General features: G+C 40.6%; 2 protein-coding genes across 2 annotated transcripts; one reads left to right on the top strand and one right to left on the bottom strand.

Annotated features, from left to right (window-relative positions):
• The first annotated feature begins 36,123 nt into the window (after positions 1–36,123).
• On the top strand, positions 36,124–103,732 carry RASA1 (RAS p21 protein activator 1). The gene is made up of 25 exons (XM_075079556.1): positions 36,124–36,602; positions 52,910–53,059; positions 56,623–56,758; positions 60,476–60,546; positions 63,206–63,323; positions 64,330–64,361; positions 65,964–66,016; positions 66,725–66,875; positions 73,240–73,318; positions 76,255–76,375; positions 78,570–78,726; positions 81,073–81,160; positions 83,849–83,926; positions 84,839–84,996; positions 85,298–85,374; positions 89,696–89,868; positions 90,075–90,234; positions 90,432–90,574; positions 91,330–91,445; positions 92,631–92,717; positions 95,515–95,582; positions 99,004–99,092; positions 100,731–100,808; positions 102,025–102,159; positions 102,859–103,732. Exons 1-25 carry the CDS (start codon positions 36,145–36,147, stop codon positions 102,940–102,942), a joined length of 3,060 nt encoding a protein of 1,019 aa, XP_074935657.1. The 5' UTR covers positions 36,124–36,144; the 3' UTR covers positions 102,943–103,732.
• Positions 103,733–105,244: 1,512 nt separating this feature from the next.
• Positions 105,245–116,135, bottom strand: CCNH (cyclin H). The gene is made up of 9 exons (XM_075079557.1): positions 115,979–116,135; positions 115,706–115,828; positions 114,309–114,382; positions 113,822–114,032; positions 113,350–113,513; positions 111,063–111,133; positions 109,097–109,208; positions 108,435–108,495; positions 105,245–105,471 (listed from the first exon to the last, which is right to left on the bottom strand). The coding sequence occupies exons 1-9, from the start codon at positions 116,093–116,095 to the stop codon at positions 105,433–105,435; spliced, it is 972 nt and encodes a 323-aa protein (XP_074935658.1). The 5' UTR covers positions 116,096–116,135; the 3' UTR covers positions 105,245–105,432.
• Positions 116,136–144,179: the final 28,044 nt, after the last annotated feature.

The raw sequence follows: 144,179 nt of genomic DNA, 5'->3' as shown, positions 1-144,179 counted from the left end.
GTACTGGAATACTGTGATGAGGTCCCTCCAACCCTTCTCTTCTCCAGTGAGAAGAGACCAGACTCTTTCAGTCTTTCGTCATGGAGTAGGTTCTCTAGCCCTTTGATACACCATAGCTCAGCTTGTACGCTCAAAAAAACACAGTAAAGGCAAGCTTAGCCCATATTACCATGAGGTGGATGAAGGAAGGACAGTTCTGCTAGCAACAAAAATGCCATCACTGGATGCAAACCTGGGCATTAAGATGTCTGCTATCATAGGTGTTCCATCAACTGAGACATAAATCTTTGACGATTAAATGTAAGTAAACTGCCACCTTGCATTTCCTTTAAAATTACTGAGACAAGCTGTACGTACAACGTCGAAGTTTTTGTTTTTCCCTTAAAAATATGTTTCCAGAATTGTAACTGCATGTCTTTAGGGGTTCTGTTCAGTGTACGGATGTTTGCAGGCTGCAAATCGTCAGTGCAATTTTGTTCAGAAGTAACTTTTAGCAATGTAGGCACATGCTACCTACCAACTGGTAGAGGTTTTAGAACAGCACAAGGGAAAATGAAGGAATGCTTTTTGCAGAACATAAACCATTTACATCCTATTTTTAAAAAACTAAGCAGATATTTGTGCATTCCTTGCAGATTGCTTTGTTAATCCAGCTCTTATCACATGGGTGGATTCAGTATTTCAGCTCGGATTGCTGTGTTCGCATAACTTTGAAAGTAAGTCCTACTGCACAGTTCAATTGTAACACTCAATCTGGCATCAGAAACCACATTATTTCCACCTCGTACGTAAAGTCTTGAACAGAGCAAGCTCTATTTTTTCTTTGTTGCATCCTGTGAGGCAATTTGAAGTCAAATGTTTCCAGAAAGATGCAGAGTTGTCTGTATTGAATTCAGATTTCAATTCTTCAACCCTCTTAAAGACAGCTTTCTAAATTAGGATAAGCTATTTCTGCCCACATATTAAAAAAAAACCAGCAAGAAGGGAGGTCATGAAAATTTACATATACATGTGAATGTATATAACTTGAAAATTCCATTTTATTTGCAATTTACTAGCACAGCAAACAGTTATGCTCTTACTAGGGTAACAAACATGGATATACAATGTTGTAATAATCTTCCTTAGATTAAAGCTTTGTCAGTTCTTAGAGTAAATAAAAAGCAGTTATAACTTCCCTTCTCTTAAAGGCCATACTGACTTTATCCTCAGTATCAGAAAAAGTAGGACAACAAAAACAGGAGGAAGTTTTCACAGTGCTCCAGAGAGAAAAACCAGATGAGAAACACTAGAAATTTAGAATACCCAGCTCCTTCATGCAAAGGAAACTATAGTTTCAGATCTGAAAATCTGTAGGTTGAATTAATAGTAAGTAACAGTATCTGCTGTTTGAGCAGCACTGCTTTGTGGTTAATTTGTTCAGATTATTCCATATTAGTATTTCCTTTTCCTGACCTGAAAGTATGTTTGACATCAACTTTTCTATTCATGTAGATTTTTCCCATTAGTATCCCATATGCTTATTTTTCCTCCAACATTTGTGCCAAAGGTAAAAGCAAACCCATTTTAGAAAATATATATTTTCAGGATTTTCTTATGAGATCCCTCTATATTAAACTAGTGCTGGTGTATGAAATACCACATTGTACACAGCAGGTTTGAAGTGGCTTTCAGATCTTAGACCTATGTTTTTCTTTATTTTCTGTTGCCTTGGATCCAGTTCTTCAAATCTCTTACATTCAGCGCTCAAATGTGCTTACCTTCTTCTGAGTAGCCATAGCACCACATGTTCCTCGGGGTACAATCATTTACACCACCTCCTACAGCGCTCCTCCTCAGTATCCCAGCTGTGTTAGTTACCTGTCTGCTGAACAAAGACTGATGCTCTCCTTCCAAACCAGTTCCCAGACAGAAGAAGATCTGGTACAAGCTGGTCAATAAACTTGAGCTCTGTACTTGGACTTCCTACTGATCCTTCACCATCGGTTTCTACGTTTACTAGTTGGTATAAACTTAAGTGTATATATAACATTAGTAAAGCTGAATCAGATGGTTTTTAAGAAAAGCTTAAGATTTTACGTTATAACTTGTCCTTAGGTCAGTAGCCAAGACGTTGTTGTTATAACTTCCTCCAACTCTGACTTCAGCCACGTGCTGATCTTGCACAAAATTTAAATTTGATTGCATCATAAAGCTATGATTTAATGCTGTACTGAATAAATTAGATCTTAACCTAAACTTTTGCCCCCTATGCTATTTGTATAGTGCTTGGGATGCATTTTTGTTTAGAGCTGTTCTCTTTAAAAGAATACATTTCTTCTAGCTCACCTTGAACCTACCCAAGACAAGGAATTTTGCAAGTAGCCTCTTACAAAATTAATGAACTTGCTTTGCAATTTATTTCCACTCAAACAATATTAAGAAAATGACTTCATATTTGAAGAAGTATAGATTTGCTGAGAACATCTTCCACAAAGAAATATTGCTGGCAGTTGCCCAACACAAACTGGTACTCACTTGATTGAAATGCTCTGGCTATTAAAAAAAAAAAAAAGATTAAATTCTTAAATTGCACATTGCTAAAAAATGTATTGTCTGGCTCTACATAGGCTTTTCTCTTCTCACCTCACCATAAGTGAGTTTCCAGCTATTAGCAATTGAAGTGGGTCTGGCTGGGGTGGAGACCATTACCTTCACAGCATAAGGTTTTGGATCTGTGGCTAAACCACCATTGACAGCAGACCAGTGCTTTGAGCAGTGCTTGCACAGCAGTCAGGCTTTCTCTGCTTCCCACTCTGCCCCCACAGCAAACAGGCTGGGAGGGGACGCAGCCAGGGCAGCTGACCCAAACTGACCACAGGCATGGCCCCTGCCATATGATGTCATGACAGCATCAAAAACTGAGCAAAGGGGACTTTTGGGGTGGGAGCCATTGCTTGGACACTGGTTGGGCATCAGTCTACTTGTGAGAGGTGGTGAGTGATTACCTTTTCACCACCCATTTTTCCAGGTTTTTTAATCTTCTTTTTTTCACTTTCTAAACAATTAGAATTCATGAGCTTTCTTGCTTTTGCTCTCCGTATTCTCTCCCCAGTCCGATGTGGGGTACAGTGAACAAGCGGCTGTGTGGTACTTAGCTGCTGGCCCACCACACTGTTTTAACACCAAGTGGTTTCAGCATTTGACATGAATTATTTTCTTTAGAAGTAATGACAAATTGAATTTCTGATCCTGTAAGAGTAGGCAGCAGGCCTTGAATACTGCAACAGACACTTGCATTTTCAGTTCAATTCTAAGCAGCGGACATTGAAAAGCACGGGTGGGATGGGCTATTCCAATGGAAATCACTACATGTTGAAACAGCTGATTCCTCTAACGGGTGCCTCTGGTACTTTCCAACTAAGCAGCGGCAACGTAACAGCTACAGTGTAATAAATGACACAGACATTTTGCTTAGATAAATGTTTGTGTTGGGTTTGAGAATTCATTTATTTCTCACCTTCACCACAAAATTCTATCTGTGGTTACTAGAAAAGCTGCTGTAAAACAAAGGTCAATAGATTTTACTTGGGAAAGAAAGATACGGCATCTCTGAAAAGTCTAATGACCGATCCCAATGATCAGTTAGTCCTACTGAATACCTTGAAGCAAACATTTTACAGAAAAGAAGATAAAGGGTTAACAGACATTCAGATCTACCAATTCATTATTTCACTGATTTGTTTTTCTTAACATTCTCATGACTATACTATAAGGAAGAAGTATAAATGGAAAGAAGCTAAAGAAATACAGAGCTGTTACACTGAAAAGTGTTAATTTGGGGGATAATGCCCATCATTCAGCACTGTATGTTTCCTAATGAGAAGAATAACACCATGTTAGCTGCAAGAATTCGTTTTCAGCTGGTGGTTGTCTGATAGCCTCAAGAATGTTTTCAGTGGCATCCCCAGAAGACAAGTGTCACATCAGAGAAACCAGTATCACACAGTATCACAGCCAGGTACCACCTGAGGTTAATAAATAAACAGTTGAAGCCAAAGCCTGAGGAGAAAATGATAGCTGAAATATTGAGGAAAGCAAAGAGTGCCTAAGTAAAGAACACTTCATCTCAATAACTTCTAAGTAATACTTAATCTCAACAGTGAAGAAAATGCCCAAAAGGTCAGGCGTCATCTGATGAGCTTGTGGAATTTGTTTCCTACCCGATTACCGCAGGTAATTCCAGAAGTACTTGTCTTTGAAAGCAAAATATGCAATATGATAGATCTGTGACTTGTTTTGGCATACCTGCACTCAGGCTGGGAATTTAAATGCCAAGACGTTACTGCCAGTCCTTGAAAACCAATAGGATTGTAAATCAGCGTCAGGGTCTTGCCTCTACTCTCTGTCTCTTACTCTTATTGCTTCATTGAACAAGGTGGAAAAACAAAGACTTGCTGCACAGCTGACAGCAACTAAAGAATATACAGCCACATGAAACTCTGTTACATTGCAACTCAAGCCTTCATATATTGTTTTGAAGACAGAACCCAAACAACAGAAATGTGAGGAGCAATGAGAGCCGCAGCGTCCAGCTGACTTCAGAAGCAGTACCGTAATCAGCCCAATGGGCAACCTCTGCCATAGAAACAGCTGATCACCTGCCACAAAACCAACGGTCAGTGTCCAGACCAACTACCCCACAGTCCTCATCCAGATAAATCTCTTTAAAAATTCAGATTTTTGTTGACAAGCAGGAGGTAAATGACTGATAAACCCATTTACAAGAAGGGTAGCATCACAGAGAAAAAAGTGGGGTTTTTTTCATTACCACTCTCTTAACAGAACTAGTCTAGAAAATATTCCTGGTACTTCTACAGAAAACAAAAATAACACAAGGTTTGCAGGATCAGCAGAAATTATGAACCAGAAGAGTTACAAATAACACGTATTAGGCTAGTATCTTGTTCACCCAGGCTGAAGAAGCAAAAAGGTAGCTGTCTCCCAAGAGGTGAAACAGAAGAGCAATCACTGCAAGTGTATGTACACAAATGCACGCAGTCTAGGTAACGAACAGGAGGCACTGGAGCTCTGTGCCCACTCAGAAGGGTACAACATCATAGGAGTAACTGAAACTTGGTGGGACACCTCAAACGACTGGGGGGTCACAATGGACAGTTATAGGCTCTTTCATAAAGACAGGCAGGGTAGGAGAGGTGGAGGAGTCACACCCTACATCAAGTAAAACCTTGAATGTATCAAAGACAACTATGGTGACTGCGACTGCTCTATCGAATGCCTCTGGGTTGAAGTCAGAGGGGTCATCTCCAAGCAGGACCTCACAGTGGGCATCTGCTGTCGACCTCCTAACCATGATGACAGCGCCGATGAAGCAATACTTGGGGCACTAAAGCAAGCTTCTGGCCAACAGAACCTGGTCCTGATGGGGGACTACAACTACCCAGACACCTGCTGGAAGAACAATACGGCAGCTCGCATATCATCCATCAAGTTCCTGGAATGCGTAGAGGACTGTTTCCTGATACAAATGATAGACGTGCCAACCAGGAAGGAGGCGCTGCTGGACTTGCTCTTCACAAACCAAGAAAACCTGCTTTGTAATATCTCCGTTAGTGACAGCCTTGGCTGCAGTGGCCACAATATTGTGGAGTTCGGGATCCTGCTGAGTGTGCTGAAGGTCAGCTCTAAGTCAAGGGTTCTGGATTTTAGAAGAGCAAACTTCAGTTCACTCAGGGCTCAGCTGGGAGGGATTCGATGGGAAGCTTCCATGGAAGACAAAGGAGCTAGTGAGAGCTTGGAGTTCTTCAAGAACTCTCTATTGGAAGCACAAAGCCAGTTTATCCCCTAAAAAGGAAAGGGAAGTAAGCAGAGCAAGAGGCCCCCATGGCTCAACCATGACCTCCTGGGTCTACTCAAATCCAAAAGGGAAGTACACCAGAGATGGAGAAGTGGAGGATTATCTATCAAGGGGTACAAGGGCATTGCCAGAGCGTGCAGAGACGCAGTCAGAAAAGCAAAAGCCCAATTTGAATTGAAACTAGTCGTAGATGTCAAAAATAACAAGAAAGGTTTCTTCAGGCATGTCAACCATAAGCAGAAAAAGAAGGAAAACATAGGCCCACTGTTAAATGGAAAATGAGAACCAATCACCAACGATGCAGAAAAGGCAGAGGTCCTCAACACCTTCTTCACCTCTGTCTTTACCAGCACTGTTGGGTCCCAGGCTTTGGGAACAAAATTGCCAGTTGAACCAAACACCGACCCACCATCAGTGAAGGAAGACTTAGTATATGAACTACTACAGGAGCTTGACCCCCACAAATCGATGGGCCCTGACACCATCCACCCGAGGGTGTTGAGAGAGCTGGCTGACATCATCGCAAGGCCGCTCTCCATAATCTTTGAGAAGTCGTGGAGAACAGGGGATGTCCCAGAGGACTGGAGGAAGGCAAATGTTACCCCTATCTACAAGAAGGGCTCGAGGGAGGATCCGGGTAACTACAGGCCCATCAGCCTTACTTCAATCCCTGGGAAAGTTATGGAACGAATCCTCCTGGGGGCCATCACAAGTCAAGTGAAGCACATGATTGGGAAAAGCCAACATGGCTTCACTAAAGGCAGATCGTGCTTGACAAACCTGGTGGCCTTCTATGACAGAGTGACTTGCCTGGTTGACATGGGGCGGGCGGTGGACATTGTCTACCTGAACTTCTACAAGGCCTTTGATATGGTCCCCCACAGTCTCCTCCTGGAGAAATTAATGCGTTATGGCCTAGACAAGTGGTCTGTGCAGGGGGTGGGGAACTGGCTGACAGGCCGCACCCAAAGGGTGGTGGTAAATAGCTCTTTCTCAAACTGGCAACCTGTCACAAGTGGGGTCCCCCAGGGATTGATATGGGGCCCAATGTTATTCAACACCTTTAATAAGTGATCTGGATAACATGATCAAGTGTAGCCTGATGAAGTTTGCTGATGACACCAAGTTGAGTGGGGAAGTAGACACTCCAGAAGGGAGAGCTGCTCTGCAGGAAGGTGTGGATAGGCTGGAAGAGTGGGCCAGCAAGAACCTTATGAAGTACAACAAGGACAAGTGTAAGGTCATGCACCTGGGAAAACATAACCCAGGAGTGCAGCACAGACTGGGATCCACCTGGCTGGAGAGCAGCTCTGTGGAAAGGGACCTGGGGGTCCTGGTGGACAGAAAGCTCAACATGAGCGAACAGTGGCTGCTGCGCCAAGAAGGCCAACAGGATGCTGGGTTGCATCAACAAGGGCATCACCAGCAGAGAGAAAGAAGTCATTATCCTGCTCTACTCAGCGCTTGTCAGGCCACACCTGGAGTACTGTGTGCAGTTCTGGTCCCCGCTGTACAAAAAGGATGTGGACAGGCTGGAAGGGGTCCAGAGAAGGGCCACCGAGATGATCAGAGGACTGGGAAGCTGCCATACGAGGATAGGCTGGGGGAGCTGGGTTTGTTCAGCCTTGAGAAAAGGAGGCTCAGAGGGGATCTCATCACCATGTACCAGTACTTAAGGGGCAGCTACAAAGAAGATGGAGACTCCCTTTTTACAAGGAGCCACATGGAGAGGACAAGGGGGAAAGGACACAGGTGTCTCTTGGGGATATTCCGATTGGACATGAGAGGGAAATTTTTCACAGTGAGGACAGTCACCATTGGAATAATCTCCCCACTGAAGGGGTTGACTCGGCCACATTGGACTCTTTCAGGAGTCATCTGGACATGGTGCTGGGCCATCTTGTCTAGACTGTGCTCTGCCCAGAACGGTTGGACTAGATGATCCCTGAGGCCCCTTCCAGCCTGGGATTCTGGGATTCTGTAATTCTGTGATTCTGTGAGTTAAAGGCAATGTATATATATGCTACAAATGTGCAAGGAACCAGATTCAGATTCCCAGTAAGTATAAAATAAAAAGAAGTAAAAAGAGCAGATCACAATTTGACATTGTAGAAAACACTGAATAGGAGATATGGGAACTAACAGTATTAGTAAAAATTACCTAAGGCTGCATGTCATCCTTGAGGCAAGCAGAAACACTTTAATATTAAAAGATGACAAAAACAAATCTGAAGAAAATAGACTGCATTTCCATGGGGATGTTAGCTCCTGCTTCTTGGCTTTGGTTCTCTTTCAAATATAAGTATTTCTTCTACCTTTACAGAAACAAATTGAGGAAGGATGACCTGCTTTACATTTATTATTGGTTTCTTTTCTAAATGCAAAGAGCTGACTGTACTACAGCCAGACAGTTCCTTGGTGACTAACACAGACACATGAGTTGATTCACCCTCACTCACAGGAATATTTTCTCATCTCTAACATTCTAATATTCAAGCAGGCTCACAATCCCCAAAACATAAAGTCTCAAAGACAAGTGGTCTTATGAAATAAAGTTTTCACCAATCTTGTATAGAGAGTGCTAGTACTTGTGACTGGCAATAAATCATCTAGGTGGTAAGCTATCTCCTGCTAATGGCAAGATCCAAAGCCTACTAAAGTCAATTAGCAGCTTTTCAGTAATTTCAACAAGATCTGCATCAGGTTCAGGAAGGCTAGAGTTGATGTGTGGAGATGACCTATACTGCTTCGACAAATGTTATTTACAAGTTGTGTCAAAACCAGAAGATTTAATTCAAATATTCAGCTTGGATTATTGCAGAAAGCATGTACCTTGAACCAAAATCTGAAACCCAGATCCTTAATGGGAAGATGAATGTAATACTGATGCCAATTTCTGTGTAGACTAACCACATTGTTGGCTAAGTTTCACTTACACTAACACTGCTTAGTGCTCTGCATTTTGTTGCCGCTATAAAATCCTAAATCATATATTGTTAAAAAAAAAAAAAAGTTGCAAGTTGCTTTCTCTCTTTTCTTATCATCAAAACGTCATGCCAATAGGCAGTTCAGTGCCTCTGCAAGAAAAGAAATACAGTTCATACTAGATTAAACAATGTGTTTTATTTTTAACATGTCTTCCATGTGGTCTTCAGGGAATGAGGTAAAACACGTTTGTCACTACATCAGTGAAAAGGCAATTCTAACATGTAGCTCTGTCAGCTGAAAATCTGATTTCTACCAGCGTGGTGAGTCTGAATGTGTCAAAAATAACTACGAACTCTTACGAGATTTTGTAAAGCTGGTGCTAATGACACGTCAATTCTAATATCTCACTATTAGGTACAGGCCCAAAACATTATTATTAAAACGTATGACAATCTGAGGAAAAACTAGGTATTTTTAAAGTTACTAAGAATAGCTAGCACGTCTCGACTAAAATCCTATACTGTATCACAGAAACCCACTCTCAAGTCTTAGATGCATTTCTTTCTCCATTTAACTGGATTTTGTTCCTTTACCACGAACTCTCCTCTGATAATATCCAGGAGGGGGATTCAAATGTGGCAAACACTGTCGCCACACCCAGGTGTCAGGCAACTTTTTCCTTCTGATACAGAAACAGCCAACTCCAACCCTCATGTTAACACAGGCAAACACCCAGGCGTGCTTCCCCAGACCTTAAGCCGAAGCCAGACAGATCTTCCTGTATTTGCCACAGAGGGCTGCGTTGTCACCACATGTCTGTGCGAGCGGCAAATAAGGCTACCAGCTGTCACCCTCCTGACCCGACAGACAGATTTTATGGCGGTGGGCGGTGGAGCAGCAGCTGTTGTTGTGAGCCACCATCCGCAGCCTTCGCAGCCAGACTTGCCGGTCGTGACGGATAGATAATGCAAAGAGGGGTTTGCAGGATGTTACTATAAAATGAAAAATGTGCTGGGTTTTTAAACAAGAGACTGTAAACTAGAAAGATTATGGTAATAGTGTATTTGTTGGTGGTGGCACTGGTGTAGTGTGTGGTATGAAAAAAGAGACCTCAAAGAAAAGTCATGGGGCTAATTACAGGACAATCATCTACTTAATTTATCCAAGTGAGACTTTCACCATAATGTGTTGTTCTGAACCAAAATTTGGTATGGGAGAGATCTTCCACACAGCACACAATGGTATAACAAGACTCCAAGGCTGGAAATTGAAGAGAGAGTCACAGAGTAAAAAAAACACAGTATGTTTTTTAACAGTGAAGACAGCCTAGCTGGAATTGTGGGGGGACAGTAGATGAGAATCAATTCACCTTGTTTTAGCTGACCAGAAGTTATATGTTTAGTTTAAATTAGGGTGGGTGCCCTGTATTGTCAAGAGATATCCTCCAAAGGGTGATTCAACCCCTCTTCAACATCTGCCTCATGACACACTGGAGGTGTGCCTCCATCGATTATAAAGAGTTTACTCAACTGCAGTGGACAGGATACCTATGATAAACAGCCACAGCTAAATAAGATGAATCCTACTCTGTGTGTGTGTGTGTATATACACATTATACATATATACAGAATATATATACGTGTATACATACAAGTACACATACATGTATCATGACACGTTATTGAGGGCAACCATATCTAATAGATCGCAAAGGGAAGTCCTTCTGTTTCAAGCCAGGAATCTACTTCAGCAGCTTTCAGCAAGGCAGTTCTTCCTATGACGGAGCTCATGTTTCAGTTTCTTGTAGGTACATGCAGCCTTGAAGCTAGTATTCCATTTAGCTTCTGATTTCCTGTGTGTCAGCCAGTTCAGACAGTCCTAACGGAATGACAATCTCTGTCCTCACCTGCCTTCAGAGGCGTTACTGAGAGACCAGATATGCTGACAGACTCCTCATATTTCTGACATTTTCAGCAAAAAGAATGCATTAATTTATTTTTATTGCATCTTTCTATTCATTATGGTGTTAGGACTCAGAGATTTTCTGCGAATTACAGCAACCAGTTATGAGCATGACCATGTATTCATCTGAAATGAGCCTTTTATGACCCACCCATCTATTAAGAAGAATTTCTGAGAAAATCAGGTGATGTTATACCAATGCAAGAAAATGTGATCAACTATTTTCGGAAGAAAATATCTGAAGACTGAAGCAATATATGCATAACGTCACTTCCCTTTATTTTATTATGAGAATGAGGTAACTTTTCTAGACCACTCCTGATTTCTTTTTTTCAAAACCAGGATTATCCTCTTTTAGTTCCTAAGGGAATAAACGTTAGTGGAAAGGTGTCATGTGCAGCAGTGTTATGTGACTTTTACTTTTAAGCCGCTATTTATTTCATGACTTTGTTATTACTCTTGTCTACTTGTGTATCCATTTCATTAATAACAGAAAAATCTGTGTCCTTGGTATACTTCATTTTTATGCAGCAGAGTTCTCATGGTTGATGTTTCTCTGATGTCCTTTATGCAGCAGTTTCTATTTACATATTTTAAGTCACTGAAGCCCAAATCTAGCATGTATTCTGAAAGATTTAAAAGTATATCATCAGTTTAAAACTTGCAAGAAGGCATGCAGAATTATTTGCTTCATGGTGGCCAAAGTAACATTCCCATACAGTACTTGTGGTCAGTGTCCAGGTTTTGGTTCATCCCATAGGCTACATCAGCATACCCACCTTTCATTCCTACCTTACTTTTATAATCGTTGTACAGAAGTATGCCCACTGAAGCAAAGATCAAATATTATCGTCATATATACATATATAATGTAAGACTACAGATACTGATGTAACTGGATGAGGAACAAGAGAAGCCTGTTACAGAGTAGAAAAGGATCAACAACAATAAACAGAGACTGACTGTGGTTGCCATATCCATGCCAAACAATGAAGGATGCTTGCATAGCAAAGAATTCTCTACAAGGATGCATCACCTTCAAATGACAGAGAAAGTGGCACTATTTTAATCTTGCATTGTGACAGAACTGAGGTTGGTCTGCATTCTGTGTGATAATGAGAAGGCAAGGTGGCATCCCCACCCTACAGAAATCCAGCCCAAATAATCAAGAAGTGGAAGGAGAATCAGAGCCTTGAAGAGTTCAGAGTCCCAGCAGGTGAAGTGACTGAATGAAGGCCACGAAGCAGATAAGCAATAACACACAAAGGTCTCCTTCCCATCTACACAGTTAGTGCCTTTTTGTTGAGCATATTACTTCATTTTACTTCAAATAACAGTGCTGTATTGTACTCCTTTTACATCGATTTCAACGTAAAACAGCAAGAGGGAAGGAAGACATCAGAGAAGTACACCTTTAGGTACAGTGCATTGCAGATGCTGGAAGAGCTGTGAAAAAGCAAGCAAACAAACAAAATACAGTGCAGCAGCTCTGATACTCCAGGGGAAAAAATATTCTTTGTCTTTTTGTTAGTGGAATCTCTTCAAATAAAACAGTATTTTTAAGTACAGGACTGTCCCATTCTCTATCGTCTTCCAGCCAATATTCTTAGTTATGAACATCCATTTCTCTCAGATCCACCTTGATCCTTACAAAGCAATTAAATGCTGGGTACTACTGAGCCATGAGTCTAACGGTCAGTGAAAGGGTTCATTTATTACCCTGATTGTTAGGCTTAGATAAGAAAGCACACATCTTTTTCCACACGGGTGCACTTACTTTTTTTCCTGTACTCATTCTGGGTAAGTTTTTGAAGACCTAAAAATGAGACAGACCAGCAATAATAATAACTGGGATCTATGTCCTTGGTACATTTTTAAATAATAACCTGCACTGCTAGCCTCTTTATGTATATCAGCCTCTCTAGAGCACTGCTGTATCGAAGCCACTACTCATACGAAATGCTATGTCTGTAAAAAGAGGAACAGTAAAAGGACTTGCTATTATACTTTTCTCAAGCAGCCTGGGGACATACCTAATTACTTTACTGTTTTTAACTATGGACTCAAAACACATGAACTATTGCCCAGGAGATGCTAATGATTACTGAAGTCATGCATCATAACAGTTTGAAGGTTTAGATACTAAAATATTTTTGTTCCATATGTCAAATTTGAACTGAAGCTCCGAATGAGCTGGAAGTAGTTGGTAAAGAGCTTAAGGCATCGGTAGAATCTCAGGTGGTTGCTCAGCTCACTAGTATTTGAATAAAAGCAGCAAAACACCCTTTCATCTTTGACAAAGAGAGAGATACCATCACTGAAGTACATGAGAAAAAAGATGGGGTGGTGTTAAGGTACCTGACGTTACATACAGCCCTGGAATAACTAAATACAAAAAGATCAGAACTTCTAGATTATCTAACACAAAACAAAAGCTTAAACAATAACTTCGTTTCAGCACAAGTGGCAAGAACTTTATTTTCTTTGTTTTTCCTGTATCTTTTCTCAGCTTCAGAAAGGGTAATTAAACTGAGATATAGTTCTTCAGGCTTCAAGCTCTAACTTATTAGTTGCAACAAAAAAATTTCAGAAAAATGGATAATAAAAAAAATTTAAACACAACCACATGCATGTTACGGTTACAAATCCTGACTTGACAGAGGCAAAAAGGGGAGCAATTAAAGAAACTTAAAGAAAAAATTATACGCAAGACAAATGTTTTGTTTGTGTGGTATATGTCATCCCATTAATACAGTAACTTTGATGGGAAGGCTAAATATGGATGCCTTAACTTATATTGACATAAAATCTCAGGCTTCACATTGCACCAATCACTAATTTTGTATTTACTAATATGTAAAAATAATCTTCCTTTGGCTCAGAAAAAAAAAAAGTATTCTATTAACTTCAGCGAGTTACCTCAGAGATTAATTTTACCCAATGTAATTAAATTCTATGTAAGCTATTTTTTTTTCTTCTCTCTGAATGCCATGCATAGAGATTCAAATGTGCTTTCATTGTGCAGCAGATGTTCCAGCTCTTTGTGCTTTCACCGCTTCTTTTCGTTTACTGTTTCTACATTTGAGGCTCGTAAGTAAAAGCATAAATGAAGAAGTAAACAGAGTGCAATGTTCATAAATGAGTCTCAATCACAAGGAAAGGAGTTGCTCTATTTAACTCTTCTGGATGCTTCTTGGAATCTGTTCCGTGGGACATACACCTCTGAGAACTGCTTCCACGGGTTTTCAGCAGGGGGACCCTCTCATTGTTGAGTGGTTTAATGATCCCTTCAGCGATCCGAGCAGTCTTCAGTTGCAAGAAAATAGCCGTGAGATGAACGGGAAGGTAGAGAGCAGACTGAAGAGTAGAGCTGGTAGAAAATATCCAGTTCTTCAGTTTCACAATTCTGCAAATTTCAAAGCATGTAAAAACACACAGACTGTACGCTTAACTCCTTGTGTGAAGGAATACAGTACCACAGTACTATAAATGAACGCACCTTCACTTATTGATGAGGCGTTTCCCTGACTGGAGATCTAACACCTTGTTTGTTTCACAAGGAAACGATCATTTCAGTGATTAACGCAGTGTGCCACAGGGCCTGTTGCCTTCAGGAGTTTTTTAAGAGACAGTCACTTCAGCAACTGAATGCTGCCTCCAACTTTTTCATCCCTCCTTTGAATTCAGTTATGAAGTTGCAGATGCATGGTCAGGTCGAATATTGATTTCTGTCTGCCAGAAAAAGCTTTTTTATATGTAAAAAAAAGTTACAAGCTTACAGTACAACTGTTGCTAAGTAAGAACTATGGACCTGAAAACCCCAGAAATCTGGAAAACTATTTTCACATTTTAAAAAAACCTGTTATTGGCCCACCTTCGAGATCCTGACCCAAGTTTCTAGGCTTAGCTGCAGAATACCTGTCCCAAATCTATAAGCTGAGTGCGTGCTCGTGGGATATATAGTCTCTACTCGTACTTCGTATACCTGTAGGCTACAACATTTAAAATAATACTGTAACTGCCTGCCTTTTTACACTTTCAAAAATCTCCTCTTTTGACGTTATCTTGTACAGAAACTACAGCAATGTAGTTATATCTACACAAACTCAGAAATAACAACGGGAAAGGAAGCAACTTTAACACCTCTTGACTGGAAGATGGGCAAAAGTTTAACTAAAGGACAAGATAAGGATCAGATGTTAAGCAGTTGAGGTAGGTAAAAAGCATCAAACACTTTCCTAGAAGAGGAAATTATATATCTAAATGGAACGTTGGGCGGGAAGTTATACAGAGAGAGGATCCAAAGACTGCACTGCTTGTTTGTTTAATTGTATTGGGCCTTTGATATAAAAGGACAGCTAAGACACTGAAAACACTGTAAGAGAAAGCAGAGGCAGGACACTGGGGGAAATGAAAAGAAGTTCAGTACTACTATCACTCCTGCCATTTTCAGTTTCTTTTACTATTATTATTAATAGTAGCAGCATTAGTCGTAGAGAGTTTTAAGTAGTAGTGCTAATTAAATCTATTTAACCTGAAATTACCCTACTAGATCTACTCAAGAGGTTTTTGGTTTATTTAAGATTAGTTTTACTATTGCTTTAGGCAACAGCCTCTCCTTGTCAAGCCATTGGACAGAAAGTGCTAATTCCGTCACTGACATAACTCCAGTAAGTCAGATAACAATACTGGAGGAAAAAAAAATCATTAAATATCACATTTTTCTTAAAAAAAAATCTTATTTTCCCTGGAGACAACCAGCGCATGAATCTGAAACAGAAAAAAAGGCTGGTACAGATAACTCACATGGTAAGCAAACCACAAAAAAAGCAACGTGATGGAAATCGCATTCTGAGACAGGCCCTTAATGACTCAGATATTCTGAATTACTTTTCAAAAGGAAGTGGTTATTTCTGTATGGGAGGAAAGAATATTAACCGTCACATGACACTTCAATATTATTTGCACTCAGGGCTCTACTGAAGTCACCTATTATTGCCAAAAATTTGCATAAAGTACTCCGCACACTTCTCCAGATTGCCATCCCAGGAGTGGGAGAACAGACCCTACACTTGTGTCATGTGGGCAGAATCTGGTTTTCACCATTTTCCTTCAGCAACGGGACTACCAGAGTATCAACAGACAAACACAGAGCTGCCCAAGGATAATGGAAGTGAAATGCACGCTGCCAATAACATGAACCGTTGTATTCAACCTAAGTCAAGATGCACTGGTAACTAGTTTGGTTGTCCAGCATTTGTTAACTCTCAGCAGTTGCATTAACCAGGAATTTGACACAACTGAGGATGTGTCTTCCTTATTCCTGCCCAAATCCTCCTAATCCTAAACTTAAACTGAATCTTAGTTCTCCTGCAACAAAAAGCAATTGTCGCCTGGACATGGTCCCTGCAACTGGGTCTGGGAGGCCCTGCTTGAGCAGGGGGTTGGACAAGATGACCTCCAGAGGTCCCTTCCTACCTCAGCCATTCTCTGATTCTGTGAATGTGGGTGACAAAGGACTCTAACACTCTGAATATGCTAATGAAGGATTACGCATGAGATATTTGCACACTGATGTGGAAGAAGAAACACCAAAAAATAATGACTACTATTAATCTCTTCGTATCACATATGAAAGACACAGCAAGAGGACAGTAAAGTGGTTAAAGTAAGCGCTCGAGAGTCATAAAATGGCAGAATTAAGAGTAATTGTCCAAACTGTTTTTTTTTTTTTTAGTGCATGTATATTATGAGGTTGATTTTATTCAATGACATAATTCGGTTTCTTCCCTGCTCCATCTGGGACCTTATGTATGAAAATTACATTGCAGCATTTTGCTCCAGCTTGTAAAATCTGCTGGTAAAATTTGGAACAATGAAATGTTTTCAATGAACAATTATAAACACATAGCTTGAAATACAAGAAATTGTAGAATTGCTCTTATAAAAAAAATAAACATAACCTCCTTACATGCTGTAGCACTTGGCCACTTTTTATTACTTTGTCATTTTTTTTTCAGCTTCATCTTCCAAAATAGCCAGAAAATTGGATTCTATCTGTTTTCCTTTAGAAGCACTAGGTTTTCCCTTGCATTTGCTAAAAGCTGGGTATAGTTCACACTCTGAATGGCTAGATTTTCTCCTCTGTGAAGGAACTGATACTTCAACCTGATATTGCAAAATAAAACTCAAGGTTAAAGGGAAAATAAATGTTATCTGCAACATAAAGAACTGAAAGAGGGAAGAGAGGACACTTTTTTTCCCTTCCTTTCTGATTGTCCTTTACAGAGCAACAAGATAAACCAAACCAAACCCATTAAACACAAGTGGAAAGAAAAATCAGTATCTTGTTTGATTAGCAATAAAACAATTATTTTAAGAAGGGTGTGTTTGAACAAACCTCTCCCTTTTCTATAGTACAAGATCTTATTGGACAAATGGAACAGTAAATAACGACAATAATCTAGTACTGTAGTAAATGTGAAGCATAAACAAATGAAAGTGTAAAAGCTACAGTCTTTCACCTTGAAATGTAAAACCTTTACAGTTGCCTTTAAAACTGTGTGAATAACACCACATCTGAGCACCAGTAGAGAGAAAACTTCTAGCATGCCCTGAATACAAAGAACACTAATTCTCTCATCAGTGAGACACACAGTGGCATTCTTCTGGAAGAGAAGCATAACAAAAAAAAAAAATTTAATTACTGAGGTTTTCAATGAAAAATAACGCTTTTGTTCAATGGCATAATAGCTGATAAATGAAGGCTATGTATAACATCATCGAGGCTTTGAGTTTTTACTGAGAAGTAGAAAGCTGATTTAAGACCATTCCCAAATAAAGGACTGAGCTAATACAGTAGCGTCAGTGGCAGCTTCCTCTAAAACTATATATGGACAGCGTGGGATAAGGTTCTGTCAGACAAACGTCAGAAGGTCAGCAGAAAAAAAAAACCTCTTAAAACAATTACTTTACAGAGGTGTCTGCCATTTTTTAGTGTCAGCCCACCCACCTTCTAAACCAGCAAGCTCCATGTGCCTCACCCATCTTATTCCCGATTCCGTCTCTCTCAGTGAGGTTATATGTCCTGGGACAGAGGTAGGCTAGAGCCAAGCAGACACCAGGATTTCAGCTTGCATTTTTGGACTGTGCTGAGCTGTACCACACAAGCAGAAGCAGATCGTTCAGAACTAACCCAGGCTTCTCTGTGTGGCACCTCTGCATTGCATGGGAGCTAGCTTCCTCAGCAGAGTTTCGCTTTAGTAAAAATACAAAGACTCTGCAGCCAATGGGGCAGCTCTGTTGAAACCTGTTCAGAGTATAGCCAAGATCTAAAGAGAAACAGACACAGAATGTTCCTCTTCCTTTGGTGTAGTGAGATTTTTCCTGAGTGAACATGCTTTAAAATACATTTCAGCTGTCTGTTAACATATATTAATTAATTTCAGCAACATTTATTAATTTAAAAAATTATTCCCACTATTCACATTGATTAAACATGAAATAATGTTTCTTTTATAAAAACCAGAATTAAGTTTTAACTGCCAAAACCAGAAAACTATTTGTCTTTAATCAGCCAAGACATATATAGTAAAATTTTTTGCACTAACAGTACCATATAGATTTAAAGCAGTTTATCCAGTCTCCTCTTCCTCCTCCTCAGTTATCTCCTTTTTATGTACTTTCTCATCTCCTGTGCTCAAAATGTACTCATTGCTTATTCTTTCCAAATTTCTCTCAGCTAATACGGAATCTTAAATTATTGAATACTTTGTTTTTGTAGGCTACTGTCAGAACTCCTGGCACCATTATAAGAAATACCTGATGAGTGGATACTTAATTCTTTTCTTCTGAAGTGGGTAGTAAGATTCAAAAGGATCTGAATATTCTTCAAAGTAGTTTCTCCAGAAGTCTGGGACACTTGTGTTTCTTTCCTTTCCTGATACATCTAAAAGCATCATTACTCACGTCTGCTCACATAACGATTTCAGGGAATCTAACCTGCCTTTAGATGCACTTTGGGATAGACTTTAGTGTTGTGTTTCACCACATAGGATCTGAGTGTTTTCAGAGAAGTTGTTTTGCTATTTTTTCTGTTGTTCAGCTACACCTCTAGCCAACAAGTGACTACAGATGTATGTGTTTGCACGCACAGAGGTGTGGAGTTTTTTTTTAAGGAAAGACTGTAATATGGTAGTTCAGATGGAGCATTTGTACACTTCTTTCAGACAGTATTTTGTGTTCTTTCAATCCCTGCTCTCACAACCTTCTCCTCTTTTGTTTCTATGTAAATGTCAGCCAATCTGACATGTGTGAAGAAATATTCATGGCATATTACCAAGCAGTTTCTACTCTTTGAATGAGAGACTCAGTGATGTTCATTTTCAAAAAAAACCCCCAACTGCATAATTATACATTCGGAGGGCATGAGCAATTGTGTAATACACATTCTCTGTAACTATGAGCCAAATTATGTGTGGTTTGCACTCTAGCAAACAGAAGAGCGTGTAGTGGATCAGACCCCATTTGAATGCACTGCCTTGAAACCAGCTCATATAAGGCTGGGGCTACAATATCATTTTTATCTATATTGAGTGGAAATCTGCAAAGGTTGGAAATGTTTCCTAAAATACATACAGGCTTTGACATTTTGTTTCCCTCTAAGTCAGAATGAAAACCTGGCTTTTTCAAATTCTCTGAGAAAGAAAATTCAAGAACAAGCTTGGGACTGATCAAACCCTTTTGTTCTGACAATATATTCTATTTCCTATGCAATACGAAAATCAAAACAGAACTAAACTATTTCAAATGAATACAAAAATAGCTTTCCAAAAACAACAGAATCACAAGCAGTCAAACCCAGGGTGAGTCAGTATTTGCCCTCAGTTACACAGCATAAAGATGTGAAAGTGTTCCCAGAAGCATTTAAAATGGTTCGGTATTGACTACTTTGCTTAAATCTGATGGTCCACGCTGAAATGCCTCTTTTAAATTGAATGTCTCTGTACTGGAACACTGTTAGCAGACTTTGTCCTTATCTTACCTAAATAGGTGCTAAGGAATGACACATCCCACCTGTGTCTCAGACAGTCACACTCATCTTCAATTTCTATGAATGGAGAGAAACACACAGTTCTGGAAAGAGATTCTAAAAAATATTGCTTAAAATAAGTCCAAAAAATTACATCTTAGAATGCTGAGACAGTCTAGAAACTAGTTTAAATGGAAACTTCTACGGTTTTAATCCCACGTCCAAGTATATGATTAGGGTGAGCTGTTTTCTCATACCTGATTTGGCATTATCCCATATGGGTTTCTTATACACATTACCATGAATTTTATCTTTTATCTTTGACACTGAATGACGTATATACAAAATGTGGTGACATTTAAAACTGACAGAACTGGGTTAGGCAACGCTTTATACTCTTTACTGCTTTGCATATGTGTAAATAAAGTATTGGTTATATCAGTGGAAAAAATAAACAGTATTTGAAACATATGACTCGAAAAGTGCAAGTAGCTTTTAAAAGTTATTATTATGCTCATATTGTTTTGTATTAGTTGATGCTTAAAATTAACATATTTTCCAGTTTGCTGTGTATTAATATCAGAAAAATATTATATACAGTAATATATTATCTTTTGATCATTAAGTGATTTATCCACTTTCTAAATTAGAGGAACCAATTATTCTAAGAATTGCACTATAGTTCTTTGACAGTGAATTCTCCTCCTGTTGAAATAGGAGTTATGTGGAACAACATGTGAACCAAGAAGATAACTGAACATTGGTTTTTGTAGATGTTTCCTGTACTTCTGACAACTTGGAAAAACAGTTTAGGCTGGTGGTCTGTGCATTATTTGAATCCTTTGCATGCTGAAAGAGCTTTATCGAATGCATTGTGTGCAAACTTGAAGCATTGCACTGATTTTTAAGCAATTGTGTGAATTCTGCCTACATATTCAGCATTATACCAGATAATCCAGGGTGAAGAAATTTTAATACTCTATCCAACTGCATTACAGGCTGGGTGAGATTACTCTAATTGTCTATTTTTCAGTCTGACAATTGGAGAGAGATTACAGATATATATCAGATATGTCACTATGTTCAATTACACTATTATCTGAAGAAAAACTTTTATAGTATTCCCATGCAGTAAAAATTTCAATCTTTTTTTTCCTTCTTTCTTTTTCTCTCCATTGTTTTTTCAACTGATGGTCTTAATATACTTGGAGGTGTATTTAAAAATGTGAATATTAATGCCAGCATTTAATCCTAGCTGGCCCAGTCCAAGCAAACGGCTGCTAAGAGTTATTGCTTCCACATGCAGTGTTGTTCCCCTGAAGTACACATAAATGCCATGAGTGGATATCTCAGGATGATTGCTTCTTCTACATGTGTGGGAATACCCAGCACAGTCTAGCCAGCAGTCTATTTATTCTACAACTGCATGTCAAATTCTAAAAACATTACGAATAGCTTCTTCCTGATGACCTACATAGTTTTTAGCTCACGTAAGACAAGAAGTCAATGTAAGTCATTTATTCATTCAAAACTATTTAGTGCTCAGTCCCTGATCACTGCTGCTACCCAATAGGTACTAACCTATTTGACATGGACAGATCTACTCCTGTGACTCTTGCAGTAGAGTCCCGTGCAGCCACTAAAGAGGTAGTTTTCTGTTGTGAGACTCTTAACAACTTCTACTTGTCAACAATAATTTGCAAATATACAGTCCTCCAGTCACATTCATGCAATTAACAGAACCCACACTCCATTTATAATCTATCCAAATCCTCATATATACTAAGGAGTATTTATATTGATTTCATATAGTAGGAGTTCCTTTACGAGTTTATAGTGGAGCTCATCTATACTAAGGTGCATTTCTTCAAGGTTTCTGATAATTTTTTTAAGTTCTGTTAGCATTACTGCATGTTAGCCTAAAAGAACCGTAACCTGAAATGTCCAGGCATTCTCACCTGTTCATTGAAATGGAAAAAGAGTGGTTTGTTAAAGTTATGCTTTGGAAATTAGTGGTGTTGGCATCTCCCCACTATTCCAGGAGACTTTGCCTGTCCTCTAGCAGTATGGCGGAAGAAACTTCTAATCAGATTAGAAAAGAAGTAACTGTCACAAGAGGGGATGCAGGACAATAGAGGGGTATGCTTTTGGAAAACTGATGGGTAAACAGCAAGGGTAACCAGGAGCCTGGAGACAGCAAGCAATACCTGCCTTGAATTACAGGCACATGCTCAATCCCACACAATATCTGAAAAGCAAAGGAGATCATCCTGCAGAGCTGAGAAGATGCTTTACATGGCAGTTCTCTCTCGGCCTTCCAGGGACATTTCTGTGTGCCTGCTTTGAAAAATGAGCATGTCGTTTCATGCTTTCACAGAGTTACACTCTGATGGGCATTTACGGCATTTACTTTCTATGAAGTTTTCCTGTAGCGTTAGCGTGCCTAACAGGCTGCTGTGACTGAAGCAGAATTCCAGTGAGGAAAATGGTGGAAAGTGACCGTATGGAACATAAGCACCAACCATTGTATTTCCCTGCTGTGATTGGTACCCCCTGGTCCTGGTCCCGGCCCCGGCCCCGTGGCTGGCACAGCTGACGCCATGTCAGGAGGCAAGCAGCCATTCCCTGTGACCGAGCGGGTCACGTATTCATTCCCTTCCCCTCATTACCAGGCCCTGAAGGTCCTGTGCACCCAGCAGACAAACCAAAGAGATTTCTTCTTCCCCTCCCTCAGGTTCCTGGGCGCCAGGCCGGTTACTGCCCGCCTCACTGGCCTTGAAGGTCCCGGGCACTCGCCCAGCCCGGCGGTGGTGATGGCCCCGGCACAGGAGAGGGAAGCCTAACGGCACACACCGCTGTCCATAAAATCAAGCTCTTACAGGTCCCAAGGGCGAACTTGGATCCGAACCGCTGCTGGACAGTGAGACCCAGGACCCCCGTGGCCAGGGACGCCCCCACCGTCCTCTGCTGCCTCCGGGGGCCGAGGGAGTGACTCCTCTGCTGTTACGTGACTTTCGAGTCTAGGTTGTGATTGTTATCTTGATACAGCAAACATTGTATTAAGATCTGACCCAATCTCAGAGGCTCCAGGTGATTAAAAATTATAAATTAAGCTGTATTATAAATTCTGTATTATGCCACTGATAAATTATACTTGATTCTGCTTGTAGAAGTCCTATGCCATTCTAGTCATAAATTCTGTGCTATATTAATCATAATATTCTGTTAAGAAAGATAAAGCTTTGATTGTAACCACAATTTTCTGCCATCATTATTCTTCCAAGGATCCCTACAAAAACTCATTTGTCCCCTCAGTGCTGGGTGACACCTGCTCAATACCTCCATCGATTGCTTCTGTGTCTGATTTTCTTGGCTACGAGGCTCCATTTTGCCACTGTAACTGACATCCCTGCCAGCACTGTGCCTACTGAGATGCTTTCCTTCACTGTCTTTCTACGCATTTCTCTCTCCTTTTGCTCTACTCCTTCACTTACCTCAGAAATACATTGAATTGCTCGGCCAACTTTCCACATTCTTCAAAGTTTTCAATAGTTCTACCGGCCTTTTATCTTATGCTGTTGCTTTTTTAAAACACAGTAAGGCAGTAAGCATTAGTTAAAATCAGTGCTTTTCAGGATCTGGACACTAAGCTGTCAGTCTGTAATATTAAATTCCCATAACAATAATGATTTAGGAGAACGTTGGTACAACTTCTGTCTTCCCAGAACCTCTTCTGGGTTGTTTGGGTTTTTTTTTTGTTTGTTTTTAAATATTGGAGGTACATCCCTTTTTACCTCTCTTCTTGTACACTTCAAAAGCTTGCTGTGGAACCACTTATCTCAGAGAGACCGCCATTAGCAGGGTACAGCCTGTCTGCAATATAGCACACATTTAATAACAGATGTTTGTTCTTCCATTTCAAATAAGGAAAACTCAAAGATGGCACCGGGTCACAGGGGCTACCTTTGAATTAAAAAATAATTAGAGCATGGCAGAGAGTTAAGGGTAGTTTTTCTTTTGAGGCTGGTTTAATTCATCATTCTACCAGATTCTTTATGTCAGAAGGTATTTTGCTAATCCATGCAATAAACCAGCAAAGGAAACAAGTATCTCTCCATGAAGGCTAAGGAAGACATTACAAAAAATACAAGAAAAGCTACAAAAACGAAATAAGAGGACAATGGTTCCCATCTCCCTTCTTCACCTCTGGTGGCACTGACCAATGTGCTAATGGGTTTCATGACCCAGCTGAGCCACCCTCCTTCCAGGCATGGGTCTATCTTGGTCCTTCATAGAATTGCTACCACCCAACAGAATGCTGATATTCTGGGTTGCTGGAAGGCATACTCACATATTTATGAAAGGGAGATGGAGATAAGCAGTTCCTACAGCTCTAACATAGCATTTTTTGTACCTAAAATATGATTTCTTGTGCTTTGTGGCTGACTTAAAGTTTATGTTGCCATGATTGCTGCTTCTCACTGAGTTTCAGCTATTTAGGATCTTAAGCGGTTGGTAACTTGTAAAACATTCCATGTGACACAACACCAATATGAAGCTTTCGTATCACTGCATAGTTGTTTAGTAAGCTGAAGAAACAAGACAGGAACTTCTGTTGAATAAAATAGCCTAAATCTGATGTTAATAAAAAGTAATACACTAAGATTTTACTGGTAACAATTTTGATTAGTTACAGCAATTACCTGAAATAACTCCTTCCATGATTAAAAACATGCAGGTACCACATAAGCAAATAATAGTATCTATATCATTCAATAAACATAATTTCTAAGGCAATCTGTTCTAGCCTTGCTTTCAAAGCATATGTGATCATGCTGTACCTGTGTGTGAAAATGTCTGACTCCTCCAACAGCTTCTGAACCTAATGGCCCAATGTTGACCTAGTCTCAACCAGGACTCAGAAGTAACTACCTTTCCACAAGTTTTAGGAAAATTAAGGTACAGTGAAAAGACTCCCAAAAGCTCCCTCTCCTTCCCCGCACTCCCCTCCAAGAGAAAGGCCTCAAATTTGCATGTGGCTTTCAATCAAACAGTCCACAAGTGGCTCAGAACCAGCTAAAACTTACACCTTCTCCTCCTCAAGCAGTATTCAGAGAAGAAGAGATGATGATGATGATGTGGGAAGATGCAGGAGGCACAGACGCATAGACATGTACAGCACAGATTCGCAAGAAACTGCTGCTTACGGAATTGCTTGGTTGTTTTTTGACTTCCTTGCCGGCACCCTACTTTCACATAGCTCTGCATAGCAATTCATCTGAGACCTTGCTCCTCCACTCTCATGGTACTGCTCTCAAATATGCCAGGCTTTCTGTGCCTAATAGGTAGGATTTGCTTTAATTTCTTCCTAGACTCTGATCTGATCCATTGTCCTAGCTTAGGTGAAGGGGTATAGCAGAGGTCTAACTAAACCAGTGTATTTTCTAGCTATGCTGATATCAAAACTGTGAGATAGAAAAAGGCAGAATATAGCCAAATCCCAGCATTCAGACAAGGATGTCATGTCAGGCATTCAGGTTGTCCAGGTACTCTATTCCCTGGGAAACTGAGGTGATACCAACTGAGGTGGATTGGCTGGTTGGGACAGTAAAGTGGTTGGAAGGGTGAGAAAGCAGAGCAGGAAGGCAAATGCAGAATTGCTAGAGAGTTTGGCACAGATGCAACTAAACAAATTTATGTCAATGCAAATTAACTTTTCATTCCCACAAGAATAAATTCTCCGGAGGAAATCTGAGTTACAGAAATGTGAGTTATACTTAAGTTGTTCACTGGAAGAGTATCACGTGCAATGCTGTAAATCTCTCACTTACTCAAGCCCATAACTTCTTTAATTAACATCTGCTTTAACTTGGGGCCAGACATTTAAAGGCAAGACAATTAAGGGTAGGAGGTAACCATAGCAGGTGATCTGTCAGTCCACAATTCCCCGGCTCATAACCAAAAACTCAGAATCACAAACGTTAAGCACCCTTTTCCAGTGAGAAGGGATACTTTGTTTTCTTGTGCAGACATAACATGACATAATCTGTCGCTAAAGGCAGATTTCTTCCTACAGGGGAAACCAGATTTTAAATGATGGAGCAGTAGGCTCAGAATCCTACACAGATATGCACCAGTGAAGACCCACTCCCACTGCCGGCTCTAATTCCATTCATAAAGTAACTTTAGCCTTGCCTGAGATCTGCCAGTCTGGCTTTATTCCTCTTGGAATTGCTGACCATCATCTTGCATGAATTTGGCTAGAAGCCAGAACCCGTTGTTCCCTAGAGAGAAAATAGCTTCTGATTTACTGCAGCTCTGTTGAAGATAGGCTGGAGCTCATCTCACAAGCCCCAGGGGAAAACCTCTCATCCCCAACACTCTGTATCAGAGAGACAGCGAGCGTCCACTGCACACTTCGCTGACGCTCTGGTCACCGCCAAAGGCAGAGGTACCTTTAGCTCCTGGCACTCTTTTGTTTGCAAACTGCTTTTCTCAGAAAGCAAAGCCTCTGAGAAAAACAACTGGACTATATTGAGGTGATCAACTGCCTCCTCCTCTTTCTGAAGTACTATTAAGCTGCTTTCTTGCTTAGCGTTATTGACAGTGGAACATTCCGTCACATCGCCTCTACGCTCTCCTGGTGCAGGGGTCTGACGTGCCTATTCCAAGTGTACGGCAAGGCAGCTCTACCTTTCACAGACTCCTTCTAACCATGTACACTGCAACCCCTCATCAGTTCGGATAGAAGGATACTAGTATTTAGCCTTCCCTAATTTTCTATTTACTGTGCTAGACCATGCTCCTGTTATAAATCCTGTGCACATACTGCTGTTTGCATGGTATTTTCAGAATAGAGCCAAAACTTTGTGTATTCTTATTATATATGCTCTGATTGACATACTTCTCTAAACAGTTACACTTTTCACCGTTCTACATAGATACAAATAGAAAAATCAATGTGTAATTGCTGATTATGAGGAAGTGGGTATCCTTGCAAATTGCGCTATGTCTGTGAAGGTTACAAAGATATTCACGGGAGCTGCAAGAGCAGCAAATGAACTGACTACAAACCAGCACGTCTTGGAAAATCTTAGATTAAATATAAACAGTGTGTGGAAGTTTTCACGTAAGTGTCAAGTGTAACTAATATTATTTGAAACTGCTGCTACAATAATTGCCCTCGAGTAGCACGTGCCATGCTTCAGATGCAAGGTTTGAACCTCCTGTCTTCCCAGACACCAGGAATGTCATGCTGAAGCACATATATCAGACTTCGACCCCTTTTAAAGTAATTAGGTTCAGCACTGATTCCACTATTACCATTAGATCCTCAGGTATCTCTGACTTAACATTAAACAGAATAGTGGGATGACAGCTAGTAATTTCTTGTCTAATAACCCTTAGTTTGGATCCACAATAGTAAAAATCCAGTAACTGCTGTCTGATTACTTTTAGGCTACTCTGGAATGAGTTATACTGCACACTAAATCTATGTATTACTTATGTTTCTATTCTTTATTTTCTTACTGTGGAACAGATTTCAAAGTCAACAACAGAAATATAACTAGCTTAAAGAAATTGCTTTCACGCAGCTAAATACTATGATAAGCAATAAACAGAGTAGTAATGGAAAGAGTAGTAAGTGGCCTATTTGAAACTATACAGTCAGACTAACAAGTCATAAGGTCAAGTAGCTTAGGAGACTGGGCAACTACATAATATAAACCATCCCACTTTACCTATTAATTTTTACAATTAATTAACGTGTCTTAATTAAGTCCATGTACCCTATAACAAAAATAGCTAAGAAACAGTTTTAGCATATTGGATTTTAACATTCTGTTCTTCTTTCTAATTTAGAACCACTTCTTAACTGAAAAAAAAACCATCCTAAGACGGAGGGCATATAGGAACTAACCTGTAAGCAGAAAAACAGGACACCTAAACTATCCCAGGGTAATACTTGAAGGAACTTGTTTCATGGGAGTATATACATACCCGCAAGGGAAAAGGAATCTTCATATACAGAATGCATACTTTAGATGTGTAAATATGACCTCAGACACAGTTACCGATTTTGTGAATGTATTTTACATGCCTCATATGCAAATACTGGGTTTTGCACAGTCAGTAAGTGTATATACAAATTTTGTTGGCACTGTGTGAGCAGCTGTTTTAAAAATTTACCGGCTTTATGCAGATCTGATGTCCATGAAATTAGATCTAGCTACACCTCAGCTAAACTCATATCTGTTACATGACACAGTATTTCCATTCCTGTTTTTTCAGTTTTCAGTGACACCATTCATGAAGATGTTAATTTAAAAACATAGGTCAAAACCAGTTGACTATTATTTCCTGGTAACTGGAAACTTAAGTGACATTTTAAAATTAAAAATTAAATAATTTCCATTGTTAGTATTTTATGAGCTCCACTCTACAAATGTTCCTTGAAAATACCAATATATAGCTATTTACTACCTGTATTGCAGCTACAGCTAGAAATACTCTTATTTAAATTTTACACTTGAATTGTTCTATTAAGCAAGGATATCGGTTTCTACTATCAATGCAGAATATGAGCCTGCTGAGTAATACATGCATACAGTCTTTTGTTGATTTTTCTAGGTTATGCGTATAATTTCATTTATGGGAACACCTGTTAGTTATGTCTGACAGAAATATCCTTTACTTAAATACAAGATATAGGTAGGCAGTTTATATTCAGTCATTCCAACTAATAACCACAAACTGATAAATCATCTTACTGAAGCTAACAAGAGCGAATCATTCCTCAATAATGTGATTAAACTGTTGGTTTAAAAGTGTCAGGGTAAACAGCATGAAAAATTGCCCCAGCTTGAAATGGAAGAGAGTCCTCCACGCAACGGCTGGGATTATCCTGCATAGGTTACATCACAGGCCTCCGAGGAAGTTCTGTAGGTATTCCCAGTGAAATCACATTTTCCTGTTTGTTCATTCTTATCAGACTTTTTTTCCTCTCCCTAGCTCCTGTAAAAGCACCTATTCAAACATCCAAAGGATACCTAAGCAGCTGCAAGAATACAAAGAAGTTTGTCGACGTGTAAATTTTTATCCATCAACAGTCAGAGATACACTGCATAAACGTAAGGTCATGCATTACTGAGAACCCTTATGGAAGTTAGCTGTAATTAGATAAGCAGGGAAAATTATCACATGCAAAGTATATCCAAATTCAAAATAGCCAAAAATGTTGTTGGTCCTTTGCAACTCAGTTTTTTGCCTCTTCTTATGGAAAAAAATAATAACTAAAATATCAGCTTCCAAAAATGAGCATACTTTTAGTGTTGCTTAAAAAAATAACATAACTGCTCAGTATATCTATAAATGGAGACACTCAATACTTACAGGCTCAGGAGAAAATCCATCCTCTATATGAAGACATCAATTATAAATATAGACAAGTATAAATAGACAGGTTTTTCTTGCATTTAAACATAGGCAATTACATGGAACTGAAATTAAAGGACCATGGTCTTTAAGTAAGTTTGACAGAGCATTCATGTAACACTTGTTCCTACGCTACTGAAGGTAAAGGGGTGTTTTGCCACGGCGTTTCAGGGGCATATACTTCAGCTCTCAGAAAAGAGGAAAAACACTGCTGCTACTTAATTAATTGTTATATACTAAAAAAGAGAGCCAATCTGTCAAAAAGGATGTTGATAAGGATAAAGCAAAACATGTACGAAAAAGCACGTATAGACAATCACAAGCAGGTTTTAAAAACAAATAAAATAAATGTTCTTAGGCAGGCTTTTTTTTTCTTTCTTTTTTTTTTTTTTTCCCCAGTTTGTTATTACAATTGAGTCTTGCAATACTTCCTTTAGAAAAATACATGATTTGCATGGCTGGTCTATTTTCTGGGCCTGGTGTCCACTATGCCCTTGCAATCGCTGCTCTATTTTAGGCAGAGCACACATCGTGGCAGCTACAGCGGCCATACAGTATTACACAAAAAGCTCATTCCCACTTCCCTCCTATGCTCTAAGATAATACGCCACCACCTCTGTGACTCGAAGTTACCTCTTTATCATTGTTTTCATCTATAACACACTTAAAGTTTACAGACAGCAATTATCTAATGACAGCCTTCCTCAGGAATGCCAGATACATGGCCTGCGGTTTGGGTTCCCCTTACTGATCAGTTTCATCCAGTCTCTAGGCTAGTTCTTGAATTTTCAGGTTTGTCTCTAAATTAAAACACAACACCCAAGTTCCAAGTTGGTACCAACCCAGGGCTTTCCAAGACCATACTGCACAGTAAAACGCTCCGAGAACAAGCCAGCACAGGTGCACCTGGATTTGAATGTGCTATGCCTGAAAAAACAAGCCTGACCTCTGAAACATACTGCTTTGACAATATATTTTGCCAGATACAATCTGATATTTATTGAGAAGTAACAATTACAACTACAAAATCTAAATGCAAAAACCAGTGTCTATTTTGAAAACACCTGCTGCAGGAGGTTTCTGTGAAGTACTAAGACATCAGCCTAAACTTAGCAGGTAAAATGGATCGAAAAGTCAAAGCACGGTGGCTTTCCTAAAAAGCAAAATCCTGCAACATGGTGAAAAGCTGTAGCAAGGTGTATCAGTGAATATACATTTTCTCAGACGCATACAGAAATGATAGAAGCATATTTGGCCACAGGAAAATACAGCCAGTAGAACAACTTGAGTATTCTGGTGTCCTATTCCAGTGGGTTTGCTCTACACAGTCCCATTTTTTTGCACTCTCTTATGCTATGTGTACTTTTAATGGTATAAGCCTTTACAGCCACATTTTCATAGCAATTGGATAGGATTCGTGGCAAAGAACCATTGTCTGCTTCGTTGCTGTAGAAGGTCTGAAAGAAAAAATAAATTAGGCACTGTCTTACCAGGCAAAGGGCAGCAGCAAAGAAAGCTCCTGACTCAGCGTTAGTGCAGGCCAAGGTGTGGCCAGGCATCTGTGCAATGCCTCCAAACAGAGCGATACGGAATGCGGTTCTCTCGTGAATAATCTACTCGCTGATACGACCTAAGATGAATATTCACTCAGATGAACGTAGTATGTTTTCATTGGCATGTCACAAAACACCAAGTCAAACTTCAGGAAGACAGCAAATGGTCTGAAACAAGAAATGCGTCAAACTGAAAAATGCAGTATTTTGAAAAGCCATTGGTAATGTGGTAATGATTAGAGTAAAATGTATACTGACATCAGTGTATTACACTAAAAAAATAGATTTTTTAAAAGTCAGCAGTAAAAAAAATTACTCTTCGATTAAACCAGTAAGCTCTGCACAATATTTAAATGGTACAGCACAGAAACTGTGCACTTGCTAATTCTCAAGAAAACTGCAATGCAACAGGTTCCGAGGAAATCTGTCGGGATGTACAAATAATAAAGGTAGGAAAAGTATTTCCACCCATGCTCATGACTGGGGCGACTGTGTTGAAGTACAGCCACACTCAGATCAGCAATGGACAAGATCTGCCAGGAAGAAGAAGATTCTGAGCCTCACTGTTGTAAAGGCTTCAGACTCCAAGATGTGTTGTGCTGAGGCTGCGTATTGAACTGTAATATCAAATTGTTTTTGAAAGGAGGAAGATTTCCTGTGTGCCCTGAGAGGTCATGAAAAGGGACTTATTTACAGCATCAAACCCACGAAATATGCAAAATTAGAGGGGGAAAAAAAATACTACTTCTTTTCCAGATGCAACCTGAAGTGAAGTGAGACAACAAAAACCTATGCCTCTATGTAATGGTACTGTTCTAAAATCGAAAAGTGAAACTGAACACTTACAGGCAACTATACAAAGCTTTTTAAGCCATTATGGAAGGTAGACAAACCAAAAGAGCAGCATCACATACTAATAAAAATTATTACCTCAAGATAGTTGTTCACATATATCTTTGCACCTGCTTAAGAGACAAAAATAAAGGTAGTGGTTCAGTAGTAACTTCTTTATGAATTTTAAAGTCATATACACACTGACTCAAGATAGAATACAATTTCTATTAGCATGGGGACTATAGTCTTTTATTTGGGCTGAATTAATCTCCAGCTTAAACATTTACTTGAAAGTGTGTCAAACTACATGAGAAGAAAATGAGTAGGGAAACAAGGCTACAGAAGGGTTTGGAGCTTGAGAGACATCATTTCTCAAGTGACAAAAGTGTTCTTGAAAATCAGTAATAATCAGGAAGTCATTAAACAAAAATAACATTTGAAAACTGTTGCTCTTTTAAAATGAAGGGAAAGATTTTAAAAATAGATGACCATTAATGATCTATTCAGAAATTCAATACAAACATAATATTCAATGCCAACAAAAGTTTCTAATTTGTACCATGAACATGGGAGAACTGACAGCACAGACCCAAAATTAAATATGGAGACAGTGATGATGACTGTTCAATGATTACTTTATGATAATCATTCTGGGAACACGGTCAGCTTTATTTGACCAAAATAAAGGAAAATATAAACATAATGGAAGCACAGAATTTAAGTTACAGGCAATAAAGACATGAGTACTCAAGCTCTTGCCCGGGCTCTGCCCACCTTTCCACCTCCCCAGCAATACATGTGGGCTCCCATGGGGTTATAACGACTACGCAGGTGGGAAGAATTGGCCTCCCGCTGTAACTGGTTTTTAAACAGCTGCGTACAAGGCGTACAAGGGGAAGAACTGGAATAGTTGGAGCATTCCAGCTTCTTCATTGAAGGAAGGATGCTTCCTTATCACTCTGCCCTGCAACAGACAGACTGGAAATTCTCCTGTTGCTGTTTATTTCTGGGATAGGATAACAGGTTTGGAAAAGTGGATATAAACTGCATTCAGGCAGAGGACAGAAGCAGGTTTTGTGCTGAAATATGAGGCATTTGTATCCATGCTCCAAGCAACACCTTCTCTATAAATAACTGAAATACCAGGTCATTCACTTTACGTGGCTTTTCATCCTAAGACGTAGTAATGTTTAACAGTTTTCAAATGCTGTAAAAACCCTTAATTAACCCTCTGACACATCTGCACTTTGTGGATGGAGAAAGTGTAACCTTGTTCAAATGACTTGCCCAAGGCCATGCAAATCAGTGACAAACCCAGCCTGAAAACTCATGAGTTCCTCATCATGTATTCAGCTGTCACCATTCTTACAGTACATATCACCACATTCGTCCCAACCAGGTATGAGTATGAGTGGTACAGCACACACATTCTGTATAAACCAGGGTCTCTGATTTCGTAACGTAGCTCAAAGGCCTCGACACCACTGTAATTCACATGCCGCTACACTGGAAGGCGTAGCTTTGGATACCCCAAACCTTTGCGGTATGAACTAGATCTACGAAGGACCGTGAACACCTGTCACCATTAATAAAATAACGGCAATTACGGCTGTGTCTACTCCACAGCAGTGAACTGAGCGTCCATGTGAACATGCATGGGCTCTCAAGCCCGCGGGAGCTGTCTTGGCCTCCCCGGCAGGGTGGCTGCGTGCAGACTCCCAGCTGGGAAGGGTGCCTGCCGTGCCGCCGCCGCCGTGCGCACCCGCAGGCACAGCAGGAAAGGTCGCTATGCCCCCGGCTCTGCAGACAATCAAATTCAAGCACCTGGGAACACTCAGTTTTATCTGCAAACACGGGCACAGGCTGTGTTACTCCTCCACAGGCAGAATCCTGCGCTAAGAATTTCATTTGCCATAAATCAACAAACGAACAGGTAGTTTTAATCGCAGCATTAACAAACATGTAACAATGTGCTTTTATGCGTCAGACTCAGTTGTGGCCTCTTTACAGACTGGCGTTTAAGTTAGGTCAGAAAAACTATAATCTACCTGTGCTCTGACATTTCAGTACTCAACCAAGAGTAAGGGGTACCAGACCCAATAGTCAACAGAGAATAAAATCATGTACATTCCCAGATTCACCATCCCGCAAACTGCCTCCAAGAAGCACGCAAATGGACTTTCAGAGAACCTAGCCTGACACCATCTACACAGCAGAGATGAAGGGCTAACTATCCCAGCATCCTTACACTAGGGATTTCAGAAAAAGATGCATTTGCACATGCATAAGAATTATCACGAAAAGTATCTTTACACTTGTTCCTCCACCCAAACATATTCACGCAAATAAAGCCACACGAAGGCTCGTATAATGGCAGTCAACTTGCAAGCCTTAAGAAAGAGGAAATGCAGAGTGATGCGCGTTACCTGCAGCACCAAGCAACCTGGGGCAGGCAATGTTGCCTGCAAAGTGAAGAGAAATGGTGTCAGGGGCAGCGATGCCACAACTCGGCTGATCTTGCTAGGTCTCTGCCTGGGGAATCCTTTCCAAATTTGACACTGCTCTCCCCAAAATAAATCTCTTGAAGGAGCGACGCAGCCACTTTACGCCCTCCTGCAGGAAATTCTTTGCACAGCTGTCCTTCCCGTCCCCACACACCCATACACATACTTCTGCCCTGGAAGGCACTTAGAAAAGCCTGCCTCATAAAGGGAATCTTATAAATATTTACACTGCATTTCTATATTTAGGCATATCACTTCTACAACAGCAATAAAGCTGTGTTAAAATAATTTTATTTAGAAATATGTCAGGGAAAGCAAACACCAGCAAACAGAAACCCACAGAGACAGCAGGCTACGACATTATTTGGAATGACATTTAGAATGCTGAAGCACGGTAATGCGAAATCGAAGTTGTAAGAGGCTGCCACTGAAACTGCAATTTCTTGAACAGAAAAAACGGCAGGCTATGAATGAGCTACAGCACTGTAAACCGAGGGCTGGAGCCAGCTTCTCCTTTCACTGACACCGGGCAGAAACCCAGCGTAATTCCACTGATCTTAGTGGTGTAACTAGAAGCAAATTTTGCCTTTAGAAGGCAAGATACAAAACTTCATTTCAGCAGATAAAAAGAGGTTGGCTGGAGAGCTGTGAAAGTGGGAGTAGTAGCTTGTTTTAGTGGCCTCAGGAAAAATTCACTTAATACTTTTGGGTAGTGCAAAGCTTTGAAAACCTGAATGTTTAGATGCCTTCTGAGAGCTCTTGAGAGACGTACAAGTGTCAACGTGCTGCTATTTGTCAGCTCTTTTAACACTGGGGGGGGTGGAGGGGGGGCAGCGGAATAAAATCAAAAGATATTTATGTGTTATATTGCCTGATAATGTTTGTCGCAGGATGTCTTCTTGATCGCAGAGCTACTTACGTGTGAGATAAACCCGATGTGCCAAGAAAACCCACTGAAGTCAGCAGAATTATTAATGACGAAGATAGGCTTGGGGGTGTGAGAGTTTGCAGGCTTGAGTAACGAGAAAAAATACTATTTCAGGGAAGTGTAGAGTAAATTCCCTTTTGTTAGTGATGGAGTCATTACTTTCACAACAGAAACAGTATCTTGTAGACGCTCGGATGAGGGGGTTTTATTCTTACTGCTAGAACACCAGGTCTTTGCGATAATGCGCATAGGGTCTTCTGACGTCGGCTCCTCCGAGAAAACCACCTCCAGGGATCAGCTCGACCACCCCCTCGGGGGGCAGCCGGGCCCAGGGGCGGTGAGGCGGCGGCGGGTCCTTCCACACCCCGCGGGCTCCCGCCCCCGGGGGGCCCTGGACCTCCCACCCGGGTCCCGCAGCTCCCCCCGACCAAACCAACCCCACCTCCCTACGGGAAGTGCCGCACCAGCGGCTCGGGGCACACCCCCATGGTCCTTCCGTCCCCTCAGCCCCCTCCCGCCGCCACAAGTGGCACGACACCACCCACGCGCGGCCTCCCCCCACGCCGCGCCGACCCGCACCTGCCGCCCGCCCGCGCCACGGCGTCCCTTTTATTCATTTTTGCTCATTTTTTTTAATTTTCCTCACTCTCGGGGGATAGTGGGGATCCCCCGCTCGCGCACCCCACAGCACCACTGCCCACCCGCGCACGCGTGTGCGCGCCTCGCCGTGTGGGGGGGGGGGGGGTGGAATGGGGGGAGCGGCGCGCAGGCGCGGTGCGGCGCGGCCCGCCCGCCTCCCTGCCTCCCGCGACTTGCCTGCCCGCCCGGCCGGCGGGAGGCTGGCTGAGGGCGCCGGCGGCCGCGGCAGCCGCGGCGGGGCCCTGCCGAGCCGCCCTGCGCGCCCAGCCCCCGCCCAGCCGGGTATTGTTCCCAGCCCGTCTCCGCCGGGGAAGTTTTGCCCTCGTCCCGGCTCCGCTCCCCGCCGGGGCGGGGCGGGGCGGGGGGGGGGGCAGCCCGGGGCCCCCTTTGTCACCGCCTCCCCGGCGTGCGGCGGCCGGCGGAGGGGGGCCGGAGGCGGCGTGGGGACGGGGGGGGGGGGGGCGAGGCTCAACATGATGGCGGCCGAGGCCGGGGGTGAGGAGGGCGGCTCGGTTACCTCAGCCGGGACGGCGGCAGCCGGCGCGGAGCCGGGGCACTACGCCGCCGCGTGCCGGGGCAAGGCGCCGGGACCACAGGGCCCCTTCCCGGCCGGCTCCGGCTCTGGCGGCTCTGGCGGCAGCAGCCCGAGCGCCGGCCCGCAGGGTGGCCCGGCTTTGTGCTCGGTACTGGGGCTCCTGGAGCTGGGCGCGGGGCCTGCCCCTCCGCTGGCCGCAACCGCCACAGCGGCCGGCCCGGGGCAGGGACCGGAGGCGGCCCGGACAAGCGATCCCACCGCTGCCTTCCCCCCGCTGCCGCCGCCGCCCCCCTTGGCCGGGGCGCTGGGCACTGTGGATGAAGGCGACTCGCTCGACGGCCCGGAGTACGAGGAGGAGGAGGTGGCCATCCCGCTCAACGCGCCCCCCACCAACCAGTGAGTAGCCGCCGCCCCGACGGGGCCCGCCACGCCCGGCCGCCCCCCCAACCGCCCCGGGCCGCCGGGCTCACCCCCCCCCCACACCCCTTATCCCTGTGGAAAGTGTGTGTCAGGGTCCCCTGCGAGTCCCGCAGAAGTTTTGCGGGTGCCCCCTCCCCGCCGCCGTGCCCGCTCCCTCCCCCGGTTCCGCTCCCGCAGGAAGGCTGCCCCGCCGGGAGCGCGGTGGGGAGGGCAGCCCCGGGGGGTGAGGGGCCGCCGAGCTCCCCTTCACCGGGGGCGGTGCTGCCCGACCACCGGCCTCGGCTCCGCGGGAGAGGCGCTGCGGGCCAGCCCGGCTCGGCGGGTTTTTTTTGTTTTGTTTTGTTTTGGTTTTTTTTTCGGTTTTTTTTTCAAGTTTTCATAGCGATACTGCAGGCTGCCAGGAAGAGTGAGCTATTCCGGTTGTGGTTTAACTACCTGTTGGGGAGACTTTTCCAACCTCCGGTAGCGCCGTAGTCGTTCTCAGAAGGGCCATGAACTTTTTCTCTTTTTCCTCATTAAATAAAAGCAAACGAAAATGCTCTCCGCGGCGGCATAAAATAATCCATATACCGTGTCATCAGTTGGTATTGCTTTCTAAGAAAAACCCCCAGTAATATTTAACTTTCCCATTCCACGTACAAACGCATCTAAAGTAATGCGCACGTGTTTGGTCTTTTTTTTAAAACCAGGCAGTTTTGAAACGAGGATTTAAAATGAATTGTAATAAATTCTCTATTTTAAAGTGCGAGCAGAGCCGCTGTTTTTATAAATAACGTCTAACAGCTTTGCTCGACCAATTTAAAGTAAGGTTGTTTTTAATGAGGTTCTGTTTGGAGAGCGGAGGCAGTTCAGAAAAGAAAAAACGGCAAACCTGCAGTCAGGTTTTATTATACTTATCCACCCATTAGGTTAATCGGGATTCCTGCAGTGCTGGTACTAGAAAGAAACTTGCACTAGAGGCAGACCAGTTCTGTGTTTATATTGTGTGAAATATAGGATCAGATAATGTTACATAGAGTTCGTGTAATTAGTAGGTGCTCTGAACGCAGCCTTTGGATTTAACTGCAGAAAGTCTGTAGGCTTACGTTAAGCACTTGCAAGGCTTGTGTTAGAACAGACAATAGCCCTCGAGCAGGTACCATATTCTCCCCAAAAGAAAATTGCTTCAAAAGCTTAAATCGATTTTGTCAGTATCGAGAAATACGTTGTTCCCGAAGTTGCAGTGAGTACAGTCGCCACTTTAGGGTTTTGAGGTACACGGTGGCAGATGTATTTGAGATATAGGTCAGAAAGTTAATCTGAAAACCCATCTGAATTGCAGATCTTTTTTACGTTGTCTCACAACTCCACTATCTGAGAGTTAACTTCTGCACTGTTTCAGGTACTTCCGAGACTTCAGGAGCCATTACAGTTGTAAAGGAGGATGTTAAATGTAACATTATAGGATTTCTTTTAAATTAATCTCTGTAACCTCGACAGGCTTCCTAGTAATCCCTTAGCCTTTTAGTTTCTGGACTCTTTGTGGAAGTTTGTAAACATTAAGGCCTTGTTTTGTGAAGACAGTGTTTGAATAGTCTTGAACTTTTAGACATTCCTAAGGAGCTAGGAGGAGGATTAGGCAGATTTGGGAAAGGATAAGGAGGGAAATAGAAGCACATAAATGCAAAGTTACTTCCATATTGTGTGCCAAGCCGGTGAGATACAGAAATCTGCTTCTCTCGTTTTCTGTCTGAAAGATCAGACTGTTTCTTCTGTTAGACTTGGCTAAAGTTCCTCGGAGAACTGAGGAAAAAGCCAAAAACCAAGCTTTTTTGAAATATTTTAGGAAGTGGGGTAATTGTTTAATGAATAATCACCGGTTTGATACTAGGTAGTTATCACAATTCTGAGTGGATTTTGCAGTCAGAATGCTGTCTTGTAAGTCATGTGCAAGCATGATGGTTAACTTTGATGAAAGAGGATGTTCGATTTCTGACAAGGAGGATGTGCTGGGGAAGACTACAGAGGCCCTGATTTTGTTTTGGTTGACAAGGCTACCTACCTTTTTCAGAAAAAGGGGATACCAAAGTTTTTGCAGGATTTGGGCATAGCTCTCTAGTTAAATGTTCTTCTCTCAAAGATTCCTTAATGCAGAAACATAAAGAAATAACATACATTTTAAAAAATCAATTCAGAAGTTCGTGCCCCTATATACTTAACCTTTTTCTTTGTGATTTTATCCTTGGTGTGTGGCTTTTCCATAAAAGAATTGAAGCTGGCTGATTAAAATAATCACAAGCCTTTTCCCCTTTCATTCATCTCTTATTTATTTTATACAGCATCAGTTTTTACTGTTCTTAGTTATGTCATTTAAATAGGCCATATGTCGATAGTAAATTGTATCCTTTCAGTATTGCTGTTTTATTTTGGAAGTGCCCTTTCTTTGTAGTCATACCATCTGCTTCTGCGGAGTCCAACTCACCAGAAACAAAGATCAGTATTATCTATCATCTTATATACAGAAAGGTCCAATGTAGGTCTTTAAGAGCAGTAATTGATCTTGTAATTTAAACTTGGATTAGATTTCCCTGCTTGAATGTGATTATAAAACTGCTGTTCCATTTGTTTGGATACAGCTGCCAGCTCCACCCTTTCCCACTTCCTCCTAATTCATTCAGTTTTTACAGGAGGCATGCAGGGTCGGCTTGACGGATAATTCCACGATTCTGTCAAATGGTTTTGTTTTTTTTGTCCTAATTGCTTACACTGTATTATGTGTACATCAGAAAATTGAGAGCGCTCGTCACTCCTGGCCTCGCTTTATGTGAGATGAAATTACTCTTCTCCTGTATAGAAATGAAAAGGCATTAATTTCTTTCACAACAGTAACGACTCATGAGGCTTCTTTGCCTTCCTGTAGACATGCATCACATTTCAGGATTTACTGAATGGTTGGTTACTGACTCCAAACAAAAATATCTGGTAAAGTTGCTGCTGGTGTTTCCAAGTTCATACTCTGATCTCAAAATTGACTTTTAAGTATAAAATGAAATGGAGCTTTCTGAATAAACACAGACACAGCTTTATCACTTTTTCATCTCCTAACTTGTTTTGCAAATTTAAAAAAAAAAAAACAGAAAAAAGCAAAACACACAGAAAATAAATGAAAGTTTCTAATTTGCAAGTGTTAGTTCATAAAGGTGTTACAGATCAAATTTTTTCTTTTGAAATATTAATAAGTTTTTAAATACCATACAGTTGACAGTCTGGTTTTCACAGTAACTAACCTGAAGGGATGGGAAGTGAAGCAGATGCAAGTTCTGCACTTCCCATCAGGATGCTGTAAATATAGTTTGTCCAGAGTAGTCAGGATGTGTTCGTCTTCACTAGCAAGCAAGCACCTAATATGCTTAATTTCCTCTTCTCTTTTTCACGTACCTAAGGAAAAGGGGAATATGTCTTGTCTTTGTGTTTTCTTTACTTCTCTAGCAGTGGGTGGAGACTGTCAGTATGTAACAGGTCCTCTTTATTCACAAACTCAAAATCCCCCAAGTAGGGTTGGTGTTTTTTTTTTATCATCTTTGATCGTGAGTGAAACTGACTTAAGGCTTGTCTGTGCAGTGTGTGTGTGTGTGGCTTTTAATTTTTGCTGGAGCACAGCAGTAGTGTGTTTATGTTGTAGCTTAATGCCAGGTGGGAGGCGCAGGATGCTAGGGAATGAAGTGGGCAACTCTGTGTTTGGTCTTTTTTTTTTTTTTTCCTCCACTCTTTCTACCCCATTTACAAAGCTTGCTGACAGAGGCTGAAATAGTCTCAGGAAATGCTTCAGATTTAATGAATGAATGCTTTTTTATTTGGTTGTAAACCAGGAGTATGTGAAATAGTTCAGCTATTTATGTATTTGATTAAAAATCTTAGCTGACATAATTATTTTAGATCCTAGTGTCGCATTGAGGTGGCAGAAGCAGTTCCAGCATATTACAGCATAACTGACATTTTCATAAGGTATTTTTTGAGCAGTAGGTATAGGTTTGAAAAAAACCAACCTGTTGAAATAGACAGCAATCAACTGTACAAAATTAAATGGGCTGTTAAAATACTGTTCGGTTAAAACAAATCTTTAACAATATTGTTGTTTATAAAATATCCAAAGCAGATACATTCTTACAGTCACTGTTGGTGCCTGTTGAGGCAACATAATAGTGAGAAAAAAGCTGATGATAGATGGATAGATCAATATTAAATAAGTGTGGATTGCATGGAAGTTGAACATTTTTCTGCCTGAACATAGTGTGAAGTTCTTGTTTCTTCACGAGTGTCAAAGGTGGCAAGTCCAGTGTTCTGCAGTGTTTGCTTATTTCAGTAACTCATGAAACAGATTTTTTTTCTCAATAATTGTTGAAGGCCCTTTTCCATACTGATTAATGAATCTGAAAAGTGAGGGGGAATAATATTGGCATGTTCAGTTAAGTTGTGTATAAACAATAAAAAATGCAATGTGTTGTAACTTGATTTTAGTGTATGAGGTTTCTTTCCTGTTTAGCAGTTACTGTGGTTAGCAGGTAAACTTTTCTTTTTTAGATAATGAATTTCTTTATTAACCCCTGTTCTCTACTGAAGGGAAATACCTTACTTTTTCTAAAGTTCTTGGGTAGTCTACTGGTTTGGCCACTAGACCTGAATATAAATCTGGTTTTAGCTCTGGCTGAATGTGTGGAGTTAGAAGCGCTGTCTTAAATGAATGGTTAAAAGCAGCAGAGGAAAATCGTACCTGACCATATATAGGAAGTGAAGCTCTAATAAACTGAGTCTGTTAGGTACATGTATAAATGAAAGCTTCAGACGAAGAAAACCAGAAGTAGAACAGTATTTGATGCTGGAAAAAGAGCAGCATTTTTCAGTAGTTTAGTGAGTATTTTTAGTTAACATCAGATGATGTCATTTTGTTTAAACAGTGAATAGAGCCTCTTGACCTGCACTTTATCTAGTTTTTATTTTGTGTCATATATTGACTCCCAGAACTTCAGTGTGGGACTTACACGCTTCATCTACTGGCCTGCCCTATTGAGAAGCACAATATCGAGCCATATTTCTTCACCTTTTCTTGTGTTAATGTTTTGTGGCTGGGGAGTGGGGAAGAACACAAATTCTACCCATGGGGTCACATCAGTGTAGGACCCTGTTTATTTTTTCAGCCATGAATTCCTGGGAGTCCCATAGTAGTTTTCCAGTTTCCCACATATCTTCCTTTCTCCTTGAACAAACAAAACCAAAATAATTTTGGTATTTTTCTCACTGATAGGCACAGTAGGAGGGAGGAGAAGGTATCTTGTTTTAACATTGTCTTTGTGCTATGCTGAAGTGTTACAGTGAGACAATTCTGTGTCCCTCCGGAGTATGGCCAGTACCAATAAAATCTTACCAGTGCTTGACAAGTTTTACATACTTGTCCCGTTTTATATACTGCAGGCAGTCTTAGTACTTTCTATTTTTATACAAAATATCTGCTTTATCACCCTGGAGCAGAAAAAAGCTTCTGTTCTTACATGAGTCTATCTTTAAATTATGTTTTGCATCAAAGGTGACGGGAGGTAGTTAGCCTGGATTTATGAGGGGGAAATTGCTTACCCAACCTTACAGCCTTCTACGATGAGGTCATTGGCTCAGGGAGAAGGGGGGAGAGTTTACCTCAACTTTAGTAACGCTTTTGACATCGTCTCCCGTAGCCTCCTCATAGACAAGCTGATGGTGCACAGATTGGGTAAATGGACAGAGAGGTGGATTGAAAACTGGTTGAATGGCCAGGCCCGGAGGGTGGTGATGAGCAGCACCATGTCTGGGTAGAGGCAAGTCACTGGTGGTGTTCCCCAGCGTGTACCCAGGGGCCAATACTATTTAACATTTTGATTAATGACCTGGATGCTGGGACAGAGTGCACCCTTAGCAAGTTCACAGACAATGCAAAACGGAGAGGAGTGGCTGAAACACCAGGTGTGTGTGCTGCCATCCAGAGTGACCTGGACAGTCTGGAGAACTGGGCTGTGAGGGATCTCATGAAGTTCAACAAAGGAAATGCAAAGCTCTGGCAACGGGGAGGAATAACCCCAAGCACATGCTGGGGACTGACCAGCTGGAAAGCTGCTCAACAGAGATGAATGTGGGCATCCCAGTGCATGGAGCCAGCAATGCACCCTCATGGCAAAGAAGGTTAACAGTACCTTGGGATATTGGGAGGAGCACTGCCAGCAGATTGAGGGAGGTGATCCTTCCCCCTTGTGCAGCACTGGTGAGACACACCTGGGGTGCTGTGTCCAGTGCTGGGCTCTCTGGAGGAAGAGAGATATGGACTTACTGAAGTGGGTCCAGTGCAGGGCCACCAAGATGGTGAAGGGACTGGATGATCTGTCAGATGAGGAGAGGCTGAGAAAGCTGGGGCTGTTCAGCCTGGAGAAGAGGAGGCTCGGGTGCGTCTTATCCTTGTGTTTAAATACCTCATGGGAGTGGATGAAGGTGAGGGAGCCAGACTGTCCCCAGTGACCAGGCAAGAGGCAATGGGAACAAATTAAAAAAAAAAACAAACCACCTTGAAATTCCATCTGAATGCAAAAAAGCACCTTTTTTTTTCTTGTGGGGGTGGTCAAACAGTGACAGAGGTTGCCCAGAGAGGTTGTGGAGTCTCCATCATTGGAGATGGTCGTCACCCGACTGAATGTGGCCCTGAGCAACCTGCTGTAGCTGACCCTGCCTGAGTGGGGTGGGGATAGTGGACTGGACTAGGTTCCCAGTGGTCACTTCAACTTAAGTAATTCTGTATGTATATATATCTAAATATACTGATTATAGTTGAGGATCAGTGTTATGGGACCTATTTCCTGAAAATTGGTACCTGAAGTCAACCAGAGTCTTGTCAGTAGCAGTAGCTAGTAGGGGAGACTTTAAAGGAAAGTACAAGAAATCCTTAGGTGGGGAGATAGAATATTTCGTTATTTTCTATGTAGGCAGATCCCCTAATTTCTGCTGTAAAAGCTCAAGAATTCACTTTTTTTAAAAAAATAAATCAGTTGCCAACTGAGGCTGAATCATGACACTTTCTAAGGTAGTTAACAGTGCTGGTTACACAGGTAATAAATTTCCTTGGAATGTCCTCCTTTTCCTTCTAATTTGTCTTTTTATCACAATTACTGATGTGTACAAATGAATCTATACAAACTGATGTTACTAAAGGAACTTGAAAGCTCCAGTCATACTTCAGGAAAAGAGTATCAAGCTTGCCAGGACACCTAGTGTACCCAGTCAGTGTTATGTTAAGTTAGCAGTCTAATTCTTGTCATGATCAGGCCTGAAAAAGTAATTTTAATCTTAAAATTTCAGTATTTTCAGCTGCTTCTCAAGCCAGGCCAACTTCATACCAAATCAGGTGTTTGTTTTTTTTTTTTTTAGGGCTTCATTTTTTATTAAACTGTAATAGTAGTAGTTGTTCATCCTTGAGTACTAATTAGGATTTGTAATTATACAGTTTCATCAGGGTTGGTATATATAGAATCACAGAACCATAAAACAGTCCAGTTTGGGAGGGACCTTGAAGGATCATCTGGCCCAGCCTGTTGTGGGGAAGGGAGCATAGTTGAGATTATCTAGCACTCTTTCCAGTTGCATCTTGAAAACCTCCCGTGATGCGGGCTCTACAACACCCCTGGGTAGTTTGTTCCAGGAAATGAATGTTCTCACGGTAAGAAATGTCAAGTACTAGAACACTGTCGTGAGTTACCCCTGAGCCTTCTGTCCTCCAGGGGGAAGAGACGTAACTCCTTCATTATTTCCTCACGGGGCAGGTTCTCTGGCCCTTTGAACATCTCACAGCCCTCCTTTGTATCCTCTCCAGTCGGTCTGCATCTTTCTTGGATTGTGGGGACCAGAACCGGGCTGTATGCCAGCTGCAGCCTGACAGCTGGGTAGAATGGGATGATCATGTCTCTGTCTCTGCTAGCGACGCCCCTGTGGGTGCAGCCCAGGGTCTGCTCTGCCTTTGTTGCTGTAGTAGCTCACTGCTGGCTCGGGTTCATCCTGTTGTCTACTGGGACCCCCAGGTCCCTCTCAGCAAGGCTGCTCCCCAGCCACACAGATCTCGGCCTGGACTGGGCTCTTTGGTTATGGCATCCCAGGGGCAGGACCTTGTACTTGTCTTTTTTAAACTTCGTAATGTTCTTGCTAGCCCATTCTTCTAGTCTGCCCAGGTGTCTCTGTAAAAAGGCTCTCCTTTCTGATGCACCCACCTCACCACCCAATCTGATGTCATCAGCAAACTCGGTGCGGGTGCTTTCAGTCCCATCATCCAGCTCATTTGTGAAGATGTCGAACAGTTTGGGGCCCAGTATCGATCCCTGGGGGACCCCATTGTACACAGGCTGCCAGCCAGAGAACAGACCACTGATTGCCACGCTCTGAATGTGGCCTGTGAACCAGTTTCCTACTCATCTTGCAGACCACCCATCCAATCTGTATCTTGCCAGTTTGTCCGGTTAATGTTAGTGTTGAGATGTTAGTTGTATGTAATTATATTTGAAGAACTTGAGTATGTAACTATGTGTGAATATTTACAACATTACAGTTCTCTGTTAGGTGGTACTGTCATTGGCTCAGTAGGGGTAGGTATATGATTTTCTTATTAATACCTACTTACGTATATTGGGACAAGGGTTTCTTCTATAAGTACACTGCTTTCTTTTCCAGAGTAGTTTCCAGAAGCCATCTACGTTTAGCCAACCTGTGATAATCAGCTCAGGAATCATAAGGTACTTCTGTGTAGGTTTGTGTAAGAAGTTTTTCTAAAATTTTGGTCTCTCTTTGTTATTGTTTTAAGTCTACCTCTTGCTTTCCATAAAATTATCCATATGTTGTAAATGTTCACCCATATGTAAGACACACACAAAAGGATATTCTGTCTGTGGCTTACTCACTAGGTTTTGTATGGTTATTTTATAGATAAACTGCATCATCAATTTCTATACATAAAATTTAAGAGTAACCAGAAGTCAATCAATTACGTTTTTATATTGCCATCTATTAGTAGAGTAACACTGGAGATTTCAAGTTTAGACACTCAAACCACTCCTTTTCCCCAGATTTTTTTGTTGCATAGCTTTTTGTGCTTTCTAAGCATTTGTGGAGAGATTTAGTTTTTTCTTTTCACTCCTTGGCAATAAAAAGGATGCTAGAGATATGTCTTTATTACTCCAAAACCAAAAAGTTACCAAGCCTCTGTTGTAATAATCTCATTCTGTATTCAAGTCTAGAATCAGGCTGGTTTCTTTTTCATAGTTGAACACATGGTTCTTTTACATCATGCTGTTGGACAACTTATGGATGGATTTTACTCTCCAGGTTATATTCCCCCACTGTTGTTCATAGTGCATGTGGAACATCTTTTAATTCAGACACTGTACCTGTCTTTCTTTTCTAGGGTATAATAGACAGGGTCTTCTTGTTACAGAAGCAGTTATCTGCCCATGGGCATGATGCATCTCTCTAGGGAGGCATTCCAGCTTGCAAGAGGAGGTGAGAGTGGAGCACAGATCAGAAACTCATGCCTGGTTAGAGAGAGTGAGGTGCAAGGAGGAGGAGGAAGGTGAAGGAGCCTGTGGTACATTTAATGAAATTAGTGGCAGAGAAGATGAACAACATCTTAGAAATTCCTTAATTACTGCCAAACAGTATCTGCTGATTTGTGTAGCAATATTAACACTGTTTCTGTAATAGTTACTCTTAGTTTAAACAGAAAAAAGCACATTTTTGACCTGAGGGCACAAGTAGGAAGCATGTAAAAATGGGAAGCTTCTTGATGAAAACTTCAGTGAGTTCCAGAATTCACTTCCTAAGCTGATCATTCAGTAAGAAAATGCAAGCTGTTTCAACAGCTATTTTTCAGTCAGTTTAGCTACATTTCACTTGCCTATTGGTGGCTCTTGCAAAAATTAGATAAGCAATCAGACTGCAGTAAATACATATTGGGTAGGATTGGAAGAAATCTTTTAGCTATGTTGGTTATTATGTTGTCACACCTCTCTCTTTTAAGCTTATAGCACTGTTACAGCAATTGAAACTTTTAGAACCTTTCTTTCCTTAGTGAAGTTATTTAAATGTATTCAGTTTTGACTGTATGCTTATGCTCTTTCATCTCTGCATAGTCCTTTTGTTAAGTTGTACTGAGGTTTTTGGCTGACCTGTTTTGTTCTAGCCCAGAGTTGATGTAACTGCTGAAAGTGTTCTAATGGCTTCTTTTGGAAGTATGTGGAAGTCCCACAGTTAACAGGTTGGCACAGCTGGTGACTGAGGAGTGCCATAGGTTGTGACTTTCCACGTTAGTTGGCTGGTTCCTAGTCTTGAAGTGCAGCATGGTTCACTTTTCCACATGCTGTTTCTAAGGGGTTTTGGAACAGTCAGGTGAGAAAAGCAGAATTATTCTTCATTAGGCTTACATGAGTATGCTTACATGCATTGCACAGCTCTTGAAAAATGCATAGGGATGCAAAAGGGATAAAACCCTTTCCCTCCCTTTCCTAGAACAATATGTAACACTCGATTTTATGCATAGCAGACAAAGAAAACTTACTTGGCTCCAAGTTAGTTTCTGCTCTTGTGTCATTATCTTAGAGGTGCATCCAGTGTCGTAGTCAATGCATACTTGCAGAGATTTTTCTGGCAGGAAGCCCTTTGTGATGTGGAGAACTGCAAAGACTTGGTCAAAAGTTGGAAACTAACAAGACAGAAGATGGGTGTGAATTTAGTAAAGTCTGGGTGAAATGTACCTCAATTTAGTCTGTACAAATAATGTGTATAAAGGAAGTAATGCAGCCTTACAAATCTGACAGAGGTGGGGGATAAAGTGGTAAAAGGCAGCCTAGATAAAAATGATGAAACTAAAAATGCATTTTAGGTATAGAGAAACTGTAAGACTGAAGTGAAACCAACAGTGAATAGGAGCATCAAATCTTCAGATGGAAAGCTTGAGAGGGGATGGCTCGTGTTAACAGGATAAGAAGAAACAAACAAGAATACAGGACATTTTGTTGTGGTTTTTTTCTCCTCTGTCTCGTGAAACTGTACTTGAGATTTCTGCGTGCCATTTGAAATGGAGGATTTTCCCAGTTCAGGGTAATCATCTTTGCTCTCTTTTGCTTCTAATGGGAACAGAGCTCACGTAACAAGAAACTGTAACGGGTGAAAGGTATTAAGGCAGAGACTGAATTGTTAGGAGGGGAGCTCTGACAATGACTCCTAGAAGTTCTCCATTCTTCTTATGGGTTTTGTTGAAGCAGCAACATATGGCTAAGAAGAGCTTTGAGTGAAGTGGATATGGCATTTGATGACTGTTTTTCCTATGGACCTTAATTTTTTTCCTAAAGGGAAAGGAGGAGGTCTGCAGCTATTATCAGCATCTACATTTGTACTAAGTTGCTAAAAAACCACTTCTACTCCCCTCCACCACTTTCTCTTGCATTCCCTCCTCCTTAACCTACTAGTTCCTAAGTAAAAATTGCAGCGTACTTTAACAGCAGAATCCTTTAGTGGAACAACAAAGCTTTGTAATATTTGCTTTTCCCACATGTAAAAAGGAAATAATGTAAATAAAAGGATTTGGTTGAACAATGTGACATGCTTCCACACACAATAGCAGCTGCCTCCTTCCAGATGGTGAGTTCGCCATCTGCTACCTCTTCGTGAACAGCCTGTGCCTTTCATGGACCTTGCGGTGTGTCCATGTAGGGTGCCAAAAGTCCTGTTACTGCACCGTGAGCTTGCTGAAGGGAGGCAGTGTAGCTGCATTCCTGCTCACAGTAGGAAGCGCTGGCTGGGCCTAATGAGGCTGGTGTGACAGGGTGGCTGGTACCCGCCATCTTCCATGGAGCAGAGGAAAATTAAGGCGCTCTGTTTGCAGACCAGAGGTAACAGCTCTATCTGCAATGCAACTCATTCCATGAGGTTCGTGACCTGGCTTGTGGCCATCAGCCATGTGATGTGGCTGTGGCTGTAGCATTGGGACCATTCTAGTAAGCAGCTGTATATTGCTTGTGTGTATATATAAGCTGTTTGTGATGTTCTGTCTGCATTCTGTCTGTTTGCTCTAATTGAGGCTGTGATACAGAGGGTTGGAGCTTTGAACATGCTGCTTTTGATTTAAACTGGCAGATGGGAGTATTTTCTTGCACAGCTTCTGACTGGTTTGTGAATCGTGGAAGCCCATTATTGCTATTCTCTTAGAAGCAAAAAAAAAAAAACCAGGTTGCAATTTAGGTAACAAGTTTACAAGTTTGTTACTGTAGTTAAATGGTGGTCATGGAAACAACTGCCTAAATTGAGATCTATAGTTCATAAGACATTTTATAGTCGAATCATTCCATAACATTCTGTTGCAAGGCTACTTGTGTTTTCTCTTTGAATGTATCTCATAATAGCTATTGTATTGTCAGGGCACTAGCTGTGATTCAGAATGTCATTTAATTATGTTTGCTCAAAACACTGTGAAAATAGTGGATTGTCAGCATTTAAAAATTTGCAAAGTTGATGTTAGAAATACAGAAGGGTTCTTGGGCAGGACTAGGCAACCAAGGTAGAGGCAACTGACTAGAAATGATAGGGATCTTGTCTTTGGCAACGATGGAGGATATACATCTAAGTGGGAGTGAGTTACGGTTTTGAGTGCACACATTTGATAAGTCACAGCCACAGGGGCATCTTTATATTTACAGACAGCCTGTCAGGGTTTTTATTTGATACCCTCCTATCCAAACCTTAATTCCTTTCATGAGACTCGTAGTGCACTTTAGGTAGAACTCCCTTTTACCTCTGTTCAGAAGCTGTATTTCAGGTAAATCAGGAGATCTGGTTAACCGTTGCTTCTAACTGTGCGCAAATTAAACTTGAAGCTGTTAAAAATGCTGAAGTTGTTGATCTTGGCCTATAAAACTCAAAATGGTGCAGACCCCCAAAGATGGAAAGGTAGTTTCTTGTGATGTATTTTTGCAGAAACACCAAACTCAAGCCTCATTGAGATACCTGATTGAGGGTTAAAGCCAGAGGATCTGGGATTTATTTTATTTCAGAAGGTCCTGTCCTTCAGAGTGTCCTGCACTCTATTCTCAGATGAAATTACGACAAGTAGGGCAGTTTCTGTAGTTCAGTCATTTCTTGTTGTACCTTCTTTGGGATAGCATTGAGTATTGGATGGATATTCCTTTATAACTGATAATACAGCATAAGTGATCCTAACATTTTTTCACTAGTGTGAATTTGTGCTCAGTAGATTAGCTGATATTCACAGAAAAATTACTCTATGGATGTATTTCAAACAAAAAAAATCCCACAGCCTTTTAACAGAAGTATTAAAAACAAGATAATGCTACTCCTTAATTGAGCACTTGATATCCTTAAATCAGATTGAGTACTGCAGTTTATAAAATAGTCTTTACTATTTATTATCAAACTACTTGAAGGTAATGATGCAAAGTTGTGGAGTGCATCTTCATATAATATTGAAAACAGTTGGTAGCTGGATGAAATATAAGATGTGTCCTTCTAAAAATGAAGTTTTTCAACACTCATATTCTGTATATTGCTTGAATAAAGAAGTTCTGTCTAGCAATGAAACCGCGCCCTGGAAAAATGCAGTTATTCCCCAACAAGCATTTTGCATACTGTAATGGTATCTTAAGAGCTTGTACTTCAGTGTGTATCCTGTTTTTTAAAGATGTGTGTTATCTACAGAGGCTTCCTGAGGTCATCACTTGAGCTGTTTTCTGGTATCTGCTGTTCTGCTTAGCATTGACTGATCTACTTCCATGTGTATCTTCACATCAGTTGGTAGTTAAATTCAGTGTTAATGCTTATTTCTGTAGCTAGTGGTATAATTTGTGACTACGCTAATGCATAGTGAGCTGTAAAATACCGTGTATTTTGTATTAGCTGTTAATATTTCAAATACGTGCTCAGTGACACTGAATTTAATTGCACTTAGAAGTTAACTAGAAATTTTTATTTCAGAAAACAAACTTTTCTGAATTGGGGGAGCAAATAATTTTGAACCCTATTTCTATTTTACCTGGTAATAAATGTCTTCTGTTACGCTTGATATAAAACTGTTGAATGGGAGAGAATGCATATAGCCTGTTCAGCATTAGGGGAAGTGATCTCTAATATGTGGGATATACCAGTGTGTGTATGAATATATATATATATGTATTGCTGTCACCAGCAAGGAGGGTGTCCTCTTTGTTTAAAGCTTCTGGCCTTAAAATTTGAGCACCCAAGTTTGTGCTATCATTGTACGATATCCCGGTCCCTTACATGAAAGTTGAATGTTTTGTTTGCAATTAATGCTGCCTTTTTGTTTTCCTAGTAAGAATGCAGATTACTAATAAAAAATTTACTAAGACTCCCACCTTCCCCGTTTCAAACATATGCAGTTAAGTTTGCCATTGTAAGGCAGTGTGTCTCTCCGTAGAGTTAGGATTACTTTTCTTGAGTGGGTGATAAATAGGAACAAATAAAAGCTTAGTGAACCTTTCGTTAGTTTAAAATAAGCTTCATGCAATGCTGGTTTCAAAGAATATCTTGATCAGGAAGCTTTCTTGGGTCTCTGGGGAGTTTCTTACTTTGTGAAAGTCAGTCTGTCCAGCATACCAATGCCTGGTTCTTGTGACATGTACTGGGAATGAACAAACCCGGTTTCAGCCATGCTGTGCACACTGACAAGCAGAATATTTCATCCTAGGTACTTCAAAACAGACAGTCTTGGTTTTGTTTCATTTCCTAAAGGACCCTCCTGGCAGGGGTAGTGTGATCCACTTTTTTGCAGGCTGTGTTTATGTGACAGGCTTCTGTCCGCGAGGCTGCATTGCTCGGGAATGGGATGAGACAGGATCTCGCTAACATAACTCAGCTGGCAGCAGCCTCAAGTGCTGTGTGTTGTACAGACACAGCAGCACTTTTCCTGGTTTGACTTGTTTTGATCAGGTTGAGGAAGACAAGCAAAGGAGAGCTATACTAGCAAGCACACAGCTTTGCTAGGGTAAACACTGTCTATGCCGGTGCTGCTTCTGCTGTTATACATCGTGGTTTTCGGTTTAGTCTGTCTGATTTTCATTCTGATAAAAGCTCTTAAAATGTCTGCTTCCATTTTGTAGGAAAAAAAATGCTTCTGGTCAGATTTTATCAACAAGCCAGCTATTCATGTTTTTTTGGGGACTGTAATCTGTGCAGTTTTTGGTTGTCTTGCATATATTAGCTCAAAAGCTTGTTTACATATCTCTTCCAAAATGCACTCCTGTGACTCTTGCAAGATGTATGTGAACTGTTAGAGCTAAAAGGTGAATTGTCAGAAGTGGTAAATGATTTAAGTTGCCTATAAGTGGCTGTATGGAAGCTGGTGTTTTCTTGAGTGTAGAAATTAAAGGTTGAATCAAGCATAGCTAGCTGATGGATGGAGAGCTAATAAATTATCACAGTATGTCGCTCCGGAACATGCTGTGGCTTTGTGAAGGTGACGAGAACAATGCTTGGCTTTATATTTGAATGGCACTTTCCATTACTGCTTGCCTTTTTTTTTTTTTAAACTAATACTTGATCATTTGGAATAGAATGAGTGTTCTGACAAAAGCTGTGTAAATAAACTGAGGTAAGGTGAATGAATTCTTGAATGGTAACAATCTAACCTTCACTTTAGACTGAAGTGTTCCTTTGTCATATTTTGTAGTCTGTGATTTGCCACGCATCTGCACTTGCTTTTAATTGATCGGGTACGCATTGTGATGAGGGAAGGCTGTTCTGGGGCTCCATGGTGGTCTGGTGACTGCTGTCACTCCAGTTCAGCACAGGCTTTGCTACAGCAGTATCTGTGTCAGCTGAGAAACAGGTGGTTGCAATTCACTTCTCGGTATGCTTTTGGAAAATCCAGCCTGAACTGAAGCCCATGTAGGCTTAAAATACAGCAGCCTTCCAAGTCACGTCAGTCACCCCTGGTTCTGTTTATTTAAAATAAGCAAATCAGGGAGGAGAGAAAAGCTGATGATACGTATAGTGCCTCCAATGTTTGGGGTGGTTCGCTGGGAGAAGCAGGTTATCTGAAAAACTGTCCTGTCTTAAAAATACTGTTTATTGGAAATCAATAAACTGGGAGGTTGAGCATGTAAAGATGTGATAACTTTGAAACAAAGGTTTGCAGCTACCTCAGTTTTGACTGAAAGTTTTTGTTAGTTTCATAGGTCTCTCCTAGGAGAATAAACAAAAACCTTAAATTCTTCTTTTCTCAGGTGGTATCATGGAAAACTTGACAGAACGATTGCAGAAGAACGTCTTCGACAAGCGGGAAAACCTGGAAGTTACCTTATTCGAGAGAGTGATCGGAGACCAGGTTCATTTGTGCTTTCATTCCTTAGTAAAACAAATGTCAATCATTTTAGGTGAGAATTAAATGTTTTACTTTAAAATACCATGATCTGTGTATTTTTGGTTTTAGAACACAATAGAGTACAAACAGAAAACAATCACTGTATTATAATTGAATATTTTTGACTCTTTATTCTTGCATGGTACAGCTTTTTACATGTGTTTTATTGTTTTAAAATACACTGCTTAAAAATTACTTTATAGGCTAAAGAGCAAACCTGTGAGGAAACCAACAGCATCTGGATAGAGAAGCCTGTCTGAAGTGGTTGTGAATAGACTTAAAGCAATGTGCAGGTTTCATTAGTCACTCAAGGAGATTGTTTTGAGTCTGTTCTGTAGCAGCCATTGTAACTCACAGGACATACTTAAAGTGGTAGCATATCTGGTAGCTTCCTTAATTTTTAGGGACACCCCCCCACTCCCCCCGCCCCCCCCCCCAAAAGCCAAACAAAAAGAAACAAAGAGATTAAGTATTTAATAATCCAAAGGTTTTCTGGAAACGGCTTTCAGTATGTGTTGTAAGTACAAATAGCTCTTTATCTGAAAGTTGTAACTAGGATTACTTTCCATTGCTAGACTGTGTACATTAGTAAGTCCATTTATTCTTTAGTGTAAATGAGATGTATTCTGAGAAGAGCTGGAAGGCTAGAGCTGCAGCAAGTGGAGTGCTGCAGTGTAATGTTCATATTTACAAAATAGGAGGGCAAATCTTTCTTCAGCAGTAAAAGAAATCTTCAGTTTTCTTGATAGCAACAAACAAATTCAAAGCACATTCTTCAACTTCAGAAGGTGGGAATTATCCAGAATACCAACATATGAGCCACTATGTGCATGGTTTGCAAATTGGTTGCATCTGCTGTGTGATGAAGTATGGTTCAGAGGTCCTGATCTACCACTGACATGAAGGCGTAATTCTCTTAAGTGCAGACAATATAGCACACAAATAGCATCTCATGTTTGCATCTTGCCATCTGAGCTATCAGATTCAGCTTCTCAGCTATACTGGTACTCATTTGGGAACTGGTTACTGTGTGGCAGTAGCAGAAAAGTAAACTATGCTAATACTTGCTTTCTAGTGCTGTTTTAGAGTCCGGGATTATTTTTAATAACTTCTCCTTTTGAAGCCAGTATCAGGCAATTGACTATTTGTTCATGCCTGCCATAAAAGTGTTTCTGGCATCTCAGGTAGAAAATAGTCTAATGATTTCTGATTCCCTAAGGAAAGGGTCATTACAATATTTTCAAACCTTAAGGAATCTCTCATTCCAAGATCCATAAAACACAGAAAGATAAATCTCCAAAGGGAATTAATTTGCTAGTTAATACTGTTCTTCGGAGAGGGGACATATTTTCAGTTTCATTCTTTAACTGCCAGGTATATATTTTTGTTTGTTATTAGATAGGCAAGTGCTACACTCTAGAACATTGTCAACCACAAGAATGGCAGCCTTAAAGGAATTTGGAGCAAATACAGGGATGGATCTCCTATGTCCCACAGAGTAGAAGTGCTGTTTCCACCAAAGCTTGATCTTTGGCAGTTGCAGCCTACCAGGAATGCATGAAACTTCCTTTGCTAAAAAATGTCACTGATATTTTGTTTCCTAAAAGTGTTGTCTTTCACGTTAAACTTTTTAGATTACTTTTTTTAGATGTGCAGCTGAAATTCCATCATTTTAGGTGAAAGTTTCTTAAACTCTTTTAATTCTTTTGGCGCTTCTTGAAAGTGGCATACAGACACATATGCTCATGCAGCGTATGATTGATTTATAGCATATAAATCTGTCAAAATGAAATCTCTTTTCACTGAAGTATTACCTTTTTTAGTGAGTCAGAGTGATATATAAATATTTTCCTTCAAATTATTTTGTCTTTTCATCTTGTCCTTCAGAATTTTCTGTGATTACAGAAGTCTTTCTGTATTTGCTAGCTCAGTGTTCCGAAGAAAGGTTTCATTTAAGTTTGATGAAATAATAATCTGAAATGCTAAATTTCTTTTAGAACTTAATCTCTGTTGAATAATTTACCATGGAATCTTATAGAAAATATGCCAAAAGATCTAGCTTATGTTCTTAAAGTTATATTGTTTTCTGATTCCCTTTGCTGGGCTGTATGCTTAAAAACATTAGATTTCATCTCTAAAGATTCATCTTTGTGTGCTACACCACTGTTTGCAAGAAATAATTTAGTTTAAAGAACTGACTGAGAAGGCAGATTTTTGGGGCAGGAATGTATCAGAATATGACCTGCTAAAGAAAAAGAGTAAAAATGGAAGAAACCAATAGTGTACTCATTTAGGATGAAGGATTGACAACTGAATGTATGCCTGTGTTGGTTTTTTCCCCCCCGTTCTGTTTTTGAGTTGTTCACAAGTTTTGTGAAGAGGTCAAACATGAAGTCGAACACTAAGAAGATTCAAATATGTTTAGTCTTGGTACTGTAATTTATTTTGAAATATTCATAAGATAATATGTCTCACTTCTGGAAACTGAAGAGACAACATGATCTTTTAGATTTAAATTTTTTTTTAACAGCAAACTTTGCTTAGCTTGGTGATAATTTATTTCTCAATTTCTTACATTTTTGTAAGAATGCAAGTGAGCTGCTACTCAGGACACCTGTGTGATCTCTGTTGCTGGAAAAATTCAGGTCTGCGTGATGCCATCGATTTACACAATGTGATCAATTCTTTGGACTGTCTTGTCAAAAATATTAAACTTGTCAAAAATATTAACTTCTTCACTACACTCACTCTTGAGTGTAATAGGAATGTTATATATTAGAAATACTGTTAACTCTTCTACCTAAATAACTACTTTCTGACTCCTTTTGGAATTTGTATTGACTAGCAATGTGTACAGGCATGGTACTTCCTATTTTTGATTTGACAGGGCATTAATGAATCTCGGTACTTTCAGAAAAACAACCCTTAAAGAATAAAATGAACAGTTTTGTAAGAATTCTTTGTTGTGTTAAACTACTGAAATGGTTTTGTAAGCTTTCCCCCCCATTAGTTAGCAAATTTTTAAATTAAGGAGATACTTTGATTATTCAAAAGAAATTTCTTAACTTTTAATATGGATGCTAAACTAACTGTAAAAAAGTGACTAATTTTTTAAGCTGTTAATTTTCTGTATTGTATAATCAAGTGCAGTTATTTTTTGCTAAAATATTTTAACACTTTGTTAAATTTCTGTAGGTCTGTCATAAAATATTTGTCGTGCATGATACAAGTTATAATGCTGTTGTGTCTATTACCACATTATTTCAGTTTTCCAGGACACTCAGTTATATTTTTCCGTTCTATTCATTTAGTTCCAACAAATATACTGGCTTTTTCATGAATCAGCACTTCTTTTAGAGTCTTAAAATACTGTTGTATCATATGATATATATCTGCAACTTTTGATGAACTATTCATTAGCTGAGATTTACTTAAAAGTTTATAGAGAGCATGTAAGACTGCATTTTGCTGAATGTAGACACTCCTTTAAAAATGAAACATTATCCTAATTTCCTATTTCTTAAAAAGAGGCAAAATTTTCTTATGTCGCGCTCAATTCTTTTTTTTCACTAACAGGATTATTGCCATGTGTGGAGACTATTACATTGGTGGACGTCGTTTTGCTTCGCTCTCGGACCTAATCGGTTATTACAGTCATGTGTCCTGTTTGCTGAAAGGGGAAAAGCTCTTATTTCCAGTAGCACCTCCAGAGGCAAGTAGTCAACTACTTAGTAAAATTTTAAAGTATCATTTATTTAAATGTTAGTAACTTTAATCACCATTCATAGTTTTCTCTGGAAAAAGCATTGTAGGAATTTTTTCTGTAGTTCTACATAGGCTCAGCATAAGGAATATAAAAACTCATTCTTACTGATACAAAGTAATGATTAAAAAAACCTGTTGTGGTTTAGCCCCAGTCAGCAACCAAGCTCCACGCAGCCGCTCGCTCACTCCCCCCTGGTGGGACGGGGGAGAGGATCGGAAGAGTAAAAGTGAGGTAACTCATGGTTTGAGATAAAGACAGTTTAATAGGGAAAGCAAAAGCTGCGCACAGAAGCAAAGCAAAACAAGGAATTCATTCACCACTTCCCACGGGCAGGCAGGTGCTCAGCCATGTCCAGGAAAGCAGGGCTCCATCACGCATAACAGTTACTTGGGAAGGCAAATGCCATCACTCCCAATGTTCCCCCTTCCTTCTTCTTCCCCAGCTTTATATACTGAGCATGATGTCATATGGTATGGAATATCCCATTGGTCAGTTGGGGTCAGCTGCCCCGCTGTGTCCCCTCCCAGCTTCTTGTGCACCCAGCAGAGCACGGGGAGCTGAAAAAGTCCTTGACCAGTGTAAGCGCTACTTAACGTGGAGATGTTTTAGTTGTTGCTATCACTGCTGTTTCCAGCAAAAATCCAAAACATAGTCCCATACTAGCTACTACAAAGAAATTTAATTCTATCCCAGCTGAATCCAGGACAGTATCCACCCCTTATTCCATACCATTTACATCACGCTCAGGTTCCACACTATCCAGTACAACCTCATTAACCTCCACCCCCTCCTTTCCATCCTTTGATAAAATACACGGATATAATTTAGTCCATGGCTTTGGTCTCCATCTGCTCTTGTGGTCGTGTAGGACAGGAGAGGTGGTGTGTTGTGCGGAGTTACTGGGCACCGAAGCCATCTCAGGTCGGGTCACTGCTGCACTTGCACAGCTTCTTGAAAGGCTTGTCCTCCAGTGGTTCAGGTGGTTCCTGCTGTAGTAATTCCTATACCATGCAACTCAAATCACAGGTTACAACAATTTGAAGGTATATCCATTACAGTCTCCACCCCTGGCCCCTTTGGGCCAGGTTGTAGGTGTTAAAATTGCAACGAACTCCTCCCCTTGCTCCCAGCCTGGCTAGCAACAAGGGGTTTCTGCTATATATGGTAATTTCCATAGTATGTAACTCAAATCCCGGGTTAGAACAATTTAAACGTATTTCCATTACAATCTCCACCCCTGGTCCATTTGGATGAGACCATCAGGTTTAACACTGTAATGAACGCCTCCCCTTGCCCCTGCTCTGGTTTGGACTTATCCACAGACTGTAGTCCTTTAGGGTTGCACCTGCTCCAAGTGGAGCCTTACCCAGGAGCCACAGCCTCTTCAGGGGCACACCTGCTGCAGCATAGACTTATCCAGATCCACAGTCTCTTCGAGGTGTGCCTGTTCCAGTGTGGCCTTCTGCATGGGCCTCAATGCTTTCAGAGCTATACCTGCTCCAGCATGGGCTTACCCACAGCTGCAGTGCCTCCAGAAGTAAACTTGCTCCAACACAGCCTTGCCCATGGCTGCAGTGCCTCCAGAAGTAAACTTGCTCCAACACAGCCTTGCCCATGGCTGCAGTGCCTCCAGAAGTAAACTTGCTCCAACACAGCCTTGCCCATGGCTGCAGTGCCTCCAAAGCCTGCTCCAACATGGCTTTTCCCATGGCCGCAGTCCCTCCAGAAGTAAGCCTGCTCTGTTTTGGGCTTATCCATGGCCACGTACTTTGAGGTGCTCTGGCATGACCTCATGCACAGCCACTGATGCTTCAAGGTGTACCTGCTGCAGCACAGACTTAGCTACAGCCACAGACACTTCGAGGTGTACCACCTTCTCCAAGATGGATATATCCTTGGGCCACAATTGCATCAGAGGCATACCTGTTGTGGCACAGACATAACCAAGGCCACAGATGCTTCGAGAGATACCTGCTTTGGCATGGGCTTATACACAGACACAGATGCTTTGGGGTATCCTGCTCCCACATGGACTCATCCTCCGGTCACAGTCCCTTTGAGTAATTTCCACTAGAGTTCCAGCCTGTCCAGTGCAGCAGCACAGAAACAGCAGTGGGGCCCTGGCCATCTGCCAGCCCAGGCGCATCGCCATGGCTGTTATCACAGTGTTCCCAGGCCCGGCAGGGGAAGGTGATAAGCAGTACAGCAAGCAGTGAAAGCAAAAAGTACCACTAATGAGCGCTAGATTTTTAAGGCATACAGTAAGTCAGGCAAGCCCCATAGCAAGCACAGAAGCCTGCCAATTAATAGCTAAACAGCAATAACCACTATAAATTCCATCTAGCACATTCCAATTAAATCTGTCATTATCTCAAACCTTTCGAGCCCTACGTTGGGCGCCAAAAAGGACTGTTGTGGTTTAGCCCCAGTCAGCAACCAAGCTCCACGCAGCCGCTCGCTCACTCCCCCCTGGTGGGACAGGGGAGAGGATCGGAAGAGTAAAAGTGAGGTAACTCATGGTTTGAGATAAAGACAGTTTAATAGGGAAAGCAAAAGCTGCGCACAGAAGCAAAGCAAAACAAGGAATTCATTCACCACTTCCCACGGGCAGGCAGGTGCTCAGCCATGTCCAGGAAAGCAGGGCTCCATCACGCATAACAGTTACTTGGGAAGGCAAACGCCATCACTCCCAATGTTCCCCCTTCCTTCTTCTTCCCCAGCTTTATATACTGAGCATGATGTCATATGGTATGGAATATCCCATTGGTCAGTTGGGGTCAGCTGCCCCGCTGTGTCCCCTCCCAGCTTCTTGTGCACCCAGCAGAGCACGGGGAGCTGAAAAAGTCCTTGACCAGTGTAAGCGCTACTTAGCAACAACTAAAACATCTCCATGTTATCACCGCTGTTTCCAGCAAAAATCCAAAACATAGTCCCATACTAGCTACTACAAAGAAATTTAATTCTATCCCAGCTGAAACCAGGACAAAACCCTTGCAATCTAATGAAAACGTGCAGTGAGAAAGCTAGATGTCAGGTGTTGCTGTGGTCTCCAAATGTAGTAACAGAATTTTAAGTAAACAGAGAGAAACAGAAAAATGTGCAATTCTTGGCTAGTAAAGAGCAGCACTGCAATATAACCTCTGCTGTTTTCTGATATTTTCTGTGTCTAAAAACAATTTCAAAATACACATCCTAGAAATAACCAAGGTTTCTGAAAATGGGGCTTCTTTCACCTGCCCATCCTTAGAACAATATAAGTAATTAAAATGAAACACCAGTGCATAATGCTCTACCCCCAAGCCCAAAACCTAAATAAAGATGTTTCTGAATGCTAAACTTCTAGAATCTTCCACCCTAAGTGGAAAAAAGTTTAGAAGTATACTTTTATGAGAATTACCTTACTTGTAATTTAGTTTGAAGATGATAAATGTAAATTCTGTCATGCTAGAAGACAAGAGAAAATGAGAGCTCTCATAGCTGTTTGGATGAATTACGCTTTTCTGGCTCTCAGTGGTTTTGAGCTTTGACAATTTAACACTGGCGAGGGGGTTGTAAGTGACTGTTACCAGCCCTTTGCCTGAGAATAGTGTAATGCTGGGGAGAAGGAGTCTACACTGGAAAGAGGGAGAAGTATTAACTTTGCTCTCTTCTCTTAAATTGTAGCCTGTGGAGGACAGAAGGAGAGTTCGAGCAATTCTACCTTACACCAAAGTGCCAGAAACTGATGAAATAAGGTATGTTTTAAGAATAGTAGCAGCTGTGGGATTCTCAAGAGTATTTATAAACACTAGTGATTTAAGTATGTGTTCACATGCAAATGCTGTTCAGTTGCATCTTAAACCTAACACAGGTTAAAGGATGAGGCATCTTGGTGGTTTTTTTTAGGAAATAGCAGTAAGACTTTTTATTCTCAGTATATTTGTTCATATTAATTGTAAGGGAAGTTACATTAGGTTTACAGAAGTAAAATTAGTAATGTTAGAGTTTTGAAGTATGTTTTTATAAAAAACATTTTTCTCCAAGAGGTTAAATTTGTCTGTAAAAGAATCCTGTGCAGAAATGCCTCATTTGAGTGTGTGAAATGAATGAGCTAGGCTTTTTTTCCTGAACTGCCACAGAGCTAGCTAATAGCAGATAAATAGTTCCAGACAAACCAATTCTGACCACTAGAAAGAGAATGTGACTATTGATTACTCATAAATGGAAGAATATTTAAGGCCGCCTTTGATATAAGTAAAAAGGAGCAATGTTAAAAAAGCTTTGCCTTTAATGTTCTACTACTGGTTTTGCTACCTGTGCTTAGAAACTTGGTGACTATTTTCTCTAAGTCCTCTTTACTTTCCTATACACTAAATGGAGCAAGAATGATTCTCCCTTCCCTTTCCTTCTGTTCTCATCCCTCCCTTCTCTTGAAGAGTCTGTGTTGAACAAAAAACTTTTAAATGTGTAATCTCCCATAATTTGAAGATCATAAGAAAATCAATGAATTGCAGGTCTGCCTCTCATAACTCCCATACTTTTCTGTTAACTGTTACTTCCTTTCTAACATTGGTACCTCAAAAATCTCTTAAGGATTGTCTGTACTCCCAACCTTTCTTGCATTTTCATGAGATGCTACGTGGAAGGGAAACAAATTCAACAGACACATATCCAATAGAAAAGCATGTGCTAGTTGCTTGGAATTGATGCTGCTTTCCTGAGATGTCAGTAGCGTTTTCTCTTCAGATGGAAAAGTAGGAGGATTTGAGAAATTTGTAGTGATTTCTTACCTCTCTAATGAGACAGTTTTGGTTTCATAATTGAATTAACACACCAATTGCATTGGAAATTGGCTTAGGTTTGGAATTATTAGCCTAAGATACAGAGGAAGGTATATGAGAGCTTTGTATCCTCATTGGGGTGAGAATTTATCCCCAGGCTCACAGTCCAGTCCTATCTGACCTCTTTAAAGAACCCCGTGAAGATATTTGTCTTTGAGATTATGTTTTTCTAAGCAGATGAGAAGGTGGTAAGACAGGGGAGGGGCTCCCTCATTGCATATTGCAAGTAAGGCTTCCTACTGTGTGTGAGAATAAAAAGATAAATTGAGTCCATTAAGGCCTTATGGTGCCTAACCACTTAAGAGGAAAAAGAAGCATTTTATTACTTTGCTATTGTAATACAATTTGTAGAAATTATACCTTTTCTCCCTCTTTTAGGATACAGCTTAAATGCAAAGTTCTGTGCTTGGGTTTTGAGATCCACATGGCTAAAATAATTTTGTTCGTGGCATAGCTGGGACCAAGTTCTCAGTTTGTTCTAGGTCAAATTAATATGCTCTCGAAGACTTTACGCACTTCAGAGAATCTTGGGTTAAAATTTTAATTTAATAGTTAATATTTAGAAAGTTTGAAGTATTACAGGATTGATTTCAGCCTGTGTTCCATACAGTAACTTATTGTATAGTTCTTCGTAATAGAGCTGATGGAGGGTGCCCTTGCTGTCTGTCGCCCATTTTTAGGATTTAGGTTCATTAGCAGCTGAATTTATTTTGTGTTTTCAGTAGCGGTTTGTTGTTTTTTGTTCTTTAATTCTTGCTGTTTGCTTTGTGCTTGAGTTAATGCCTTTCCTGTTAGCCTACTTCAAATGACAGAAATGCCGTAAACATTTGTTATGTAATTTTGGACTGAAATAGTTAATGAGGTTCAATAATTTATTGCTATTTCCTGTATGCTGATGTATCATCAAACTTGATCGAGAAGTCTTGCTGTGCTACACTGAAAGGCTTTCGTACCACCTGAGTTTGGGACAACGCTTAAGGAGTAACACACTAACCTTCCAGAAATGAAACTCTCTTAGATACGTTAATGCTTTTTATTTATGCTTTTCTTGTAGCTAATTGCATGGCTTCTTTGGTAACTGTTCTGTACTCCCTTTGTAGCACTTGTCTTCGAATGTGAGAATATAGAGAATAGATTTTCCACAGACTTTCATTATACAAGAAAAGTTTTCGATGGAAGGAGTATTATTTTCTTCTAGACTATTATGTGTATCTCTGGTTATTTTACTTGTGTTCAGTACTTGATCCCTCTTGATAAAAGAACAATATTACTGTCTTTTAACATTGTTGCATTGTCATTTTTGGTTTTTATGTCCTTTGCACACTTTGAAGTTGACAGAACTGAAGTAAGTATTAGAGACAAAATGTAAATCAAAAGTATAAATACTCACCTGCAGTAGCCACTTAACTGTGAGGAAAAATACATTGATGTGCATGGGTATCAATTCATGCATTAGTCACAAACAGGTTTTCTCAAATATTTTGCAGAAATTTTACTCAAGAATTCACTGTGTTCATGAAATTTTATATTATGATTGTACCTCTGATTTAAATCTTACTGTAACCCTCTACAGTTTCCTTAAAGGAGATATGTTTATTGTCCATAACGAATTGGAAGATGGCTGGATGTGGGTTACGAACCTACGGACAGATGAACAAGGTCTTATTGTAGAAGACCTGGTAGAAGAAGTGGTAAGTAATTTTTATATTCAAATTTTTTAAATTAGTGAGATTTTTTGGTGAAAGAATACTGAAATAAATCAAAACTAGTTATGTTTAATTGCCTGTTTTCTAGTTATGTACTTTTCTAAACCTAGTAATTTTAGGTCTCAATCCACTCATTTTAAAATGGTATAATAGTATCTTTAAGCCTAATTCAGTATCAAAAAAGTGCTTATTCACATGTTGTCCAAGGAGAAGTACAAATGAATGGTACTGTAAATTTACTGGGCAATTTCCTAAACTCATGTCCGAGTAAAGAATGTGCTACTCATTGCATTTCTTTTTTATATTTGCTGTGAAATGTTCACAACCTGTACAGAATGTTATTTTACATTGTGGTAGGTCTTTCTTGTTTTTTTAATTTATTGATGAGTACTTAGAAGGGTTTGTGTGGGCTCAGGAAGCTAACCAGGTGACCTGCAGGTAATTGAGTTACTGTAGGGGAACAGGGGGTTTAGTATACTTTAAAAGGAAAAAATATATTAAAAAACCCCAACACCAAAACCTAATTTTTTAAACAAGCTTAATGTTGCTTTGGTGTCAAATATTATCAAACATTTTTGGTAATATTTTCCTGCACATTACCTGTGTACTGCTAATAGCAGTGTTTCCTGTAGATCCTTCTCTCAGATCCATGTCAGTATGTGAATGGCTAAATTGAAGTGGCAGTAGTAGACTTTTGAATTGTAGCCTACTGTATTCAGTGGTTAAGTTAACCTTAGGAAAGCTGAGATTTTAAAAAGTTACCACCCCTAAAGAACTTGAAACATGACAGAAGCAACCCTCTGACATAACATATTTTGGCTAGATTTCCACTTAGTGAATGAAGAGGAAAATTCCTTTTTGCAGGAAACCCTTTTGTTCAAAAATGTCATCTTTTTTTTTTTTCTACAGAAGGTCTTAACCTATGAAATTTTTTTTTTTTTGACTGAGCTATACTGTTGTCATGCACTTAATATGTTAATTTTCTCATTAGGGAAGAGAAGAAGACCCACATGAAGGCAAAATGTAAGGATTTTTGTTTTGTTATTAAAAGTAATCATAACTGTTTGTATACTTCAGCTATGAGATTTCCCAGCTTTTGGGAAGGTGAACCTAGGAGATTTATTTTTTCATCTCAAGGCTTTTTACTATCTGCTGAAGATGCATGGATAATTAACATGAGAGTCCTGTAATAGGTATGGTTATTGCTAGTGGGTTTTAGATGAGTCACTGTATGATCACTTTCAGCCAAAATATGCACAATGGAGTATTTCTTGAACATAGTGTTTGACGTAGAGGTAACCTTTTTTCAGATCTGCCCAACTCTCAATGCTGGAGAGAGAGCAGAGTACCATGAGAAAAATGATAGTGTGATAGTTACAGCTTGTCTCTGTTAGCTTCATGTAATAACACTTCAGCCAGAGGACTATAAGTTTTGTCCTATTTGCTTAAATATTTAAATTATTTTAAAGATTGAATAAAATTTAGATTCAACAGTGTATTAATATGTCAAGCTGTTGATAGATCATTTTCAGCAGTAAAGATGAGTGGCAAAAGAAAGTTGAAAAGACTTTCTAGTGGCTTGATTATTTCATGTGTCCTCCATTTGCTTGCCATGTTTGCACCTGCGGCTTTTTCTCCGCGGCCAGTTTGCAGTCTCCAAGAGGCTAATGCTGAAGGAGGCATTTCTTGTTACCTGAATAGGCGAAAGAAAATAACTGGTGTATTTGTTGTTTGTCTGCTACTCGCTAGTGTTCCGCTAGTCAATTTGGCAGTAGGGGTGGCTTCAAATGTAAGATTTTTTATTTGTTTATTTGCAAAGTAGTTTATAGCAGATGCTTGGAGCTTTTGATACTATCTGTCCCCAGTTATTTGTGCCAGTCAGAGAAATCCTGGGGAGGCAGTGATTGCTTCAAACATTCCAGTAGCCAGAAATTATCCTCTATGGGTAGTATAGAAAGTCAGAACTAGAGCTTTTTTTCCAGTACATAAAAAAGGCCACGTTTTCAGCTTTCCTTTAAAGGACAGAATAAGCTATTAAGTTGTAGCATATCAAGCTGTTCTGTATAGTCATAAGTATCAGGCTGAGAGTGGACAGAGGCTGCTGAACTTTTTTAGGACACTGCTCTGATACAGGACTCTGGGAAGGTACAAGGTCTGAGATGAAAGCAGTTTGTATTCAGTAGTCTAACAAAGCTAGGTTTTATTTCCACAGCTTCTGCCCAAATTTAGTTTGAGTTTTTCTGTACAGTGTTTCACCTTGTTCAAGCTTTGGATTTCATGACTGAAGTAAACTGATGTATGAGGCTGACTTAAAACTATGCCTATCAGAATTATCTACTGTTTAGACAATTCATTTTCATCTCTAAGCACAGTCAGATTTGAACATCAACTCCAAGTGTTGGATATTTTTATTGAAATTACTTTATATACCTGTTAATGTTGGTTTTTTGGTGCTGTTGGTAGAAAGAATCGTTAAGTAGCATAATCATTGATTATCTCATCTATATGTGTTAGGTCTTTTTAAATAAAGATCAATTCATAGGTGCCAGAGCCTTGGATGTCACCACAGCCAAAAAAGAGAGCTGGTAGTCTTGCTTTCTAATTTTTCTCTTCATCTTTGTTAAGATGGTTCCATGGGAAGATCTCCAAACAAGAGGCTTACAATTTGCTGATGACAGGTACTTGTATTTCTGATTGAAATACACTGGTAATGAAATGCCACAAAATGATCCTGTTCATATTGAACTGTGACAACACTTCCTTTTAAGTGTGATCGTATACAAGTGTCTTAGTCTGACCAGCCCCTGTGGTTGTTACCTTGGTAGAACACTACAAGAAAACAAGAATAATACAAGAAAACTATTGTGGCTATGGGTATTGAGTATGTTCTCAAGTACAGTTAATTTAATAATGTTTGATTGAAAAATTTTTTTAATTACTTCACTTATTGAGGTCTTCATCAAAATGCTGTGGAGAATATGCTTTTCTATACCTAAAGCAAAACATACTACAAACTTTTTCAGCCCTTTTGTAGAGCAAATATGTCTTTAAATGAAGACATCAAGATTTCTGACTCCATATGGTCAAATAGCATACTTTACATATTAGAACAGAAGTTCTTAAGTTTTGAAAACATGTTGTCAGACTTTTTTTGTATGCTCTTGTAAAGACGTGACAAAGATGTGGCTTGGTGCCAGCTACAGCTAAACCATTTTGCATTAATTTTGGCAGTTTAGTACTAGCTCACCTAATTTGAGATCACTGTTGGAACTTACCTTATAGACTTTGTGTTTCTTCAGGTGTGCAATTCTTGCTATGTAGAAATAGATTTGATAAGGGCTCGTATATTACATCAAGAAACTAATACAATTATGATATCTTTTCAGTTGGTCAGGTGTGCAGTTTTCTTGTCAGGCCTTCAGATAATACACCTGGTGATTATTCACTTTATTTTCGGACCAGTGAAAATATTCAGCGTTTTAAAATATGCCCAACATCAAACAATCAGTTCATGATGGGAGGCAGATACTATAATAGGTAAGTTTTAATGGCAAAAGGAATTGTGTGTATTTTGTGTGAAGGATGTCTATAATTTGCTCCTGATAATTATTTACTGCTGTAAGACTGTAGTTATCTTGATCATATGCTATTTTACGTAACTTACTTAGTAGTTACTTGGAGCTGAGCAAGTCTTTAAAGCTTGCAGAAGCCTAAGTGTAGCTTGTTTCTTTCAACGTATTGTCCTTCTGCAAACCGGTTTCTTCACACTATAAATTGTGGATTGTATGGATCATATGTGGATCTGTAAGAGAATGTTGTGTTGTCACGGAAGCTACTGTTTGTGCTCTTGCCTATTTGAAAAGGGAAAATAAAAATGTTAATTTTATCTGAGACATTTGATAGGGTGTTCAAATAATAGAAATGTGTATCTGCAGAAACGGGGCAAAAATACCTTCCTTGTTGGAAAAAGTAATTAAATTGTATTGTAATGTGTGTGTGATATTTGGGTCAGAAGTACAGGTGACTTAATTTAGAGTGAGCAAATTTGGGATGCATTTGTTTTGCCATGGGTACAAAAAACCAATTTGTACAAAAAGAGAAGCTTTTTGTGGGAGAAGCTATCAATACAGCCCCATCCTTGATAATCTTGTTTTTAGAGTTCTTGTAGATGCAAGACTTCCTAGTAGTGAAAACTCACTTCCCTCTTTTAGTGGAGGTCGTTGTGTGCCTTACAAAATCAGCACTTTTCCAGACTTGCTCACCTAGAACCAGGGCATTCTTCATCCCAGTAGATAATTTCTCTCACTTCAAGCTTGGCTTCTGCATGGGTAGAAATCCAGCAGCTGATATGTCTGAGAAAATGTTGCGGTGTCCTAATTGAGAAGTTCAGTGGACTTTTTCATATGATGTCAAATGGGCAATGGTGTGAGGCTAAACAATTGGAACCTTGTGAACCTGTGCATATCCCACACCCAGGCTGCTTGAATACCTCCTACAGCAATCAGTCTGGCCTCCAGAGTCAGCCTTTAATGAAGGTAAATGCTGATTTGCCCATTCTCTAGTTACGTGGCTTATTAGGAGGATGATAAGGCTAGGAGCCCCCACTCTAGGTGATGTCAAACGAACTAGCAAATTAGTGGAACTCTCATATTAGTCTCAAGTGGTTTTGTAGCATTAAAGAGCATACCTTCAGAAAATTACTATATTAAGTAACTTAATTACTTCAGATTACTTCAGAAAACAGTGCTGGATCTAGTTGAGGTGTGTATATAAATTACTTCTATCAGTTGTTGAACAGAAAACACGATTGTAAAGTTAAGCAGCACTGAGTTATGACAAAATGCTTTTATAATTTTTTTTAATATTTTGGTACCTAGTTTGCAGACAGCTTCATCAGCGTAAAAGAAAAATATGCATAGCTTTAAAAGGCTTAATTTTTGTTGGTTGTCTTGGAGAATTAATGCTATACTCCTAGGCTCACATTCAGTCCAATTTAGTATGTGCTGCAAGTTGGTAAACTTTGGGGAATTTCAAATATCTAATGAAGTATGCAATGAAAGATAATAAGGCCGCAAAATGAAGATAGTAACGGTTCAAATTCTGTAATGTGAGATCTACTACAGAGGGCAATAAGTAAGGAGCAGGAAAGAGGGAATAACTTTGTGGGCTTTTTGATTCTTGTGTTAGTTTATTTAATAGGGACACTATAAAAAAGAAACCTTTAAATATGTGAAGACTAATGCGGTTTTGTTGTATGGAATATTCAGAAGTGGCTGAAAAACAACAAACATGGCATTGAATCCAGAAGATATAAAGCATGAATTTATAGAAGATAATGAAATAGTCTTTAGGCATTTCTTGGTGCAGAGAGTTCTGTCTTTGTGGCTTATCTAAAAATATAGCATTTGTCATCAAGGTGAAAGTTTCAGATTTAGGAACTGGTGTTCGTTTAAATGCACCTGTTCAACGGTTTCTTGGTAACTATAAGCTTTTTTTACATTACGCTGCTTCAATAAATGCTCTCAAGGTATGTCATTTGAAATCTGATACTAGTATTAGACTAGATCTTTACCAAATTATCCTAGGTAGTAGAGTATTTTTAACATTCTCTTACAGTTTTCGTCATTGTCATTGGGGTAAAAGATAAAATGAAAGCAATCTGCTCTTTTTCTGCAGAGTATTGATTACAGTTAGAGTCTCAATAAATTATAGACCAAGGTTTTCCATACAAAAGTAAGAAGCTAAAGAATAGTAAGGAAACACAAAATGCAAGAAGTTTATTTTATTTCTTGGATATTTTGAACATCCAGACGTGTGACTTGGAACCACCTATATAACCTTACATAAGCTTATATAACCTATATAAGCAACAGTATGTCCGTATTCCAGAAGAAGTCACTCCAGGTGACCATAGGGAAAGAGGTCCTGGGTACATCTTGGGAATCTCGTAGTCTGTGCTGCGTCGGAAGACTTATTTTTCCCACCAACCTGTTCCTTTTGCATGTGCTCCCACCACTCTCTATGTAAATGGCTTAAAATTTCTGTCAATGACTATGACCGAGGACTGTGTTTGCAGTCTGTCATAGAGAGATCTGCTTTCATTATTTTGTTATGTTGTATCAGCTCTGCAGAACCCATAGTCTTTGAGCTGTGCGCTTGAACGTCCCAATACAGAGCAATTATATTGCATACATATTGCGAGAATTATGTTGGCTGTGTAACGAAGGAGTATTTTCCCATGGGCTTTAGTAAAGCATTTAACTTTTGGGGATCTTGCTCTTTGTTCTGTGGTTAACAAATTACCCCGCTAGTCACCTTTCTGCATTTTCACGGAAAAATTGGCAAAGCCATTTCTTGGCGTTTGTACCGAGTCTGACTGGGGTGGAGTTAGTTTTCTTTACAGCAGCCAGTATGGCGCCATGGTTCAGATTTGTGTCTAGGATAGTGTTGATAACACAGTGATATTTTGTTTCTTGCCGAGCAGTGCTTGCACAGTGTTGAGGCTGTCTCTGTTCTCCAGAGACCCAAACTGACCAGAGAGACATGCTCAGCAATAAAGACCGGAGGGTCTTTGTTGCTTCATTTCCCAAGGTGGGTGTTGCTCAGGCTGTCTGAGCATTAGTCTGCTTGTGAGATGTGGTGAGTGATTGCTTTTGCATCACTGGCCTCCCCCTCCCACCCTCCTTCACTTATTAAACTTTCTTTGTCTCGACCTGTGAGTTTTGTCACATTTGCTTTTCGTGTTTTCTTCCCTGTCCCAAGAGCAGGGAGTGAGCAAAGCACTGCAGGGTGTTTAGCTGCTGGCTGGGGTCGCCCCTCCACAGGTCTTTTGATGTCCCCCTCTTCCTCCTCCTTTTCTTGAGCTTTTATTGCTGAGCGTGACATTATATGGCAGGGACTATCCCTTTGGCTGGCTCAGGCCAGCTGTCTTGCCGTATCCACTCCCAGCTCCTTGCCCACCCTGTCCTACTTGCAGGGTGGGCACAGGGGAGCAGAGTGGGGAAAAAGGAGAGCCTCGACACTGCAAATATGGCTCAGCAACAGTTAAAACACAGGTGTGCTGTCAACGCAGCACTTCAGTCGCACATCTAAAACACAGCATTGCACGGGCTGCTATGAAGAAAATTAACTCCATCCCAAGCAGACCTTGTACAGTTGTGGTATTAGTAACTGCCATGAGATCTCAGTCCAAAGATGTGCAGTTACTGGTGTATGGCTTTTACCATTAGGGTGATGGAACACTGGAACAAGTTGCCTAGAAATGTATGGAGTCTCCATCCTTGGAGATGCTCAGGATGTGACTGAACAAAGGTCAGAACAACCTGCCATGGTTGACCCTGCTTTGAGCTGAGGGCTTGGGTGAGATGGTCTCTGGAGGTGCTTTCTGTCCTCAACCATTCTGTGAATAACTTCCCTATGTGTTTCACCCTGGTTTTATGTAAGGTAGCATTTATTAATGTTTCAATTCTGATTTTGCAGCATGTGGTAGGAAAAGCACACCAGGCCACTTCTCCTGTCCTTTTCTTCTAGCTGCCTCCTTGCAATCATTCAACCTACGTAACAGCAGTTGAAAAAAAACCTGTAAAATTAGGGGTGGTTCTATGTCAAAGATGATAAACATTGGCCCAAGAGTATAAAGAGTTGAACAAGACTTCATGTTATCCTGAACTTGAGAGACAGCAAAATTTGAGAACTTAGATGATTGTAAGAAAATTTTGTTTCAACTGGTCGATCAATCTGTATTGTGACGGGCTGAACAATATGGGTTTAACATTAATTCTTCGCCTTTATAATTTAACAGTGTATAGAATGGTGTTGCTTAGTTGTGTTTTCTGCATTCTTTGTTATTTGAAATGTCAGCCATTGGAATAACTCTCAATTCACTCTTTAAGTACTAAAAAAAAATTATACTGTTCATGGTGGTGAGATACTTGGAAAACCATCCCAAGTAGCCAAGACCTGAGGAACCTAACGAGCTCTCTGCTGAGAATTTTAAAGTCACTGAAGTAACTGTAACATAGTATTGAGATCTATCTTTGTTTCTATATATCAGACCAAGTTCAATGTTGGGTGGGGTTTTTTGTTTGGTTGGTTGGTTTGTTTGGTTTTTTTCATTCCATGCTTATTTTTACCTTCTTTGATGCATTTTGTCTAAGTAGGATTTTTGTTGCTGCCACACAGTGAAGAAGGCTATGATCCACTTTCCTGTCCTCTAGATAAGTTTTGTGGTCAGTCTGATTTCATGCTTGACGTTTTACATGTTAGGTAACTGATCACTTGCAGATCCACAATCTGTAGTGTACTTCTTTGGAGGTACCTGGTCTCCTCATGTTTGCAGTGTTCAGTTTGTTCAGGCATTTGAGTTGTCGCAGTGGTAAGGCGATATATAAGTGACCATCTGAGTAGAGTTCACTTGCGGGCTGCAAGAGGCTGCAGAGAGGGCTGCAGAGCCATGCCCTTAGTCACTCCATCAAGCCATAAGTCCTAGTCTATATGGTACTCAAGCTACAAAAGGAGTTTTCAGGTACAACTGAGTTTATTCTTTAGCCCATTTTATGAAATTGGAAGAAATTAGGCACCTGCTCCTTACATTGAGGAACTCCTGCTGGCATTTTTAACCAAGGAAGGAGAGGAGGCATTGCCGGTCAAGGTATTCTTGATTTGATGAGTGAGAAAAATTATATAATCCTGTTTTACTTATTACAAGATGTTGGCAGTAGCTATTCACCATGCAAAATACAAGGACTCAGTCATTATTTTCTGAAGAGTGGCAAAGTTTAAAATTTTATGCAGAAAATGGCATATGCAGATTGCATCTCAGAAAAAAGTTGAAATAAATTAATTTATTTCAGTAATACAGAAAGAAATTCATGTCATTCTGCATACGTAAAAAAAAAATATTTGTGGGAAGATTATGTTATCAAGAGTGCACTAGTTCATAGCTTTAGAATGAGAGAAAGTAAACAAAGATGTCTTGCTATAGGTGTTTAAATGTATTTGATGTTACTTTAACAGTATCAGATATTGTTCCTGTGTTGGACACAGCTATATCCAATTGTAAAAGGTCAAAGATTTCATTGCTGCATGCCTTGTTGACTATCTTTGCACACACAGCTAAGTATGCATGAAGTGAGAAGACGCAATCAGTATGTTTTTGTTAATTTTAAATTCTTTTTTAGGTTGATCTTTTGCATATGAATGATTACTTTCTATTGAAGTTCATGTTGCTGTTCTTTATTCCAGTGTAAATTTCAGTAACTGCAAAAATAAGTTAAAGCAACTCAAATGCCTTAAGTTTCAGCTTATATCTGTCACTACTTCTCTCCTGAGCCTGAGAAGCAATTGCAGTCTGAACGTGGTGACTAGAACAAATGCTTCCCTGTAGAGGAGTGCTACCAATCGAGTATTTAATTTAACAGGATAGCTCAGTGATTTCCAAGTATAATCTGTATAAGCTCCGCTACAAACCTTTTCTGTTTTCTATTCCTGTCCTCCTAGAAAGTCACTGCTCTGCACTTGTGGTGTCTCCCATTTCCCTTCCCTACTTTAAGACTTTGAAAACTATTGCCAATGAAAGAGCAGTTTTCAGCCTGGCTGGAGAGCTGGTAATGCACACGTGCTACTCGAATGTGGAAGAAGCAGTGTCCTCATTTGGCATTTTAAGCACCCAATTAAAATATTTTGCAGAGTTTAGAATTAATACATTCTGAATACAGTTTTGTGAACTTTCTTGACTTTGGTGTATTAGTAAATTCTTATTGCTACAAATGAGATTATGATGTTTAACACTTGATTTTATTAAAACTTTGAGAAAGTTTTATGTGGTTATGTGGAAAAGCAAATTCTCAGAGGAAAAACTAACCTGTTTGACATCTGTATCCTCTTTTTCTTATTGGAACAGTATTGCTGACATCATTGAGCACTATAGAAAAGAACAGATTGTTGAAGGATATTACCTTAAAGATCCTGTTCCAATGCAGGTAAGATTTCATCTCAGTGTTTGCTGTTGAAGACACAGACATAATCATCATCAAATCAAATTGTGAACTGAATTCCAGCAGAGGTACAAATGGCAGTTAAACAGCATCATCTCCAGTTATAATATTTTCAGCTTGTGTGTTTCTTTTGTTTTATCCTCAAATGCATTCACTTACCAAAGGTTGGCTTGTAGTCAACAGAAAGCATGGTAAGCTCTGTGTTTCCTCCGAGGTGTTCATCCTCTGCTCTGTGCCCTTAGCTCCGGTCCCTGGGTCAACCATGCTGCACCTTAGTCCTGTGGTAGGGGAAACCAGGCTTAACTCCTGTCTTCTGTGTCTGGGTTTTTTTTCCCTGCCGGAGGAGACCTGTACGCACAGAGAAGGTTGTGAGGGCTGGGATTGCAGGGCTTGTTCTGGAGCACTTGTGCCCCACAGCAGACATTCATCCTAAGAGACTACCAGTCATAAGTATACCACGTCATCTAGCTTTTCATAGCTTATAACTAGTATAAAGTATACATGTATATTTTGTTCCCTTTCTGTTCCCAAACCTTCCTGTTTCAGTGGTTAAAAATTTGCCTTTACTTTCCTCCCTAAATAAAGTTATGGTCAATTCATACCCCTTTGTGAGATATGTCATATTAATATGGGAATGTTTCTTGTATTCTCCCTTGGTCAGCTCATTAAGCTAAGCATACCAAAGCCAATCCTGTCCCTCTAATATCCTTGTAACTGCCCTGCTGCCACCAGTTTTGGAGTGAGCTTGCCTGCCTTGAATGTGGTGGACGAGGACAGTTTAGAGTACCATGTTGTGCGTAATCCCCTCTCTCTCTCTCTGGAAAATACTTAACAGAAATATCCTAGACTGGATGTCATTTTCTGTGGTGGGTTGACCCTGGCAAGCAGCTAAGGACCCATGCCTTTGTTTTCTCACTCCCCTCTCCTGCGGGATGGGGGCAAAAGCAGAAACACTGCTGGGCTGAGATAAATACAGTTTAGTAAGTAAAGGAAGGGGTGGTTGGGGTGAGGTAAAGGCAGACACTTGGCATCTCGCACAAGCAAACTGATGCCCAGCCGGTCTCTGAGCAGAGGTCACCCAGGAAGACAACCCCCCTGACACAGTTTTATTGCTGATCATGATGTCATATGGCAGGGAATATCCTTTTGATCAGCTGGGGTCTGCTCCCAGAATCTTGCATACCCAAGCTGCTTCTGTGAGGAGGGGGACAGAGTGCAAAGTGGAGAAAGTCTTGAGGATGTGCAAGCACTGATCAGCAAGAGCCAGAACACCAGTGCTTACCAACACTGTTTCAGTCACAAAACCAAAACACAGTACCATAGGGGATGCTGTGACAACAGTTAACTCCATCCCTGCCAGACCCAGCACGTTGTCATAGCTACGTTATATCATAGCTCAGTCCTCCTGTGAATGACTTGGCTGTTCAAGGTTCCCGTTTTCTGTTTTCTAGTGGTAAGTATCAACAGGTGTAAGTTTTATGTTGTACTAGCAGACTTACACCTTGTTATTCAGATCTTTCCTATACTGCTAATTGCGTTGTGTCATCAGTGCTTCCCAGTTGTTTGCTGCTGTTAACTCGTAATGCAGCTGGGACAAAAACCAAATATGAATCATGAGACTGCTCCTTGAAAGGCTCACTAGTAATTTTCTTCATGCTCCATCATTTGTCTTGAATAATGGCAGTAACTGTTGTCACTCTAGCTTTTTGCGTATGCACTCACAGTTCCTATATTAATAATCTTCCCTGCATTGACTAATTTTCCATGTGAGATTTCAGATTCTTTTAACCTATTCAGACATATTCGTGACTTTCTTTGTTTAAAAATTTAGTGGTCAGTGATGCAATTTATGTTCAGCTTTGTGTTATCTCCCTTCCACATACTACCATGCTCTATGTTTTTGAGGGGAAAAAATTTCAAAAGTCTTTGCATACCTTTAGGGTCAGTCTGATTGACTTCCTTTGTCTAATATGAAATTTACTTAAAAATATTTGTCATGACATCTGTTGTTTTGTGCACCATTCCTTGCATAGTTATGTTATGGAGATTATCTTGGGTTCATCAACATCTGGATGTTGCATCCACTGTAGGTCCTGTAATTCCTGTTAGTATTACCAAAGTATTTTTCATTTTGTCCTGTTGTTCAAAATTAAAATTCTGGTAGATATGTGGGCAGGAAGAAAAGTAGAATATTTAGTATGAGCCAGTTCATATGTTGCTTTTCATCTCAGTGCTGTTCTCACTGCTTGACAGTCTTGCTCTTCATGTTTTCTTACGGCTGTAGACCTTTTGCTGATCAGCTTACTCGGTAAGGTCAAACTTGGCTTGGCTTTTGGGCATTCTCATTTGTTACTTGCGTTTCCAGATCCTACAATCTCCTGTGTGAATTTATCCTTTCTCTGTTTCCTGTTTCTGCTTTCTTCTCGTCTTGAGTTCTGCTCAGTTAGGACACGTGAGTTCTAATGAGATTAATGAGGGACTGTGCAACTCTGAGTGAGTTGGTTTTAATTTTGGTCTGCACTATTCTTGTTGCTTCAGAGTTTATCCATGATTACTCAGTCCCCAAAGCTTTGGTAAAAGACAGTTAGAAGCTAGATAAATCTTTAAAGACTTGGATAAATTTAACAGAAAACATGGTGAAAGATGCTGCTTTTTATTTTACATGAACAAGACAGAATGCTACTTTGTAGAAGTTGGTTTACATTGAAAACTTTTATCACAGTTCTGGAAATGTGGAAATAGATTACACTTCTAGTAGCGTACTGTATAAAAAATGATATTGCTTTATTAAAATGCATGAGAGAACAAAAGCAGTGAGTTGATAGCATTCAGTAAGATGATCCTAGTTGCAGCTTCACAGTATGCAATTTTTTAATGGCAATTTCTGAACTTAAAATATGGTTTTCTTACATGTTTACCAGCATCAAGAACAAGTGTTTACTGATACAGTGGATGGAAAAGAGATCTACAATACAATTCGTCGGAAAACAAAGGATGCTTTTTATAAAAATATTGTCAAAAAAGGTTATCTTCTGAAAAAAAGTGAGTTATGTTTACTTCTATGAATTTTTTATATTTAAAAAAAAAGCAGATGTGGATCATAAAATCATAGAATATTTCAAGTTGGAAGGGACCCCTAAGTATCATCAGGTCCAATTCCCACCTCCTTGCAGGACTACCTAAAAGTAAACCCTATGACTAAGAGCATCACCCAGATGCTCCTTGAACTCAGACAGGCTTGGTGCCGTGGCCACCTCCCTGGGGAGCCTGTTCCAGTGAGTGACCACCCTCTCAGTGAGGAGCATTTGCTGATGTCCAACCTGAACTTCCCCTGATGCAGCTTCGTTCCATTTCCTTGTGTCCTGTCGCTGGTCACCAGAGAGAGGAGATCAGCACCTCCCCCTCCGCTGCTCCCCCTTGAGGAAGGTGTAGGCTGCGATGAGGTCACTCCTCAGCCTTCTCTTCTCCAAGCTGAACATGCATTTATTGTAGTAATGGTACTAGAAAGGACAAAATTTAAGAGGGTGTAAGGTTCTAGAAAGTGTGTGAAGAGTAGGAAAGATTTCTTTCCTTAAATAACACGTGAATAGAACAACATTATTCAGAAAATTACATGCAGTGTGAAAATGCTGATTGGCAGTTGTTCTGAAAAAAATTCAGAGCACAGCACAAAAACTAGGCATCCTTGTCAAAGGTAGCATTCAAACTCATTACATGAAGTATATTTTCATAAAAAGTATCTGTATTTAATATGGAACTCAATAAATTCTAGCTGATAGAGAAGGTTAGAGACAGCTAGTGTAGTATAAATCTGTACCTTCATTGGGGAGCACAGCTGGTTTAATTTTTTTATTCCAAGTTGGCTCATATGTTTTAAATCTCAAATTTTAAATATATTCTGCTGTACAAGATACATAGTGACTTTTCTAGTCACTTCTTGTAACACTGACATACAACAAATACATGAAAAGCGGACTGCTTGACTCAGTATAACCCTGACAAAGTGCCATTGAGCAAGTCTTTGATGTTTTGAGGAAACTAGTTCCTTACCAAGTGTTATATTTGTACTTTTTAAGAAAATAAATGTTAGTGGAAGCAGAAAAAAATATCGATAGTAAAATTTCTGCAAATGACAGAGACCATAACTAGAAGGATAAGTTACAGAAAGTATGATTTTAAATATAGCCAAATATAAAAAAGAATAAAGATAAACAAACCACCCAAACTATAGACCCTCTGAACAGAGCAAGGAAAGCATATCTTCCACTGAGAAGGCTGATTCTGAGAGAAGTTGGAGGGATGCCATACAGTGAGGAATCAAATACGAATGAATTGAAACCCTTTAGCTAAAAGAGATAATGAGATACTTTACACCTACTCAGTACTCCAGTTTGCACATTTGGAGTGATACACGTAGCTGCATATGAAACAAATTCAATAAAATCACTCTTCCATCTAGGAGACAGGGTGTAATAAGTGAACGTTAGATGTGTCTGTTCAAAACAGTGCTAGTATTCATTTATTGAGGCCCATGGCGGGTTGATGATGATCAAAGTATAAAATTGAGGCTGAAATTTTTTTCTAAATGATGCTGTGACTTATGCATTAATAAGCTGCAGAAAGTTCCTAATCCATTGCAGTTCAGAGAACATTTTCTCTGAAACAAGTGGAACCAGCCAAATTCTTAGATAGGGTTGTGTTTGGGGTATGGTTCTGGTTTACGTTTACCTATAACCTATTCCCATTTCTGCCCATCAGCCGTACTGTTTTAAGATGCTGTAATGCAATCTGTTAAACATTGGTCAGATTTTAGTAGTAACTTTGTCAAGAGGCTATTTCTTTGTCATGACAAGGGTCTGTTTCTTAAATAAAATCGTAATAAATGGGACCCACTGCACTGTTGTTTGCAAACTGTGTAGATACAGTCTTACCGCTGATAGGAACCCACTGTCCAGGTAGTTTATGTGCACTTGCTTAATCCTGTTGAAATCAGTGAAAAAGTTAAGAGAACATTTTGCAACGCTACCTGCATCTGTGAAGAGGGCCTAGTTTCAGCCACATGTGCATAAAATTGAGTATGCATTCTGATATTATAACTTAAGTGTGATTACCTGTACATTGTTCTTCTGTTTGCAACTTGAGAAAAACTTTACTGCCCTCTTTTGTTTTTCTTAATTTACAAAATTTACACTTTGTTTTAAACAATACCATAACTTTTTACTTGACTTTTCTACAGGTAAAGGAAAGAGATGGAAAAACTTGTACTTTATATTAGAGGGAAATGATGCCCAGCTTATTTATTTTGAAAGTGAAAAACGAGCCACAAAACCCAAAGGACTAATAGACCTTAGCGTGTGTTCCGTCTATGGAGTACATGACAGTTTGTTTGGCAGGTAGGATGCTGGCTTTTATTTCTCCTATGCGCAGCAGGAGAGTGGACTGCTAGTTTGAGGCATGTACGAGACATGGGCAATGTGCTGCCAGTGAACAAGCATCCCTGGCTTCACTGTGGCTCTTGGCTCGTACCAAGAGTCCGTAGCTGGTGCGGATTGCAAGAGCACGTGTAGACAGATGTAGCTGATGAATAGTGACTTGTTTAGCCATGGCAACTCTATTGCTAGCAACTCTAGGTAACCAACTTCTAACTAGAAACTCCAGTATTTAGTACTGAAGTTTTTTTTGTGAAATAAGATGTGCTGATGATCTGAGCTTTTTTGCGGTGTCATTTTTAAAATATTGAGTGCATTAATTGTTCCATGTTACATTTTACAGGCATTAGAGGTTATGAACCGAGGGTTTTAATCCTTTCGAACTAAGAATTGACAAGATCAAGAATTTTGTCAAAGGATGTACATTCTTTTTGATATGTATTTGAAAGCTAACTTGGTTAGATGGAGTCTGTACGTGCTTTTCTATTTAAGAACAACTAAACTAGTTCATATAAGTCAATATCCTCAAGTTGGTTTTGCACAATTACTATATTCACAGATAATTTTCACATCAAATCTGTAATATTTTGATATTCAAAATGTGCCAACGGCAAGGGATGGGATTATTAGCAAATAAGTTGAGAATCAAAAGTCTCTCAGATATAATTGGTAATTAACAAGAAAGAGCTTATATATTTGTTCATTGGTAGTTAGGAAAAAAGTCCACTGTCCTGTATTATGATGTTACATGGAAGAAATAGGTACTCTTACTCCTACAGGTGTTAGATAGAAATTCTGTTTATCCCATGGATCTTAATATTTATTAAAAAATTATATATGGTCATCTGTTATTGTTGTGGGAAAAAAACCCTTCAAGACAAATGCTTAAAATTAGTGGCATTTCTTAAGCTTCAAAGACTGGTGCTTTTGTCTGATATGGTGGGTTTTAAAAATCTTTTTAATAATTTTTACAAATCCATTAAACTAGTGGAATGAGGAGCATAGAGACAGATAGAGTACTAGAACAGTAATTTAAAAATTACTGAAATGTTCCTTATGTAAGTTGGCAATTCTGAAGGAAGCTTTGGTGTATAATGTAAACAAGGAACATTTTGGTTAGCAGTGACTGTCCCTAAACAACTGTTAAGAAACACAGCTTAGGGTTGCTTAGGGTTGAAGTGTAACCGGATAGTACGTGGTACTAAATGGGGGGGGGGGGGGGGAGGGTGCGTGGCTGCACCACCTTAGGAAGCTGTGACTGAGGAACTGTAGCTGAGACAAGGTTCCTCCTGCATTTTAAACACATGGTAAAAAAACCGCCTTAGCCTTTTCTCAGAAGTATGGTGAAGTCTGTGGCTTTGCATGGTTCTTTGGTAGCAATGATTTAATTAGCGCCAGACATGGCTGCTTCCTGCTGTCCCCCACCCTTGTGCGGCATGGTTTCAGAGTGCCCTGTCAGCGTTTGTCCAGGCTCTGAAACGGAGGGGGGAACTGGAGACTGAAACTCCTCTGCAAATGAAGCAGGGTCCTTCATGTGATGCTGGTTTTGAGAGAGCAAAACTTCCTTGAGAACAGCACGGAAGGTCATGACTGAAGTGTGCACTTTAAATAGCGCGTAATTTAACAAAACAAAAAAATTTTTTTTTTGTTTTTTTGCCTAATGAGTGGAGGCACACAAAACGGCAAATTAATAATTGCATTTGAGGTTGTAGAGGTTTGAGTTACATTCAGTAATTAGTGTGTCATCTAATACGCATTTTACTGGTTGCAAGGGTCGCAGGACATGTTCAGATAGGGGATTCCTTATGTTGATATTGTTTGTGAATTCCTGAAAGATTAAATCCTCAATGTATGATTAATTAATTGGGAACTAATGCTGAGCCTCTTTTTCTTTAAAAGTCTCTCGCAATAGTCCTCGTTGACAAGTCTTTTCTGTTCAGGTGGCTACTTTTTGCCTACTGGACCGTAAGTCAGTGTACGTGCCTGTTCAGTACAGGCCATTCTGAAAGTTCCTCAATATTCCAAAACAAGCTAGCTGTACTGAAGTGCGGTTTTCTTAAAATTATGTAATACATTCAAAACTGCATTTTGTTTTGAACCTGAGAGACTTTTCTAATCGGAGTTCCTCTTTCCATGTGTGATGGTGCTACATGCTTACAAACAAAAACTGGTGCAGCGCTCGATGCTCCTCAGAGACAAACAGCAGGAATGTATTAGTTCAGTTTGTTTTGGCAAGATCAACAAGTGAAGGTGTCTGTTAATATTATGAAGATTAATAAAACGTTTTATTTTGTTTTGTTTGTTTTTAAGGCCAAACTGTTTTCAGATAGTAGTTCAGCACTTTAGTGAAGAGCATTACATCTTTTACTTTGCAGGAGAAACTCCAGAACAAGCACAGGTGAGAGCTTTTGTTGGTAAACATCATTTAAGAAGGAATTTTTTGTCTTGTGGTGTTTAATGATACTGCCCTTCTGAAACGGGAAGCAAGTGGCTTGCTTCACAAATCACACACAGCTATTTGTGGCCATGTCTATATTAGCAGGTGTTATAACAGAGTAATCACGGATCTGTAAGGGGAACGGTTGGTGCTGAGAATCCAGCACCTACGTTACCTACACTTGGGGGTTTTACTCTGGATGAGTTCCAGCTGGGTCCCATGGACTGAACTCCCATTATTTTCCATTTCTGGATAACGTATCTTTTATTCTGACATAGTTCAATTCAGAATAATAATTTCCTTTCCAGGACTTTTCCACATGATAAACCAGAGCATAAGTGAGAGTTTTCCTTCAAAAGCATATTCATGATATGGACTAAAATGCTAATACATGTATGTGTGCCCAATGACCAAAGTACATTGTACGCCTGCCTTTTGCAGTTACTTGTCCTGCCCATAAATTGGTGGTTGTTCATAGTCCTGGGCCCTGATCGTGCATAAAAAGTGAGGTTTTCTGGTTTTAGTTGGTGTCCTTTAGTTACTAGGTCGCTAGCATTTTTTGCTGATTAAGAATTGTAGTATAGGAGCCTAATTCTCTGAAGACCACTCACCAGCAGGAGAGCATATCTAAGATGAGGCAATGTCCTTATTTATTAAGTTTACAGCTCTGAAAGGTAACAGCTTTGCAACATACCTGTTGCATCAGAAATTGAGTTTGGCATTTGATTTTATTTGGATGGAATTAAAGCGGTTTAGAGCACTGAAAATAGACTGCTAGTCACCAGAGCATGAAGGCTATATAAATTTAGTATTCTTGTGCTGTATATAGAGGAAAGCACAAATTTTCCTGTTAAACTAATACACATTTGTGAAAGTCACTGAGATGACATCAGAATTATGTAGTGGCATTTGTCACACAACTCTTAATGTACTGTCCTTGAGAAGCAGCATGCTTTATAGTCATTGAGAATATACACAGTAATTTCCACACTCACTACTAGATATTAATTTTTATCACATATGCAATGTCTTGTGCTCTGGAAATTAAAAGAATTAAGAATGTGTAGAAGACGGAATATCCTGTCTTGTTCCCTGAACATTTGGAATAATCTGCTTTTGATTTTGATCTGCTTAACAGGCTGTTCACTGCATTTATACAGAATAGTGTTGTGGTTTTTTGGTTTGGTTTTTTTTATAAGATGGCTTTGGCCCAGGACAGTTTAAAGATTCTCCATAGTTTCTCTTTTGAGAAAGTTCAGCTTTCTTTGTTTCTTTGCTCTGTAACATTTCATAGAAGAATAATTTTATTTCTTTATTAAGGCTCTCTTATAATGTGGTAAATATCAAAGCAGCACCATCCCATGGACTGCGTTTTGTCTTTATGGTTTGTAGAAAACAAAAGCGAATATAAAATGTAGCTAGTGTCACTGTGCTTACTGTGGCGCACAGTTCATTGTCACTGCTGTAATTTAAGGGGAAACATTTTCCTGCCATGAGTGAGTATAGAAGCATACTATTCATCCAGGAAATATTTCTGTTAAGAGTATTTAGGAGGCATTTGTTTCTTCAATTATTACTCCTGAGAATAAGGAAATAAGCTACTGAAACTTCATGATGTATAGCTGAAAGCTTTTCCTTCTGTGGAAGGTTTTGAAAGCTGAAACCTGACTCTCAAAGTAGTCTAGCTGAGAATAGCTGCAGTACAGGTTCCTGTATTTTTAAAATATGGATGATATTGTGAAAAGTAAGATTGAAACAGCATCGTGGGGTTTTTCTTAATCACTTCTTAAAATTGTACTTTGAGAACAGATGGCAGATCTTTGAGATACAGACTTAGGAAGGGTTAAGTAACCTAAATTTTGTGCTGTGTACAAAATTCAGCAGCTGGGGACAGAGATGGGAGAATGAGGCTATAACATACCCTCCACTTTCCAAAGGCCCCTTGCAAAGCTCTGCCATTAGCAACGTTCTCACACTGCAGTGACTTTCTCAGAGGCAGCCTGGCGAGCTGGCAGTGCCTCCTAGCAGCTTATTAAAAACATATTAAAAATATAAAAACAACACACAAAGGTTCTACAGTCAGTTTGGTGTTAGACAACCTGTTTATTTCCTTGATCAAAATGGAATCCATCCATCCACTCTGCTGTACGCATTTATGAGCAAAGTGGGGAATGTTGCCATTATGCTCTGTGTTTCTCTGTTAATGTTTTAATTTTTGTTTGAAGTATACACAGTATTATGACTGCCATACAGAAGTACTGGAGAAAATAATCTCAAGAGTTTGGCTTGTTAACTGTAATTCTCTCAAAGGCAAACAAGTTTTGCTTCATTTTGTGTACCATTTGTAATTTCATGTAATATTACTAGACTGGAAAATTGGTAAAGGTCACACTGTGTATCCATTAGTCATGCTTGATATTTCTAAAAGAGAAAATTGTTCAGATTTGCAAATCCTTTATTAGGTTTTGCCAGAGAAGATAAGAATTTTGCTTATGTATTCAAACTTGCATACTTTGGAATTACAGAAAACATAGGTTTTGCCAAGCTAAAGGGAAAACTTCAGATACTTTTTTTAGATATGTCTGTTCCACTGGAAGAAGCTGCATCTGACTATGTTTTATTACACTGTTTTGCATCCTTCTCTCTTAGGACTGGATGAAAGCTCTGCAGATGTTTTGCAGTTTAAGAAAAACCAGTCCTGGAACATCAAATAAACGTCTACGTCAGGTGAAGCTGATATTACGGGGTTGGAGGTGCATGTGGAGGGCTGTTGTGTCTCCTCATTGCAAAAAGATACTGATAAATCTCAGAATTTTCCTTTCAACAGTAGTACATACTGCATGTACATGCTTTCCTTTTTGGAGTTACGCAGTTCCCTTGTGAAACCAGCCAGAATGAGTTACACTTTGTAACTCCCTTTTTTCCTCAATGTTAGGAACATTGAAAGTAGTTTTAACAGACAGTGAAGAACAGAATAAAACAGGAGGTTTTTCAGGACACACAACAATTCTGAGATTGACGTTAATGGTGTTTGGAAACTTCTGAATAAATGGACTAAACTAGGTGAATTCACAGATAAAGTGGCAGGCAAAATTGGGGTCTTCAAGCTGCAAAATGAAAGCAAAAAGAGTGACAGTCTGAAATAATTCTTTACTTCAAAAACCGAAGAAAATGCTCATCTACATAAAGGAATAGAATGTAATGTGTTGCACAAGGGAACTCTGCGTAATCTGTTAGGAATGTGTCAAACAAGGCATTGTGTTTGGAATAGTCCATGGCTCTTAATCAAGGTGCCAGTCTTTGATTTCAGTAAAATTTTCTGTGCATAGAAAAGTTAGCATTTGCAAATCCTAATGCCTTGAAGATCACTTTAAAAGAAGAAAACAAGATGCCTTAAAAACGTGGGGCTGGAGATTTTTTTTCAGTAATTTGAGTTACTTCTATTTTGTCACTTGTGCCTGGTTAAAATGTTCCTCCACTAGCTCTGTTCCTTGTTCTTTTTATTAGGAAGTTTTAGTTTGTGTTCAGTATTCGTATATTAACATTAAGCTTTCACATGGAGGATTAAAAAAAATATGTTTGTATGTTTTGTATTTCTGTTTTAGCAACAAGAAGTAAATTTTGTGCATTTTTTTTCAGGTCAGCAGTCTTATTTTGCATGTAGAAGAAGCTCATACGCTCCCAGTAAAGCATTTTACCAATCCTTACTGTAACATCTACCTGAACAGTGTCCAGGTAGCAAAAACACACATCAGGGAAGGGCAGAACCCTGTGTGGTCAGAAGAATTTGTCTTTGAGTAAGTCTTAATCTTCTTGAATTAGTGATTTTCAGTTGTAAGTTGCACTGCATTTGAGACTCTTAATACTGTGTACTGCTTTGCATATGCTATTTAAAAATACTCTATGTGTGGTTATACAGCAACAGCAACCTTTCAGCCAAATTCTGCATGGGCTGAATTTTCTCTAGGCACCTAAGTATCTGTGTTAATATGAGTGTCTTTGGCTGATAATGAGAACCTAGGATTGAAATGAGTTTAGAATAAGCTTAAATGCCAGCCAAGTATAGTATTAATTGAGGCTTTCTGTCTTTTCTCCTAGTGATATTTCATCTGATATTAATAGATTTGAGATAAGTCTTAGTAACAAAACAAAGAAAAGTAAAGATCCAGACATATGTAAGTATTTTTCTGTAAAAGATGCGTATATATTGCAGCAATGGATACTCTGTGTGGTTTTCATTACTCTTGTCAAACATTGTCACAAGAGAATTAAGTATATTTTTATGTTCACCCTACTGCTGTGCTTGTATGTTTGGGATGTCTAGTACTGGCTTTCCACTAACATTTTTACAGTGAGAAGCTGCTTGTTTTTAGTAATAAAATGCACAGTAATCCAGTCCTGTGTTATCTGATGGTTTTCCCAGCTCTGCTCTAAAGTAACTGTTGTGTTACACAGTAACTCTGCTTACCAAAACGCAAGAGGAAAGAGAAGCTGTCAGTATTAGTTTGCTCCACAAAATGCAAAGTTCCATGGAGTTTTAAGCCTGACTGCATGGGATTCCTTTTCAAGTGTTTGTTGCTTCCAGTGAGAAAGAGAAAGGGAGGAAAGGTATAGTGCTTTCATCATTTAAAAAAAAAATAATTTGGCGGTCTCTGAACAAAATTTGCCTTTTTTTCTTTCCTATTTACCTGATCTGTCTCCTTCCCTTGTACCACTCTTGGACTTAAACCTGAAGTTGCCTCAGTATCACTTTGAATGGGAAAGGATCCATATTTTCTTCTGCCTTTTAGAGAAGTTCCCAAGAATTTCTTTTCCTTGTGTTGCCCAGACAGCTGCTGCTAACTGTGGTTTTGTTTCTGTTCCAGCAAATTAACAGCAAGCTGATAAGCCCTATCAGATATCTAGAAAAGAAAGGGCTTGGTTTGAACAGCATGGATTCTGAGCACTTAGATAGAAAGAACTGATGTTTTTAAGTTCTTTCTCTTCCCACACAATGTGTTTTTTAGGGATTTTTTCTCTTAGTTAAGGTATCTTGTTTCCCACCATACTTGTTATGGAGCAACTTCAGCCCCCTGCCTCCTCTTTGATGCCTGCAGGGCAGGATGCCCTCCCTGCCCCTTCAGATTTGTTCCAAGATTTTTGCTTTTCCATTGTGTTCAGAGCTGTCTGTACCAAAGCCTGTCAATTTATAATCTACTGCAGTTGTTTTCAGTTTGCATATATTGTGTTGCTGGCCTGTTACATGAGCTTTGGTGCTAATTTCTTGATTTTTTTTTTTCCTTGAGAATTGTAGGGAAACATTGGCAAAAGTAGAATTACTACTCATTTTGAATGCTCTTGCAGAACCTAATTCAGTTTCAGAACTCTTTCTCCTTCCTCTGACTAGCAAACTCTGCATAGCAGGAGGAAGATACATTCCCTCTGACACACAACAGGGCTGTAAGTGTAGTTATGACCGTGTTCTTGCACTATTCTTTTACTCATTTGAACTGGAAAACTCATTATCTATCTACATCAAAGCTATGGTTAGTAAAAGAACCTTTAAGAGGATAATTCTTGAATGAGATACTTCGGTAACTTCTTTAAAAATGTTTTTGTAGTTTCCTCCTCTCTGTCCAGCTTAGGGAGGTTGCGTTGGCTTAGGAGGCATCCAGCTGATGGGAGGTGATAGATGGTTTCCTTATCTAGGTCAGGAGCAGGATTAGCTGAGTTTCTGGGTTGCAGTTAGGTACACTCTTTTAGCATAACCCAACAGCCCTTTCATTTGTGGAATAAGGATTAGATTAAGTCAACTTCAGTGAACACTTATCTCTGCTTACATCCCCAGCCCTATTAAATATGTGAAGTGTAGGGAGGAAAAAAATGAGCTAAAGCAGACCTATGTGCGCCATTACCTAAATAATCCTTGAACTCTTCAAAAGCAAGAGAGTTGGTTCCTTTCCTGAACAATCTCCTTTTCAGCCACAGCTGTTAAATGTGGACTGCTATGAAGTGGGAGTCATGTGAAGCTGGTACTATTCATCTTCCCAGTTAATTGGGTTAAGCCAGCTTTTCTGCTTGCTTTTCCTGCAATGTAATGCAGATTGAAGGCCCAAAACTCTGTTATTGGCCTCACTGCTTTATTTCTTACATCATAATACGTAGAAGTTAAATACCAAAATGGTACTAGCATGAAGGCTATTTTTTCAGTATTTTAAAATGTTCCTTAGTTTTTAAGTCTTTGACCTTGAAGTTTGCCTATTATGAGTATTCCATAATTATTTTACTGTTTTTGTTTTTAAAAAGTATTTCAAATAGTCAGAAATGATACTAAACTGTTTAATACCAATTCCGTTTAAATTTTTCTTTGTTTCTCTTACTGTAAATTGCATAAGAATTTATTCAAATAAAATAGGTCTTGAAAAAAATAAAGCCCTAGAATTTATTAGCAGACCTCACCTGCTGCTACTGCAAACTGGGATGCTCGGGTATGATTAGAGAGTTGCATTAGTAAATCTCAGGACAGTATCATGCAATGTTGAACTGGAGTGGAAGTTCGGGTTTGGTTTTTGCACCATGATAGTTGGTTAGTTTCAAATTAGTTCATGTTGGAAATAAAAGCGTTTATAGTGGAGGCAGGCACCTCATGCAGGCAAATCCATAGAGCAAAGTGTTATCCAGTGGCTTTCCTTGCAGGCACAGTTGTTACTTGCAGTAGCACCAAAGCTTGCTTTTGAAGCGGAGAGCTGAGATTATAGGAGGATGGGCTGTGCTAACACGGCAGAGGCTTGTAGCTGCGAAAGGCAGGATTTAGTGTGTCCGTATATTGAGCAATTTCCTCTTCCTCAAGATTTCAAATTACTTTTATTCTGAACTAGTAATTAGAATTTTTTAGGGTTGTCTTGATGGCTCCATTTTGTTCTGGCAGAGTTAGACAAAGGCTTCATATTAATTCAGGGTCATTTCCAGTCTGAGGACTGGGACAAACCTAAGTTTGAACCACTTTTCTCTTTGATTCCCAGGCTATAATTACTAACAATCAAAATACAATCTTCTTACTAAACATTATTGCTGAAGTTTCATTAGCAAAGAAAACATTAAGAAACTCAGTTATATTTTTTTTTGTACTAGTGTTAACTGTGTAAAATATTCTGATTTTTTTTGGATCAAAATAGTTGTCAACAGAATTCTTACCTGTTTCTGGAGAGAAAAGACCAACTAAGTAAGGGATAAGTAGCAGTTGATGATTGTTTTTCACAATACTTGGCTGATTCGAAATGCATTAGCTTGTATCAGTTTATCAACTCCAAAGAATATGAAATAGGCAACAGGAATGTCCTGAAATGACCATTATAAATGTGGTGTTTTCTGTTCTAGTATCAAATGATACCCTGACGTCTATTTCAACACTGGGGCAATGGGAAGTCTTCTGCAACTGGTGACAGTTTCTGCAAGGCAGTGTGGTGCATGGGCTTTGCAAAAATGTGAAAAAAAACCCCAAAACTCTTTGTTTTGGTTTTCGATGGTTTGGGTGGTGGTTTTTGTTTTGTTTGGGTTTTTTGTGTGTGTGTTTTTTTTTTAATCTCGTGAACCTAAAAGCAGATCTCGTTGAGAGGCATGGAAAGAGAGTTTTTGCTTGAAAGATCCAGACTGACAAGCTAAATGTGGAACTTGAACTGTGGACCCCTCGTTGAGCGTGGTGGGTGTTTCACAGGCACAGTGTTGCCTCTGCAAGTGCCCGGGCCATTTCTGTGCCAAATAACTGTTCAGAAGCGCATGTGCCTGCTGTGGAGGGCCCTGTGCTCCGACTGCTGCAGCTTGCTAGCCAGCTGCTGGGCCAGACTCCAGCTGCAGTCCAGGTCATTGCTTGGCAGTTTTAAGGCACCAGCACAACTGACCGGCGAATGAATGATTTGGCCGTTTTTGAGTTGACTTTCATCATTGTCTTGGCAGCAAGCTGTTTGGGAATGCTGTTTTATGTAATTTGCATAAACTGTTGCAGCTTTAACCTGGGAGTTAGTATAAAAGAAATACATATGGCATGGTTTGGGAAAGCCATAGCAACACTATTTTAATAAATAGTAAGAAGGAACGAAGTGGTCAAGGAGCAGACCTCACTGTGGTGTCAGCCCAAGACTGGAAAGAGGACAGTGAATCCCAAACACTTAATCTGTTTTTAATTTCTGACTGGTACCTGGGTTTGCAGGGTAGGACTTTTTTAGTCACTACTTGGGTGTTACAATGAAAACTGTGCCAGTATTTGTGCAGCATTTTTGAATGCGTGTGTATCCATTCTTTACAGGAGGCTTTATATTTCTTTGTCAGTTCCCAGGAGTCTGTTAAACCCTTTAAGAGAGAATCTGTCAATATATTGATGGCAAAAATCTTGATTACTCTTACTAATACTGTTTTACTGAACCAAGATGATATGTGCTGCAAATAAACTGGTTTTGTTATTCAGTAGTGGCACTGTTCTGCTGGAGATAACTCACTTGAACAATGCTTTTTTTCCTTAAGTGTTTATGCGTTGCCAATTAAGCCGATTACAAAAAGGACATGCAACAGATGAGTGGTTTCAACTCAGTTCCCATGTACCATTAAAGGGTATTGAGCCAGGATCTTTGCGTGTTCGAGCACGGTATTCTATGGAGAAGATCATGCCAGAAGAGGAGTACAATGAGTTTAAAGAGGTATGAAGTTGTTTCACTTTCATTTTAGGACTTTATCTGTCAAAACTCGTTGATTGGTTGAGACAGATCTTGGTAACACTGGTTGACACCATTAAATAATACTTACATTGACGTCCGTCACTACAGATGTATGATATCAGTTTTTCCAAAGCTGTTACATGTTAGAACAAGCTTCTGAAGATTTCAAAATTCTGTTTTTCTTTCAGCTTATACTCCAGAAAGAACTTCATGTAGTCTATGCCTTATCACATGTTTGTGGACAGGACAGAACACTGTTGGCTGGCATTTTGTTGAAGATTTTTCTTCATGAAAAGCTGGAGTCCTTGTTGTTACGAACACTAAATGACAGGGAGATAAGCATGGAAGGTACTGCACTGAATTACACTAAAGTTTACTGGAACTCTGAGCAGGTGGGGAGGGAAGGGCTCCAGCACCTTGTTTTTCCTCCTCCTTTAGTTAAAACGTATATCAAAGTATGAACATAACACGTTTCTCCTCTGCTTTTTGCTGTTTCCTTTTCTAAACTTTTCTCTTTGCTCTCTTTTTTTTAATTATTTTTCCAGATGAAGCTACTACCTTGTTTCGTGCCACCACTTTAGCAAGTACACTTATGGAGCAGTATATGAAAGCCACAGCAACAAGTTTTGTTCACCACGCACTGAAAGACTCTATATTAAAGATCATGGAGAGCAAGCAGTCCTGTGAGGTGATACCTTGAACTACGTTTTTAAACATTTTGCCTTGTTGACATAATTAGCTACTGGTTATTATGTTTTACGGTTGCACTAAATATTAGCTTCAGAGACATCTCTAAGAACTAAAATTCACGGACATGAGAAACACAGGAACTGAATTCATTAAGAGATTTTTTTTGTAGATGTTGGCTTGAACAATATTCATAGAACTTTTTGAGCTTTTTAATTAAAATTTCTTTATGCGTTCTTTAGTAGTTATAGGCTGTTGTGTAGCAGTTACTGAATGGCCTAATCTAAGTAACTTCTAGTAAACTCAAGATATTGTAGAAGTCAATGTCTGAACTTTAGTTTTAATTTAAAAATTCCTGATATTAAATCATTGCTATTAGTCCTGAAACTGTTGGTTTTAAAATGACCCTCCTAATGTGTGTGTTTCACTTTAACTTAATTGTGGAAAGGATAGGAGTTGCAGAAATTCGACTGAGACAGACAAAAAGGTCACGCAGATGGATAGTGGTGAATATCTGAGCTGTTAAAAAGCCGGGTGTATTAGAACGTAAAACCATTGCTTCTTGCTGCTTCACATTTCCTGGCTAGCCATTGAAACAGACCTGTGACTTCTGTAAGACACTTGTACAGCAGCAGCAGATTTAATTTACTTTGAAGTAGTATTCAGTGTGTATTATGAATAGTTTCAGTATAGTGACACTATATATGTAGTTCTAGTTAGGAGAAGAAACTTAATATTTTTCTCTCTTTATTTTAGTTAAATCCTTCAAAGTTAGAAAAAAATGAAGATGTAAACACTAATTTGGCACATTTACTCAGTATACTTTCAGAATTGGTGGAGAAAATATTCATGGCTGCAGAGATACTGCCTCCGTAAGTCTGCACTTTTCTGTTCAGATCTGTATTTGGAAATACCTGTTTATGTGAATTATGTTGCACCTTAAAATGATGTTCTTATTGGTTCGTTGTCTGCTAAATCAGCCATAAGACTAATGTCTTCAGGGTTGCTGTATCCACACAGAGGAGTACAGATGGGGAAAAAAATAACACTTTCAGGAATTAATAGTGCTTTTTGCAAAAGCCTCTGGCTAGCACAGGTGCTTTTCCCTGAAGGGGAAGCCACTAGACGCAAGGGGTCAGGGAAAGAAGAATAAAAATAATCAATCTCATATTTCCACAAAAACGTAGAAGGCAGTACTAGTTAGCAGATAATTATATATATTTCGGTTGCTTACAAATCCTTTTCAGTCTTCCTTCTCTGAGGAAGAGATGAAATTAAAAACACAAGTAGGTAGTAGTAGAATGATACCATGCTATCATTGCTTCTGTCTCCTAGGGAAATGCAGAGGTTGGAAGGGTTTTCTTCCCTTCTTTTTAATTGCTAAAATAACTTGTGTCCACAGTTTAGATTTGAACCATCTAATAAAAAGCGGGTAGGACTAACAGTTTTCTTTCACTGTTTTTGAGATGGCAGAGTAGCACGGAAGTGTTTCTTTTGTGTTAGCGCTGGCAAGGTTAGCATTAAAAGTTGTGCTTCTCTTAAGTATATGATGCATCTCTCAGCATTTTCTGAAACACACCACAATTTTCTCATTTTTTTAATGGGAGAGGACTATTGCTGTGGTTGCTTAACTTCTAAATACCTAACCCTCATTTATGGAAAGAATAGTTGTTTAGTCAGGAAGAGAAAAACAGAAATTAAGCCACCAAAATTGTCTATTTGCAAAGGCAATACTACTTTAAAAACAGAAAACAAATAATGCACACCTGAATAATCAGTAAATTGCATGTAGAAGTGTGTGTTAATGAAGATTTTTCATTGCCATTTATAAATTTTATTTTTAATATAGTTCTATAAATTTTGAAATTGATTTTTTATAAATGTATCAACTTATAAATTTGCTCTTACTTAAAGTTAATTTAAAGCTTATGTCTAAATTGTAAACATAGAATTTATAATAGTTCTGCATCAAGTAGGAGGTTGGTCTAGATCTTATCTGACCAGATTTTTGATTCTGTAAGTTCAATGGAATAAGTACTTGGCTATTATTTTTGCAGGACGTTGAGGTATATTTATGGGTGCCTACAGAAGTCTGTTCAAAACAAGTGGCCAGCCAATACCACCATGAGAACCAGAGTTGTTAGGTAAGTTACTTGTCACTTTATTCTGAAAATAATCTTTTCAGGTCTTGTTAAAGACTTCAGTGTGCTTATCTGTTTCTTTCAGTGTCAAAACTGTGTGGTACTTACATGGGTTACAGCAGTATTTAAGATGTTTATGCTGCTGAGACATGATATCCCAATTAAGGTTTACTAGCTTGCTAGATTCTTAATCGTGTTCTTAGAGCCTTGACAGAATAAGGTGATGTAGTATACTACATCAGTATAGTTTACTTTAATAGTTTTAGCTTCAAATTTACATGTGTTTTGTCAAGTTTTACAAACTAATCAAAAACAGCAGTTTTCTTTTTCATGCTGGGAAAGAAAAACTTCAGTGATTAACCTTTGTGATACCTGTAGAGAGCAGTGACTTCTGAAGATGATGTTCCTGTCATGTGCTATCTGGGAGGACTGTGCCTGGGACTCTTATGTAGTTTGTGTTAATGGCTAGAGAAACCTTACATGGTTTAAAGATCCATGCCCTTTAAAATGCAGACCCAGCATGGTACGGAATCCAATACCTTCTCGGAAAAACAACTGGGCTGTTGTTAGATTTCGCTGAGGTACTGTCTGCATTGGGGTATGTCATTTCTGCATCAGAGGAGGCTGGTGTTAGAAGGGTGCTGGTGTTGGGCTCTGGTTCTGACCACTCTGGTTTCCAAAAACATGTAATTCCCAGTTCTGTTTCATTTATCTGCTCCAGCCCAATCATGTTGAAACATTCCAGCTCCTCCAAAAATGGTGCAGGAGGTTACCAAACCTGGCTCCTCAGAACTCACACCAGCCACAAAAACTCCGATGTACATTTGTAAATCAATGCAATACACAAGTTCTTCCTCTAACACTGTCTATTGCCAGTGCAGGTCGAACAGAACATCTCTGACAAAGTTGTGGTCTTGACACTTTTTCTAAACACCACTGGGGGTTTTAGGGATATCGAAGCCACATCTTTCGTTTCTTGCGGTGCCTGGCAGTCGTATGATTTGCCAAAGTTAATCTTCTGTCTTTCACAGGATTTGTCTTTGGCTTGTGTTTATCATTTTGACATCAGAAGCCGTATGTCATCCAGGATACCATGCAGGGGCATCGCCTTCAAATGGAGCCTGCTCTTATTGTGAGGGCCCCTCTTACTTTGAGGGGCTAACTTACTGCAAGGGTGCAGAGCTCAGCAGTGAATACTGCGTCTCTTTCTGTTCCTCCCCAGCTCCAGAGGGAACCATGCGGCTTTCCTTAGCAGACACAGCTTGCATTCAGGGTTTTCCAGAGGTCTCTGCTGGATGCTATAAATGTTGGATCCCTTGCTTTTGTGATGTTAGTCTTCACAAGTGGACACTAGTGATTTCTCTCTAGAGTACAGAGTTTCACAGCCTTCAGTGATGATTGTCTTTTATTGCCTTCTTTTTAGTCCAAGAATGATTAAATATTCAGAGGCAGACAGAGAGTTTTTAAATGTCAGCGTATCTTCCCTACTATATCAGTCAGAAGGTGCTGCCGTTTCTCTCTGGTTGTAAAACTTCCACGTAGACATTGACTCACACTTAATTTAGGCAGATTGACCAGGGCAAGAAGCACCAGATCTTCTGTATCAGCAAGGCACATGCTAGATTCATACCTCACTCGCCTTCAACTTTGGGCACTTTAAAAGAGGAATTGGTGTATATGCCATGACTTCATAATTAATTACTTCCTCATAGCTTTAAATTCACACCATAGAAAATATTTTAGTTTCACATATGGCTGAGAACTATTATCTTACCAGCCCATAATTCATGGTTCTTGGAGAAGAAAGAAACATCTGTAACACTATATATTAGGTGTATAGGACATCGGGGAGGTGCATTAACGTCACTACTGTGTGTGTCACTTTCAAGAAATAGAGACATTACCATCGCTGCGTATGTATCAACAGGCAAGGTAGTGTAAGGTCCCTTCCTTCTTTATAAGCAGCCAGGGTTTTGTACTGCTGTAGTGAAATCCAGTCCACTGGTAGTGTCAAAGCACTGCAAGCAAAATTGAAGATGATTTAGATCGCTTTAGTTGGTCCATATGTGACTTTGTTGTATAGCAGTTAGCCAGAACTGAGGTTAACCTGAGGTGGATGTTTTTTACTTCTGCTATTAACAGAAAGTTAGATATTTTTTTTTGCACGCTACTGAAGGCTATTCTGGGTTTCTGTGGAGTGAGTTCCTAGTTCTTCAGTCAAAACAGAGCACTTTTTTCCCAGCGTTCTAGACAGCAGCAGTTACTTCTGGGAGGAAGGCAGCAGATCCCATGTTATTCCCCTACTATAGCATAGTCATCAGGATGTGGATCAGCTTAAGCTGGCCTAAGGCTGCATTACTGCTGAAAGAGGGGTTCCCTTTGCCCACCCGCTCCTGCGCTCCGCCTTGTGTGGGCATGGGGGCGCGGGTGGCTGCAGGATGGGCACCTGGCTGTAGCAGACAATGGAAGACCTTTGGGAGGCCAGGGACCAGGGCCGCCGCCTTTTTGAAGCTGTTGTAGTCTGAGATTGACTTTAGTATGGCTTCACAATTAAGTTCTTCCCACGTGGTTTCAACAGTTTACCTTAATTGGGAATCAATATGCCTCTTCTTTCAGCTTTTATCATAGTTGAAGTCATAGCATGATGTTCCTAATTTGTTAACTTATTCATAGAGCACAGGCTGGGTGGTTGGCGTCTGTCTTAGATTCCATGGTAACTTGAATTCTTAAAGACTACATAATTTTGTATTCATTCTCTAATTTTGTTGAACAAAATACAATTTTTTTTTTCCCATTTCAGTGGCTTTGTTTTTCTTCGACTGATTTGTCCTGCTATCCTGAACCCAAGGATGTTTAATATCATCTCAGGTGACTATATGCTTCAGATTGAGTTCATACTTTATACAGTAGTAGGCATGAAATTAATGTAGTGTTTAATGTAGCAAAATACAAAGTTTTTTGAATGCTGTCCAAAGTCATGTTGTTCATGTCACTTGACTGACTCCTCCATAAGGCAGCCAACATGTGCTTTTCACCCATAAAGGTTAGATTGTGGTTATTGCCAGTGTTGTTTTAAAGTCCAGAAAAACATTCATTGTGGTACCTAATAATACAATTTTGAGTTAAAGTCTAGCAATGTGGAATATATTCTAGCAGTGTGAAATACAGAAGTGCATGATCTCCACATGTCACTTTGAATACAAGTTAATGTATTGCCAAAGTTAATGCCAAAGTTAATGGTTGAAATTTGTTGTATCTCTTAAATGAACAAGATTTATAAAGTTGAAAATGTGTCTGCAGAGCTTGGAATACATTTGTGCACCTCAAAAGTTATGCTTGAAAAACTTTTTCGAATGTCCTGCTTAGATAGCTTCCGGCCTTTGGAGAATTCTTTACTTTGACTCATTAAGTACAATCAATCTCAAACATGGAATCTTTAAGAGGAGAGAGGGAGGGGTGGCATTTAGAAAGGGTGGGTTGGCCGGACTCGAGGTGGGAATCTTGTCTGACTTAAAACCCATATATAGGAGAGTTCCCATGGGCGTGCTAAGTGAATGCTCTCACTGAGTCAAGTCTTACCCTGTTTTTGATGTTCTCTTGGTGAGTGTGTCTATAGTTGTTAACTAAACCACCAACAGGGAACACTCCTCTTCACAAGACCAGGACTGCAGAACGGCTGTACTGGCCTGCGGCACGGTGCGGGCCGGTATCAGGTGGCATTCTCCAGAACAGCTCGTAGGGGTGACTGGGGTGGTGGCTCACGTCAGGCACCACGTCTCCCTGTTGCGAAGCTTTAACGGTGAGGGCATGGATTAGCCCGTGGCAGTTGCCCTAATCCCCTAGAAATGTTTGAGCATTTTTAACTTCTGTGAGAGGAAAAAAGGAAAAGCATAAACTACTGAAAACTCTATTAGTAATATTTGGACATCTGAGTAGCCTAATGTCATGGTTTAAACCCAGCCGGCAACTCAGCCCCACACAGCTGCTTTCTCGCTCCCTCGCAGTGCGATGGGGGAGAGAATTAGAAGGGTAAAAGTGAGAAAAATTGTGGGTTGAGATAAAGACAGGTCAACAGGTCACGCAAAAGCCGCGCACAAGCAAAACAAAACAAGGCATTGATTCACCCCTTCCCACGGGCAGGCGGGTGCTCAGCCATCCCCAGGGCAGCAGGGCTCCATCACACATAATGCTGACTTGGGAAGACAAACGCCATCGCTCTGAATGTCCCTTGGTTCCTCCTTCTTCCCCCAGCTCTATGTGCTGAGTGTGACGCCATGTGGTGTGGGACACCCCTTGGGTCAGTTGGGGTCACTGTCCCGGCTGTGTCCCCTCCCAACCCCTTGTGCCCCCCCAGCCCCTCGCTGGTGGGGTGGGGTGAGGGGCAGGGAAGGCCTTGGCTCTGTGCAAGCCCTGCTCCGCAGGAACAAAAACAGCCCTGTGCTATCAGCACTGTTTCCAGCACAAATCCAAACCACATCCCCGTACCAGCTACTGTGGAGAAACTTAACTCTACCCCAGCCAAAACCAGCACACTTAGTTTTAAAAGTTTGCATGTTATATTTCATCTTTGTTTTGTGGTGGGTTTTTTTTTTTTTTCTCGGCAAAGATCACCCCAAGGTGGAGGGCATTTAGTTCGCACTAGGTATTGCTCCTCCTCCTAACCTCCCTAGCCGTAAAATGCTGATTTGGAAATAGGAGGAAATCAGACATTTGCTTCAGAAAAGCTTTTTTTCTTAATTTATAGATAATTTTTAAGACAATGTGACATGCTGTCTGTCATCTGTCTTTAAGCTGTACTCTGGTTCCTTTCTCACCCAGTAATCATTTCCATACAGGCTTTGGAGAAAGCATTTGGGAAACATGTCCCTCGTTACACAGTGGTCCTTTCTTTAGGATTTTATTATCTTCATGTAATTTGCAAGTTAGGTACTTCCTAACCTGGGCTGCAGTGTGTCTGCAGGTGTTAGAAGTTACCTGTAAATTTGAGCAACGCCTTTTAAGCTTGTCTGTCAGCGTTAAAGTCCTGCTCACGCACATTCGGCTGATATTCCTGATCACTGCTAAGGTGAACTTGCGGACGCCGTGTAGGGCTTTTAGGGCAGTTCAGAAAAAGGGATGAGCCAGCCCTTCGTTTGGAACAATGCTTCCAGCATACCTTCTGCCCGTAACAGGGAAGAAGTTATTCTGAAGGCTGGGTGTGTGGGACGGCTCAGTATCAGCAGCAATCCTATCACCTCGACAACTGTGACTGAAAATAATATAGTTTCAAAAGTCAAATCCTTCATTTCAAGCATCTTCGTGGTTTTTAAAGTAATTCCCTTCTTCAGATCAGTTCTCCTAACCTGAAGTTCCAGATTCCAAGGCTAGTAATGTTTCCCAGCATTGCTGCTTCAAAGGCATGTCCTGAACCAAGCGCTGGATCGGATGAACAGCAGACACGAGTTGCATAGCTCCAGCTATGCAAGGAAAATCAGACCCTATTTTTCAACAGATTTTGGACAGGGGGAGAGGGGGTTGAAAAACAGCAGAAGGTGCAGGTAGACAATGAGGAGCATATAGCATTCTTATGAAGAATTGCAAATTTCAGAGCTTATATAATAGCCATGTCAGTTTTTGAACACTGCAAACCTGGCTTTCAACCAGGCCGCTTACCGTAACTGGAGGGATAATAATTTTGTAAGATATTACTGGGTGGTATCACTTGTCGGAAAATGAAGTTTTAACTGACAAAGTGGCTAATGTGGAGTGTTAAGTGTAATATTAAGTACAGCAAGTGACTAGAATCCCATGGAGATACAAATCACAATCGCATGTAACGCTTACTCTGTTTCCCTGATGCCAGTAAGTTAAAGCATAATTTGTACAACCTGTCAGAAGCCCGCTCATGTGGGTATGCACAAATAAGCAAAAAGGTAAACTTGCCTTTTTAAAAAAAATTCTAAAGGTAAATTTGTTGTTAGAATAAAATAATCCTTTCAACAGAACTTTCATTTTTGTGAAAGTGGTTCTTACTTCACCTCTTACACCACTGTGTTTTGCGTACTTGTTCTGTATGCAACTATTAATAAAATAATAAGATTTTTAATTTTAGTATATACGTTTGTGGACATTATTAAGCAACACAAATTTTACTTCACCAAGTGGCATCTTCCACATGCAGTTCTGTTATAATATTAAACATATTTTATTCCATGAAAAAATATGAATTGGAGAAAAGCTTTACTTTCATGTGTCTGCTGCTAGTTTTGAATGGAATGGCCAGTAACTCTCTGCTTTGTGTTCATGCCAGATTCTCCTTCCCCCACTGCTGCAAGAACGCTGACGCTGGTCGCCAAGTCTGTGCAGAATTTAGCAAATCTGGTTGAATTTGGAGCTAAGGTGAATATAAATTTGCACACACAGAACAGCCTAGAGCTATGTTTCCACTACATTTCAATGTTCCTGTTTAATACACTCAAAAATCTGTTGCCATTTTTTTGTGCAAAGCCTGATACGTCACCAGTTTGTTCTCATCAGCAAGGAGGTGTTGCGGCTTGTTGTGTCCTCTTCAGTTAGAGCTAAACAGGGTGTTGATCTGCAGTAGAGCAGCAGCATAAAGTCTGGTCAAATCGGGAAGAGGAGCCATAATCATTTGAGAGGAAGTGATCTCGAAACTCATGCTAATGACTCGGTACATCCCACGGAGATCTTGAGTCTGGTAGTAGGAACACCAGCGACGGTCTGTTGAAATAACTGATGGATGAAGGACCATATCGCAGAGCGTGGTGCAGACACGTACTGATGTTATGAGAACACAGATAAACTCGGCAGGTGTTTGTGCCAGACACATCAGTGAAAGGATGCGGAGCGTTCTTTTTTCCGTTTGCAAGAGAAAAGGTAGCGGTCACACTCCAGTACTGCCTGCGTTAGAGGGCAGAACTGGGAGAGGAAAGGCAGGCAGCCATCCCACTGCAACAAAAGCATCCATGATGGTAACATGGGCACATTTTCTCTTGGAATATCTGTATCAAAAAGACAACTGAGAATTGCCAGAGCAGGAATCTGTGATGTGAAAGAACCACAAAGACAAATATTCTGCCTTAAATAGATGATGGGAGATTTTCTTTTTCGCATTTCCACTGATTATTTGACCTCAAAGAGGAGGCATGTTTCAGTGATATTGGCGTGCTTCTATCCACAGCCTTGAAATGCACTCCACACACACGTTCTAACTATGTTTAGTAATTAACTTTCAGATTGAGGCTAATCAGGACTGAATTCCCAGCTTGGTATTGACTATCCAGTTCTGAAACAAATGAACACGTGCCAACCTCTGACTCTCCCCCCTCCTGTGCTTTCACCCTGCATTAACTTACTCCTTAGGCGGGTGTTTTCCATGCTGGAGCGCTTCAAGGCACCGCTTCCATTGGCACTCATTTTCATATTGCTAGACGTAACAAATGTTGTAAACTAAGTGCCCTAAAAAGTCCGAGCTTTCAATAGTTTGTCTTGGACACTAAGAGAAACCCAGCGACAACTGGTCTGTGTCAGTTCCCAGGCCGAAACATGGCTGGAAAACAAATCTTAGTTGACTTAAGCGTAATGAAAGTGACTTCAGGCTGGCATTGTAGAGTTATTTCTCTGACATGCATAACTTGGAATGTAAGCGTTAATGAAAGAACAAGAAAGAGGGCACTTATTCCTGATCATACCTTTAAAAGTAAAGCATTTGGTTCATTGCAGCTAGGAATCGAGAAATTGCGCATTCATCTTAATGCAGATTCATGTCAGCATGCATGTAGAAGAAAACTTCTGAATCGGAGATCTGGAATCCTCTGACTGTAATAAAACAGTGAATTCTGGAATCTTGTGACTGGCTGTGCACCAGGCTTTAGGAATTCACTTGAAAAAACAGAACTGCTCTAGATGATGTACTTTGTTTGCAGTGTCCCTTGCCTGACTGCGCTGTGTCCGCTTCAGGCGTGGCCGTTATCATGGCATTGATTTGTTCTAACGAATACTTTTAACAATTACTAGGAGCCATATATGGAAGGGGTAAATCCATTCATCAAGAGCAACAAGCATCGCATGATCATGTTCTTGGATGAACTTGGGGTAAGTGGTTAAAAAAACTTTACTGGAAGTTACAGAGCAACGTTCTAAATGAAAGATACTTAATTATTAACTAGTTCCAAAATGCATCAGCTCCCACACAGTTTTGAGTGCTTGTTACTGCATAAATTTTTTCCTGCAGTTGTTCAGAAACTGCAGATTGCTGGCCTGTCATACGGAACTAAAACCATCAAACGTCATCTTAGACTTTTTTCATTTAGTGCCTGTGCAGATGTGAGGAGCTGAAATAGATTTTATAGCTGTGAGGATTAGAAATTTTGGCCAAAAAAACACAGATCTTTAAAAATACGCTTTAAAACAAAAATTCTTGTATGTAATTTGTCGTGTGGCTTTGAACAGAGATTGAAATTATATTCTGCTTTAAAAAATAGTAGGTTGAATTTCAGTTCTGCATTACCAAACGTGTCGCTCCCTGCATTCTAGATACTGTAGTTTGAAAGCGAACTGCAGTTACTGTATTCTTTTAAACTGTTACTGGTTTCTGTGCGACAGCTGTAACACATATATGGGTTAGGACCTCATTATAGACGTGTATTTTCCAAGAATTCATTTTTAAAACCTCAGAATATTTTGATCTGATATAAAAATGAGTGTGGCATTTGGGTCGGTTGCCATACGCCACCTTTTTCTAGTTAATTGCAACTTCTGCATATTACGATACGTCAGTTTTCTCTAAATGACAGATGTTGTGTGAGGTCTCTGAAAACTGTTGGTTTGCAAGAAACTGTTGAACTAATCTACTGTTTTAATTACATTATTATTTTATGGCCAGCATAATGAGTTACTTGATAGGTGAGATTTTTGCTGGATTTTTGTTGCTGCTGTTCTGTCATTTAGATGGAAAAAAATATCTGAAGGATGGATTCCCCCTCATTTAGGGGAAGGTTATGAGTGTCCACCTGCAGTAGCTTTCTGGTCCGCTCAGTGATAGCATAGCAATACATGATCTCTTAGCAAGAACCCTTCCAGCAGGAGTAGAAATTGCAGTATACTCATAAAGCACATGCTTGCAGAGAAGAGGAAATACATAACTGGTGATAAAAAGATAGACTGGAGACTTAGCTGGGAAGACTAACATTGCAGTACTTGCTTGCGGCACAGACCGGTTGTGTTGGGACAGCTGTAGAGCTGTAGTTGATCTTCCTGTGTGCCTGGGGACTGGGCACCCTAAACCTGCTCTCGTCTTTTTTTGTTGAAGAACGTTCCTGAGCTTCCAGACACTACAGAGCACTCGAGAACTGACCTATCTCGTGATCTGGCGGCCTTGCATGAGATATGCGTGGTACACTCAGACGAACTCCGGACGCTCAGTAATGAGCGAGGTGTAATGCAGGTGAGCAACAAAGGTTAGCGAGCGCGTCAGAGGTACAGGCGCTAGGTTTTGAGTTACCCCTTCATACCAGGGTTCTCTTGTGGTATTTCCGGCTGGCAGGATGACTGATAAACATGTTAGAATACGTGCATTTCAGCAGGAGGTTATTAGCTGTAAATACTTAGTCCGTAGTTTTGTTTCTTTATGCAGCAAAACCAAAGAGGTTTGGTTTTTTTTTTAAGTTGCCAGAGGAAGTTATAGTTTCTAGAGGAAGCCTGAACCCACAAAATTACCTGCTCCTGACAGGCTCTCTGGGGCGGTAGTTTTAGGATCTTGGGTGTTTTCAGCTGAGAAATTTACTTTTGTTAGCTTTCTATCGATACCTCTGATTTCTGCTTCCCAATTTGCCAGTACGTTAAACGAGCGCAGCAAACCCCAACAGCGCGTCAGCGGTGCGCTTTCTCGGTCTCCTGGTTAAACCACAACGCAGCAAAAAGATCCATGGTAGAAAGGCAAAGTTCATAACGCTGTTTTAGACTTCTCTTTCGAAGCAGCGTCTTATTGACTACAGAATCAACTGTTTCCTCCTTTTTTTGGCTTTAATCTATTTTAAACTTACCTAGTAGTGGGTCTGATAGGCTAATGCTGAAAATGCTTCTCAAGCAAGACTGTTCTGCTTCCCGTTGCTAATGTACGGTTTTACGAACTCTCTCTCTACAGCATGTTCTTAAGAAGCTTTTGGCTATTACCGAACTGCTTCAACAAAAACAAAACCAGTATTCAGTGTCCAATAACACCAGGTAGCAGCCCTCTACCTGAATTCTGCATGGATCCAGCATGCCCAACATGGCGACTCACACCAGTATCACTTTCTTCTTGCTCTTGCCAAAAATAGCACACCCTGTCACGTTCCCAGTGGTGTGTGAACTATGCAAAAAGAAAACAAAGATTCTGTTGGTGAATGATTGTACCAGCAGCTTTTTAAGCTATCTGTGCAGGACATTTGCACTTTTTTTTTTCCACTTGGAAACAGTTTTCACAACCTCTGAGCCTTGGTGTACAGTTCACCTTCCGCAAAGAAAATGCTGTGACTGTGTCTTGAACTTTTGAATATTGTTTTCAGCGCCTCTGATTGATTGCCAAAGTTTTGCTGTCTTGTGGAAAAAGAATTATCAACTGACATGAAAAGAAATGTCTTGGTTTTGACAGCTTCATATAACTGGATAACATTTCTTACTGTAATTTTCAACTGGTTACAATAATTATGACTTTTGACTGTTTCAACCACTTTAACTTGTATTTACAGTTTCCAGAATTTGATGTTATGGTAGGAACAATCTTTACACTTTTTTATACCATGCTGTTTCTCTTGCTGGAATCATGTTGAAAGAGAACATGCAGAATGGGTCTTGTCAGCTTTATTTTTTGATGTGCCGCTGATTCAGTCTGAATAGTTCTTCCGTCAGGAACTGTATATCCAGATAAATCACAATGCTTTTGTAAAATGTTTACAACAGTAAATAATTTGAATTCAGTAAATTTACTGATCATTGTATCAGACATGCATGCATTCATTAAACCATTTTATAAAATATGTATTGGTTGGTCTTCTGTGTACTGTAAGTTTAGCATAATTATTATTTTTATAAGTGAAAATTAAGTTTTTAAAATAAATCAAGCTGCAGATCAACTCTCTCTGGGAACTGGCTAACTTTGGCTGCTGTGGAAATTTTTTAGTGTCTGCACACATGGTGCACAGTGAAACGTTTGCGCGGCGTCACTTCTTTAGTGTGAGTCCTCTGAACAACATCACCTTGTACAAATGAAGGCATATGGGTGTCTCTCTCATGGGGCAAGAAAGTAGATGTTAAAAATTAAGGTATGCAGTTGATTCAGAGGGTGCTTCAGCATCACCATTTGTAACTCTTCTAGGCAGTGATCTACTAAGGAATAAAAGGATGCCGAAACTGACAACAACTAAGGTGATAATCAGAAATAATTGTATAATCGAACATGCTTGCTACGCCAGTAGAACAGCTACACTCTCTCTCCTGTCAGAACTTCTTTTTCCATTCCCTGTCGTGCCAAATGGTGCAGGCTGCCTTTGGGTGTGCTGCTGCTGCGGTACTGGGGCGTGTCTCTGGGGCGTGCAGCCGGCTCTTGCTGTGCTGCCCTGGCCCCTCCAGCTGAGCCAGCCTGCCAGTGCTGCGGCTGAGCGCTCCCTGACCATCACAAGGCCTACGCTGAGGGACAGGGGCGATGCTCTGAGTACAGCCTAGTAAAGAAAGACACCTGTTTGCTCAGCCTCAGTACTGCTGAGTTCTTTTTTAAATCATCCCATAAAACCACTGCTTGGCCTATTGCTTCCAAGCCCGTATTAAACTGCATCTCAGAGGAAAAGGTAATTAACAGTCCTGTTTTGCACCCTCCTTAGTTCTCTCTCTGTACATTGTTAGGTCACACAAGTCCCATTCTGCAACATCTTTTTAATGTGATGTACTTCTAAAGGCTTACAGGGTCCAGCCAGTTCAGAACCGAAGTACATGACTCAACACAGCTTCAGTGTGTACGGTAGAACTGCTTATATGCTAAAGCAGTGCACGAAAACAAAACAGACTGTGCCCTACGTTTGGAACATGTCTAACTACTTAGGAAGATTTTAAAAATAGTCTTGTCAGTGTCCCCAGGTAGGTTAGTCGCAGCAGCGTCACCTGCGATCACAGCTGCCAAGTAAGCCACAAAGGTGTATTACTTTCTGTATTACCAAACACATTGCTGTAGCCTCTTAGTACATTTGAGAAGAGCTTCCCAAAGGTGTTATGGGCATAGCTGTGTTTTTTCAGCTGCTTCAACAAGAAGCTTGGATAGAGGGGGGCAGAGCCTGCTCTAAGGCATCTAGGGGTCCAATACCACACCTGTCTCCTGCTCCCATCTATCCCCTGCACTAAATGCCCACTTTGACCAAAGTGCAGAATCACAGCACAGCAGTAGCTGAAGTTGCATCTCAAACTGTTCCTGAACCAAAACTCTTCCCTGAGTGACACATTTCTTAACTAACGTTTGACTTTCAAATGGATGAGGGAGGGTTTAATGGAACCACTGTGAATTATTTTAGCAGTGACACATGCTTTATTGCAAAGATTCTGTCAGTTTTTCAATACCTCATGACACAGAGTAAGGACCTGTGGCAGGCAGGTTCATCCCCTGACACTGAACAGTAGTTTCTGCAGTGGTGAGATTCTGCCTTTCTTCAAGGTTACACTTGCAGTCATGGGATTCGGTCTTCCTTCAAGGTTACACTGCGTCAGCAAGATCATCATCAGTCCACTCTTCCTAATGGAAGGGAAAAAAGCAATGCCATGAGCAATGTGTAAGTGAATTCGGCATGTTTTACAGTAAGGTGGGCCAGGCAATGCGTGCCTGTAGGTGCATGGTACTACTGCAGAGGCTGTCACGGTAACTCCTACTATGTATGCCAGTTAAAGAGCACTTACTTACTTACTTAGTAACACAGATAGCTTCCGCCACCTCTGAGCTGTGTCTGCTATCAGTAATAGTCAAACAGCAAGTTTAAACTTTTAAACACAGTGCCTAGTGGTTTGCCACATCTGCAGGACACCTCCCCACGCTTACCTTGCACCCTCTGTTCTAATCCCGACAACCAGGCAGCAACTGTCAGTGCTGGTTTACTTACAAGGCTAGCTCGGACTGGAAGCAAGAATCTGCGCAAGGCCTACACAGAAGGTGCCTGCTGAGCCCCCTTTCGGATGCTTGACCCAAGGTCATGGCCAACAACTGCTGAACAACATGCAAGGTTATTTCCTTTCCTTAGCTCCCCGCGACCTGGATTTGTGCTCTGGCTTGCTCCCACTGCTAAGCATGAGCACAATTAAAGGGGTTTCTTTAGCCTGTTCTGAGACTCCAATGGAGTTTTGATTCCTGGGTTCATTCAAAGTGTTTCTTGCCTGGCCTGTCCCCTGCCCAAGCAACATCGCTCACTGTGGTCCGTGTCTGTGACAGGAGAGAAAACGACCAACTCAATAAATACATCAGAGGGAGGATTTTCTTGGCAGCTAGCAGTGGCTAATCCCAGAACACAGGACTGAAAACCTCCTGGGACAAAGCCCTGCTCCTTGCTTCTACAACCACGCCATGTTTATGAAGAACACCAAAACCAACCCCCCATACAAAAAAATCACACCAAAAAAACCGCTATGCTCTTTAAGACCAAGATTTAGTACCTAACAGAAGTACTCCCTGAACAGAAGACTACAGAAATATTTTTAACTAGTGGTGACTAACCCCTTTAACCTTAAAGCTGGTTATCTGTGCCTGAAGACATGGAGGCCCAGCTGCTTTAGCAGCCCCTTTCAGCACTTGTTTGAGGTTTGGCTCATGCTTCTTCCTTACAACTATGTAGAGATTTCCACAAGACCTCATACTGCAACTGTTCACTAGTATCTTGTGCTTTTATCGCTTTGTTGCTTTGGCATCCGAGCTACTGGTGCTCAGCCAGTACCCCGTGTGTTTCTTCCATCGCTTCAAGTTGATGAGCTCTCCATACCAGTTACAGCCTTGCTGTCAGTATTAATGTCAGCTGTGAGATAAGAAAAATCTTACAAGTAGATTAGAACAGACTGTGTGCTTCTATATTGCGGCCTAACTACTTGCAGCTATAAATATTGTTAATATCAGCCAGCTAGAGGAACAATGAGGTCTCGAGATCTGAGCGGTATGCACATACTATAAGCTGTCCAAAGACAAAGGACACGCTTTCCTTTATGTCCCGGCTAGCCCAGTTCTGCTCTTGCACGTGACAAGTACTCAGAAATGAAACCACACAAGTACAAACCACTGGCAGTTCATACACATCAGTATTTAAAAAGCCTAAGTTTCAAGAGCTGTTAGAACTGTGCAAGATCTTATTGTGACATTCTGTACACTATGTGAATTTATGCAATTAGTTTATTCCTTTGGAAAAAGGATTGTGAGCATAAATTAGTAAGGAAGCCCACAATCAAGTCTGCCTCAAACCATACCAGCATTAACAAGAACTCTTTCAAACTAAACTGGGGCAGGGAGGAAGCAGCGAGTCTGCAGAGCTTAGGAGCTGTTCTCCAAGCCATTTTGTGAGAATGTGAGAAGTGCTAGCTTTGCAGGGTGGCCAGTTTCAATGCGCTTTTTTAAGACTGGTATTTGGAGTAAACACTGATCGGAGTTGTCACAGCATTAAATAGTTATCGTAAAACATGCTTCAGTTTCTACATTCTGTTAGAACATACTTTCAAAGCTAACTGTATTATAGTTCAAATCAGTTTTTAGATTCTAGTTTGACACTGTAGCATCAACTTATGGTAATTTATAATAGCAAGACTCTGGACTATCAGGCTGTACAATGCCTTCAGTCCCAAGGGAAGTCCAGTTAAAAAGGGTTCTTCACAAAGCTGTTCCTCCACCAGAATGCATTCTCGACAACTTCCAGTCAATGTTACAAATGAAAGCACTGAAAGGTGTTTAGATTAATCTGAAGGATTACCTTAATTCTGTTTTAATTTGCTGAGTCACTCTCCTCAGTCTATCTCCACCTTATTTATACTTGATCTGATAACCTGAGGTACTAGCTACCCATCTGTAATGTATGCAAGCCTTGCTAGCAAATTGGCTGACGTAGAAGTTTAGTCCAGCGGCTGACTTCCGCTTTCTGCAAGAAGCCAAAGAAAGTAAATGAAAACAGTTTCAAAAACACTGGCCAGCAGAAAAACCACCACACAGAACTTCCATGAAGAAAGCCCGCTTGAGCATATTTCAGCATATACTCATTTCATCTACATTCTGAGGAACAAGTTTCCACCTGCAGAGCTAGGATTTCTCCTCAAGTGTTCAGTTCTCAGCCTTCCAAAACCTCCTTTCATCACAGTATTGCAAATCTTAGTATCACAGCTATTTCTCCTCAGTGGCATCATGGACTTTCACATGCTGGAACTATAAGTACTAAGCTTTACATTGTTCTGTGGTCATTCTACCCTTTGTCAAAAGATTTTCAAAGCACAGGAAACAGGAACGATGGCCTGCATGTTCTTCCCCCTCCCACAGAAGGCTGGGGTATTTAAGAACAGTCCTAAATGCAGGAAAATACAAACCCTGGCTCATTTTTAAAAACAAACTTGAAAAAGATTCTGTCCGAGCAACATGTAAAAGAATATTAACAGATGCAGAAGTTTGTCTCAGTAGCTGCGTCACTTCTGTCTTGGCAGTTACAGTGGAAAAACAAGCACTTGTACAATAGGTTTACTGACCTCATCCATTTTAGATTTCTTTGAGACGTATTCATCATCTTCATAACCCTTCCTCTTCTTCCTAACCCCCATCCAGACAAAAAGTGAAATGTTTAGGTATTTGTATAAGACTCAGAGTCTCCTTATCTGGCCACAACATTAAATTACGGACATACTTGTCACATAAATAACTACTGAAGCCTCAACAAACAGCTTGCTGGAAGTTCACAGCGGGTGAGCTAATGTGAGAAGGGCAGAAAAGAAAAATCAGGAAGTCCTTTCCCATCCACAGAAGTCTTAAGAACACATTAACACTTTACACAGTTCTTGTTTCCATCACGATTTTAAAGCCCTTGATTCTCATAACACATGACAACAAGCGGTCAGACCTTAGAAGCCACCCGGGATTCCAAGTTCTGTGTTACAAGACAATCAGTGTTACAGGTTGCAGCACCAATCAGCAAAAAAGATTGTATTTATGTATTACTGAAAGCTCTACTTTGAGTCTTCGTTCTCAGGCTCCCATAGATGCTCATAGCAAGCATGTGAACAGACATCCTTGTACGTACCTTTAGGCATTTGCATTTTCACTTGCGCAAATCAGATAAAGTTGATGTTTCTATAGCAATTAAAAAAAAAAAAAGGCAGAAATTTAACACAGCAAAGAGTAAGTAGCTACTTACGGGTTCATATTAAGTGAAAGTTCCGAGCTATGACATTTCTCCAGTTTCTGTTTTAGAACAGCAACCTCTTCAGGCCTTGGCAGTTCATATTTCTTTATCAGATTTTTCATGCCTGCAGTGGCAACAACACAGCTCTAAGCAAATTAAGTGATTTCTGCTCTACCTTGTGAATTACACAAGCTTATCAATTAGTAGTATGGCTACTGTTACTGCTTATGCCTCATGCTTAAGCTTGAGCCACCAGTTTACCCTTCCTTCCCTCACAATAACAGGAGCTCAGTAAATGTTTTCAAGCACCTCCTACTAGGGGGGTAAAAAAGAAAAAACACTACACCAAAAAATCAGAATGGTACACAGAGAAAAAACAGGATCTAAGATGTTTTGAAGTCCACACCTCTGTAGGGTTTTGAAAGCATCATGTCTAGGTTTTAAACAGACTCAAGACACCACAAGGCAACATGCAACATACTGCAAACAGCTGACTTGGAAAGCTCACCAAGGAAATTCCTTGTATTTGTCAAAGCAAGCATTAGACATTCAAAGTATTAACTCCTCCCAAATGGCTCACTTACAAAACTTCCCATCCTACATAGCACTCAAACTTCAGAGCATCAAATATTACATATGTAAGACTTAACTACCATCTCACATCTGAGGATTAATTCTGAACAACATCAAGGCAGAGCAGAAGCTGAGCACAAAAAACTGCACAGAAAACAAGTTGTTAACATCATTGAGTCTGGATTTCCTCAAGGTAAATTAGAGTAACGGAGAGTTCACATCACTCTGCTAACAAGCTTCAAAATACACAGGTATTTTTTGCATTCAGCATTGTACCTCAGTCTCAAAAAAAAAAAAAAAAGATCAGTTTCAGTCTTGTTAAGAATTCAAATTAAGTTTACAGCTACCCTGCAACAAACAAGATTTTTTCCTCTGCCACCAGTTGTCTGTAAAACTAGTCATTTACAGATGCTTCAAAATTTCCTTCCAGCTCTAATATGTTTACAGAAGAGCTGCCTTTGGGCTAAAGCTACCTTCCAGAGCAAGGCAAGTAAAGAGTAAGTGATCCCAGCTTTTCCTTTGCACCTCAGCAATAGAAACCTGGAGACTGGATTTGTTAGCAGGAAGAGAAAGGGAAGAGCACCTCAAGTTTTATAAATTCCATTTAAATTAAATCTGTAGACCCCTGTGATCTGCACAGTGCATTCACTCCTGAAGTCAGCTTAGTCAAGAGACTGTGCTTTTAATACTACCACTCTCCCATTTTAAATGCATGCATTAGCTTAAACCATTAAATAACTGATCACTTACTAGAAATTTCATTCTATTAAAAAAAGGTAATAATCAGAGCACTACATTGCCCATTATCTTAGCTAAATCATTCCAGTATTCTTGATTCTTTTTATATATATACATATTTCTCACACTAGCAAACCTAAACATCTTTTGAAGCATCTTTATAGCTGCAAAACAGAAGTGAAGTATAAATCCTGGAGTATCACTTCACATTAATCATTTAGCTTAGAAGAGGTACCCTCTGGTGGTAGAAGCTGTTATGTGCAAGCTTTTGCCTGAAGCTGTAATTTTTAAGACACAAAAAGACTGAAGAGAGTCATTTCATCCTGACTTACAAAACCTATTATCTAGTTCCCAAAACAGATTTCTCACTTTTGAGTCAGCTGCCAGCGCTTAATGGTCTACAGCACTTATGCTCTGAGAAGCATCAGGCCCTTCGCCTTTTAGTTTCATTTGTTCATATCATAGGAAAGTCTCGGTGTTTTCTCTCCCTGCAACCACATGCTAGGTGTTTCATTCTACTGCCCATGTTTTACTTAACTTAGGCATGCCCTGAAGTGACAAAAGCCTCTTGGAGCACACCTTTCTGCTTAAAACTTTTGTTGTTTGGAAAAACTGTTTTTCTTCCTTTAGAGATTCTGTTAATTGCATTTTTCCAATGTTTACTTACTTTTCATTATTTCTAGTAGCTTGGCTAAGGATATTTTGTCCTCTTTCAGCATAAGGCTTTCTGATAAATAACTGCAGAGACAGGGAAGAATGAGTTCTTAAACTGCCATAGTTATTTGTGGCAGCTGTCATTACTTAATAAAACATGTATCATTTATTATTTACATCTGCTAGACCTTTATGATTAGACTTAATAAGAACAGTTTGGTTGCCTAAGTGCTATAAACTGATAAAAAAAGCAAATGTCACTTGCAACATTATTCTTCTGTAAGAACGTGACAAAAGTATTCCCCAGCCATGTAAAGAACCAAAGTTCCAACACTGCAGAATTTAACACTTTTAAGTAAGCCTCAGTGAGTTAAGTCACCTCTAAAGTTAAGATTCTATGAAGTATCATACTAACATCACACTATTGCGCAGTATGACTCCTAGAAAAGCAAATACTACAGAAGAGTGGCCTTCAGACAGACCAAAAGGCAGCAAAGCTTGCAAGATGGGAGTGCTTCCTGTGGCAGCTGAAAGCAAATCCCAAATGCTGTCTATTAAGAGTCTATGGGTCCCTTCCTCTTCCCTCAGAGATTCAGGCTTCCTTTTAATAAGAACATTAACACACATATGCACCAGCTGGGTAAAACCCCAACACATATCAGCAACAGTCCTCAAAGATCCACAACAACCAAGTAGTTTTACCCCTTCCTGGGAACTGCTCTTACGGATACGTTACAAAAACCCAACGATTCCAAAGCATATCAATCTGTTCACTCTGTGTTAACTTCAAACTTACTTCACAGACATACATGGCTATATCAGTTGCAGCTGCCAGACTGAGACACCACCACACAGATGGTTATTACTCTAAGCTGACAGCTTCTCTGTTAGCATCACTGCTCTCTTAGAGCTCAGATTTAAGAGTATTAGTTAACCTTGTGCTGACAACTGGACCGAAGATTAATTTGGAGCCACCTATTAGCCAGAGCAGAGTGGCACCTGTTCTTTCCCAAAGCTCCAACTTTTTCAAGACTGACCTACACTCTGACATCATGGGAGTGACACGTTTTCAAGACTTCCATGTTCTGCCCCACCTTTGCAAGCGTACCTACTCACAGGTCCTGAAGACCCGAGTTGCAGCATTGGCTTCTCTTGTGTGCAGCAGCTCAAACACATGTAACACAAGGTTACAGCAACTGTAAGGTGCAGGCAGCTGGCAGAGACTCAAGTTCTTCATGGATATGCAAAGATAAAGTTCACATACCTTGATTTACACACCGTCTACAAATTATTCTAGTTCTTTTTGTAAGCATGCTTTTCTGAATTTTGGCAGAACTAGTACAGGACATAAAGTCAGGAAGGAGATCAACAAATTTCAAGTTATAGTAAGCACCTGAATGTTTTTACACTATTCTGGGAGGACAGGGAACCCTGCAGAGGACACTCCCACACTGCCTCGTTGCTCTAGAACAAAAGAGGTATGAGATTCACTTAGAACAGGTGGAAGGAAGGCTTCTTTAAAAAGAACTGTCTGTTAGCATCAGCCCTTGTGCCTGCAGCCATTACACTCTAGATGAAAAATGCTCAGTGTCATGTGATTAAAACACTCTAGATATAGCTACTTACAGCAACAACACCAGCTGTTCTTCTGAAGAACCAAACAAACTGTGCATTTCAGCAATGACATAGAAGTTTTTGATAATGCCTTTGTAAACACCAGTGGCTACACCACATAAAGGCAAGGGACTGATTTAAAACAGCACCTTACTGGTTAGTCTGTTTCCATGGAAAATGAACAGCTGTGCCAGCCAAACACACATCACTTAGCTCCCACGTGCCTAGTAGCTGCCAGTTCAGAGCAATTTCATGCAACTGTAACCTTAAACACCTTGAAAATCTTACTTTTTTTTTTTCTTTAAGTGATTATTTAGGGTTTTCATACTCTCAGTTTCTACTGCATTTCTACTTTCTTCACTCTGATCTTCAAGATGAGTCTGAAAATCCTATGCTGCTCTAAATAGGGAAAAATCATCAGTTTGAAATTTTTTTTTCCTTCTTCCAAAGGAATATAAAAACCAGACACCAACTAATTGCATTTATCGCCTACTTTTTGAAAATGGAAAAAAAAGTTAAAAAAAGAAACAACGTTACCATTTCAGCTCTGAAACACACTTAAAGAACATAACAGAGTGTTAATCATCAGTAAATACACACTTCTACTAGTCCAGAACATCTAGAACAAAACAATGTTATACAAGAAGGAAATAAATCATACCTATAGAGAAAAAGAAAAAGACTACCTTTCCAGGTTAATTCCTGCTCTTGAACCACTAGATAATATGGCAGTAAGAGCTATCTGTGAGGGAGTAAAGAGCAAATACGCATCTGTCAGAGCCACTCGATTGAGGAAGTCATCAGCTGCCTTCCTTAAAACTTCAGGATTCTCCAGCATTGGATAGCGAGTCTAAAAAGTAAGTATTTAGGAAAGTGAGTAGCTGTTCCTTGTCTTCCTATTCCATGAGCTTAGAACACACAATTCAGCAACATTTTGTAAAGTTAAAGAATAGCAGGCCATCTTCTTACTCCAAAAATGATCTAAAGTGCTTGAAGACCACAACTAAAGCAACTTCCTTTCAGATATTTGCCTATCACTTTAGAAACTTAATTTTTTAAGATCACAGGCACAAAAGGAAATGAAGTTTTCTAACACGACCCGTGACAGATTTGTATTATGTTAGTGTAAGGAGTAGAGAGCATATAAAACAATACTACCTTCAAATCGATTAGAAATCCCTCAAATGGCCTGTATGGATTGTGGACGATAAGATGGAAGTTCAGTTGCTGAATAAGCAGTAGTTCATATTCCAGTATTTGTTCAAGAGCTTTTTCCTGACCAAGAGGGCTTTCTCGAAGGTTACCAACAAACTGTGCACTGGACACATTAAATTCATCAACTTTACAGGCCAAAAACACACATGTTAGCCTTGAGGAGGGAGAAAAAAAAAAAGCAAGCAATTGAAATATGCAGCATCCAACTTTTTAATCAAGAGTTGTGTTCAGAAAATCTTTATCTTCAGAAGACCCTGTTCTGAACATAGTAAACTTCCAGATGGAAACTGAAAGTGACTATATACACTGTCTTTAGTCATATTTAAGCTCTCAGATTTCCTTTCTCATTTTTTCAGGTCCTGACTAGTATAAAGGTTATACCTGCAACGTTCCGCTTGATAGAATAACTCAAGATGCATTGGTAACTCACATTATTATCCGAGGATGATACTCCATCACTGAGTTACTGAGGTAAAAGCGTTTGAAATACATGCAAGCTGTTCCCTAAATTAAAAAAAAAAAGGGGGGGGGGGAGGGAAAAGTAAGTATAGAAGCAAAAATGGATTGAGAAAAAAGAAAAATATTTTAAAAAAATAAAAATCACAGAACAGGAAAGTTTTAATATATACTATAGATGCACAGGATACACTAAGGCACGAAGATGCACACAATGCATGTCATCAAGTATTTGAAAGTCTAATATATTTATACCTGCAAGAGCCCTAAAAATGGCAGCCTGGTTATCTTCTCCATTTTCATACGTATTTAGGAAAACAAAGCTCAAAAAGCATACAATATCTTCATGAGAAAAATCTGATATCTAAATGAAGTTTAAAAACCAAAACCTGAAGAAATTATCCTGAAAGTTCTGCAGGTAATCCCACCCAAGACATCTGACTTTTTAGAGCAGATCTCCCAACGCGTTTAGCATTTACACTTCTCTGTGTGTCTAGAAGTACTTCAGTCTGTCAAAGTCAAATTTCCAAGCTGATCTGAACGCCATCAGCATGAAAGCAGGTGTTTTCCAGAACCATTTCTTGGTGCGATCCAGCACACACACTCTGCGGGGGCCACTTCTGAAATACAAGGTCTGGCTCCAGAGGGCACGTAACAGCAGCCTACCGCTGCATTTCCAACGTGTCTTCAGGTAAGACACTCTTCATCTTTTGTTATTCACCACATCTACCAGGAAGAGGAATAACTGACAGGGCACAATATAGGTTATACATCTTAATGGTTAGGTGACAAAAGAATCGCAATTTTGTTCCCTGCTTCGGCTGTCAGTTCACACTCTCTCTCTTCTGAAATGCACTCTTCTGCGTTCAAAATAAGTCAGTTCCAAGATTATTTTTTAACTCTTTTCCTGTGTAGGTTAGTTTACTGCCAGTACAGGTGCTTGAGCCAGCTCGCTTGGTGGTCAGACAAGCACCAACGCTTCAGAAACAGCCAGGCCAGACAGCCCAGCTTTGGGACGGCCTCCTTCAGCGACAGCGAGACCATCTTACTGTATCCTCAATCCACATATCGTTAGGTTTTATTCTCTTTGCTTAAGGAACGGGAAGGAAAACGGTTAAAACCCATCCGGGCAAGTGTAATACCTACAAGAGATGGATGAAGCTGAGAAATAACTCTCCTGTTTTTGAAACTGCTGCCCTGCCCAGAAAACAGAGAGGTAAGAAGCAGTCTGAAACACAGACTGCAACGCTGGAAGACACAGAAGCTTAAAAGATATTCGTGCTCTCAAGAACAAGGCAAGGAAGCGGAGGAGGAAGAATCATGGAGGAGGCAAAGCCTGTCAGCCATGAGCGGATCGAGGCTGCTGCTTACCACCACCGATCTCGGCATGGCGGGCTTGAAGACCGCGCAGAAGTCCAGCAACCGCTTCTCGTAGTACTTGCATATGGCCAGCTCTTCCTGGGGCTCCAGAAGGACGGCGTCGCCTTGCTGGACCTGCAGGACAGCAAAGCTGAGTCTGACTCACGGCCTGGCCCGCGTCCCCCCCGCCCCTCCCCAGCTCCTTCCCTCAGGGGCGCGGGGAGGCCGCCACCGGCGCCGCTGTCTTCTTCCTCCTCCTCCCCTCAGGACCCCGCCGCCCCGCACCTTCCCGCTCGCCGCCGCTTTGCCGCGGAACTTGCGGTTGGCCTCGGCTCGGCGCCGCTCGAGCTCCTCCTCGCTGCGGAAGGTCCAGTGCTGGAATTGCGTGCTGGTGTGGTACATGATGGCGCTGGAGAAGGAAGTAGCGGAGGAGGAGAAGAGAAGAAGGAGGAGGAGGAGGGGGCGGTGACAGCCCCCGCCCCGCTGTCGGCGCTTTGCGGCGGGCGCGGGGCGTGCCGGGAGTTGTAGTTTGGCGGGATGGCGGCGGGGAGCTGCCGTGGGGGGTCCCCGAGCGGGCTCGGGCGGGGGGCTCGGGGGGACGGCGGCAGCTCTGGTGGCGGGGATGGAGGCGGCGAGCCCGGCGGGAGCGGGCGGGAGGGGCCGCGGCCCCACTGCGGGGCCGGGGGGAGGCTTCTCCTCGGAGCTGGAGGCTGCTCCGAGCTGCAAAGCACCGCACGGAACCAGCGGTAATCCGTCCCTGGACACGCTCGTGGGATAACAGACCAGCTTGTACGAGCAGGGGAACGGGTCAGGCCCAGAGGAAGGCCGTGGTGGGACGGGTTACGGCGAAGGGAACCGTGGAAATGAAGAAAGCTTTTTTCTTTCTGAAAATGGTACAGCAAGGTCTTGCGACCTGGCACAAAAGCTCTGCGGGGCTATGAAATGCAGCTTCACGCTTTTTCTAAGCTTTTTAAAAGTCCTGTAAAGCATGTGGACATCAGAAAAGAAATTCACTGTTCGGTTTCCATCCATGTAGCTATGAAACCACGCAACTCATCAACATCGAATAATAGTACTGCTAGGAAAAAAAGAAAGCAGGGGGTCCTTGTTACACCAAGTGAAGTCAACCTCGGTGAATTTTCAGAGAAGTAAGTGAGAAGAAACAGTCCTCCAGCATTTTTTCTAGTCCATAGTCCTATCTCATACCAGGGTTGATTTCATTATTGTTAATCGTATCCTGTAAGCTGATGTATGGCTTCCATTAATATATCTGTGAAGGTGATTTAACAACTTGTCACAGTAGTTTGTCCCATTGCTTCACCAGTTGTATGGTTCTCTGCAGTATTTTGTATATTTTCCCTGTTGCTGCTTTCATTTTTGGTGATTATTCGACTTCTTTTATATAGGCAGGCCTATGGCATTGACATCTAGATACAGACACTTGAGTTCTATTCAGTCTCTCTTTCTGGACAACACATACCCAATTGTCAGAACCATCTTTATACTGGTCTTACCTTGCAAACCTTTTGCTGTTCTTATTTCTTGCAATTTCTTTCACCATAATTTAAAAGAGAAAGTTAGAAAACGAGTTACAAAATTACTATGGTTCTGGCTACACATTTGGCTCCTGTACAGTGTGGGTTGACCCCAGCAAACAGCCAAATGCCCACACAGCCGCTCAGTACCCTCTCTTGCAGGACGGAGGGAAAATAGGAGGAAGGCAAGGCGGCTGGTGGATTTAGATAATGACAGATTAATAACAAAGTCAAAAGCTGCACATGTGAGCAAAGCAAAAAAATTAGTCCATTCACTCTTCCCATTGGCAGCCTGCTCGCTGTGGAGGGTGTATTGGGAGCCTTGTGGAAGATGTTGCACTTGAGGAGTTGGTGATATTGGGCAAGCCACACCTGCTCCAGTGAGTGTCGTAGAAAAACCTTGAGAAGCCCTGACTTTAGCACGAGTAGCGGCTGCGCAGGAGTCTGCTGGAGTGCCCTGTGCTGTGTGCACTGGTGGGCGTTGGGATGGAGATAACATCCCAGCCTGTGTGGAGAAGATATGTGACTTTGTTACACCAAATAAAAGGCACCGCGGTATGGGACGGAGGAGGTGGCTCTCCATGGGCCGGATCTGCACAGTGTGCTGCAGGACAATCCATCTGGGGCCTGTCCAACGCTGTGTGAGCTCAGGGTTCCTGGTGACTGAAGGGACGTTAAGGTTTAATCCCTACTTACATACTACTTTTTATTATTAAAATAACTATTTTATTAATCTGTTCACTGTTGTGCCTTTCCTATGGAGACACAGACAGAACCCTGCACCGTCTTACTCTCACCTCCCTCCCCCCAGGTGCAGAACGGAGTCGAGTGGGGGGACGGCACTGAGGGGAAGGAGAGAAAGCCCCGATGCTGTGCAAGCACTGCCCAGCACGAGCCAACACACTGGTGTGTTATCAACACTGTTATAGTCACAGATGCAAAGCACAGAGCCATACAGGCTGCTATGAAAAAAGCTGACTTCTTGCCAGCCGGATCCACTACCTACAGGTAGGATGATCTAGAGCTGAGATTAGAAGTTAAAAATTCAAGTCTATCTGAAAAGTTTGTGTCGTGATTTTAGCTGGGGTAGAGTTAAGTTTCTTCACTCCAGCTGGCATAGTGCTGTGCTTTGGACTTAGCATGAAAACAGTGTTGAGATAACTCACCGATGTTTTGGTTGCTGCTGGGCAGCGCTTGTACTAGTCAGGGACTCTTCCAGCTCCCCGTGCTCTGCCGGGTGCACAAGGAGCCGGGAGGGGAGGGGGCACAGCCAAGAGAGGGGACTCAGACTGGCCAAAGGGATGTTCCATATCATGTAACATCGTGCCCAGTGTGTTACTGGGAGGGGCTGGCCGGGGGAGGGGGGCAGCGATCGCGGCTGGGGGACGGGCAGCGTCAGTCGGCGGGTGGTGAGCGGCTGTATCGTTTGTGTTTTGGTTTTTTTTCTTTCCTTTTCCATTTTGTTATAATTATTGTCATTATTATCATAATCATTATTATAATTATTATTTTATTGTAATTATTAAACTCTGCTTACCTCAACCCACAAGTTCTTTTGCTCTTCTGAATTCTCTTCCCCATCCCACAAGGGTGGGGGGAGTGAGCGAGCAGCTGCATGGTGTTTAGTTGCTGACTGAGGCTGAACCACGACAATTCCTCAAGGAGTAATAAGAACCCTGTAAAAAAAATGTGATAAACTTTTGCAGAATAGCAACATTCTTTTTCAGTTTTATCTATCTAAACCAGCAGGTTCATACTACTCCATTTGATTTCTTCAGTAGTCTCTTGCCCCCCAAAAAATAATCATTATACATAAGATCCAATTAAGTTATGAAAGTAGCATTTCATAGCCTCTGGTTTAGCAGCCAAGTTTTAGATCTTACTGCATTTTGAAATGTGTGAGATGGAGTATGTGAGATAAGTACGTTAAGCACTTGTAGATGTTTGCAGGGTCAATATTTAAAATGGTTTCTTGTGGTCAGAAGTGTCAAAGGTCCTTTTCCTAAACTATATAGCAAATAGTTTTATTGTCTAGGTAGTCTGAATCTATAATTTCTTTGCTTTAAATTGCAGCAGTTGAACATCTCTGATTTGAAATAAGAACAAATCTGATTTTCAAGAACTGTAGATAAAAAAAATACCAAAACGGTTACACGTTTTTGTTGTGCATCTAATCATAACAGTTCCATATAAATCAGAGAATCATAGGAATTGCATATTTGAATAATCAGTCTATTTACTGAGGCAGCATATGTCATTTCACATCATCACTGTTAGTGTTAAACACGTAAGAATAGCAATGACAACTCTGGAAAGGAGAAAAGCAGTAGAGAGGCGTGCTTTTGCTTCACCTATCAAACTGTCTTTATCTCAGCCCACAAGTTTTCTCACTTTTATCCTTCCGATTCTCTCCCCCATCCTACTCAGTGGGGAATGAGGGAGCAGCTGTATGGGGCTGAGTTGCTGGTTGGGGTTAAACCACGACAGACCTTTTTGGCACCCAACGTGGGGCTTGAAGAGTTTGAGATAATGACAGGTTTGATTGGAATGCGCTAAATTGAATTTGTAGCTGTTATTGCTGTTTAGTTATTAATTGGCAGGCTGCTGTGCTTGCCAAGGGGCTTGCTTGCCCCACTGTATATTAGAGTCCAGTGCTTGTTAGGGGCTGCTTTTTGCTTTCGCTGCTTGCTGTACTGCTGATGACTTTACTGTGCCGGGCCTGGGAACATTCTCATAACAGCCATGGCGATGCGCCTGGGCTGGCAGATGGCCAGGGCCCAGCTGCTGCTTCTGTGCTGCTGCACTGGACAGGCTGGAACTCCGGTGTGAACTCGAGTCAAAGGGACTGTGACCTGTGGATGAGTCCATATGGGAGCAGGACACACCCCGCAGCGTCTGTGGCCGTGGATAAGCCCACACCACAGCAGGTAAACCTTGAAGCATCTGTGGCCGTGATTATGTCTGCCACAGCAGGTATGCCTCTGGAATTGTGGCCCAAGGATAAGTCCATGCTGGAGAAGGTGCATCCCAAAATATCTGTGGCTGCAGGTAAGTCCCTGCTGTAGCAGGTACACACTGAAGCATCAGTGGCTGAGGAGGTCATGCTGGAGCACTTCAAAGTGTGTGGCCATGGATAAGCCCATGACAGGGCAGGTAATACCCGTGGAGGGACTGCAGCCATGGGCAAAGCCATGTTGAAGCAGATTTATTTCTGAAGGGACTTTGGCCCATGGAGAAGGCCACGATGGAACAGGTGCACCTCAAAGTGACTGTGGCTGTGGATAAGTGTGTGCCACAGCAGGTATAACCCTGGAGAGACTGTGGCTCATAGATAAGGCTCCAGTTGGAGCAGGTACAACCCTGAGGGACTGCAGGGGCAAGGTGAAGAGTTGATTGCAATGTTCCACCCGATGGTCTGATCCAAAGGGACCGGGGTGAAGATTGTAATGGAAATACCTTTAAATTGTTATAACCTGTGATTTGAGTTGCATGTTATAGGAATTACTACAGCAGGAACCACCTGAGCCAATGGAGGACAAGCCTTACAAGAAGCTGTGCAAGTGCAACAGTGGCCCAACCTGAGCTGACTTTGGTGCCCAGTAACTCCACACAATGCACCTGTCCTGAGTGACCACCAGGACAGATAGAGCGCAAAGTCACAGACTGAATGAACTCATTGGACATTTTGTGGACATTTTATGGACGTTTCACAGGGGTGGTCCATAGACTAAGGGAATGATATCTGTGTATTATATCAAAGGATGGGGAGGGGTGTGGTGGTTAATAAGAATGTCCTGGATAGTGTGAGACCTGGGCATGGTATAAATGGTATGGAATAAGAGGTGGACAATGTGCTGGTTTTGGCTGGGATAGAGTTAATTTTCTTCACAGCAGGTGGTATGGGGCTGTGGTTTGGATTTGTGCTGGAAACAGTGCTGATAGCACAGGGCTGTTTTTGTTCCTGCGGAGCAGGGCTTGCACAGAGCCAAGGCCTTCCCTGCCCCTCACCCCACCCCACCAGCGAGGGGCTGGGGGGGCACAGGGGGTTGGGAGGGGACACAGCCGGGACAGTTACCCCAACTGACCCAAGGGATGTCCTACACTGTATGGCATCATGCTCAGCACATAGAGCTGGGGGAGAAGAAGGAAGGGGGACATTCAGAGCGATGGCGTTTGTCTTCCCAAGTCACCATTATGCACGATGGAGCCCTGCTGCCCTGGGGATGGCTGAGCACCCGCCTGCCCGTGGGAAGGGGTGAACGGATTTCTTGTTTTGCTTTGCTTGCGTGCGCAGCTTTTGCGTTACCTGTTGACCTGTCTTTATCTCAACCCATGAGTTTTCTCACTTTTACCCTTCAGATTCTCTCTCCTGTCCCACCAGGGGGGGAGTGAGTGAGCGGCTGCGTGGGGCTTGGTTGCTGTCTGGGGCTAAACCATGACAAGAGGATAAAGCAGATTTTTTTTTTTTTTAATGTCTCCACTGATTTTATACCTTTCACTTTTCAGAATCTGTACTTCAAAAGGGTATAGGTTTAGGTTTTAAGGATACCCAACAACTATTGACTTATTGATCTTAAGCCTACATTGACTGTAGCTGGTATCCTGTATTATTAGTGAGTCTAAAATTTAGGCTGTAATTGGAGAAAGGCAGATTTAGATAACACATTTGAAAGTTTAATTATAAAATACTCAGCCAAACCTTTGGCAAACGTGTTGCCAAGCCATGTGCAGAACCAAGAATTTATGTTTCTAGTTCTGTGTTTTAACTCTAGTACTTTTCACAACCTCTTCTACCTACAACACAATTTTAATTTATTATCTCATAATTGAAGAAGTTAATAAAAAATAGAAATTATGAAGTGTGATTTTTGTGCAAGTAACACAATCTATGAAGAATGGTAAAGAATACACTAATAAAGTGCAGAGTAGGTGTAACATAACTCGTTTCTAAATTCAGAAAGATAACTACAAGAACAAAAAGGTTTTTGGGAAACAGAAGTCCGGAGCTTTAAAACACAGCAACTTGATTATGAAGTGCAGAACCATGTTGGAGAAAGTATCCATAGGCAGCCATGAAATTAGAGAGATGGTCTGAATTTTTATGCATAACTATGAGTTATTAATCAGTTGCTCTGTTCAGTCAAGTGTAAACATTTGTAGTCTATCTTTTATTCTGCTTTTAAACATCACATGTACAGGGATATTTGTTCAGAATTATGCAAGTCGTGAGGTAATCATAGAACTAGAGCAATCCTTGTGAGATAATAAATGTTATCCAGTTGCTTAGGCATTTGCAAACACACTTAGCTATTTCTCAGAAAAATTACCTGAAAATGTAAACAACGTGCACCACCTAAATATTATAAACAGAGCACGATTTACCTGCTTGTGTCAACACATGCCACAGGGGTATTCCTCCTGATGTAGTGGCTGAGTGTAGTGCTGGAGTGCTCACTGAGGACAAAGTTCCTCCCACATGCTTTTGTTGAAAGGTTGGGGTTTCCTTAAGAACAATTCTGATGCGAAGTGTGTGACCGGAGGTGGACACTTGCCTGAGGAGCATGCTGTGTTTTGATGATAGGGTAGGATCACAGAGTCACAGAATCCCAGAATCCCAGGTTGGAAGGGACCTCAGGGACCATCTAGTCCAACCTTTCTGGGAAGAGCACAGTCTAAACAAGATGGCCCAGCACCCTGTCCAGATGGCTCTTAAAGGTGTCCAGCCATCAATATGGATACAGCTTGCTGAGCAAATATGTGTATTTGCTATAGATAGTATGCCTGGTAGACGTCTCCTGGTGCTTTCCTCTGACAGACAGGTTTCCCCAGAGATTCCAGACCTTGGTTCTATGGCAAGTAGAAGCACTGACTTCTGTGGGAGGAAGTGTAGGGGACAAATGGTATTGCTCATGTCAAAATGAGACACATACATTAGAATCCCTGGGACAGCAACCTCTTCCTCTCTGTCTGGCCTCTTCCAGGTTTGTGATTCTCGTGGACTCCTTGTTTGCTTCTGGCTCCTGGGAGCTTTCTCCTTTCAGAGCAGCAGTGGGTTGAGTTCAGTTGTGCTTTCACATGTGAGGTCTTCTTTTGACTCCCTACTTCACCCATTCCCCAGGGAGGTTCACACTCACCAGCCAAGCCCACCGGGAGTTTTTGTCTGTGTTGTCCATTTTGCTTGAAGGGAGATGAGGTGGAATGGGTCTGTGACACGGGGCTCTCACATAAAAATAGCTGATAGCTTTCCAGGATCCCGAAAATGTTCTGCCCCAGCTACATACCAGGAATAAGTGAGTAGCACATTATTTAAATTCAGAATAAAGCTCCCATTGCCTTCTGTGTGAGCCAGCTGGATTCTTACTGTCTTTATAATGTGTTGTCACACTTGGAGCATAAGGATCCTGCAAACAGCACTGTGCATTTTCCCAGTCTTCGTTGCAGTTGGATTCACTTGTAGCTATGATCTTGTTGATACTGTGCTTACCAAAGATTTGGCCTGAACAGGAGGCAGCACAGATGTATTTCTTCTTGGGACAACTGGGAAGATTTTTTACAAAGTGTCATCAAGGGAGATGGCCTTGCTCAACTTAGTCCAAGGTGTCCGTCAGACTTGTGCCCCTTTTAGCCTGAGAAAACCTAAGTGCTGCAATGTTTTTGTGATGGTCGTGGCTGCTGTAACTGTTCTTTTGTTCTGTGTTGGGTAATACAGAGGAACAGGATCTCTTGGAAGAGCTAAAGGTGACTGAGGAGGAGCGAGAAGCATTGCACACCCCACCTAAGAAAAGAAAGATACCTAAATTCCGGTGGCTTGCCCTGTAAAGCTTACTGTTGAAAATAAACATTCATAAAACCTTTCAGCTGTGTTGTTGGTAGTGTCCTTTTAAAAAAAAATGGGAGGAGGGGGATTGTGAACACAAGCCCACCGCCCTTCAGTTGAGTTGTTTTATTTACATAATACATGTACAAAAATCATTACTGGAAATAACAGGTGTGAATCATCTGAAAAATCACTTAAATAGCTGTGGCCACAGGGAAAGCTCCATAGTATTTTTATACAAAATACATTACCAAGTGGATGTTCATTAGGGTGAGTTTTTAGAACCACGCCATCATGATTAGGATAAGTTTTTAAAAGCTTTTCTAAAGGTAATTCCTTGCTATGACGATGTAGGAAAGAGACACAGCGGTATCCAGAAGCCGTGGAGAGGGGATGCTGCAGTCCTCTGCAAAGTGATAACGATCCTGTTTTCCCCACAAGTCCACCACGACTGAGCCTTCAATGCAGCCTTATCTGACATATTGTGGGGACCTAGAAGTAAGGTCAGGCAGTGTCCATCCGCTGGACGGAATTAATTTAGCCCTGACCAGTGGGTGCATAGAGGCTTGCTCATTAACGCCCATGATAGAAGCTAATTGGAGGCTGTGCTTTGTAAGCGTCACCCTTGTGACAGTTGGGCTCCTGTGATGGCAGGAAAAGCTGTGAAGTAGCAGCCCATTAACCGTGACCTTCGTCTCGATTTCTTTGCCTAAAAATTTAGTTTCTCTGTTCAGAGTGCACCATGTATGCAACACCACGAGAAGAGGTGGAACTTAAATCTGAAAAAATTATCCAGAATTATATTCCTGTCAGCTTTCATGAATGAAGAATTAAAGTTTCCTGATAGACCTGTAATTAGGAATTTGGAATTAAGACCTGTTTTGCTGACCCACCGTCTTACATGGGACACGTTTATCTTCAGTTTTCCCATATTACTGTCAATGTTGATGCTAACTAACCTTGTTTGGGTCTTTTTTAACAACTATAAGTGAAAAGTCCTGTACAATGGCCTCTGAATGGTAAAGAATTATGCTGGTACTGTAAAGGACGTACAAACAGTACTTGCTATACAATGCTTTCACAGTAATAAACCAAAGATGGGAAAAAGGCAGAAAAATCTATGTCACCATGTTCTAAAACTATGGAGGAGCTCAGAGGAGCTGCATTTCACCAAATAATATAGAAAAATTTATTTGGGATTATGTATGGGAGTGATGAAAAAAGAGCAATCCTGTGATTTAATGATAAAATATTTGCCTAACTTAAAAAATAATCTATCTAAATTTTAATAAGGTCAAAGAATTGTAATTTTTTGAAGCTACAGGTGAGGAAAATTGTCTTCAGACACAAATATTTTCAGACTCTTGTCATTGAGTGTGTTTTCCTCAATGTGTTTTCAAGTTCTTTACAGGGGCCTCATTTTTTTTTAATTCCAAGGCACTAATTCTGTTTTCATTCAAATCAATGGCCCAAATCCTAGTAATTTTAGAGAGATATAATTAATTTTTTCCATAATTCAGCTGAGTATAAGGATAATTAATTTCCTATTATTAATAATATTATTATTACTATTATTATTATTAAGCACAACTACAGATACTAACTAGCCTAGTAACATGGTGGTGATACATTCAAAGGAGGAGTTAATCTTTGATGATCCTGGAGAGGATTAAAAGCCTTAGAGGGGAAAACACATCGATTTATTACCACATGATTTTCATATTTGCTATATTTAATACTACTGAGAATTTTTCAATAGTCCTTCATTAATGTTTTAGTCCTTGCTTTGTTGAATATGTGCATAAAATATCATAGGGACTCCTACTTTGCAGTCTTTGACTATCAATTTTCCTAACACTGAAACTAGTTAAAATCATATTCTTACCTTTCTTGCTTATGCTAAGTAGTTCTTCATGTTTTATTTGGTCTCACCGATATCAGTGAGATTATTTTGGCAAAGGAGCACTGTTCTGTATTAGCAAAATGTACTGCTCATACGAACAAGTACAAGAATACATACATATTTAGCTATAATTCACATACATTGAATATGCAATACCAGGACATAAATGTTAGGATTCTCAGCAAAAACACAGACTTTAAATAAGCAAAAAAGGATCAGAAACAACAGTTTGGAATTCCGCATATTTGCGTTTTTTAAATATTAAGGGAAAGCTTTTGCATTTAATAATGTACAGCTTCAAAAGCACAAAGTGTAAGGTCTCAAAGTAATCACAGATCATGGGAGCAAAACTTAAATATGTTGAGGCAGGTAAGTTTATTCTTAAATTAACGGCATCACATTCATTCAGCAGTGAGGGCTGAGTTCCTTCTGGGCAATCAGAATTGTATGCTCCTTTTGATACTGTGCAGGGCATCTGTTGAAGTCAGTGGAAGATTTGCCTAATGACCAAGAGCCAAAGCTGGTTTTTATGGAGGAGAGTGGTTATTTTTGCCATTCATCACTGATATGTCCTGAATCATTCATGGAGAAAGTTTTGTTGCTTCCATCCCTTGTTTCCTGCTTTTCCTTCTCTATTTCTCCCTTCCCCTACCTGACCTTGCCTTGATGCTATTGACCTTTCTTTTTAACCTCTTCACAACTCCATTCTTCCCACCCTCTTCACTCCCAATATGTCAACTCACATGAATGTAATTAAATTATTGATGCTGCTGATGAAAAGTAATCCCTGGATTTCTGGACTGATGGTTCCCTGAAGTTAAGAAGAAACTGAGGATGCAGACCTCCGAGTCATTCACTGCAACTGTGTTCATATTCAGAACGCACTGTTGTGGTATGTTTGCAAAGATTTCTTTGGATCCAAGTGTCCTTGAAATGTACTTTAGAAAAGAGAGCACTGCAGAATAAGCAGGTATCTTGAAGGCCACATACACAGGACAAGTAAGCCACTTCCAGCCCAGAAGATACATGTGGATCACCTCTGGTTTAGTTTTTCAACATTTCAAACACTTTCTTTAAGGTTTATGATCATGAAAAGCCAAGAGGGCACGTGGATCAGTAATTTTGTGTTTAGTTAGCACAGGCAGACACCACTTTTGTAATTACATCTGAGCTGCAATGTGAGGTCCAGGTCTGGACCTGAATTGTGCCAGAATGTAGTGCTCAGAGCTGGGGCTTTGGTTCACCTTAACATAAAGGAAAAAGGTTGTTGCAAAGGTAAGTTTAGATGCAAACTCCCCTAAATTTTGGGGTTATTTTCTGCTGGAATTCTTTCTGAGAACTTACTTCAAATTGCGATGTGACTGCACGGTGATTGGAAAGGATAAAGATAGGTTGCTTTTACTAAAGATCTGTCAAATGCGTTGACCCTGTAGGTACAGCCTGCAGAGATCCATGAGCATTCTTTCCTGTCCTGAGGCATAAAAATAAGGAAAATTAAAGTTTACTTCATTGCTTTATGTGGTTTTGGCCATGGCATTCCAAGAAGCCTTTCCATGTGAATACCTCATATATGAAAGTGCAGCGTGCCAACCTCGTCCTTTTCTGTGCACGTCTGCCATGCTGTGATGTTGTCTCTTGGTGAACCAGTGGCAGTGTGAAGCCAGAGAGATGTGCTGAACACAAGGACTTCAGAAGATGTAGTTACCCTGGCAACAACGGCCACGTGGAAGCAGACAAAACTACTTCTGCACTCATCATGCTCGTTTTTGCCCTCTGGTCTAAATGCCGTGGGTAATGGAGTTGGATGCTCTGCATCTGATTCTCAATCTTTAGTACCTGACAGTCCTCAGTCCTCCTATTCCTCCTCCACAGGACCTGGAAGCATCTGAAAATTTTATAAATGGCTATTAAACCGTAATATATTAATAAGAAAATTTCTCTTTTTCCTGTGAAGAAATCACTGCTTTCACTGGGTTGTTGAGACAAAGTGGACTGAGACAAGGTTGAGAATTCATTATTTGTTCCAGGGGTCATGACAGTGACATGACCAGTAGCAACTATTACAGAGGAAAGCAATTCTTTATATCTTTAAATAAATGAAGTAAAGTTACATAGAGATGAGAAACTTCTTAATGCTGACAGTGGACCCAGGAGAATAAAAACTCCTATTCTTAAATGGATGCAGTTAATACAGGTTGGCATTTTGTATTTTCTAGTTTCTCATATTTATTCTTTTTACATTGTTCCTTATTACCTATGCCATCTGTATGTTGTGTGGGAATCACATAATTTCTATTTGTAGCTGTGTTCATGAATGAAAATAAACTTCTAAATTAAGATATTTTCTCATATTTCTGATTCTCTATCTTATCTTACCCAGAATCCTTTACTGAGAGACAAACCCTTGCCTGTCCTGTGTAGTTACTTGAAAGACTGGATAGTTAAGATCCCCATTTTCTCTACTACTTTAGAAATGTGTTGTGTTACTTGCTTACTTGGCTTGCTCCCTCCTCCCTCCCCCGCTTGCATCTTCTTCATTAAAGGGCAGGTGTCTCTGCAGGGAAGAGAGGAGGTGAGATTCTGTCTTTCTACCACCATTTCCCTGGAAATAAGATGCTTATCAGCCATTTGACTTTTTTTTTTTCCTCTGAAGATGAAGAAATGGGAAGAGAAAATCACAGAATCAATCACAGAATGGTAGGGTTTGGAAGGGACCTCTGGAGATCATCTTGACTACCCCCCTGCTTGAGGGGGGTAAAATTTTATTGTAAAATAGGGGAGTAAAGCTTAGCAAAATTCAGGACAAGAAATGAAGAGATTTGCTCACACCCAGCAGCTCATGGTCCGTGAAACACCAGGGATCGAATCATTCCTCCTGTTCTCCCTCTTTGCCGTACCTATGTGGGATGTTCTCCGTTCGGCTTGCTCTCAGTGCCAGAAGAGAGAATGCCGTTCTGAGCAGCGGGAGGTCCCATGTGCTGGTGCACCATGTCATCTGCATTGCCAAGCCGACACCTACTGTACAGCTCATGGTCTATAGTGTTCTGAAAGTTGTTCTTTGCTGGACTTCCAGAAGCAGCCCTTCACAGAGTTCAGTGTTGTATAAGTGGGTTTAGCTGGATTTTTTCTTCCATTTAACTTCTTTATTGCATTAAATTTGGCAAGAAAACATTTTCTTCTTTCTTGACTCTAGGATATGCTGAAATGAAGGAACTGGATCCCTGTTAAACTAAAGTGCCTGAAATAACTATAACATAAAGGAATCTGATGAAGTCTGGCAAATGCTTTTATAGCTTCATTGTAAAGATATAAAGTAAATGAATGAGGAATTTGAGAAATGGATGGACCAAAATTGTCAGGCAAATAGGATTATATGAAACCTCATATATAAAGTACTGTTCTGATCCATTGGTCAAAATACACTATTAAGTTAAGCCCATCAGGGAGCAATTTTCTGAGGGCTAAATAACTACGAGCTGCACATGTAAGGTATCCTGACCTGGTAACCACTGACCTGAGAACATAGGAGGCTGAAAAAAAATGGTGTAGATCTTTCTTCTTGTTACCCAAAAGCAACTTCCATGATGGAAGAGGGAATGGGTTGCAGAGATGGGGTGTCTGCCTTATGGAAATCTCTTTGCAAATCTTGAAATTTTACTGTGCTGTCATTTCTTGTACTGCCAAGCTTTTATCTAGGGACAAAGAGGAAGAGAGAGGGGGACAAGCAGGACAGAAGACTTCAGCAGCCTGTATCCTGACATGCCTTGAGAATCCTTGCTCTCTCCTCGAACTAGACTTTTCATAGGAAAGAAATCTTTATCTTTCCCAACAGACTAATTGATAAGAAATATTATTAGAAATATAGATTGTTCCCAAGAGGACTTAAAATTTTCTTTTGGCACTGGGGAAAGAATCATGTCTGAATGGTCTTGAATTGCTAGCAGGGCATTCTGATGACCATGGACATTAGACTCTTAAGTATTTTATTTTCTCCTTGATATTAAATAATGAACAGTTTCAGAATTATTTCTACAAAAATATCTAACATATTCCATATATTCGGAAAAAGTTAGTGTCAAATTAATCATCCCATTTTTCCTTGAACATATGCTTTAATACGTAGGATAGGGATTCTTTGTGATGTGTGGAAGGCGAGCCTACTACTTGGAATTTACTTTGTTCATTCCTGTTTTATTGCTAAACTAGGAACAATAAAATTATTTTAATTATCACAATGATGATTTGTGATCAAAAAAGGGAGTAATCTATCAGTGGGATTGTGTAGGCTTCCATAACAGTCTGTTCTCCATCTCATATGCCTCAGTAGTTCCAGCTGGATGATGTAGTATTTGTACAAGTATTAAATTTGCATGGAACTGCAGCCTAGGACACTCTGCAAGTGCATTGGAAAAGAGGATTGGGTGTAAAGTGATTTTGAGAAAATTTTGTGCAAGTGCAAAATACGGTTATGCAGGATAAGCTGCACAAATGTGAGACGCAAAGCCTCTAGCTAGAGATTCCTCTGTGGGTAGCTATCCCTTGGAAAAGCTGAGTATGAACCAACGTCAGGCTGCTGCCAATCGGTGTGTCATTATTAGTAATACTGTTTTTTTCTCTGCCTAACACAGGTAAGGCTGGACCTGTTCCCCATTTGGGGCACTTCCAATAAAAATGTATGGTCTACTTGAGGAGTCTAAAAGAAAGAAACAAGAAAAGCTTAAGATTCTGATGGGCTTGTAAAGATGGGAGTTGTCTGAAGTAAATTGAAAAGAAGTCTGAGGAGGAAAATTTGTCAGAGGCAGAAAGATTGCATGTCTTTGAAGGACAGGACGTTGGGCTGAAACAGAAGAAAGTAGAACATAGTTTAGATGTTAGCCAAAACATAGGATTGCAATCGAAGAGATGTGACTGTCAGAAATGCCACAGATAAGAGGTGATTTTGACTTGGACAGTGGGGTGCATGATGAACTCTTAAAATTTTCTCCAGATCTATGGTTCTGTGGTCATACTGGTTGCTGTGTAACTGAGATCATACTGCAGCATCTCGTGTGTGCAGTAGAAAGGAAATTTTCTACTAAGATTAAGAATCTTTTTCTTCTAACTTCACATGAGAGCATGTGATGTAAGAATGCAACATCCTTGATTTTTTTGGTAGTAATTTTTGCAAGTTATGAAATACCTTACATAATTGGAATATATGACACGTTTCATATACAGGTATAACCTACTTTTCTCTTGATGATGACATTCACAGTCATTTAAATCTGTGTAATAAATTGGGTTTTGAGTTTTCTGGGGTGCTTAACGAAGCATTTTTCCCAATAAAATGAGATGTCAGGCCAAGAAAGACAGCTTCCTTCTGTTCATTCAAAACCAATACCAGATCTCATTGGTAAGTTCTGGATAGCAGTTCCTTCTTCTAGCAGGACAAAAATTCTGTGCTTAAAGTGCCTTACTTATCACAATACTATCGTCATGTTTCAAACTCTGTGGGCTGTGGACTTACCAGAAAGTAACTTGAAAGTGATCATGAAGGGGATTCTTGGGGGAAAAATATTGCAGGTATCATCCTGAAGCCACCCCCAAAGCTAGGGAATATGACCCGTTCTTTATATGAGATAGGTTAATTGTTAGAGCAAGTTGTGTGTCATCTCAGTTATGGTTCAGAACCAGTCCTCATTTTCATTTAGAAATAAAAGGTCATGTTGCTGAATCAAAGACTAGAAACAGCAGGAATTTTTTGTAGAGCTATTTACAATAGCATGGCGGTCTCAATGCCGCTAGTGTAAACTGCTGTGGTACTTGTGCAAAGTGGTAAAAGGAAAACTATGATGACAGAGAGCTTGTACAGCTGAAGATCTTTTTATTCTCCCAGTACTGTGCTGCTCTTTTCTCTGAAGGAAAACAAACCATACCATTCACAGGATTCCCTCATTTTTCAGTCTGCTGACAGGTGCATTATATAAGACCTTATTGAATTTATTCTTCCTCTGCATTACTTTTAAAGTAATAAATACTTTTGAGAGGGGAGCAGTATCATAAAATCCAACAAGAAGAGATTTGGAGATCAGTTTATGCTTGGAGAAGCTCCTCTCTTTCCTTCAGTGCTTTTGGATGTTATCTTCCAAGATTCATCTTTCTGAAATATTTTTCAGCTTATTGTGTATTGTATTTCAATTGAACAAGCCGTAAGTTGTTGACTCTACTGGAATTTACAAGCATGGAGCAAATACAGGTCTCCAAGGTACCCCTCTGGAAGTTCCTTTTCTTTTAAGGGAAAAAACCAAAAGCATTGCTATTATGGAGGATATATTTCAAAGTTTATTTTTCCCCCTATCTCACAGTGAATTCAATAACTAAAGCAGAGAAATGACAACCAACTGATTTTCCTTCTCTCCCATCTCCCTGGTTTAAATCTGTATTCAGGGTGATGATAAAAATGTGACCAAGGCTGCAATATGTGAACTTTTCTGTTAGCTACACAAGCCAGTCAAGCTAGAGTAGTTCAGTTACTTAGGTATTTTCTAGGCGACCATAGTGTAAAAGGATTAGATAGATTAAGGGAAGCAAACAGAGAGGCACGAACCCTAACCAGTCCATCCTAATTCTTGTAAATGCTGCTCAGCCGTTGCACGTATGTAAAACAGCATTGGAAAGCAGAACAGGATCAGTGCTTATTATCTGGGGTGACTATAAAATTATGCCAGAAAAATACTTAGTCTCTGAATGCTGGGAACATCTCCTCTGTTCACAGCTGTCATTTAGTGTTCACAACACCCCATTAGGAAGTGTTATTAGCCAAAGTGTTGTACAGTGTGTGTGCACTGCATACGGAAAACACCCAGTGACAAAATATCTAAATGTAGCCCGGCAGGCATCTTTCTGTGCTGCTGTAGAGGTTAAAGAAATAAGACTTCTGTAACATAGATCCTGTGGAATGTCATTCTGGAGAGTACCTAAAATGTTTGACTGATTGACTTCTACTGCCCTTGTATATCCATGCAGCAATTCTGATTCTTACAGTGTTATACTATACTCATATTCCTTCTCTTACTGCAAAGCTGGAATTTTTGGGTATTATTTCAATAATGAAAGAGTAGATAAATTTAATTATAAAGTGGTTTTTATTTTTTTACGTATTGCATAACACCTTTTATCTGATGATTTCAGAATGCCTCTCAAAAAACAATTTATGGTTCCATCACAGCCCTGAGCCATATCCTGGGAGCTTTATGGCTGCCATTCATAAGCTCATAAGTTCCTTCATCTTAAACTTGGTAGATTGTTTGGATCTCGTATTCCAAGTGGAAGGTTGTGCTAGGATATATTTTCCTAGAAGTCATTAACCTACTTTTCCATCTACTTTTATTCATGGCCACATTACATGCACTGGGTTTTGTACCAGCATAGTTCATTATCTTGACCATGTCTTCTCCCTCATCCTTAGCCACAGTTTGTCAGCTGAACATTTTCAGTGTCCTGTAAGACATACTTTCCATCTTGCAGGTCGTGCAAATATACTTTCTTTTCACTGAGTGCAGTTTGAATTTCCTTTGATCAGAACTGTATGTCCAGGTAAGCATCTTATTGCTCTGAGTAATGGCATTAACACTTCCTTCTTGTCTGTGCTAGAAAAAGTGTTCCTGATACGTATTTAGATTATTTTCTTTTTTGCTGATTATTTTGTTTTAGGTTTGTTTTTTTTGTCATGGCTTCATTAGATCACAGTCTTCCTATGATCATCAAAGGCCTCAAGTGTTGTTTCTGGGCTTTGCTTTTGCCTCTTGTCATTTTCAATGTGGACTCGAAATTCCTGGCACAAATCCTAGTTAACAGCTAAACACATGACTGTATTTCAAGCTATGAAATGTCATAATTTCTCTCTTATTCTGTCCCCCAAGCTCACATGATTATTCCTGTATTATATTCTGACCCTCTTCAACCTCAGTGATGCAACATCATCCAACTTAGCTGATAGGTTAAGGAGCTTCATTCACTCAAACATATGTTCTCCAAGAGATGTTAAAGAACATGTAAGGTGGAATCCCATTCTGGACCATCTTTTTAAAAATCCTCTCTGATTCCCTCCATTGTCTGTGCAAGGATGTTAAATAATTGTGATTCTTATGCTGAATGATGTGACTATTCCTCTCCACACTCTAACCCTGTGTCCTTAGCAAGTGTGCTTGACATGCTTGGATTTTTTTGTGTCAAGGTCAATAATGGAAATGTTAGAAAATATTAGTCCTAAGGAAGTCCACTAATGAATTTCTTTCTGACAACCTTTTCTTACTAATCTACTGTTCATTAACTATCTTGGTATTAATCCTCAACTTTTGCATTTTAAGATCCCATTTGAGATCATATCAAATATTTTAGTGAGAAAGAGATGCTTCACCAGCATCCATACTGAAATCAGATCCACTGCAATTCCTTTGTCCGGGTAATTGGTTATTAAGGAAAGAGGTTAGTTCACCATAATATATATTAGATAATCTCATGTTGCATTTTATCCTACTTACCTTCCCAAGGATATACTAAATGCACACATATTTTCATAAGTATTTGTGTAGTCTTTAAGTTTACATGCCAGTTCTTTTGGGAGGGAGATGGGTACATGTAAAGATATTTTAGTTTTACTTCTACCCTGTACATAGTACCTAACTTCCTGCTTTGTTTTCATGCTAGACTTCATCAATCTTACTGAAAATGCAAAATTCGTTTAGATTTTGGGACATACTTAGAATCATAGAATCATTAAGCTTGGAAAAGACCACTAGGATCAAATCCAACCATCAACCCAACACCCCCATCTCTCCTAAACCATGCCCTGAAGTGCCACGTCTACATGTTTTTTGAATACCTCCAGGGATAGTGACTCCACCACCTCTCTGGGCAGCCTGTTCCAATGCCTTACCTCTCTTGCAGTAAAGAAATTTTTCCTAATATCCAATCTAAACTTCCCCTGATGCAGCCTGAGGCCATTTCCTCTTGTCCTATTGCTAGTAACTTGGAAGAAGAGACCAAACACCCACCTCGCTACAACCTCCTTTCAAGAGGTTGAAGAGAGCGATAAGGTCTCCCCTCATCCTCCTTTTCTCCAGACTAAACAACCCCAGTTCTCTCAAACTCTCCTCATAAGACCTGCTCTCCAGACCCTTCCCCAGCTCTGTTGCCCTTCTCTGGACATGCTCCACCACCTCAAGGTCCTTCTTGGAGCTTCCTGGTAATGCCTCTTATCTTTGTCCCAGGGAGGCAGCAGACTTCCCTATGGGATGGGTCTGGTCGGCATATTGGGCCCTGTGTTCCCCTCAGAAGGGAGCTGCCTACAGTTACCCTTCTTTTTTTCTTACCAGTGGCCATTGTAATGTGTGGGGCTGACTGGTTCCCTCTAGTCAACCCCTTGCGTGGACTTGCTCTCCAGACCCTTCCCCAGCTCCGTTGCTCTTCTCTGGACATGCTCCAGCCCCTCAGGGGCCTTCTTGTCCCGAGGGGCCCAAACCTGAGCCCAGCATTCGAGGTGGCGCCTCCCCAGGGCCGAGCACAGGGGCCCCATCCCTGCCCGGCTCCTGCTGGCCACACCAGTGCTGACACAAGCCCAGGTGCTGGTGGCCTCCTTGGCCACCTGGGCACTGCTGGCTCACGCCCAGCCGGCTGTCAGCCAGCACCCCCAGGGCCTTCTCTGCCGGGCACTTCCCAGCCCCTCTGCCCCAGGCCTGGGGCGTTGCCTGGGGTTGGTGTGACCCAAGGGCAGGACCTGGCACTTGGCCTTGTTAAACCTCATAGAACTGGCCTTGACCCATCAATCCAGCCTGTCCAGGTCCCTCTGCAGAGCCTTCCTATCCTCCAGCAGATCAACACTCCTGCCCAACTTGGTGTCATCTGCAAACTCACTGAGGGTGCCCTTGATCTCCTCATCCAGATCATTGATAAAGATATTAAACAAGACTGGCTGCAACGCTGAGCCCTGGGGAGCACTGCTTGTGACCGGCTGCCAACTCGATTTAGCTCCCTCACCACAACTCTCTGGCCTCGGCCATCCAGCCAGGTTTTTTACCCAGTGAAGAGTACACCCATCCAAGCCATGAGCCGCCAGCTTCTCTAGGAGGGTGCTGTGGGAGACAATGCCAAAGGCTTTGCTAAAGCCCAGGCAGACACATCCACAGCCTTTCCCTCACCCACAAGGCAGGTCCCTGGTCATAGAAGGAGACCAGGTTGGTCAGGCAGGACCTGCCTTTCATGAAGCCATGCTGGCTGGGTCTGATCCCCTGGTTGTCCTGCACATGCCTGGTGAGCTCACTCAAGATGAACCACTCTGTTACCTCCCCCAGTACTGAAGTCAGGCTGACTGGCCTGTAGTTCCCCAGATCCTTTTGGCCCTTCTTGGATGGGCGTCACATTGTCAAGCCTCCAGTCGTCTGGGTCCTCCCGTGTTAACGAGAACTGCTGGTAAGTGATGGAGAGTGGCTTGGTGAGCTCCTCCGCCAGCTCCCTCAGTACTCTCGGGTGGATCCCATCCGGCCCCATAGACTTGTGAATGTCCAGGTGGAGCAGCAGGTTGTAAACTGCTTTGTCCTGCATTATGGGGGGTTTATTCCACTCCTCGCCCCTGCCTTCCAGCTCAGGGGCTGAATACCTGGGGGATAACTGGTCTGACTATTAAGGACTGATGCAAAGAAGGCATCTGGTACCTCAGTCTTTTCCTCAACCTCAGTGGCAATGTCCAATAAAGGATGGAGATTCTCCATGGTTCTCTTTTTGTTGTTAATGTATTTTTGTAAAACCATTTTTTGTGATCCCTTACAGCAGTGGCCAGGTTGAGTTCTAGCTGGGCTTTTACCTGTCTAGTTTTGTCTCTACGAGACCTAATGAGATGTCTGTACTCCTCTTGAGTTGGTGCCCCTTCTTCCAAAAGTGGTAGACTCTCATTTTTTTTACTTAAACTGCCTTCAGTTTCTTTCCCATCTCAAACTTGTAGTTGCCTTCATGTAGAATGAGTAAATCTTAAGAAATTTCAGTGGACAGGAAAAATGGTGGATGTGCATCTGCATGAGATCTGCTAGTCATGAGATCTAGGCTGTCAATGTCTGTTTTACATCCCTGCTAACAGAAAACTTCCTGTAGAGTGATGTCTCTCTAAATCTATGTTGCAGTACAGGTTTAGCAATTACTTTGACACGATAGTGCCACAAGATGAACTATATTTGTAAGAAATTTCTTTTTTAGAAGTGCATGACATCACTAGCAATGATAATGTTAAGAAGGTAATCGCCAGGTCATTTGCTATTACATTTGCAATTGCATTTGGTATTTGCAGTGACTATCCTTAAGGATGCCCAGATCAAACAACAGCTGAGAAACTCACAAGCATTTATGGATTTATCCTCAGAATATTGCAATAAAATTAGGATCTGTTCATGTCTTTCTGTATTACAGATAGGAACTAAAGCACTAAGATATTCAATGGCTTATCCAAGGTCATGTAAAAATCTGTAGGTGTTTCAAGAATTGACTTTAAACTCAGTCCAGTGCTTTAACCAATTGATAATACTTCCTCCATAGAACAAGTAAACAAATAGAACAAAAAGGAATGGCACAGACGTTTTGGTGTTGACTAAATGAAAAATTACAGGGAAATAAAGGTATATGTTACAGATAAGGAGAAAAATCCGATGTAAACCCCTAAAAACAAACCAATGATAGCATTTATTTAGATAGACTAAGTGGAGAAATGGTAAAATGCAATTCTACTCTGATTGTCTGTAGAAATATTTTGGGGTAAATATCCTTTAATGAGGGGAGGTACAGAAAATCAGAAATTTTTAATCTTTATTATTCCTACAAAGTGGCACCAAATAAAAAGTAGTCTGAGAAGAATGATTAAGTATAATAATATAGATACTCCATAGCATTTTTCTAGCTCACAGGAATGGATCTCAAGTTTTTTAATAGGTAGTCAGTGACTGCAAAACATGTGCCATCTCAAAACTCCTGACCAAGGCAAAAGGAAGCATTACAATTTCTACAATGGAGTGTGATCAGTTTCTGGCTGATATATTTTTCTTGAGGTTTTACATGAGTGACATTCTACAGCATTGTCTTAGCAGCCAGAGCTAAATGACACTTTGCATCTCATGGAGACAACTTAACAGTAAGTTATTAGTAGTAGACACACATTTTTAAATGTGTACGACAACAGTGATAATGACTAACCTTGTATTTCCTACATTTTTGGTTTTCTCTGTTTGTTGGAGCTGATTCTGAATTGTGATTACAATTAGGACCAAGTAACTAAAAATATGTGTTATAATGTAGGTCATATATTACTATTGTGGAGTAGTAATATATATTTCAGTAGAGTAATGCTGCCATACAAGGTACACTGAACTGTGATAATTCAAGTGTAGTGAACTATAAAAGCGATGAGAGATGGTGAGGTATCTGGTATTGCTCTCAACTGTGTTTTGTAACTGTAATTAATAATTTTTAATGAAGTCTATAGTTGCACTTGATATGGGGCACACAGAAAGAAGGCAGTACCTTCCCAGAAAAGCTCTCATCCTAAAAAGCTTTGCATCGCCAGATTACTGGGACTCTCACTGCTAAAGCATAGGGCTGTATATATTTTACTTTGAGATCCAGCTTCATGACTGTTTTTCCATTCTGAAGACCAAGTCTGTATGGAAGGGCATAGAACTAGGATGGTGCAGCTGTGCAAGGACAATACTACAAGAGGAAAGCAGGGTTTTGTGTCTCAGCAGTTTTACAGGCTATTTGATGAAGTGTACATTTGTTCTTGGGGCAGGAGGGCTGGTTGAGGAAAGAAAGGCTAATCCTCTCAAGTCAAGTTGTGTGGCTGTCGAAATGCAAATGTATAATCCCATCATTTAGCCATTTGGGTAAAGACTACCTCTGATCATGAAAGACATTGTATAGTTGGAAAAATTATATGTAAAAGAACTGATTCCTCAAAACACCATACTCTCTATTTATTTCAAACCCCATCCTTTCTGTCTTCAAAAATAACATGCCTTTCCCACTTTGGTGTCCCTTAACATGCAAGGAATGTACATGTTGTGGTTTAACCCCAGCTGGCAACTCAGCCCCACACAGCTGCTCGCTCACTCCCCGTGGAGGGATGGGGAGAGAATTGGTAGAATAAAAGTGAGGAAAACTTGTAGGTTGAGATAAAGACAGTCTAACAGGTAACGCAAAAGCCACGCACAAGCAAAACAAAACAAGGCATTGGTTCACCCCTTCCCACGGGCAGGCGGGTGCTCAGCCGTCCCCAGGGCAGCAGGGCTCCATCGTGCATAACGGTGACTTGGGAAGACAAACACCATCGCTCTGAATGTCCCCCTTCCTTCTTCTCCCCAGCTCTATGTGCTGAGCGTGACACCATGTGGTGTGGGACACCCCTTGAGTCAGTTAGGGTCACTGTCCCGGCTGTGTCCCCTCTCAACCCCTTGTGCCCCCCCAGCCCCTCGCTGGTGGGGTGGGGTGAGGGGCAGGGAAGGCCTTGGCTCTGTGCAAGCCCTGCTCAGCAGGAGCGAAAACAGCCCTGTGCTATCAGCACTGTTTCCAGCACAAATCCAAACCACAGCCCCATACCAGCTACTGTGGAGAAACTGAACTCTACCCCAGCCAAAACCAGCACAATACAGAACTCAGCTGAGATGATACATATATGTAACTAAGATAACTAAATAATGAAAAACTGAATTTTGTCTCTTGTGATTTCTTTTTGTACTTTGGATGTAGATGTTTTTTCTGTTCTCAAAAACACTGTATACAAACCTCCAAAGCCCCAATTTCTGTCTTTCACGCAGGCAAGTAGCTGATATTTATGACTGGCCCCTTAGACACTGAGAACATTTTGGGCACAGCAGGTATTATGACTGCTGCATAGCTATATGCACTGTGATAGGATTAATTTTTTTTGTTGTTGATTATGATTTTCTTGGTAATGATCTTCATTACCAAGGGTGTTGGAAGGAAAGAACAATTACTGAATGAAAAAGTGCTTTTTAAGGATACTAGCAACATTTCTATAAACAGGTAGCAAAATTGTAGTGAGAAAAAGCTATTCATTGTGACAAAGGAAAAACTGTACTAGTAGTGCTGTACTTTTTATTTTCCTAAGATTTTATAGCAGTACTTTTTACCATGTTCACATGTATTCATAAAGTCACTTACACTTCTTTAGTATTAGTAAGGGTTCTGATGGGATCATACGTACCTTTTAAGATGAGATTTTTGAAAGAGGGAAAAATGCTACTGTTATCTTTTCAGTCTGGATTTGTTTTCTATGATCTTTTGTATGAGGGGTGCTGGGCTTGTTTTGCTTGCCTTTGCATGAGTATACTGATTCTGGCAAGAAGATTTGTTTTGATTTCATTTTCTTTCTCCATATTCAGCACCTATTTGTCATTCTCTTTTCCAAGCCCTTTTTTGATTCTGTTTGCTTTGGGAATGTGGATTTCCCCTTCAAATACTTAGCATGTGATAGCATCTAGTACCTATTAAGAATATGGTATTTCTTATGCATTTTTTAAAATGCTTACAAATTAATAAAATTGCTTTACATATATGTTAATCTGTCAGATTTGTCTAGTCTTCTATTTTGTACTGCTATATATACTGTATTCTGCCTAATGAACCCACTGTACACACTTAGTGAAAGGCCTGCAGAAATAATATTGTAATCTGTAGAAAAAGCAGTCCTTAGAAAGACCCCTAACTCACAACTGCTTCTCCTCACTGTTACCTAAAGGACGACGTGAAGCTTTTGGGAGGCCTGGATGTAAACTAAATTTGCATACCTTCCTCCCAGGTATGAGGAGATCCTTATGTCTCCCCTTCATCTAGATTCAGTCTGGATTTCTGGTTTCTGTCAGGATTACTTTAAGACACTCTTATTGTATGGGATCTTAAAATAGGCATAATTCAATCTCTTTGTTCTGCATGAATATTGATTTACAGTCTCAAAGTGTGTCTACTGGAGAAAGGAGAAAACTGTAAGGCCAGTCTTCTTGTAATGCAGGATGTGCCACTGCACCATCACTCACTTTTACATCATGGCAGCATCATCCTATGCAATTATAACTGAAAATCAGACACACTGTTTTTAGGCAGCTGGAGACACAAAAGTGATTTGGCAGCTGTTAATTAAAAAAGCAGAAAGAAAACAGAAAAAAACTGAGAGAGCCAGGACTAAAGTAATAAAACAGGGTTTCTTCTGCTTTCAATCAGGTTATATCATCTAGTGATTGTTTCTTTTCCAAGATTTGGGGTATGGGTTATTAATAAATTGGTATACAAGTGAGTTTGTCCCTCACTGGGATTTCATAGATTGTGCACTCCTTTTATTGTCTTGCAAAAGCACTTTAGACTGCTTGATTGAGCCTTGGTGGTGGACTTGGCGGTGCTAGGTTTACAGCTGGACTTGGTCTTAAGCTTAGAGGGGATCTCATTACCAGGTACCAGTACTTAAGGGGTAGCTACAAAGAAGATGGAGACTCCCTTTTTACACGGAGTCCCATGGAGAGGACAAGGGGGAATGGACACAAGTGGCTTTTGGGGAGATTCTGATTGGACATGAGAGGGAAATTTTCACAGTGAGGACAGTCACCCATTGGGATAATCTCCTCAGGGAAGGGGTTGACTTGGCCACGTTGGACACCTTCAAGAGCCGTCTGGACAGGGTGCTGGGCCATCTTGTCTAGACTGTGCTCTGCCCAGAAAGGTTTGACTAGATGGTCCCTGAGGTCCCTTCCAACCTGGGATCCTGGGATTCTGTGATTAAGGGTCTTTTCTGTCTTGTCTCTGTCTTCTGCCCTTGCTGCAAAGCTTTTTGTGCATCCACAGAACAGTGGGATGAGATTTTCTCAGAGATGGAATTGACTTTCTGAAATGGGCTTGCCACAGAAATCTGAGCTGTTAGAGACCTGAGGAGATTCCAGCTGCTGTGTGTTACTGAAAATCTGCAGAAACAGGATAGGAGGCAGTTACATTACAAAATATGTTGGAGCCTATTCAGAAAATTTATCTTCACGTTTTCTCATTTGATTAAAATTTTACTGTCTTCCACTCTTTTTATGATCTTTTCAAAAGAAAAATGTGAAAGAGCTAGTCCATTTCTTACGCATAGGTATCTGTCACATGGGGGATTTTTAAAAGTTGCATTTTGCAATGATTTTATTGTGGAATTTATATTTTACTGGTCCTGTTAGTAAAGCATAACTTAATAGAATTTACGTTCTGTGTAACAAAACAGTAAGCCTGATACAAATCTCCTTTAAATCAAATAAAACCTGTGATTTCTGCTGTCATGCTATTATTCTGTATTTTTAACTGATTGATGTAACAGCTGATGCAAGTGTTCTGCTAATTAATTCTGCTACAAACACTTTCTTTTCATAGAATGAACTCAGTTTAACCATGCCTGAAACCCTTTCCAGGAGCATTTGTACGACACCATGGACTGCAGTAATTAATCCCAGACTTCCCCTATTATACACATTTCCTTACAGATTTGCTTTAGAGCAACATATTTTGTCCCCGTGCCCCCTTGAAGAGGAGATCTCAGAAGCACCTCTGTCTCAACTAGAGACTAGAAGGATTTCCCAGCACCTGCCACCGATTGGGTCGGGTCCCTGAACTGACTGCTGCATTGGTCTCCAGCCACATTTGGGGTGGTGCTGGGTGGCCAATAGGTCCACACAGGACTAGCAGACGGGTCACAGCACCTATGGGAGACTTGCACTGTTTCAGAGTATCAAACTGAAGCCAGTCAGGATAACCCGACTGGGTCTTAAATGGCACTCTGGACACAACATGCAGCAGAGTTCAACCAAATCCCCTCTTTGTTGCCAATATTTTTGCAGGCGCATAATTGAACATGCAGTTGATTTCTTTTGCCCCCACCAGTCCTTGCTGGTGCCATCATTTGGAGTGGTTGGAGTCAGGAGTATTGATATTGTTTATCAGTGTCACTTCTCTGTTAAGATGCTGTTTGAAAGCAAGCAAACCAAACACCTTTTGAAATCCATAAAACAAGGAAAAAGAAGATATTATTTCCCTTTGGATAGAAGTGACAATATCCTAATTGTGTTTATGGCATTAGAGGCCGCTTTTATTATGGCTACTGTGCTTTATCCCCAGATAAAAACAGACTTACGTGAAATGAAAGCACAGGGTTACTTTTTATGTGTTGAAAGATAGGACTCCAGTGTTATTGGTCGTCCCTCCTCAATGTAGAGTCACGTGCATGTTAATCAATTAACAATATTCAGGAGATAACTGTAAGGAATAACATTCTTTGATAGAGAGCTGTGATAGATGTTGCACATTTCCATCTCTGTTTTTGAAGTTAATCCCTGAAACATGGAACTAGGGACACTCATTGCCAAAGCAGGTAGTATACTGGATAATCCAAGAGAAATACATTTTATTCATCACATTTATGTTTAATTTATCCTGGAGGAAAAAGCACATGTCGCTGAAGTGCTGTTGGGATCCTCAGGCTGAAAACAACTGCTCCATAATTTTTGCTGGGCTCCTACCTTACAACCTTGCCTAAATCCTACCTCTTGCAGCAGCAGCAGCAACGGTGGGGGCAGCCAGAAGGGCTTGGTCATGCTTGCCACGTTTGTTCTTCCTCCTCAAAGGACCACAAGCACTCTTCTCACTCCATACTTACTGCTTTTGTGCCTGTTGATACATCATGAGACCATAAATATTTAGTAGCTGGAGGGACTTGGCTCATTTACTTGGGACATTAGGAAGATTTGGCAAAATCTGGAGTAACGTTTAAATTTATTTGGTAACCAAAGTTCTCTCATCCTTCTTGACTTGAATCATTCTTGAATACTGCTAGAAGCAGAATTAGTGATCTCTGTAGTCTCAGTTATATATGCTAATACTAATAAGAAATCATGATACCACTTGTTTGCTATCAAATATAGAACCACAAGTATCATCTAGCATCCAGTGCCAAAATAACACATTACATCTCAGGTTAATGTGCCCATTAAATCAGGAATCACATTCCCATTTCATCTGTTTAATTTATCTCCCTGGGAATTACCTCAGAAATCATAGATTTAATTCTGCATCTACCATGGATTTAGTCTGATATTTTAAGAGGTAAATTTTATGTCTTTTTATTGTTGATACAGCATCAGTGTTACAGCATCCAAGGATACTTGACCATTGTCCTAAAACATGATT

Source organism: Phalacrocorax aristotelis, chromosome Z, assembly GCF_949628215.1.
Source record: "Phalacrocorax aristotelis chromosome Z, bGulAri2.1, whole genome shotgun sequence".
In the NCBI taxonomy this organism is placed as follows: Eukaryota; Metazoa; Chordata; class Aves; order Suliformes; family Phalacrocoracidae; genus Phalacrocorax; species Phalacrocorax aristotelis.
This window is presented reverse-complemented; position numbering and strand designations above follow the sequence as displayed.

What these genes read in the sequence shown, in the direction of transcription:
- RASA1 (XM_075079556.1), top strand. Translation starts at nt 36,145, where the DNA reads ATGATGGCGGCCGAGGCCGGGGGTGAGGAGGGCGGCTCGGTTACCTCA. An exon ending in CCAGAAACTGATGAAATAAG is followed by an intron (nt 60,547 to 63,205) that starts GTATGTTTTAAG and finishes AACCCTCTACAG; the next exon opens with TTTCCTTAAAGGAGATATGT. An exon ending in CAGGGAGATAAGCATGGAAG is followed by an intron (nt 90,235 to 90,431) that starts GTACTGCACTGA and finishes TTATTTTTCCAG; the next exon opens with ATGAAGCTACTACCTTGTTT.
- CCNH (XM_075079557.1), bottom strand. Translation starts at nt 116,095, where the DNA reads ATGTACCACACCAGCACGCAATTCCAGCACTGGACCTTCCGCAGCGAG. An exon ending in CTTTCACTTAATATGAACCC is followed by an intron (nt 108,496 to 109,096) that starts GTAAGTAGCTAC and finishes GATGGGGGTTAG; the next exon opens with GAAGAAGAGGAAGGGTTATG. An exon ending in AGAAATCTAAAATGGATGAG is followed by an intron (nt 105,472 to 108,434) that starts GTCAGTAAACCT and finishes CCCTTCCATTAG; the next exon opens with GAAGAGTGGACTGATGATGA.